Source organism: Martes martes (genome assembly GCF_963455335.1).
Source record: "Martes martes genome assembly, chromosome: X".
In the NCBI taxonomy this organism is placed as follows: domain Eukaryota; kingdom Metazoa; phylum Chordata; class Mammalia; order Carnivora; family Mustelidae; genus Martes; species Martes martes.
Genome location: NC_137897.1, coordinates 81,922,306 through 82,029,817, shown reverse-complemented (window position 1 = coordinate 82,029,817; position 107,512 = coordinate 81,922,306). Strand labels below are relative to the sequence as shown.

Sequence of the window (107,512 nt, the reverse complement as noted above, 5' to 3'; positions counted from 1 at the left end):
TTTCAAAGAGCGTCCCGCCACCGCTTAAGTGTATTTTGCTTATTTAAAGTTTAAAGAGGTTTTTGTTCAAATAAGTGAGCCCCAGGTATGAATGTGTTGTTTCTTCTCATGCGTTTACAGCCGAGGGTGGTAAACTGTAGAAAACAAAGTTTCTGGAATTTTGGAGTCATTAACGACCCATTCCGGGAAGCAGCAGTTGCAGCGCCGACATTTAATGAGTTCTTACTTTGCACTAAAGCGATTTCATATACATTATCTCACGTAATTCTCACAGAAGTCTTGCGAAGTGGATATTATTTCCCACTTCGTACATAAATAAACAAGAGCACAGACGGGTGAGGTGACTTACCCAAGGTCACGCAGTGAGTAGCGTCTGATACAACTCCTTGTCTAATTCAAAATCTTAGATTAAGTTCTTTCTGCGCATACAGGACGACCATAAAATCTCTAGAAGCCGCAGGATTTTCTTAACGCCACGGGCGCCTCCCTCTCCCCATTGCCACCCCTATGTGTTTATTTAACTATCGTAATCAGCCACAGAATACGTCTTCTCTGACTCTACTTTTCAGGATCTAAACAATTTATAAACATTTTTTCCTTTTATTAAACTCTTTAAGGAAAAAAAATCCCTTTCAGGGTGGCCTTCACCTTTTGGTACCTTGGCATCTGCTTAAGCACTAAGGTGAATGAAGTCAGTGATTTGTATGGCATCGCAGTGAGGAAATATTTGAGGGATGTTTTTATTTATTTCAATAACTGAGACCACCAGAATTAAACAGTGCACTGAACTCAAAAACGGTTTTGTAAGAAGACGGAGTTGGGGGACAATGCATATTTAAAAAGGGGGTTCTTGGTATGCTATTTTGAGAATAGAGCCTCAAGGCCATTTCGTTAAAAAAAATGGGGTGGGGCACAACCAGATGCCAAGACATGGAGCCAAAGAACTGTGCCTTGGAGGAATGTCTCTGGCTTAAACCTCCCAAGATGTGGGCCAGCTCAAGGGAGGCAGGCGTGTGCTACAAGAGGGATTTTTTTCTTGGGGGTGAGAAAAGGATCAATTTGGGATTCTCTACTGCTAAAAGCTGGTAAACAGTCCCAAGGCAGCTTTCTGGAAAAGATGGGAAGAGGCAATCTTCCCAGAGCCCAAACTGCAATGTACCTTTGGGGAAAGCCATCCCAATTTGGATGTATACTAAGGAAGATAATTTCTTATGTTCCTGGTAAGATTGGTAAATGTACCAGAGAGGTGTAAGGTGTCCCTTTTACCTTTCCTTCTCCTTTTAATTTTCTTCCTCATCAAACTACATTTCCCCAATATACTTAATGGTTACAACTGTGACAAGGGCTGTCCGAAACTGGATGGTTCCTCTGTATAATATTGATTTAATCCTTATTAATAAACTCGCACATTTTTACATCCTTACTTTAGAGAGGAACCGGAGTCTCAGAGGAGTTAAATAACTTGCTAAGATCACATAGCTAAATAAGCAACAGAGTTGGGGTTTGAATCTAGATTTGTCTGACTACAAAACATGACACTATACTACCTGTGCATATGCTATGTAGATACCTCAAATACATGTCCAAAGCCGAACTTAATTCTCCAATGTTTCCCCTGCCTGAAGTTATTTATCCTTCTAGGTTCTCATAGTTCAGAACACCCCTGCTTACCAAGATGATCAAGCTAAGAATCTTGGAATATTCTTGAACTTCTGAATCTCACCACCATCATTCCCCCCCCCCCACACACACACTCACCTACTCTCCCCGCTCGACTTCTTTTTCAAAAGTCCATCCCATACTATCACCACTTCAGATTCGCCTTACATCACTTTCCGGGTATACTCTAACAGCATCTCACCTTATCTGTCTGCTTCCATTCTTGTTTTCTGATTTATCGAAGCCACATATTTATGGAAATAATGTTGTACAATACGGAGATAAAATCTCATTTATCTAGTGGTCAATATTTCAGCTGACTCAACCTTCTACAACATAGCCTGAAACACCTATGTGAAAAACCCTAAATAGGAAATAGGTACTGGATAAAACCCTAAATAGGAAATAGTTACTGGAAAACCTAAAATAGCAATTCCAAACCCTGTGCCATGGAAAAGCTGAAGCTCTCAAAGACTCTACTTATTTGAAATGAATTTCACAATCTTTGTTGATGTTTTACAGCCTGCCTGTAGCAGGTTTAGAAACAGTAAGATTGAAAACAGGTGGAGCACTGCTACGGGAGAACCATTTAAAGGTTTGCTGCTCAAAATCTGGACCCCGGACCAGCAATATCTGCATCACCCAGGAGCTTGCTAGAAACTCAGAATCTCAGACCCCATCCCAGACCTGCTGAATCAGAAAGTGCATTTTAACAAGATCCCTAGGTAATTTGTAGGCACATTAAAGTTTTAGGTTTATTGATTTAAGCAAATTAGATATTTGAAAATCAAACTCTACAACAACTTCGGGGCAATTAATCATGTTTCCATTAAGACCTACATAGGCATCTTTAAAAAAATAAGCCCTGTTTAAAGAATTTTAGATGATTGAATTGCTTTTTTAAAAAGTTTTTTCAGGACATGCCCATTACATTTTTCTAAGGCAGTGGTTGAGAACTAGGGTATTGGTTGAAGGAGAAATTGCTGCTATCCATGTTAAATCCTATTTATATATACACCACTCTAACCATCAAAATCGAAGTATGTCCACAAGTGTCTCACATTCATGATATGTTTTTGAAGAAAAAAAGAACTAGTGGGGAGTATTTATCAATCTTTTCACCAAATTAGCTCTAATGTAGAGGACAATGAACATATATCTATGGAGGTCAAAGAGCCCACCATAATAAATTTCTTACATAGTAGGTAAATATAAATTTTTATATATTTTAATGTATAAAAATTTTTTTAAAATTCACTGCAAGCAGAAGAGGCAATGAGTAAAAACCTCAATATTTGTTACAGCCTAGGGTGATAAAATTTCTCCAGATGTTACAATTAAAATACTTAATTATTAAGCTTAATTAAAATACTTAATAAATGAACAAAAACTAGATGGGGGTGAGGGGAAAGGAATGTTCCTGCATCCCAACCGTGTCTTTAAATGCCTGGGAAGCTATGATTATTTGTAAGATAATACAAATTAACTTTTGCTAAACCTATAAATGAACTCTCTGAAAACCACTCAAGTTGGAGACTCCCTCTACATGGTTCTCCTGCCACTGTTAATCAGTTTATATTTTGATAATTATGTGAGTAATAATAGTCTGTTGCTCAAACTATGTTATCAAAAAAGGAAGAAAATTCACAAGTGACATGGAATTCCTCTCCTTTGTATATGCTGAAAAGAATAAAAAAATACATCTACACAAAGACTTGCACATATTCATAGCAGCATTATCCGTAATGGACAAAACGTGGGAACAATCCAAGTGTTCATTAACTGATGGATAACCAAATGTGGAATATCCATACAATGGAATATCATTCATCAATGAAAAAAAATGAGGTGCTGATGCATACTTTAAACGTGAATGAGCCTTGGAAATATTATTTTTATTGGAAGAAACCAGTCACAAAAGAGCACACACCTACTGTATGGTTCCATTTATGTGAAATGTCCAGAATAAGCAAATCTACAGATAGAAAGCAGACTGGTGGTTGCCTGAGGCTTGGAATGGGAGCAGAAATTAACTGAAAATAGGTATGAGGGAACTTTTTGCAGTGATAGAAAGTTCTAAAACTGGATTGCAGGGACAGTTGCACTACTCTATACATTTGACAAGCACTGTGGAACTCTACATTTATAATGGGCAATTTTTTTGTATGTTAATTATACTTCAATACAGATGTTGAAAGGTTAAAAATTATAAATTCCACCCCAAAAAGAACCCCCCACAGAACAAGAAATAAGAATATAGGTCAAGTTTATCATGTGGCATCACATAAATATACCTGGCATATTGCCTCATAAGACATATGTGTATCCTGGTTTGATAATCATGGCTCTGAGGTGTCCCAAGCATGTTTACTCTTCCCATGTTTGACAAAAGAGATGCACTTAACTCATTAACAGCATCCCAACAACTATATTGCCAAAGAAAATGCTGAAGGAGAAGAAAACTTTAAAGTAATAAAATGGGTTTACGTCTTGGGTAGTATAAAGATGGACGGGCATCAATGTGTTTTACTAAACTTGTATTAGCAGTGGTGAAGCTCATTATTTACCTTACTGACATTGAAAAATAATTCATGGTAGTTCAATTATATTACAATGACATCAATTCCTCTCTATGTAATGAAATGTGTAAATAAATATCATACTAAAGTTTTAGGTTTTATTCATCAAAGATATCAATGACCATTTATTTCAACCATTTTTTCCTCCCAAATCCAATCACATATGAATAGTATAGGCTAACTGAACTAAACAACAGACACAAACTTTTATTGGAATATTTTATTTACATTTTATATTTAAAGAGAATCAATACAAATCGGGAAATATTTACAGCATTTCAAATCAGTGTACAAGAATGCAATGGTTTTGTCCATTCTACATTTAGCAAACAAAAATACATGTCTGTTCAGCTTTTGCCTAAATTCTGCTGGGATTTGCACTGGAAACACAACTTTAAAACCAAGATAAGCCACACAGAATACAAATAAAGTGCATTTTTAAGTAGCTTTATTTCACTTTGGTGGATGAAAGCTTCAAACTTTATATTAAGGCACCTGGAATTCTCCCCCCCCCCAATTCTTTTTCAAACACCAAGAAAATGTGTTCACAAAATTTATAGCTATATGGACAGAATTTTAGTTTACCTAATGTAATTTTAGCTCATTTAGGTAAAATGTAAACTCAATTTTCAAAGTTGACATTGTTTGGAAAACATTTCTACAGACTAATTTCTGCAGACTATTCATACACAAAGACCAATTACCAATTTTTGTGTGACTTACTCATTATCATTTTCAAATAGTATGGTAATTTATATATTCTGCTTTTGAAAATCCCATAATTGAGAAATAGTTATATAGCATTTTTATAAGGAAATTTTTATCTATAATCTTATATCAAATCGGTGTCATTAATATACCAATCAATCCAGTCCAGTCCATATTCTCTGATAAACTATGCTCAACACTCACATGAAGTACATTTAGCCTAATTTTAAAAAGAAATTGTTAAAATGAATATTTTGCTTTAATCTTGTTCTATCAACTTAATGTAGCCTAAAGAGACATTTGATGAAGTACTAGCCTAAGTTTGCATTGCTTTTTACAATTCCAGATCAATATAAGCACCTGGAGAAAAACCCTGACACATATAGCCCAAGCTAAAATAGTAGCATTTTTAATTAAGATACGATCATAAAATAAAGTGATTACAGCTACTCCACATTTTAAAAGCAACGTGTTTTATAAGAAAATTGTTATAAATGAAAAACATGACTACTTGAAGAGAGTTTTAAATGTTTAAAAATGTTGCTATCACTATTGAGAGGAAACTTGCCTATGAAAAACATTATGAGTTTGTGGAAAAAGTTAATAGATTAAATATTTTAAGTAATTTAACTATAGCATAATATTAGTCATCTCAGCACTTTCAGTATCATTCTTATTTAATTAAGTTTATCCAGTTCATTAATAGTAAACTAGGCCCTGATTGGCAGTTCTGTTATTACTAAGGTTTCAAGTTTTCTATTGACACAGATTTTAGGATTTAATTTCCCGAACAGCAGTCTCTTGATCAGGAGTTTCATCTTCTTCAAAGGTTGGATTGTCAACATGAGGAACAACATCCACTGCCACAGAACTTGCCTCATGGTTTACCAGCTGGAGATTCTCATCTTTAAAAAGAAATGGCAATTTTAGGATGATTTTACCCCTCTCTTAAGACAAAATTCAACACTCACATCTAAGAAGCCTTTCTTGTCTATCATACTTTGATTATTATGCTCATTCCCTATTCCTTTAATAATTATATGATTAGGCTATGTCTTACATAAGGCATATGTGACCTTATTAAACTGATTTATTCTTACTCTTTCTTTTATTCAGATGTGTGCTTACTTCCACTTAGATTATATCCTCCTTAAAAGCAAAAGTTATGTCTTCTGCTGCTTTTCCATCCTTAAACCTGGCTTCGCATTTCAATCACCTGGGTGCTTTAAAAAATTACCTATGGTTTTTCATATGCATAGATAGGTACACAGACTTTAAAAACAACTTTAAAAACAAACAAACAAACAAACAAACAAACAGGAAGGTAGAGGGAGTTCCTCAAATGGAGTACAAACAGTAACAGATGAACATAATTACGTAACAGAAGAAATATAGAACCATCCTGGAAACAGTGGGGGAAGAAAAGAACTTTACCTAGGTAACTTTGGAAAACAATATTTTGACTATACCCTAAAAGGCTAAAGACAAAAAGACACTTGTTAGTGAAATTGTGAGTTACAAATAAGGAAAGGGGAAGGTTAGAATAAACTCTGTGGTGTTTGAGTACAATCAGATGTATCAGTATCGAGCTCACTATTTTTCAAATAGATAGATAAATGTACATAGATGTGTGTGTATATTTGTCTGAGTACATACACATATTTCCTAGCTTTGTTCACTGAAAGGGCTAATAACAATGACATTCCCATAGCAATGATCATACCTAGTGCCCAGGATCCTGGTTTTTAAGTACTGTTCTCTAAAAAGCTACTGACTGCCCTGGGTGATTCTAGGGCTAGAGCAACGAGAATATAAGATTAACCTCTTGTAGCCTAGGGGTCAGCAAACTACAGCTTGCAAGTCAAATCAATAGTTAAGAGTGGTTTTCACATTTTTAAAAGGTTTTAAGTCAAGCATCCCCCCCTCAATGCAGCAGAGACTTAAGGCCTTCAACGCCTAAAATATTTACTATCAGAACATTGACAGAAAATTTTACCAATCCCTGGCTTAGAACATCTTATGGTACCAGAAAGTGCTCAAAAAAATAATGAAGCATGTTGAAAGAACATAGAAACTACCTTGAGGGAGTTCCCAATGACCAAATCTACAACAATCTAAACAATGAATAAATCATGAGAATAACATTACAGAATACAAGAAATATTTATGAGTCCATACTATTTTATATAAATAATTGAATAGAGAAAGTATAGCTTTTCCTTAAAATAGAAGCTTAATTAACATAGAAAGAAGGATGGAAATAGAAAATTACCGTTTGGCACACATTTCAGTAATAATTATTGCAAGGAAAAGATATTGATTGCTAAAATTAGTGGCTAAAAGCATGAGAAACAGAACATATGCCTAGCCTCCAAGTATCTCTCTGTAAGATAATACTTACAAAGGGAAAAATAGTAACTTTAAAAGGAGAAGCTTGGCAGACACCTTAACCAAGTAAGCAAAATTAAAAACCATCAGTAATAAGACATGAACATCATGTGCCTCATTATATGACAGGAGGCAAAGAAGGGCACAATACCGTTTCTGTGGTATTCTTGTCAGAAATACACAATGGATAGTGAATTTAATCATTGGGAAACAGCAGACAAGTTCAAAGTGAGGGACATTCTACAAAATAACTGACCAGTAATTTTCAAAGTGTCAGTGTCATGAAAGACTAAGGAACAATCAGATTGGAGATGAAAGAGACATGACCATTAAATGCAATGTGGACTTCTCAACAAACTGGGTGGAGAAGAAATATATCCAAACATAATAAAGGCCATTTATGACAAGCTCACAGCTAACATCATGCTCAACAGTGAAAGGCTGAAAGCTCGTCCTCTGAAACCAGAAACAAGATAAGGGTACTCACTCTTACCACTTCTATTCAACATAGTACTAGAAATTATAGCCAGAGCAATTAGCAAGAAAGAGAATTAAAAGACATCAAAATGGAAAGGAAGAAGTAAAATTATTTCTACATGACATGACCTTATATGAAGAAAATGATTAAGATTCCACCAGTAGGACTGTTGGAGCTAATACATGAATTCAGTAAAACTGCAGGATACACAATCAACATACAAACACCAGTCACATTCCTATATACTAACAATGAAATATTTGAAAGAGAAATAAGGAAAATGATTCCATTTATAATGGCATCAAAACAATAAAATACTTATGAATAAATTTAACCAAGGAGGTAAAAGATATGTACTGAAAACTGTAAGACAGATGAAAGATATTGAAGAAAATACAAATAAATGTAAAGATATCCAACGTTCTTGAATTATAAGAATACTGTTTAAAAAAAAAAAAGTTCATGGGCCACCTGGGTGGCTCAGTGGGTGAAGCCTCTGCCTTCGCTCAGGTCATGATCCCAGGGTCCTGGGATCGAGTCCCACATCAGGCTCTCTGCTCGGCGGGGGGCCTGCTTCTCCCTCCCCCTCTGCCTGCTTCTCTCCCTACTTGTGATCTCTCCCTCTCTCTCTCTGTGTCAAATAAATAAATAAAATCTTTAAAAAAAAAGTTCATATATCCCAAAGCCATCTATACATTCAATGCCTTACCTATCAAAATTCCAATGGCATTTTTTCAAAGAAATAACAATCCTAAAATTTATATGGAACCACAAAGACTCTGAATAGCCAAAGCAATCTTGAGAAAGAACAAAACTGGAGGCATCATACTTCCTGATTTCAAATTATATTACAAAGCTATCATAACCAATATACTATTGTAACCAGTATACTGGTATAGAAACAGATACATAGACCAATGGATCAGAATTGAGGCCCAGAAATAAACCCATATACATGTAGTCACCCAATATTTGACAAGGGAGCCAAGAACACTCAATGGGGAAAAGACTATTTTCAATAAGTGGTGTTGGGTAAACTGGATATTCACATATGATAGAATGAAAATGGACCCCTATCTTACACCAGTCACAAAAATGAACGCTAAACTGGGGCGCCTGGGTGGCTCAGTGGGTTAAAGCCTCTGTCTTCAGCTCAGGTCATGATCCCAGGGTTCTGGGATCGAGCCCCGCATCAGGCTCTCTGCTCAGCAGGGAGCCTGCTTCCTCCTCTCTCTCTCTGCCTGCCTCTCTGCCTACTTGTGATCTCTAACTGTCAAAAAAATAAATAAAATCTTTAAAAAAAAAAATGAACGCTAAATGAATTAAGGACTTAAATGTAATACCTGAACTATAAAATTCCTATAAGAAAACATAGGGGGAAAGCTCTTTGGCATTGGTCTAGGCAACGATTTTTTGTATAGGACGCCAAAAGCACAAATCAGCAAATAGGACTACATCAAACTGAAACGTTTTGCACAGCAGAAGAAATAGTCAACAGAAAGAAGAGGCAACCTACAGAATGGGAGACAGTATTTGCTTATCAAATACAGGATTAATATCCAAAATACAGAAGAAACCCCTACAACTCAGCAGCAAAAAACCAAATAATCTAATTAAAAATAGGCAGAAGAACTGAATAAATATTTTCAGAGAATACATACAAATGGCCAACAGGTACATGAAAAGATGATCAACATGACTAATCATCAGGGAAATGTAAATCAAAAACACAATGGGCTGGGGCGCCTGGGTGGCTCAGTGTGTTAAAGCCTCTGCCTTCGGCTCAGGTCATGATCCCAGGGTCCTGGGATGGAACCCAGCATCAGGCTCTCTGCTCAGCAGGGAGCCTGCCTCCTTCTCTCTCTCTCTCTCTGCCTGCCTCTGCCTACTTGTGATCTCCGTCTGTCAAATAAATAAATAAAATCCTTAAAAAAAAAAAGAGTTGCATGATTAAAAAAAAAAACAACACAAAAACCCCACAATGGGCTAATCACCTCACACTTGTTAGAACAGCTACCATCAAAAAGAGAAGAGGTAAGTGTTGGTGCGGATGTGGAAAAAGGGATCCCCAGTGCATTGTTGGGAATGTAAACGGGCCTAGCCACTATGAAAGACAGTGTGGAGGTTCCTCAAAAAAATTAAAAGTACAAGTACCATATGATCCAGCAATTCCAGTTTGGGGTATATATGCAAAGGAAATGAAATCACTATCTTGAAGAGATTTCTGCACTTCCATATTCACTGCAGCATTATTCACAATAGCCAAGATATGGAAACATCCTAAACATCTGCTGACAGATGAGTAGATAAAGAAAACGTGATACACACACACGAATATTATTCAGCTATGAGAAGGAAGGAAATCTTGCAATTTGTAATGACATGGAGACCATTTGTGCTACATGAAATAAGACAGAAAAAAGACAAATACTACATGATCTCACTTATCTGTGGAGTCTTAAAAAAAAAAAAAAAGCCAAATTCAGAAGCAGAGAGTAGAATGGTGGTTGTTGGGGGCTAGGGGTAGAGAGGATGGGAAAATGTTGATCAAAGGGCATTAACTCTCAGTTATAAGATGATTAAGTTCTGAAGATCTAATGTATAGCATGGTGACTATAGTTAACAATACTGTATTATAGACTTCTTAAAGTTCATACATTTTGCTATATTTACCTTTTTAATGTGTTATTACAACATCATTGATTATGTCCTTTTGCTGTGCCTTTACTCTCATGACTTACTCATTCCATAACTGGAAGCTGTAATTCCCCCTCCCCTTCCCCTATTTTACCCATCTCTCTCCCCTCTGGCAACCATCACTTAGTTTTCTGTATTTATAGACCTGATCATGCTTTTTGTTTGTTTATTCCTCTTTTTTTTTTTTAGATTCCACATGAGTGAAATAATATGGTATTTGTCTTTTTCAGTCTGACTGCTTTCACTTAGCATGATAACTTTTAGGCCCATTCATGTTGTTGCAAATTGCATGATCTCATACCTTTTTATAGCTGTGTAATATTCCATTGTATTATATAGCCCACATCTTCCTTACCCTTTTGTCTACTGATGGACACTTAGGTTGCTTCCATATCTTGGCTATTGGAAATAATGCTTCAATAAAACATAAGGGTGCATATATCTTTTTGAATTACTGTTTTCACTTTCTTTGGGTAAATACACAGTAGTGGAATTTTGGATATACTTAAAAGTTGCTAAGGGGGTGCCTGAGTGGCTCAGTTGTTAAGCAACTGCCTTCAGCGCAGGTCATGATCCCAGGGTCCTGGGACCGAGCCCACATTGTGCTCCCTGCTCAGCAGGAAGCCTGCTTCTCCCACTCCAGGCTGCTCCCCCTGCTTGTGTTCCCTTTCTTGCTGTGTCTCTGTCAAGTACATAAAATCTTAAAAAAAGGTTTCTAAGAAAGTAGATCTTAAATATTCCACTACATACACACAAAAATTTGTAATTATGTGGTGAATTTGTTAACCTTACTGTGGTAATCATTTTGCAAATATAGGTATATCGAATCATGTTGTACACCTTAAACTACACAATTTTATGTCAAATATATCTCAGTAAATCTGGGGGGGATGGAAGAGTAAAAGGGAAATGCAATGTGGGATCCTGGGACAGAAAAAAGGACATTAGTGGGTCAATTGGTGAAATCTGAAGAAGATATGACATTTGGTTAATAACATTTTATCAGTTAATTTCCTGGTTTTAATAATTGTATATGATTATATAATATGTTAACATTTGGAGAAGTTCAGTAAAGGATATATGGGCATTATGTATACTATTTTTGAAATTTTTAATCAGCCTGAAATTATATTGGAAAAAAAAAAACTTGGGCCCCACCCCTCATGGATCTGATTTAACCATTCTGGGGAAGAGCCCAGGCATCAGTAATGTTTAAAGTTTCTCTTGAGTGATTTTAATGTGCAGCTAGGGTTAAGAACTAGGGCCTTTAATTTAGTGGCTCTCAAAGTGTGGTCCCTGGACCCACAGCATCAGTATCACCTAGGAACTTATTAGAAACAAAAATTCTCAGGCCCTACTTGAAACCTCCTGAGTCAGAAAGAGGTGGCAGCCCATCTGTTTTAACAATCCCTCCAGGTGACTTGATGCATTGCCTAAGTTTTAAAACCAGTGCTCTAACAGAACTTACTGCAATGTTGGGACAAACAGACACTAACTAATCAATTCTGTTTCCAAAGTTATTTAAAACAACTATCACCACAATAATCAATAGCTAATAAGCAAGATATCCAAACTAGTAATACATAATCATAGATAAAATTAAAGTCTACTCTATATGGTAATTCATTCAACATTTATTTGAATATTTACTATGTGGTGGGCTGTTCTCAGTGCTGGATATATAACAGTGACTAATAAGACACTGTTTTTTTTTTAAGATTTTATTTATTTATTTGACAGACAGATCACAAGTAGGCAGAGAGGCAGGCAGAGAGAGAAGGGAGGAAGCAGGCTCCCTGCTGAGCAGAGAGCCCAATGCGGGGCTCGATCCCAGGACCCTGGGATCATGACCCGAGCCAAAGGCAGAGGCTTAACCCACTGAGCCACCCAGGCACCCCAAGACACTGTTCTTATCCAAAGGAACATTTAAAAGTTTTACTACAATACAGTACAATAAATGCAATGATAGAAGGTCTATGGAAGCCGACAGTAGGGCTGCACAAGTGAGTCAAGAGAGGCTTTTCAAAGGAAGGTAAGTTTTAAAGGGGGAACAGGAATTAGACCTTCCCCCCCAAGAAACAGTCTTCCACAGTTTCTTGGGGGTGGGGAAGAAGAGTGGAAGGAATGAGCAGAGAGAAAACAGTGGCTCAAACTATGACTGTGGAACTCAAGTTGGGAATTAGGGGATGGATTAAGAAAAGGGATACCGAATCAATAAGAAAGAGAGGGAAGAAACTAAGATCTCCCTAGTTTCTGGTTTGAGGGACCTGAATGGGTGTTACTACATCCAGATAAAGAATATAGGGGAGAAATGTGAATGTTATTCATCCAGATAAAGAATATAGGGAGAGGAATGTGGATCATCATTTCATTTGCTTGTCAAATTCTCTGCAAAAACTGTTCTGTATACCACCCTGCCTCACAAGAAGAACAGAACACATAAAAAAAGCAGATTGGAACTTAAAAAAAAAAACAACCTAGCCATAAACTGAATTATCCTGTACGTTCTCCTTTATCATCACTGAATTCTATTACCATACAGTTATGGAAACAAAAAAATCACCTGGGGCAAACAGACAATGATTCTCTACTGTAGGTAGAATAATCCACAGATTATTAAGATTCTCATGAGTACTTTGTACTCCAGGAAACGTATGAAGATTAGATTACAAGAAATATGAAGTATACATTTGCATGACAGTATTCCCCATGACATCTTCAGCAATGATGTGTCTTGTATTGCTAAGTCTACTGAGGATAAAGGTTTATATTAATAGGAAGCTGAAACTCTCACAAGTCATCTTAACATTTAGTTTTCTTCTACATCTATGCTAGGATTAGGTTACCTGAAGATGAGTATTGAGAAAACCATCAAATCAACAAAAACCATGAAAAATGTGGGAGTTGAAGAAAAGGAAACTAATTTCTGTATGAGGGTTTTCTCTTCCTGAGGAAAAAAAGTAATAAAATTCCCTGAAATTTCTCCACTGGCACAACATTACTAAGTTACAACACTGATTCACATGAAGTTTGAAAATAATATGTTCAATTTTAGTTTCCACAGTTTGTTCACTTCATGGTAAATAATCAACAGGTGGCAGCACATATTCTTACACAGTTTCTGATCTGTGCAAAAATGGGTTCCTAAGAAGTTGTGTATAAATCAAGCTTTTGTAAACTGAATTCTATTTTATCATTTCAGGACTCATTTATCTTAGCTTCTGATTGCTCTACAATAAACAATGGCTTCTAAAGTTTAAAGTTCCTCCTCAGCCTCTGTAAGTTAATAACCAATACTAAATGCATCAGAGAGAAGCTATCCCATAAAAAAATCTTTTTAGTCTGTGAATAATGCCCACTCCTGATACATGTCGTCTATTTCACATGCACTTGAATATGTGCATATTAAGTTAAGGTAGGGATGTGTCCTGCACTGCATCATTGTCACTAGAAAAAACCTGGAATGTTTTTTAATTTCATTTAATGAATGAAAGGAAGAAACAATAAAAAGCAGGAGCACTCTGCCAGGCATATGCTTCACAATGGATCATTTGTGGGCACTCACTGCCCCTCAGCCTGGTGCTTACTTGCGGACTGCACATGTTCTTCTAAAGGCGGTTCATCTGCTCCCTGAACAGAAGCATAGCCAGACGATGCAGTCTCACTGCGATTATCCTCTTCATGAGGAGATGCACTATTTGATGTTTCATTGGAAACGGGGACTTGTAAAGACACCGATCCATCTTCGACATCCACCTTTGGAAAGCATTGGAACAAATTAAAAAGACTCTCAGAGTACATGTTTCTCCCTGACATGTCATTACAAAGTTTCTTCATAGGTAACTTATTACAGCAATGCTTCTTAACCTTTTAAACCTATAATCCCTTTTGATGATCACACAAATCGCTTGCTGGTCCCAGCCAGAGCAGTTGGAGTAACTGGGCCCAAAATGGGGTGGAAAATATTATAGGCAGGTTGCTTTCACATCTGACGTTCATCTGGGTGATCCCAGTGCTTCACAATACAATGCCTGCTATAGGAGAGGCACTAAACACAAACCCAAAATACAAAAAAACCTCTACCCTGAATCAAGTTCACCTCCAGCAGTTTTCAAAGGCAGTTTCTGGCAAAATTCAAATGAAGTCTGAAGTTTAGTTAATAGTAATGACCAAATGTCAGTTTCTTACTTTTGACAAACATATCACAGTAATGCAAAATATTAACAATAGTAAAAACTGGGTGAGGGGTATGGGGGAATTCTCTGTATTGACTTTGCAACTTTTCTGTATATCTAAAATTATTCATAAGTAAAACATTTATTTAACAACAACAACATCTCATGCTGTCCCCTAAGGGATTTGGGAATCAGTATCCCCTCTGTATCTCCTGAAATCAGGAAGGTTTTGTTGAGCTTGACTTTCTGTTGTTGGTGTATTGTAAAATAGGCAAGTTTTATTTCATTTATGATATACAATTATAATTTAATATTTCTTATACTTTTTCAAAATACAGATGCTCATCTAACTACAAGTTCGGTTGCTGTGCAACAGTAAGACCAAAAATGCAAGATCTGCCAGAAACCAGTTGGTAGTTTCTATGGTCATCACTTAAAATTCTGACCAAATAATAAGAGGAAAGAAGAAGGAAAATGGAGGTAGTCCAACATGGCACCTTACTATCATTATGATGTAAATAGGTACAATTTTTGATATAAATCACAAGACTAGCATATTACTGTAAAAACTAAGGATGTTACTCTCCTGAAGGCCCAGGTACATAAATAACTTAAGTTCCTTCATATAAATAGTTTAGCAATGTTTACCTCAATTCCCAGAGCTTTGAGTATGTCACATTTGCACATGGGGCAAGTCCTGTGTTCTAACAGCCATGGGTCAACACATGTCTTATGGAAAATATGGCTAATGAAAGAAAAAAACACATAATTTGGTTATCAGTTGTGAAATAGCAACAACACTTGGCTTAATATACTAACAGGTTACCCTATATTTTTGTTTCGTATTTTAATAGACATCTTTTTTCTTTTAAACACACCATTACAGCATAAACACTACAAAGGAGCCATAGAAACAAAATTTGGAAGTTACATGACATGGTACTTTTAAAATATAAATGCTTCATTACCTTAGCTTAAAAAAACAAACAAACCTATTTTCAATACTTACTACTTCCAAAATGGCTGTTACCCAACCTAAGACTTTGTTCAGTATTTCAGATCTTTATTATCTTGTCATCCCCCAACTCTAAAAATAGCACAGTTAGTCATTCTCAATAATATAGTACAATATAGTACAGAGTACAAGATAATGCTGATACTTTAGGTCATGTGATAAGTTCTAAGAACACCACTATTTAATAGCTAAAACCAAGAGTGTTAACAACTTCCAGGAGAAGGATAAGAGAAAACTAAAGAATGAAGACTTCCAAATAGGTGCTCACTAAGTTGATTTTACTTTTTTTCCTCATTAGGATTGTTAAAATGATTTTAAATTAAATAATAGTTGTGTGTGTGTGTGTGTGTGTGTGTGTAAATTATGGTGCTGGCTAGGTTCCTAGTTTTATATGGAAATAGTTTCCAAATTGTACCAGATTATGGGAACGCTATATAATTAGCCTTATACCAATTTCAATGATGTTAATATATAAAGCATTCACTTATATTTAAATGAAAATAAATACTTTCTTTATATCAATTTGGAAACATTCAAAGTAGTTTCCTTCATTCCAATCATTTCAATAAGCTAGATATTCTTATTGATGATATAAAAGAAAATCAAACTTACTTGCAGGTTAAGATGCGCACCAAATCATTTGGTTTGTATAGTTCAATACACACAGCACAACTATCTCCATCAGGGCCAATTTCCTATGAGCAAATAGTTATTGTTACTCTGATGGATAAGAAAAGATACATTAAACTATGAATAAGGTCTGAGGCTCTAATGGAAAACATTGTGACCACAATTGATAACACTCTTTACAACTGAAATTTGAAGATCATTTAGACTTAAAGAGGGAAGAGAATAAAGTCAACCAAAAGAGGGACAATACAAAGAGGAATAGGTAGCATTTATTTAAAATGCCATTTGTACAAGTTCTATAGCCATGTTTTCCCATTTAAGAAAAAAAATTAAGGCATAATTTACATGCGGTAAAATTCACTGTTTTTAGTATGCAGTTTTACAGGTGTGAACAAATATGCAGTTACTCAATCCTCACTGCAATTAAGACATAGGATAGTTCTATGACTCCAACGAATTCCTCTATACTCGTTTGTAGTTAACCTCTACTCCCACTCCCATCCTCTGGCAACCACTAATCTGTTTTCAGATCCTATAGTTTTTGCTTTTCTCAAATGTCATATAAATGGAATCGTGTATTATATTGCCTTATGAGTTTGGCTTCTTTCACTTGACACAATACATTTAATACTCATCTCGGATATTAAGTGTATCATGAGGGTCTCCACACACCCTTTTGTATTGCTAAATGAATATTCTATGATGTGGATGTGCTACAGTTCGTTCATCCACTCACCATTAGAAGAACATTTTGGGTTCTTTCCATTTTTGGTGATTATGAGTAAAGCTTCCATGAACAATTATGTACGGGTTTTTATGTGAACATGTCTTTTTTTCCTTCTAGGTTAAATACTAGTAGTTGAGATTTCTGGGTTCTTTGGAAAGTGTTATTTTTGGCTTCATAAAGAACAGCCAAATTGTTTTCGAAACTGGCTATATATTGCATTCTCACCAGCAAAATGCATAACAGTTCCAGTTGTTCCACATCTGGCCAGCTCTTGGGTATTGTCAGTTGTACTGGTTTAAGCCATTTTGATGAATGTGCTGTGGTATCTCACTGTGGTTTTAATTTGTACTTCCCTAATGACCAATGATATTGAGCATCTTTTTTATGTGCATATTTGCTATCCATCTATTTTCTTTGGTAAATGCCTGTTTTGCCCCCTTTTCCCTATGCTGTTTGTTTTCTTACTACTGAGTTTGAGAGTTCTTTATATACTCTAGATATAGTCCCTTGTCAGGTATGTGATTTGCAAATATTTTCTCCCAGTCTGTGGCTTGTCTTTTCATTCTCTTAACCATGTTAAAAAAATAAAAGTTCTTAATTTTGACAAAGTCAGATTTCTGTTGCTTTCTTCAATGGGCTTGTTTTTGCTGTCATATCTAAGTAATCTGTGCCTAACCCACGTCTTGAAGATATTTCTATACACAGCTTTCTTCTAAGAATTTCATAGTTCTAGGTTTTATATTTAGGTCTGTGACATATTCTGACTTAAATTTTACAGACAGTATGAAGTACGGATTGAGGTTCATGTTTTTGGCATAAGGATAGCCAATCATTGCATACGGAGAGCCAATAATTGACTATAATTTTTCCATTTAATTGTCTGTGTACCTTTGTTAAAAATCAATCGACCATATATGTGTGGGTCTATACCTAGACTCTCTTCTGTTCCATTGATCTAAAGGTCTATCCCTTCTCCAATACTACACTATATTGACTACTATATCTTTAAAATAATGCTGCAAATTAGGCAATATGAGTCATCCAAATTTGTTCTTCATTAAAAAAATTGTTTTGGTTACTCTAGTTCTTTTGTTTTTCCATATAAACTTAGCATCAACCTGTCAATAAATACAAAAGATCCCGCTAGGATTTTAATTGGAACTGCATTGAATCGATGGGTTAGTTGGGGGGGTCTGACATCTTGACAACAGTGAGTCTTCTGACCCATGAACGTGGCATATCTCTCCATTTATTTGGGTCTTCTTTGATTTCTTTCATTGGTGTTTTCCAGTTTTCAGCACACAGATCGTGTTCATAGTTTGCAAGATTTATACCTAAGTACAGAATGGTTCAGGTGCTATTATAAATGGTAAATTTTAATTCAATACATTCTATAGCTGTTTTCTGATACCTGTTTTACACACCAAAGTTAGTTCTTAACTGCTGTAAATCTAAAAATGGATGTTCAAATAAAGTGCAACTGTTAGCTGGCATTGTTTAGTTTCCTGTTTTTGCAGTAAAAAATGACCATAACTTTGTGGCTTAAAATAACACAAGTGTATTTTTTTTCTGTTGTTCTGGAAATCAGAAGTCTAAAAGTCAATGTGTTGGCAGTGCTATATTCCTTCTGGAAGCTTCATGGGAGAATCCATTTCCTTGTCTTTTCTAGCTTCTAAAGGCTGTCTGTATTCCTTGGCTCATGGCCCCTTTCTTGCATCACTATAACCTCTTACTTCCATTGCCAAATATTCTATTGCAATGGAGTCAATTCTCCCTTTTCCTCCTTCTTATAACAACAATCAAATGTGATTACGTTTAGGACCCGCCTGGATAATCCAGGATAATCTCCCCATCTCAAGATCCTTAACTTAATTTCATCTGCAGTCGGGTTTCTGCCATATAAGGTAATATTTACAGGTTCCAGGGATTAAAACCTAGATATCTACGGGGGCCAATGGCTGTTATTCCAGCTACCTACCTCCAGCATCAAAAAGATTTTAAAAAGTCAGTAAGATTTATAAATTCCATGAAAAGCATACTTTGAACGAACATTTAGTTTTAACAATAACCTGGTAGCATTGCTTGAAAACAAACAGCATTTAAAAGTCAAATATGTACCTTGTCTCCTTGTTTCAGTGTACGTAGTTGAAGCCTTCCAATAGCTTTTTTAGCATCTGCCTTTAATTGTCTCTGTAATAGAAACAGCATGTATTAGAAAAAAACTATTTTTAAAAGGAGTAGGATGAAAAAGGTAGAGAGGATTAATAAATATCTATCCAGTACAAGTAAATGTATAAGTGAATTTTTAAAGATATAATGTAATTAACCATAATAACTGTCCCATTTATGGGCTATCAGGTAGAATTTTCAAATTACTAAAACTTTTCGCTTATGTTTCCCTACATTCTTAAATAGCACCTTTGGGCTACAATGACAAATCTGCTATTCCAAATGGATTCAGATGCTATGAAATTTCAAAGCAATTTTCCTGTTTTCAGCCTTTGAATATCTTAAAATGCATCTTTTCCCATTTCTTTTTTGAATTTTTTTTCGGTGACTCATTGTTCAGTAGCATGTTTCATTTCTACATTTTTAGGTCTTTTTTCCACTTTTCTTTAATTGATTTCTAGTTTTCTGCCATCATGTTTGGAAAAGATACATGATGTGATTTCAATCTTTTTGAATTTGAGACTTATTTTGTGCCATAACATGTGACCTATCCTGGAGACTATTTCATGTGCACTTGAAAAGAATGTGTGTCCTGCTGTGTGAATGGAATGTTATATATATATTATCTCCCATCTGATCTGATATGTTGTTTAAGGCTGATGTTTTCTTACTGATTCTCAGTCCAGATGATCTATCCAAAGATGTAAATGGGGTGTTAAAGTTCCCTACCGTTATTGTATTGCTGCCAGTTTCTCCCTGTAGGCCTGTTAATATTTGCTTTATATATACTGGTGCTTCTGTGATAGGTGCATGTATATTTGTAAATGTTATATCTTCTAGCTGGATTGACTCCTTTATTATGTAATGCCCTTCTTTATTACAATCCTTATTACAAACCTTTGTTACGATCTTGTTTTCAAATCTGTTTGATCTGGTATGAGTATAGCTAGACCATCTTTCTTTTTTTTCCATTTGCATGGAATATCTTATCCCTTCACTGTATGTATCTTTACTTCTTACAATAAATGAATTCATTAAAGTTGTAGAATACCAAATCAATATAAGAAATCTGTTATATTTCCATATACTAATAATCAACTATCATAAAGAGAAATTAAGAAAGCAATCTCATTTATAATTGTATCAATAACAATAAAATAGTTAGGAATAAATTTAACTAAGGAGGTGAAAAACATGTACACTGAAAACTGTAAGACGGAAGAAGTTGAAGACAACACAAATAAAAGGAAAGCTATCCCATGCTCATGGATTGGAAGAATTAATATTGCTTAATTGACCATACTACCCAAAGCAATCTACAGATTCATTGCAATCCCTATAAAATTCCAATGGCATTTTTCATAGAAAGAGAATAATTCTAAAATTTGTATGAAACCACAAAAGATCCCAAACAGCCAGTGCAATCTTAAGAAGAAGAAACCTGGAGGTATCATGCTCCTAGATTTCAAACTATACTACAAAACCATATAGTAATCAAAACAGTATGGTATTGGCATAAAGACAGACACAGATCAACAGAATAGAATTTAGAGCCCAGAAATAAGTCTGCACATATACAGACAATTAATTTATGACAAAGGAGCCAAGAATATACAATGGAGAAAGGACATTCTCTTCAAAATGGTGCTGGGGGGAAACTCGACAGCCATATGCAAAAGAACAGAAACTAGACCACTATCTTATGCCATACACAAATTAAAATAAAGACTTGAATTTAAGACCTGAAATGATAAAAACGAGAAGAAAACATAGGCAGTAAGCTCCTTGATAGGGTTCTTAGTGACAGGTTTGTGGATCTGACTCCAATGGCAAGGAAAACAAAAGCAAAAATAAACCAATGGGACTACATCACACTAAATACCTTCTCCACAGCAAAGGAAACCACCATCAAAATGAAAAGGCAACCTATTCGATGGGAGAAGATATTTGCAAATCATATATCCGATAAGGGGTTAATAGACAAAATACAGGAAAAACTCTTACACTTCAACAATAAAAAAACAAACAACCTAATTTACTGAGGGCCCAGAAAGTGTGAAAAGACGTTTTTCCAAAGAAAACATACAGATGGCCAACAGGCACATGAAAGATATTCAACACCACTAGTAATTAGGAAAATACAAATCAAAACCACAATGAAATACCACCTCACACCTGTTAGAATGGCTATTATCAAAAAGATAAGAAATAACTAATGTTAGATAGGATGTCAGAATGTAAGCTGGCACAGCCACTAGGAAAACAGTATGAAGGTTCCTCAAAAAATTAAGAATAGGGGCATCTGGATGGCTCAGTCAGTTGAGCAAGCCCAACTCTTAGTTTCAGCTCAGGTTAGGATATCAGGGTTTTGAGATTGAGCCCTGCATCAGGCTCCACACTCAGCATGGAGTCAGTTTGAGATTCTCTCTCTCCCTCTCCTCATACCCCTCCCCCCACTCTCTCTCTAAAATAAAATAAAATCTTTTAAAAAATTAAGAAGAGATTGATCATATTATCTGGCTGTTCTACTTCTGGGTATTTATCAAAAGAATACAAAATCACTAATTCAAAAGGATACATACACCCCTATATTCACTGCCACATTATTTATAATAGCCAAAATATGGAAACAATCTAAATGTCTATCAGTAGACGAATGGATAGAGTATGTGGTACACACAGACAAACACACACAGAGCAATACTATCCAGCCATAAAGAATGAAAACTTGCCACTTGTGATAAGAAGGAGGGACCTTGCCAATATTATAAGTGAAGTCAGGCGGAGAAAAACAAATACCCTATGATTGTGCTCATATGTGGAATCGAAGAAAACACAAACAAAATAATATAAAAACAAACTCACAGATACAAAGAACAGACTGATGGTTACCAGAGGGGAAGGGGTTGGGCAAAATAGGTACAGTGGGTCAAAGGAATGGTGATTCATGATTACTACTGAAACTAGACTTTTGGTAGTAATCATTTTGTAGTGCATACAGTATCAAATTATGTTGTGCATCTAAAATGTAATCTTATACATCAGTTTTACCTCAATAATAATACAAGAAGTGAAGGTGGGGTTTAGGTGGAAATCTAAGAGGTAAGGGCAAATTGAGAAAGAATCAATGAAAGACTGTCCCTCTTTATGGGGTGAAGTGGCCCATGGAAAAAAAAAATCCCAGGTGGTATGAGATATTTAGAGTTGATTTAAAATTATTTGTAATGTTGCAAATAAATCCTTCCTTCCCTTTCAGTTAATATCTATCACACGCACAAATGCCTCAAGTGAATATAATATATGTGTAACTTGAAGCAAAGGCTAGTTTTCACACTTGGGTGGACCCTGTTCAAAGCATAGAGACACAGCATGTGCAGCATGGCAAGATGATTAGCAAATCTCCTATTTTGTAGTGTAAAATGAACTTAGTAGAAATCCAGCAAACTGTAGGCACTCAGAACCAGAGGTCACTGTGAATATGTACCTCCATCCCTAGCAGGAAACCTCCAAATGACATGAAGAATATGTGAAAATCAAAGATAATGTAAGGAATGTATCTAGCATCATGCCTGGCATATAGCAGACATTCAATAAAATGTTTATTAAATGAAAATATAGGGGCCCCTGGGTGCCTCAGTCAATTAAGCATCTGCCTTCAGCTCAGGTCATGACCCTGGGGTCCTGGGATCAAGCCCTGCATCGAGCTGCCTGCTCAGTGGGAAGCCTGCTTCTCCCTCTCCCACTCCCCCTGCTTGTGTTCCCTCTCTCACTGTGTCTCTCTCTGTCAAATAAATAAATAAAATCTTAAAAAAAGAAAATATAGGGCACCTGGGTGGCTCAGCTGGTTAAGCGACTGCCTTTGGCTCAGGTCATGATCCTGGAGTCCTGGGATTGAGTCCCGCATCAGGCTCCCAGCTCCATGGGGAGTCTGCTTCTCCCTCTGACCTTCTCCCATCTCGTTCTCTCTCTCACTCTCTCTCTAATAAATCTTTAATTTATTTTTTTAAAGATTTTATTTATTTATTTTATAGAGATCACAAGTAGGCAGAGCAGCAGGCAGAGAGAGAGGGAGAAGCAGACTCCTTGCTGAGCAGAGAGCCTGATGCGGGGCTCGATCCCAGGACCCTGGGATCATGACCTGAGCCAAAGGCAGAGGCTTTAACCCACTGAGCCACCCAGGCACTCCTCTAATAAATCTTTTATAAAATGAAAATATAAACTACTATTCACCAATAAGCATAACATGTTTTTGTAACCTGTTTATATACATCTGTAGCAAATATACTTTGGAAGGGAATAATCCATGGGTAAAGGTATATGAGGAAAATCCTTAATGCCCCAACCTGCCTCCTATATACCATTTTGTGAAAGGTATTTAGCTTAATGCCAAGGAGATTACCAAACTATTACTTTGCTGACTCAGGAATAGCAGAAACTTCTTAGATTCTTATTTGATGAGCAGAAATAGCTTAACAGAAAGTTAAATAGGAAGGCCTAGCTAGTTCTTTGAAGGAAAAGATGCTAATTGAGACCTTTCACTCCCACTTTGGGACTTAAATGTGAGTTAACGCAAAAGGACAATTCAGGGGCACCTGGGTGGCTCAGTCAGTTAAGCGTCTGCCTTCAGCTCAGGTCATGATCTCAGGGTCCTGGGATGGAGCCCAGCGTCATGTCGAGCTCTCCACTCTATGGGGAGTCTGCTTCTCCCTCTCTCTCCCTCCGTGCTCACTCTCTTTCTTTCTCTCAAATAAATAAAATCTTTAAAAAGGGCAATTCAACAATGGTACCTTATTTTATGCACACGAGTTTTCTGTTCTGTTATTTGCATCTAAGTAAATAATAGAGGGACAATGAAAGGAAGTACAGTTAAGATCTTTAGAGCTGGAAGAACTCTTGGAATTCACCTAGCCTGGGGCGCCTGGGTGGCTCAGTGGGTTAAACCTCTGCCTTCAGCTCAGGTCATGATCTCAGGGTCCTGGGATTGAGCCCTGCATTGGGCTCTCTGCTCGGCAGGGAGCCTGCTTTCCCCAACTCCTCCCGCCCCCGTCTGCCTCTCTGCCTACTTGTGATCTCTCTGTCAAATAAATAAATAAAAATATTAAAAAAAAAAAGAATTCACCTAGCCTGATACCTAATCTGGCAGATAAGAAAACTGATGCCGGGGCGCCTGGGTGGCTCAGTGGGTTAAGGGCTCTGCCTTCGGCTCAGGTCATCGTGATCCCTGGGATTGAGCCCTGCATTGGGCTCTCTGCTCGGCAGGGAGCCTGCTTTCCCCAACTCCCCCCGCCCCCGCCTGCCTCTCTGCCTGCTTGTGATCTCTGTCAAATAAATAAATAAAACCTTAAAAAAAAAGAAAGAAAAGAAAACTGATGCCTATAGTGGAAGACAGCCTTGCTCAAAACCTCACCTGGAGTTAAGTGTTCCTTTCCCTAATATCAAGGTAGCATCTTTTCTTTTTTGTTTTCTTTTTTTCTTTCACTGTGGCTTATGCCAGGAAGCTAGTACTACTTCTTTATATTTATGCAGTTATTTTATAATTTAAAATTGTTTTTGATGTCTTAATAGACATCAAATCTTAAAAAAAAATTGGACTCATTTAGTCCTAACAATCCCCTGAAGGAGATAATACTACCATTTTAGAGATGAGCAAATGGTAGTTTGGATAAGTTAAATAACTCATTTCAAAGGGCACACAGCCCCTAAATGACAGAGCTGTTACTGGGACTCTGCTCTTCATCCTTCAAGATTCCCTGACAAAACATCTGTAATTCGGCTACCTTTTGAAGTTTTTCCAACTCCTGGATTCTATAATCTGTGAAATTGTGGCCAATCCTTATAGTGAATAACCAGTATGCCTAAGGGTCCTGGCCCTGGCCTAGACTTCCAAACATCAGTACTTTCTTTTCACATAGAGATGAGCTATTTAGAAACCTAGATGTGAAAACTGCAAATGGTTAAAAAAGAAAAAAAGAGGCAAGAAGAAAAACTGGCAAAGAAGAAAAGAAAAAAATGTAGTTGACAGAAAGTCTTTGACAATCATTTTGCATTTTGTCTTTAGAGCACTTCTGATTTAAACAAACTGTGACACAGCTGGGGAACTGTACGCATAAGTAGTGATACATCTCTAGCATATTTACTTGAGTCTCCGTAGTCTGATTTCTCATTCCAAGATATTCAACACAACATAAGTGCCTGAGTCTCCAGTGCTAGTGCTTATTAATTTATTAGGAATGACTGTGAAATATATAACTTTGTTTAATTATATGCAAGACTAATGCAAATTTGAGGCCTGGGCTCAAAGGCAAGCTTGAAATGTAATGTCCAAGTCTACGCTTATGAGATTATGAGAACAGAACTCACATTAAGACCAATGCTTAAAAAAAAAACAAAACAATGCTTAAAAACAAAAAGCCAGGAGGATATAAAAACACAGGGCAAAATTCAAGATGCCGGATGATCCTAGGCAAGGGACTTGATTTTGAAGGATCTCTAAAAGTGTTTCATCATAGTATAAACCAGTGTTTAACAAAGCAGCTTTGCAATTTAAAAAAAAAGACCCCACAAAAGGAAATTCAGGTAATTCCAATAACTCCTACTGAACTTTTATAAAGAAAAGCAAAGCCATTTTCTTTAAATATGGATGTGAGACACACAATTTTGGAGAGAAGCACAAACTGTGTTTTTAGAGCTTAAACGAAGATCACTCACAAAGCTGCCATTAGTACTCAAAATAGTCAATGTCACACTGACAGCAAGAATTTCCAAGATGCATTCTTTCCTCTAAAAACTGAAATATGAGAACATTAAGATTAAGCAGTTTATATTAAATACATATGTTTGGATATATTACTTAAATCATACTTCTGGGTACTCAAATATGCCTCTACATTAAAAAAAAAAGTGTCCCAAAGCAAACCATAATTTTTTTTCTTTTTTTTATAAAGATTTTATTTATTTATTTGACAGAGAGATCACAAGTAGGCAGGGAGCAGGCAGAGAGAGAGGGGGAAGCAGGCTCCCCACTGAGCAGAGAGCCTGATGCGGGGCTGGATCCAAGGACCCTGAGATCATGACCTGAGCCAAAGGCAGAGGCTTAACCCACTGAGCCACCCAGGTGCCCCACAAACTGTAATTTCTATTTTAGTCTTTAAAAACGGAACTTCAAGCATATATCTAGTTTGTCACACAAATTACATTGGACAATTTTTCGATGCCTTGCCACCATTTCAGAATTCCCTCCTACCTTAAAATTCCAATAGCACATTGTTTCTACCTCTTTTTAAAAAAACGTATTTAGTATTTGAGAGAGAGAAAAAGTGTGTGTGTGCGCACACAAGTGGGAGGAGGAGCAGGGGTGGGGTGGGGGTGGTGGATAAACAGACTCCCTGCTAAGCAGGGAGCCAGTGAAGCTGGATTCCAGGACCCCGGGATCATAACTAGAGCCAAAAGCAGCTGCTTAACCAACGGAGCCACCCAGGCGTCCCTCTACTTCTTATCATATTCTATAATTGTACCATTCACATGTCTTTCTCTCCTACTAGATTGCGAGTAGCTGGAGGACTGCCATAACCATTTTTTAAAAATTTCCTATAGAGCCTAGTAGTTGCTCGAAGAATAGCTTCTGAATTTAGAAATCAAAACAGATTTTCATGATTTTCTCATCCAAGTCACAGTTGTATTCATTAAAAGCCTCTACCCCACAAAATCTGGAGAAACAAAGGTTTAGGGAATAGATATTGGCCTCCACCATGGTCAGGATCAACCCTAAGCTTTTTTACATGTGTCATCTTGCTTAATCATTAACAACCTTATGGAATAGGTATTTTAATATCCAAGTTTTATAGACAAGAAAAGGTTCAGAAGCTTGACTAAAGTCCAGGCAGCTGGTTAGTTGCAGAACTGTGATTCAATTCAAGCCCAGGTTCTATCTGGCTTTAAAGTCCATGATCTCTCCACTACAGTACACTGCCTTCATTGTGTAATAGCAAAGAAGCCTTTAAAAGGCTTCACATTCCTTGTGAAGAAGATAAATGAAAGAAATAAGGAAAAAAAAGCCAAAAACCTCAAAGTCAGCTACTATTCAATCTTCAGATCCTTCTTAAATTTGCTACTTACTGTGATTTGGGGAACTCTTTCAAGCAAGTATTTTATATCAACAGACTCTCCCTGCCTCCTCTCCAATCCAAAGAGATACCTGGTGTAAGAATATTTGGCAAGAGACTTGAAGACTAATTCAAAAAACTTGGTGGCCAGACAGTTTTCTTAACAGAAGCTTAATGTCATTACTCTATTGAAAAGCTGTGATCATTCTAGTCACTGAAGAATCTTGGCTACATAGTTTTCTTAGTTCTGAGACTTTATTTGGGCTGAAAATGAAAAGTCAAGCCTCTTCTCATCCTATATTACAATGTTCAATTTTTAAATTATAAACTCAGAGATATTCTACTTAGTCTATTTGTGTATTTACATCTAATTAAGTAAAATAAATGTTCCAGGCTGGTGATTTGTCAACCTGGTTTTGGGTCCCAAGGCATTCAGCTTTTAGCGTAACTGAAACCCACATGAATAACACTAGGCATGTAATTAAACCTAATTACTTGATGGGGGGCAGGGTATGCAAAAGCAAGAAATGAGGGTGAATATAAGCAAACCAGATTTTCTTGCTTGAAGTCATCACTTCTTTTAAAATAAAATTTTTTCATAAAAGTTTGACTCAGAGTTTATAGAACAGAATCAAGATTTATGGTAACAGGATTCTTTTCCTCAGATCTATTCCTGTGAACAATATCAATGTCTGAGTCATATATCTGTGTCTCAGATATATGAGAACTGAAAGAAATCTTTCTTTTTTCAGCAAAAAACCTATGCATAATATTTTAATGAAGCATTCCTAAAGGAAAGAAGAGGTACAGACTATAACACAGTTTCCCATAAGTCTATGGAACTATGGAGATGGGGATAGAAAGGAGTACAGACTACCTGCCTGAAGGTGATCACTGTGAACAGTATGAGGAAATGCATTATAAGGAAGAGCAGTGAGGGAAGGGGGAATTTGACCCAGTAGATAAGTTATGACTCAGATTATTGCATTTTTCAAAAAAGACAATCAAAACCTTCAGAATTAGTGATATAAATATAAGATTAGAGTAAGTGAATATAAAAAAAAAATCCTGAAACCCATTATAAGAGCTTCCTTTTGTTCAGTGAGAGTCAGAGAAAGATTATACAACTAGGTCCTACTAAGAGAGTGATTTATTTAATCTACTCTTCTTATCTAAGAGCCAAAATAATAGTTTGGTAAAAGGCTCCAATAAGTCTCAAATTTGGACAGAAACAGACGCATACATATGAATATCCCCACCACAAATGTATATATTGGTAGTGGTACAGTATGCAGACACCTGGTAAGTCTTCCAGTTAATTTCAAGTACTAGTGAAGAAAACCTAATGTAACCAGAACTATTTCAGATATTTTTAGTCATGCTTTAAAGTTCAAGGACAAATTTTAAGATATTAATGTAGCTTAGTTCTTCCTCATGTGAGGCCACAAAGGAGTGCTATCTCTTTGGCAGCAAACTACAAAGACATGTGTGGCATATCTTTACCCAGGAAACCAATTTGAGTCTCAGGATCTGAGGCTCAGATGGGGGCTGGTCACTAGGTAATCCTGCTAGCAACTGGCCATACTGCCTGAAACTCAGAACCCCAACAATGAAAATAGGTGTATCATCAATCTTGACTGTAGTGCCAAGCAAGCATGACAAGCTGGTACAACATGGTCCATTGCTCCAGGTGTGTATAACAAAATCATCAATAACTAACATAAAAAACACTTTGAGGCCACATTCCCAAAGGCCAGTTACAGTTCCCCTGGAGACTAGCAAGGAGTAAACAACGAGATCTACTGTGCTATCTTTCCTCACAATCCATCCCCTATATCTCTTTTTCTTTTAAAGTAGTCTTTTTTTTTTTTTTTACGTAGGTTCCATGCCCAGCATGGAGCCCAACAGGAGGTTGAACTCATGACCCCTGAGATCAAGACCAGAGCTGAGATCAAGAGTCGGACCCTTAACCCACTGAGCCACCCGGGTGTCCCCCACCCCCATATCTTGATCAAGGTCTTTTTAACAACAAAAGTCATAGGTATTTGGACTTCTGCAGTTAGTACAGCATTTATACGTGAGGTGCAGTTAAGAACAACAACATAAGGATACCTAATACTTGCAGAAGCCAATGAAGGGAATAAATAGGCTTCTTTCAATCTGTAAGACCATTTCAAACATCTTTATATTATTGTACCAGTTTAATCATCTGTTTACTTCCTTGTTCTATGACTACTTGAACTTTGTGATAAAACTGTATAGAGCCATTTAATATGGTAATGGAACTAAATCTAATTCTTCCTCAGGCCAATCACTCTCCATTGGTATCATATTCTTTGGAGGTTTCAGTTCGGTTTCCCAATACATTTGACTATCACATGATTTATTTATATAAGGTAGTTGAATTTTGCCAACAATACTAGTATTACACCATATATGCAATATGGTTAGGATACAGTTTGGTTTGATTACAAAATAAATCAGGAAGTATCACAGAAGTGTTTATTAAACCTTCCTAGAAGAATTGTTCTTTGCCCATACACTAGAAATTATTATGGGCAAATGTTATCACCAGTGAGGATGATTCTGTCATTTCTAGGTTCCATATTAGCTGGGGACAAAACCAATCACTTGGCTTGATTCACACTGCTATATAGTTATAGGTTCCTATTGCTACTGTGCAGGAAGGCCATCTCCCTCCTATGAGGAATACATGGGTATCATTCAATATTATTCTTACTAGCTCATCTTATTTTGGTCTATCCCTTTGGTCAAGATAAGTTAGAGGATCAGCAATGTAAGTTATAATTTCACTCAAAAAAATGTCCACAAGGTTAGGGATCTGCATGTGTCTCAAAGATGCTCTTCCTGAGCTTCCATAGCTAAAAATGGGAGGCCATTAGTCCATGGGGACTTGGGCCTCCATTTGTAGTAGAATAGTTAACAGACCTGTTGTGTCAGAAACATGCTCTTTCCCAGTGTTGAGTGCTAGCACTCTCTAGCATTATGTATTGGGTCTGTGTGACCATATTATCAAGTCATTACCCTCTTTCCAAGTGGATTCCCATTTTTTCCCTCCTGGCAGATGATTCCTTCCAATGTCTATTTCAAAGAATAAATTCTCTTCTTCTGAAAGTCACTCTTCATTGAGAGTTAATTCAGCTTCTTCTATTACATCTAGGCCAGGTTCTACTTCACCTAGAGCCCTCTTTTATTTCACTAGCCAAGTTTAATCAAACATATGCCTTGTTCCACTGAGTATTAACTGCTTAAGTACAATTAGGATACATGTACCATACACCAAAATTCTGGGTGTTGCATGTCAGAGTCAAGTTATAGTGGCCACTCCCAAATTCATTAGTTTGAGCACACCATAAGGTTTTCCATAATCTTCCTGGTCTTAGGTTATCGGTGTTCCCAGTGTGGACACAAATCCACCATGTAATGCCTAACATGCTACCTTCATTCACAACCCATTGATACTTTTCATTTGTTTAAAAGATTTCTATGCACAGACACAGGGATGACATGTATTCTCACACATCGTATTATGACATATCAGGCATGCGGCCACTATGTGCTACCCCTTATATTTGGGCATCTTGGTCATCAAATTTATAATTATACATTTAGCAGTTTGCTTGACATTATATACTATGCATTATAATAGTTCAGAGAAAAGACAATCCTGAATATTCTAATGAATTCCTCATATTCTAATGAAGGCAAGTTTCCATAACTCAGTTTCATTACCATTTCTACCTGCAAAATGGTAGCAATGCAGTTAAGTATTTAGTTATAACCATCACGTGTATCAAGCTATACCTTTTAAAAATAAATAGGGAGTCAGGAAAACTGAACATGTAAATGACGTCGTGACACTTTCAAATATTAATAAGCAAAAGGGATTAACAGTCATATATCTAATCCTTTAGTCACCAAAGGATACACAGATATAGCCCACTATGCAGTGAAAGAGGCGCTTTCCAAAGCCTTCTCTAAAAGGTGAGAAGTTTTAATGCTGTTTTTTTTTTAAAGGTTTATTTATTTGAGAGAGAGAGCGCGCGTGAGCATGTGAGCGCGCACATGAGCAGAGGTCGAGAGGGGGAGAGGTAGGAGGAGAGGGAGAGAATCTCAAGCAAACTCTGTGCTGAGCATGGAAGCTGGCACTTCAAGCTTGATCCCATGACCCTGAAATGATGACCTGGGTCAAAATCAAGAGTCACTGACTGAGTCACCCAGGTACACTGTAATGCTATTCTTGACCATTTTTACACAACTTTTCATAAAATATAAACTATGAAAATTACTTAAAGGAGTGATGAGAACAGAGTTAAATATTCAGTGAAAGTTATGTGACAGCAATCAGTTCTTTATAAACCATTACTTTCTGATGGGGTTTAATGCCATGCGAACAGATTTATTATAGCACTTAGAATACAGAAATACACATCCCATCATGAACATATGTAAAACCAAACACTCTCGCCATTGTATCCATAACCTTTAATAGTCATACTGGATACCAACTTCTCTCTAACCTCAGAGATAAAAACAGTACAATATATAAATGCCAAATATTAACATACTGTGAAACTACTGAATGGCTTGGCTTAAGAAACTTAAGCATCCTTTTGACCACAGCTAGTAACAGACTGAACCTGCCACCAATGTGATAAGCTGCTTCTCTGAGGAGAGGAACAGAAGTCAATTAACTGTAAACATTGAGATAATCATCACTCATTACCATATACTGGTGTCTAATCTTTATGAAGGTTTTATAATAAGATTTCAATTTCTAGTCTTTTCCTAAATTCAATTAACTTCAATATAGAAATCTTCACTGCTCCCCTACTCCCCAATAAATTGGGTTCATCTTTCCTTCTTAGAAAGAGAATACATAAGTGGCCAGAATTTCATTGCCTTGGGAGGAACTTCTCAGTACATATAAAAATGTATTCCTGCCCTCGCCATATGATCAGCTGAATGCATTAAATCCTTACTGAGCATTCTGGAGAAAAAGCACCACGCTCTGTTGTGTTGAGAATACTTAAGAGGGGGAGGAGCTAGGAAATGATGGTGGCTTGGACCAGGGTGCAGGCAGTGGAAGTGGTGACAAGTAACTGGATTCTGGATATTTAATGAAGGCAGAACTAACAAGATTTGCTGATGGAGGTTACATGGGAAGTGAGAGGTAAAACAGAAATAAAGGATAATTCCAAGATTTCTGGCCTGGGGTCAAGAGACGTTCTTTTGAAAAGGGAAGCAATAATAGCATGTTTGTACATCCACAGTGACAGAAGACAGGGCAGAGGACATAGATACAGATACAGATGCACATGGATGAGTAGCTATGGTGGAAGCAAGGAGAAGTACTCTCCAGATCACTTCAATTTCCTCAGTGGACTGAGATCCAAACTACAAGCAGAGAGTAAAGTTGGGGGAGGTGCTGGAGGTTTAAGGAGAAAAGAACATGTATGATTAGTTACTTGCAAAAGTGGGGGCGGGGTAGCTAAGAATATGTAGTATGATAGTTGGCAGCAGTAAGGGCTCACTCAGAGTTTGTGGTCATAAATTTAAAGTGAGATCAGTCTGTGCTGAGGTCAGTGTTTTTCTGCTACTTGAAAGTGCAGGCACAGAGCAGGGAGGAAGCAGGATTAAACCAAGGTTGGATCTTGACAGCAAGTGTAACAAACAAAGAGAAGGGCCAAAGGAACTGAAGATGTATCCATGGGACATGGGAAATGAGGGTATCAAGGGAATGGGAGACAGTTTAAAAGTGCTAGGATCAATGGCACACAACCACAAGTAATTCCCTGGTTCAATGATGCTTCTGTGTTTTTGCTCTATTAATTCTGTACTTCGTGCCTATTTATACATCAGTTGTTAAAACATGGTATGATAGAAATTATGAATATGTGACTGGAGCCTGGCACTATATCATGCACCATCAGATCTTTAAAGTCACCTCCTCATGACATTCAGCCTAGTCTCTTCCCAGCCCTGATCCCACATGCAAATACATGCATGTACAGACACACACATACATGTAAAATAACAGTGGTGGTAACTGAAGTATTTTGTTATATGGGGTTTGGGTGAAGGTTTTCTCCCTTTTATTTTCTGATTTCTAAATTTTCTTTTTCTTAAAGATTTTTTATTTATTTATTTGACAGACAGAGATCACAAGTAGGCAGAGAGGTAGGCAAAGAGAGAGAGGGAGAAGCAGGCTCCCCGCTGAGCAGAGAGCCCGATGCGGGGCTCGATCCCAGGACCCTGGGATCATGACCTGAGCCGAAGGCAGAGGCTTAACCCACTGAGCCACCCAGGTGCCCCATGATTTCTAAATTTTCTATATTGAGCATGAAATGCTTTGGTAATTTAGAAAAAAATTTAAAAGAACATATGTATTTACACCCATATATAATTAAATGCTGGCTGTGCTCTGTAATGAGGTGTCAGAAGATTTAATTAAGCAGGATTAAGGCCATGGACAAATTACAGAATATAAAAGTTTTGAGAGGATAGAAGCTGGTATGCTTTAAAAACTATCACTTTTCATAAAACATTCATGGATCACTGTCTAGCAAGTGAAATACATTAAAATGCATGACTGAAATTACAATTAAAAGAGTATTTTTAGGGTTCCTGGCTGGCTCAGTCAGTGAAACATGTGAGTCTTGATCCTGGGGTTGTGAGTTTGAGCCCCATGTTGGGTGCAGAGATTACTTAAAAATAAAATCTTTTTTAAAAAAGTATTTTTAGATTGGAAGAAAGAACCACTACAAACCTGTTTCCTGCTTTGAGCTCTTGCATTCCGTAATCTTCGAGCAGAATAAAAGATAAAATAGCCCACAGTTGCTGCCGTAATAATAAAAAAGGACACAGAAACGAAGAAAATTGAATAGTGATTCACCCAAGGGCCATGTTTTTTCCCTACTTCGATGACCATTGTTACTTGTATGCCTCTTTGAATAGATTGTAGAATTTTTGTGCCTTTCAGATTGCCAATCATGATTGCAACAATGTCTCCTGCACCTGTAAAAGAAAAGAAATTCAGTTTTAGGTTTGGTAAGCATTCTGAGTATAAAAATCCAATTGCTAAAGTGATTTTACAGTATTCCTAGTGAGACATGGAAGGATACTCATTCACTCAATTAACGTTTATTAGGCACTTACTATGCATATGTTATAGGGGATATAAACATGCTGAGCCTTGGTTACTGATTCTAAGGAACTCAGAGTTTAGTAAGGAAGCTACGACATGTAACAAATACCTCCCCTCTCTTCAGGTTAACTACCTATAATTCAACAGTATTGAGTTTAGGGTCAAATTCACCTCTTACACGAGGGCTTTCTTAAAGATAAGTAGTCCCCCAGATGGTAGAGAAGAGGGTTTACAACCAAGGGAATCTGAGATTTGGGAAAGACAGAAACACTTAACTATATATTTTCCCATTTTATAAGGTGATAGACTGGCTCATGAGCTCACTACTAAAATGTACAAGAAAAAAAAATAAAATGTACAAGAATTTACATATCAGGAATTAGTAATCTGAGATAAATGTTTATGAGCCCAAACATACTACAAACACACACACACGTGTGCGTGCACATGCATGTGCCATTTTTCCATATCCTCTAAAGCAATATAAAATTTGTCCAAGGTATTCTAAGGTTTTGTACAGACCTAATCAGGTTAGCAATGAATAGAACATGTAAAATTAATAGTAATGTATGGTTCAACACCAACGAAAGTCAAGCCTGAAATTAGACTAATAGTCTAATAATCTAAATCTTAGTCTAGAGGCTTAATCTCTTTAACACCTTCCTCTCTACCCCCAACTATGTAAATCCTGTGAAAAAAGTAAAGGACAAACATTATCTTTCCTGGTGTTGTGAGAATGTCAGATTACTCATGCCATTCCAATGCTTATCAAGGTTTATATTCCTTCTAGTATATACGACCTGAGACCAATAATCTTCAGCAAAAGAATAGAGCTCTTTGAATGTTAAGAGATTACCAACCAGGGAAACCTCCCACTGATACTAGGTTAAGGTACTAATCTTGGTTAATGATCAAACTCCAGAATGGAATAAACACAACCCCATACCCACCCACACATGTGCAAGCTCCTGGGCACAGGACTCTAAAAGGCTTTATCTCTTTAACTAGACTTAACTACGTCATTTTTTCAATTTGTAAGGTAATAGACTTTAGAATTTAAACACAAAAGTGTACTACTAAAACAATATTCATACTTTCAATGGTCAAATTAAGAGTAGAAACCTAAGATGGCAAGGTACATAGCAGAATTACTACCCGAGTAATCCCTTAAGTTTATGGTTCCTGGTGGCCAAAGTCTTCAAAAGATCAAGATGATCTTACTTGAAGTTACTAATTAAAAGAACAGATTCATAGGGTATTATTACAGATCCTTAAAGTTCTAAAGACACTTTTAAAAATATATGATAGCCATTCAGTTAAAACCTTTTACAACTTCACTAATTTGCTGATACTCAATTTGGTAGACACTGATGACTTACTCTCTTCTCATTTTTTGAAGAAAATCTTGAAAGCAATTGGAAGTGGAGGAGTCTGGAATGCCTTTTGATGTATTTTTTTCCTCTATTAATATATGACTCAAATATCCCTTACAGATCTAGAGAATTGGCTGTTTTGCAAGAGAGCAGCTCATTTTTCTATTTATTTGGGAGCTTTACATTTCTAGCTTTGGCACTAAAAGCACAGATATTATTTCAATTCTCTTTTGTCATTATTTGTCTTTTCTCTACAAGCCACCTGTCAAGAAAATTTTTGGTTATGAAGATTATTTAACCCAGCATTTATTTCTGATAGTGTAACCTGTATAATCCTTGAAAGTAGAGATAATTCAGGAAAATTTCTGGTTATAAAGATTTATTATTCAACCCAGAATGCATTTCTAATAGTGTAACCTGTATAATCTTTGAAAGTAGAGATAATACTAAAACTCAAGCTTTAGAATATCATTTTAAAGATTTCTTTTTAAATCACAGATGTGTCCTAAACTTTTTGACTAATAGAAATAAGTTTTCATTCTTTTGGAAATATAAGGTGGGTGGCAGGGGTGGATGCTAAGGAACATACAGACCATTGTGGTCAGATGGAGATTAAAAAACAAGGACAGTCAAGAAATGTACTTTGTCCACACATAGGGAACAACGCTGTGCTTCAATTGCCCCAAATTCACATTCATATATGCTATATATAGTCCAACTATCTATTGAATCAGTTTTCTAATCATAAACAAGACCTATTTCGAAACATTCTTATACATCTCCTCCTCCCTACACCTTTGCAACTATTTAAAAATTGCTTCCTCCTTCCCTTCCCAATCACAACCCTCTGTTAATGGCATCAGAGCCCTCTGGTCATCTGGTATGAATTCTCAGAATCCTGTCTGAATACTCACTGCTAACCTAAGCAATCATGTAGATGTGATTTCCTTGGTGTTGTATTATCAGATCCTTCCTTCCATTCCTGCTGCCTATTTAATATACGCCCTCATAATTTCCTTGCCTGAACTCCTTCAGTAATCTCCTAACTTGTCACTCTATATCCAACATTTCCCTGTCCTTTAAAGTTTCATCAGAGTTTACCTTCCTGGTTGACTTTTGCCATCACTTGGTTGCATCATGCCTCTTTTCTGGCTCTAAAGTCTCTCCTAACCCTTTGGCCTAGCATTGAAAGCCTTTTATGAGGGTCCCATACTGATCCCAACTGATCTTTTCAGTTTGATATATCTCCACTACAGCCCCATCTCATGAACACTCACATCCAGGCACATGGTATCGGCTACTGTCATTCACTTTTTATAATTCTTTTTGTTCATTCTGTTCCCTAAGACTAAAATTTCCTACATCTGCTGACACTCCCCCCTCCTTCTCTGCCTGTGCATTACTCAAATCCCAGCTCAAATGCTGCCTCCTATAATCTTTTCCCAAGTTCCAAGAGAGAACATAAATGTTCCCTCTTTGTTCCCTTGTCACTTGGTTTTTAACCTTTATCTAGTACTTCATTTTGCTTTGCGTTTCAATTGGCATGTTGTAGTCCCTCTCTAAATTAATAGCATTTTAAGGACAGAGACTGTCTTTTAATGAACTACAGTAATGCTTTCCTTTAACTGGTATTGTCAGGGAATTGGGTATCCTCTAAAAGTAAAATTTCCAAGTAACAAAAAAGTAATATAAAGTAATATATACTTTAATAAAAAGTAATATATACTGTCCTATTTTCCTAACTAGGATATACTGATTATGATTTATTATTGAGAGTGGATCATCTTTGTGAGCCATTATTTTATATGGTACTGGTAAGCTTATTTGTCCCCAAACTTACAATTTTTCACCAAAGTCATAGATTTTTGGAGCTAGAATGGACCTTAGACGTCATCCAGTCTGACTCATTTTTGAGTTCTCATGTGGGTAATTTCTTTTTGGGGGGAGTAGGTTCTCACTAACAGTGTCTCTCCCTCTTTCTAATTTTATATTTCCAATCTGCTTTCAACTCTGAAAAGTCAATGAAGCTTTGGTCTAAGGGAAAAGTAAAACAGGCTTCCAAAGAGAGCTGGAGGGCTTCAGTTGCAAGTACCCTCTGATATTTATATTGGTTGCTCAGTGACATTTTTTTTGCTTCCTGAATCCTGGCTATGCTCTGGATAATTGAGGTTGCCAGATAAGATTTATCTATAAACTAGACCCTGTCTTAAGTGCTTTACATGCATTAACATATTTAATCCTCATATCTACCCAAAAGGTAAGCATAGCTATTACCTCATTAAAGATAAGATCGACTAACTTGCCTAGGATAACACAAGCTAATAAGTACAGAATTGGTATCTGAACCCAGGCAGTTTGGCTCCAGTGTCTCTTCACCACCTTTCTACGTCACAGTGAAACCTAAAGCTATTATTCTACTGTAAAAATGAAAATCAGATACATTCAGGATGGGGGCGTTGTGGCAAATACTTAACAAGGAGGAAGCCTTGATTTGTAGTGCGTGCTAATTTCCATGGTGTAAATTATTCTTCCTTGGCCATATGAGTGCATAGTTGGGAAAATATGGGTAAAATTACTTTTTTTTTAGGATTCACTTATTTTATTTGAGAGAGAGAAAGCTTACATGAGCCAGGTGGGTCAGAGGGAGAGGGAGAGGGGAAACAGACTCCCTGCTGAGCACAGAGCCTGAAAGGGCCTCAGATCTCAGGACCCTGATATCATAACCTGAGGAGAAAACCAAGAGTCAGATGCTAAACCAACTGAGCCACCCAGGCGTCCCTGGTTACTATTTTCTTGATAGTATTCACTTAATTCAGTCAGGAATCCTTGAACTTGCTACTTAAAAATCATTAACAACACCATTTAGCTCAAGGTTTGTTTGTTTGTTTGTTTTTACATTTTCACTCTGCTACCTAAAATATTTTGGGAGAAGGGACAGATTAAGAATAGGTAACAATTAAGCCGAAGAAATACTCCAATCTCAAATGTTCGACAGTGAATAATGGTTTCTGCCTATGACTATCTTGGGAACAAAGGTAATAAAATAAACTGTAGCAACTCTTATACTCTTACAGAATATCATTCAATTAAAATGTTAATATAAAGTGTGCCGATCCTTGGCACTACTGGTCAAAGACACTTTCCAGTTATTATTCATAATATATAGAAATTTGATCTAAGCTTCTGCTGGTGGCCAAGGCCTTTCATTTCTTTCAAAAAAAGTTGATGATATTATGGTTTTGGCCTACTCTTACTTATTTGTGAACACAGAAAAATTCAATGAACAAATATTTCTCAAGTATAAACTATGTAGTAAGTTCTGTGCTTCTGGACCTTCCCCTCACATTTAAATATTAATGTGTCAAAATGTAAAAAAATTCTAAAATTTTACAATATATGAAATATTCTAAGTATAATGATGGCACACTTATAGCACTGTGGCCTTCAAACACAAATTACAAGGGGTGTGGTATGCTGTTCTAGTATCTCTTTCAACGTGTATTCTACTTTTAATATTAGAAAAGAGTATTTGCAGTGAATGACTTATAAGATTAGTAAAGGGCTATTGAAGGCCAAAGTAGCTCTTCCCAAACTAAGCTCATATTCAATACTGCCCAACATCTTCTGAGTCCACTTATATATAGGATGAATAAGATCTGGGTGCGAAGAATTCCAACATGATTCTCCAACAAACATTTCCTTCATTAGAAAATCTGGAACCAATTCATGTGGACTTCTGTGTATTCATTTTGTTCACTAGTAGCTTTCAAAGGCTCAGTTTCCCCCCCCCCTATAGCAATTAGGGTAGGTCAACATATTTCAACTTTGGGCTACTAGGGAAGTTCAGTGTATTTCAAAGAGGAACACTGAAGGTCCTAAGACCAAGACATTCTAAGAGGAATTTTTTAAACTAATAAAAAAAATTATGTAAACTTTTTAGCCTGACTAGCTTATCTTCCTTCAAATTCCTGTTTTGTGACTTTTTTGCCCCCTTTTGATTATTGCCAGCCACAGACGAACCGAATTTAGCTTTCATCACATCAACTCTCTTGATGAAAAAAAATAGTTCTACCATTGCACCTCAACAGACATACAAATGATACAAATGAGGTCTTGGAAATAGAGCTCTGTGGTTCACTGGGAATCAAATAGGTATTGTACACCTCGTTAAATATGTCCTTATGCTCTTAACTAGCCTTTTAGTTAAATTCTAATCTGTTGCAGGATATGAAACAGGCATTAGTACAGGTTAGCTGTTGGGTAAAGCAATGGTTCTTAACATTCTGGATTGTTAACAAATTACCTTTTTGGTGTAGGGATGGTGACAGTGAAAAAGACTAAAATCACCTTTTATTATCATTCTTTTTTAATTATTAAATTTTATTCATTTATTTATCGGGGGCAGGGTGGGCACAAACCGGGGGAGCAGCAGGCAGAGGGAGAAGCAGGCTCTCTGCTGAGCAGGGAGCCCAATGGGGGACTATAATCATTCTTTTAAGCCAAAAAAAAAATGATGCTGAGGTGGACAACCATGCATAGTATGGCAAGTTGCCTTTCTTTCTGCCCTGAACCCATGGATACTTCTGCTATAGGTTTTGAAAACAATACCACCTTATGGAATAGTCTCAGATTTGATATAGCACCAAAAAATCTCTGGCACAGGGGAGTCCTCAGAAAACAGCATATTAAAGACACTAGGGAATTAGAAGCAACACTATTCAAAGGTCACATTTGCATAAGTTGTGGAGGACAGGTCATGTTCACAGGTAAACAATTCTTAGAATTATTTTTAAAAACCTAGTCCTGTCTGGACTATTCTGATTTTCATTAGGGTATGTTTAGCATATTGTTAAGAACCAGAGGGCTAGATTCGCATTTCTCCAAGTTTTTAGTCTCAGGGATTCTTTATACTCTTTAAAGTTATTGAGGAATCCAAAGAACAGCTGCTTATGTGCATTATTTCTATGTACAGTGACCATATTAGAAATTAACACTGGGAAATTTTTTTAACACTGGAAAATTTTAAAATATTTATTCATTCATTTAAAATCACAGTTGTAAATAGATGTTAATGTGATAGACTTTTTAAAAACGATTTTATTTGAGAGAGAGGTGCCCCTGAAGTAACTTTTCTTTAAACAGCTCCTTTTTATCTTAGAAGTACTACTGACAAACAGATGATTAAGACTTGGGTATTTGGACGACCTTCTTTAAAAATGGAATGAAGTGAGCCTGTCATTTCAAGGAAAAAAAATAACAGCATTTGTTGCTAATGGTAAAATGTAAGTGTTCAAGCAAAAATTAGAACTTGGGAAAACTTTTATCCACTACATGAACTTGAGAACTTCCTAGTACTTAGACTTTTCTGATGAGATCAGTGGTGATATTAAATAACCATGATTTTTTGATATAGCATAATCTTGAATCACTGTAAGATCTGCATAACTCAGTGAGCCAGTGCTTTCTAAATGACCAATGTATGGTATTACAAAACCATGCATGGATAAATAATCCATTTGATATTTAAGTTAGATCCATGCATTTTCATTTAGTACAAAGAGTTCATGGATACGGTTTCAAATTCTACCTTGCACCTAACGTTTAAGAAACTGCTACTTGTTGAGTTTTGGTGCAGTACCAAAGAAGATGTCTGCAATTATTTCAAAATGTTGTTAAGTGCTATAAATACCATTTTTTAAATTACAAATCTGCATGAGTACATTTCTTCATATACCTAAACCAGAAGAACAAATCACAATAGATCTAATACAGATACAAAGATCCAGCTGTCTTCTATTAAGTCTGACATTAAAGAGGTTTGCACAAATGACAATACCACTCTTCTTATTACTTATTAAGTAATTTTAAAATATTACTAAAAATTTTTAATTAAAACAGCTCAGTTGGTTAGGCATCTGCTTTCAGCTCAGTCATGATCTTGGGGGTCCTGGGATTGAGCCTAGAGTCAGGCTGCCTACTCAGCGGGGAACCTGCTTCTCCCTCTGCCCCTCCCCCTGCTTGTGCTCACTCACACACACATAAATAAATTTTTAAACTCTTAAAAAAAAAAAGAAAGGATACTTCAGCTCACAACTCAGTCATATAAGTGCTTTTCCTTCAGACAACCCTCATACTTTGGTATGCTGTAGAAGTGTTTTATGCCTACCTCCCATTTCATCACACAGAATATTCAAAAAAAGTTGTGCATGACAGGGCAGAGATTTAATAAAATTAATTATGCTTATTGATTCATCAAGGGCATTCCTAGGTGAAACGACTTTTTTAAATTATAAATGCACAGAGATACAGTATACAATACAGCTTGGTGCCTCTGTCTTAATTTCTGCTAAGGTGCCAGCAGTATTTTCCCACTATTGCTTTTATACCACCTGTGTAATAAACATCAACACAGTGAATATGGCAAATTATGTCTATGTGTTATTATGAAAACAGTTTTCAATTCATGGACCCCTGAAAGAGTCTAAGGGACCAGTAGTCCCAGATTTTTAAAACTGTTGGGCTAGATTAATGATACTCAAACTTTAATATGCATGACGATTACTTTGAGAAACTTGTTAAAACACTGAATTCCCTGGGCCCCATTCCCTGTTTCAGTCTGTCTGAGGTCAGACTCAGAAATCTGTAGTTTAACAAGTTCTTGGGGTTCTTCTGCTGCATGTGGTCTGTGGCTCATACTTTCAGAAATACTGGGCTGGTGTTTGAATTACAGTTTGATGTTATGGTCAAGGAATTTCAAGATAGTGGTTCTCTCTGGCCAGATCAACACTAATCCTTCACTCTGCATAGTAAAACTCTGCCAATAGAATTGTTTTGTTTTTATCACTAAGTACTTCATACAGAGATGTTTGAAACTTAGTAGCCACATCAGAAACAGGCCCATTTCTTTCCTGTTAGAATACATCTCTGTTGCCTCTCCAATTTTTTCTTACCTAAATGTCTGTAACAACTTCCTAACTGGTCTTCAAGCCACCAGTATTAGCCTTCAATTCATTCTTCCACAGCTACCAGATAAATTTTTCTAAAGGGGAAAAATGTTCATATTATTTCTTTGCTAAGGGCCCTTAAAAGAGCTCTATTTCACCTACAGAATAAAGTTCAACCTCCTTTTATAAGATCCCGACCCATCTGGGTTAGAAATTCAGCTTTTACACTGCCTAGTGCATATTTCCCTTGAAGTTATCTGTTTTTTGGGGGGTGTTGTTTTTGTTTTTGTTTTGTTAACTCTGAACTCCTTTAGGTTAGAGACTGGGTCTTTCATCACTGTATCTACAACACCTAGCAGAGTGCCTGGCACATAATATACATCAAATAAGTGTTTGATAAATGTTATTTTAAGTATGCTATACGTAGTGATAATCTGAATCTTGATTCAATCTGAAAACAAATTTATCCTTAAAGATAACTGCGGTGAACAGAGTCTAAGGTGTGCCTTCTCCCTACAGTCAAAGACAGCATATCTTGATAGGGCATCTCTGCCTGCAGCAAGGACATATTATATATACACAGACAAAAAGTTAAAACACCAGGGCACCTGGGTGGCCCAGTGGGTTAAAGCCTCGGTCTTCTCAGGTTTATGATCCCAGGGTCCTGGGACTGAGCTCCACATTAGGCTCTCTGCTCAGCAGGGAGCCTGCTTCCCCCCCCACACACACACACTCCGCCTGCTTGTCTGACTACTTGTGATCTCTGTCAAATAAATAAAATCTTGAAAAAAAAGTTAAAACACTAATTCTACTTTATAGACTTTGGGTTTTATGTGACGCCTACTGCCACAGTGCCGATCCCACTGAAATCACCATACTGCCAGAGCAGCAATAATGGTGGCAATAATCCCTCTCCAACCTGGGGTCTGATCATACCTCAGTTTCCCATTTACATTCAGGATCTAGGACAGATGCTGTTTCATTCCCCAGCTCAAGTTAGAACCCAGTCATCCTGGCTCACTGGGAGACTGGTAATTTAGCCACTTAGGAGGGGGTTCAGATGACATAAAAGAGAAGTCTTGAAACAGCTGGAAGAGGTTTATTGTCTATACAACCTTAAATTTGTGCTGATATGAAGTAGAAGAAACTAATAAGATATGCTATTACAAGGTTATGCAGAAATTGCAGTATATGATGTTATTTCATTAATAGGGTATTCTGTAATTGTATTAAAATTTTTATGCCGAAGTTCTATTGTCATAGTTTTTGTTTGGGGGTAGTAAGGTTTCTAGAAAGCAAATTCAACATTTGTTGTTGCTATTTATTAATGTTTTCTAGAGGAAGGTTAGTTGGTAAACTCTACAGCATCAATGTATTTATGCAGTCCTTTGGGATAATAAATTGTACAATATCCAAAGCTGTTCAGAATCTGATAAGAATATGTGATGGTGCAAGGTGAAGCAACTACTGACTAGCAACATATACACCACAGGTTAAAAACAGAAAGATATTTGTCGGGCAGTAAAAAAAGGGCAAACAAGAGACTTAGGGGTTTCAGGCAAAGGAAACTTATACAAAGGACTGTAAGAAATTATGGTGATTGTCTTTGTATTAATCAGTTCTGTTTCCCTATAACATGAGGCCTCAGGAAGGAGAATTCCAGTGAATAAACTGTTGCTGTATCCACGGGAAAAATACAAGCACAAAACCAAACCACAGCCTAGATTTCCAGTGAAACTGGGACATGGTCTTCACAACTCACCACTTTACCCTCAACCCTTCAGACCAGGTGACATTTGCACATTCGAATGTATGGAAGGGACATGCACTCTGTGCCTTACATACTCCCCAACTCTAGGGAGTGCCATTTTTGTGTAGATCTAAAAGCCCCACCTAAACTGATGCTTTAATGTGAGACTAAAATACCATTGGCCAAAAAAAAAAATGCAATAAGAGCTGAAAAGGGGAGTTCCCTGGAAGGAAAGGACCATGTCGTTTTTTTATCTTTAGCTACTCCCTGCTCACTCTTCTACCACAATATCCAGTACAGTGCTTGTCATATAGGGTATTCAAAATTGTGTTTAAATTGGAACTTCTTTTTGCATACATTCTCTTCTGGTACACTTTGTGATAGGGGAATTACATTGGAAATTTCATTAATCATTAAAATTAGGAAGAGCATTGTGTTTAGAGATCCAGTACTCATTGTGACCTGGCCATAAGAACCCAAGGGTACAAAAGTCACAGATGTCCCATTAGTATTCTATTAGGTCTCTGGATTAGAGAAAAAGAGAATTTGATATGCCCCTGTAGAAATTTTGGCATTATTTCATATAAAAATTCATAAGTAAGGACACTCTACTAATTGAGAAGATTAAATTTCCTCCTCTATGAAGTATTACAAAAGCTAACTTTTATACTAAGGTCCAGACACTAAATACAAAAACAAACATAAACTGGTCTCACTTATGTTTTTATACTTTCACAGTAAATTGTTTCTGAAAGTCAGTAAGGAAAATAAGCCTGGCCTGTAGAGAATTATACCTGGAAATCACATTAACTTGATATAAAAGGTACCACATTAGTATAAAGAAATATAACTAAGATGTTTGTCATCACAGTTGAAAACATGCTGTTCTTTTTTTTTTTTTTTTAAAGATTTTATTTATTTATTTGTCAGAGAGAGAGAGAGAGAGAGCGAGCGAGCACAGGCAGACAGAGTGACAGAGGGAGAAGCAGGCTCCCTGCGGAGCAAGGAGCCCGATGTGGGACTCGATCCCAGGACGCCGGGACCATGACCTGAGCCGAAGGCAGCTGCTTAACCAACTGAGCCACCCAGGCGTCCCGAAAACATGCTGTTCTTATCAGAGTGAGATAACTAGTTTATTCACTACTTGATACTGACAATACTTTGATACAGTTAAAATCTGAGGCCAGTCTAATAAAATAAGGGAAGAGGAGAGAAGCAAGGAGGGGTTATCAAATGCATGGCAATATCATGTTTTCCAAATTCTATTTCAAGTGGTAAGTGTTTTAAGAGAAAAAGCGTTCTACAGATCAGTGAGTTTAGAAAATAACCCAGGCAACAAAGTTGAGGAGTGCTTCTTTAGCATATCAGAGGCTCTGAGAAGCCATGCAGTGATCTGCATTGCCAATTTCCAAAAATAAAGTGCTACAGGTTAGGGTGAGGAGGTTGTTAGTATCCTGTGAAGAACCTGGATGTGTAGGATGTGTAGTAGTACTTCATGCTTTATATGTTTTCTGATTTATCCCTCACATTAGCCCTACGAGGTAGGTATAATTATCACCTCCCATTCTGTAGAAGAAAAAACTGAGTCTTAAAGAGGTTAATCTGGCCAAGGTTATAAAGCTATTACATGACAGAGTTGCAATTCAAATCAAAATCCATCTGATTCCTAAGTCCCCTCTCTTTGTCACTGTGTCATCAAAAGATCCACAGTCATTGCTATCGTTAAGGCTTAACATCTTGATTTTAAGGAGTTGTTGCTGCTTAAAATGGAAATGCACAGTGAGAACAAGATAGTTGTTTCAGCTTCTTGATTATGTGATTTCTCCCTCCATTTCTCAAAAACTTCCCAGAAAAACAGCAATTTCGATGTCATGGGGTTCCCATCCCCACTTTTACATATAAAACAATTACATATCTCAAAATGTGGTAGTGAAGAGCTATAATAACCAAAGGAGAAATGCTACGTTTAGTAATAAAACTGTTAGCAAAAGGTTCAAGAGAACTAACATTTGCTAAACGTTCACTCCATGTCAAGCACTTTATTTTTTTTTAAAGATTTTATTTATTCATTTGACAGATAGAGATCACAAGTAGGCAGAGAGGCAGGCAGAGAGAGAGGGGAAGCAGGCTCCCCGAGGAGCAGAGAGCCCAATGTGGGGCTCGATCACAGGACCCTGAGACCATGACCCGAGCCGAAGGCAGAGGCTTAACCCACTGAGCCATCCAGATGCCCCAAGCACTTTATTTTTTTTAAGATTTTATTTACTTGAGAGAGTGAGTGAGCAAGAACATGAGTGGGGGAGCGGGGGAGCTGGGTTGGGCAGAGGGAGAGGGAGAAGCAGATTGCCCCATGAGCAAGGAGCCCAAATGGGGCTGGATCCCAGGACCCTGGGATCATGACCTGAACTGAAGGCAGATGCTTAACCAACTGGCCCACCCAAGAGTCCCATCAAACACTTTATTTACAAAATCACAGAAATTGGGCATTGCTATTCCACTTTTTATGAACAAGATCAATGAAGTCCAGGTTCACAACCTGCCCAAGATCACGTATTTATTAATTGGTAGAACAGGAATTCAAGCTCAACCGTCTGACCCAAGGACACCCATTCTTCCACTGTAATATGCTACCTTTCAATTTCAAATAGAACACATTCATTCTTGGTATACTAGATTGAAATAAAAACAGAGCAATCATGTAGCTTTCCTTAACATCAAAGAATAATCTGTTAGTCTTTAATTACATTACTTAAGGTAAGTCAACAGCCTCTTCTTCATCAATTCATTGAAAAGGCATCAGCCAAATAGGAATGGCAAAAGGGATGGGGGGTGGCTAGGGCAAGGGAGGTGACTGGTGGGCTGGCACTAGCCAGTTTCAGTCTCTCAAATATTCTGTACTCTTGCCAGAATGAAATGATGGTGGTGGAAAGCAAGACTTTGAAATACCACTAAACTCAAAGTATTTGGGACAATGTTAAATATAGGTTGCTCATAGATGTTTTAATGAAGACCTCACTCAATATAATCACAGTTTTCTAGCATTCATCTAAGTGATTGCCGAGATCCTTTAAAATGGAAAAGATGTACCAACTTGAAAATATATTAATGGCTAACTAGGTTACAAATAGTAGTTATATTCTCAAAACTTTCAGGAACATTACAAATGCTATTAAAATAAGCCACCTTCTGAGATCACCATAGGTTAGACCACAGGTTAGGAAAACAAAACGCAGAATCCTTAAGGTGAAACACCTGGAAAAGGGAAGGTAGAGCTAGAGTCGACATTGCAAAGAAAATAAATAAGCAGAAAAAATTCTAAACCAGCATGATCAGGACAAATATAATAAACTATATCTCACCAGGCTATCATTATGAACAAAATTAACACAGGAAACTCTAATGGGTTGTATTCAAAAGTTCATTTGTAAGTCAGTTGTTGGGAAGTAGAGGCAACACATTATCCCATAGCAATGTTGCTAAACAGTGTGTGGTTTCCCAAATGAGCCCACAAATGATTGCATGTGAAAGACTTTGAGGATTAAAAACTGCAAAGCAAATATGAACTATTATTTAACCCATATTTGTAATAAAACTTTGCAGGGAACAGTATCACTGGAATACCTAAAGTATAACCAACAAAGGCATTTCAAATCTTAAATATTGGGACATAAGAAAATACATATTTAATCAGGGGGATTACATGGCTCATGAGAGGTTTTTGTGGAGATTGTAGGAGTGAGTTATGGACAACATTCAAGGTTGTTAGATATGAGAGCAGTGATTTGTTATGATGTTTAATTTCACTTCAAAAGAAGTGGAACCACACAGAAGGAAGCTCGGATTTTTTTTTAAAGATTTATTTATTTATTTGAGAGAGAAAAAGAATGTGAGCTGGGGGAGGGGCAGAGGGAAAGAGAATGTCAAGCAGACTCCCCACTAAGCATGGAGCCCAACTGGGGGCTGATTTCAGGACCCCGAGATCATCACTTAAGCGGGAATCAAGAATCAGATGCTTAATGGACAGCCACCCAGGCACCCTGGAAGCTCAGAAGTTTTAAAAAAGAAGACAGGGCTCCAAGAGTGTGCAAGGGTGTGTATGTGTGTAAGATTATCTAAGGTAGAATTAATCAAGCTATGAAAGATAGGGAAAGAGTGGAAAAGTAGGATAAAAAATCCGTCCAGTGGACTATCACTTCAAGGGAAATGTTAATTTTTAAAAACAAGTAATTCAATTTTAATGATGTCTTAAATATCTTTTTTTAAACAATTTTTTTAAAGATTTTATTTATTTATTTGACAGAGAGAGATCACAAGTAGGCAGAGAGGCAGGCAGAGAGAGAGGGAGGAAGCAGTCTCCCTGCTGAGCAGAGAGCCTGATGCGGGGCGCGATCCCAGGACCCTGAGATCATGACCTGAGCTGAATGCAGAGGCTTTAACCTACTGAGCCACCCAGGTGCCCCATTTTTTTAAACAATTTTTAAGGACTTTGTTTATTTGAGACAGAGAGATAGAGAGAGAAAGCATGAGCAGGGGGAAGACAGAGGAGAGGGAGAAGAAGATTCCCTGCTGAGCCAGGAGCCCAAAGTGGGGCTCAATCCCAAGACTATGGGATCATGACCTGAGCCGAAGGCAGACAGATGCTTGAGCATCTGAGCCACTCAGGCGCCCTTAAATATCATCTTGATTGAGCTTGTATGTTTGGCATATCATTAATAAAGTATAAAATAACAACACCACGATTCTCCTCTGCACATACTCTAACAAATTCTCTTTTCTTGAATGACAAAAACCACTGTCATCAGATGAACCCAGTGTGTCATAGGTGAAAATTGCCAGTGTATTGGATTCTTCATACAAAGCTGTTAAACTTAATAGTATTCTTAAAAGTACTGAAAAGAACAGATATTGAAGGGGGCAAGTGAGGGAAAACAGGCTTCTTATGGGAAAGAAACAAAAATACCGATAAAGGTGAGAGGTATGCATATGCATTGCGGGGGGTGAGAAAAAAATATATAAATAGTGATACAAAGGGTAAAGAGAAACAGTTCATATTGAAATAGGAGAACGTCTTTAAAATTCTTTAGTGCTCAAGGTTATTTTACACATAAAGAAACCAATTAGTGTTAATAAGAAAGGACCACATTAACAATCATACATGTTAGATATATTCAAAAGGTCAAAGCAATTCTTAAATTCTCATAATAGCCTGTAAGTCATTTCTATTATCAGATATGATTTGTTCCTATTGTTGCTACAGTCACATTATTAATGCTTTCTTTAGGATTTATCAATGCTATAGGAATATTTTGGATTTTTAAAAAATAACTGATTTTTCTGATTATAAGTATAAAATATATTCAGTATATATATAGGAAATTCAGAAAATACAGAAAAACATAATGAAAAAAACAATAATCACCCATAATTCTACCAATCAGAAATAGCCAAGGTTAACATTTTGGTTTATTTTCTCTTTAAAAGCTAAGACTTTTTAGTTGAAGGCAGAATTTCACTAAGCTACTTCAACAGTTCATCTGAAAAGATAATGACTGGTATTTTGAGAGAAACACACACACATCAACAAGTAGGTTCTAGACCTTCTTTCAAAAAATCCCAAAATAAATAGGGTTAACTCAAAATCACTGATTTGTAGTTAACTTGAGCATTCAAGCATTAAAACCAAGTAAATCAAGCCTAGGTTCTGAACCTAATGGCCTCCACGAAGTGTCAGGCATGAATCATCAAACTTTCTTTTTTTTTTTTTTTTTTTTATTTTTTATTTTTTATTTATTTTCAGCGTAACAGTATTCATTGTTTTTTCACCACACCCAGTGCTCCATGCAATCTGTGCCCTCCCTAATACCCACCACCTGGTTCCCCCACCCTCCCACCCCGCCCCTTTAAAACCCTCAGGTTGTTTTTCAGAGTCCATAGTCTCTCATGGTTCACCTCCCCTTCCAATTTCCCTCAACTCCCTTCTCCTCTCCATCTACCCTTGTCCTCTATATTATTTGTTATGCTCCATCAATAAGTGAAACCATATGATACTTGACTTTCTCTGTTTGACTTATTTCACTCAGCATAATCTCTTCCAGTCCTGTCCATGTTGCTACAAAAGTTGGGTATTCGTCCTCTCTGATGGAGGCATAATACTCCATAGTGTATATGGACCACATCTTCCTTATCCATTCATCCGTTGAAGGGCATCTTGGTTCTTTCCACAGTTTGGCGACCGTGGCCATTGCTGCTATAAACATTGGGGTACAGATGGCCCTTCTTTTCACTACATCTGTATCTTTGGGGTAAATACCCAGCAGTGCAATTGCAGGGTCATAGGGAAGATCTATTTTTAATTTCCTGAGGAATCTCCACACTGTTCTCCAAAGTGGCTGCACCAGTTTGCATTCCCACCAACAGTGTAAGAGGGTTCCCCTTTCTCCACATCCTCTCCAACACACGTTGTTTCCTGTCTTGCTAATTTTGGCCATTCTAACTGGTGTAAGGTGGTATCTCAATGTGGTTTTGATTTGAATCTCCCTGATGGCTAGTGATGATGAACATTTTTTCATGTGTCTGGTAGCCATTTGTATGTCTTCATTGGAGAAGTGTCTGTTCATATCTTCTGCCCATTTTTTAATATGGTTATCTGTTTTGTGTGTGTTGAGTTTGAGGAGTTCTTTATAGATCCTGGATATCAACCTTTTATCTGTACTGTCATTTGCAAATATCTTCTCCCATTCCGTGGGTTGCCTCTTTGTTTTGATGACTGTTTCTTTTGCTGTGCAGAAGCTTTTTATCTTGATGAAGTCCCAGAAGTTCATCTTTGCCTTTGTTTCCTTCGCCTTTGGAGACATATCTTGAAAGAAGTTGCTGCACCTCCAAACTACTAGAACTCATACAGCAATTCAGTAATGTAGCAGGATACAAAGTCAATGTCCAGAAATCAGTGGCTTTCTTATACACTAACAATGAAAATACAGAAAGGCAAATTAGAGAATCGATTCCATTTACTATAGCACCAAAAACCATAAGATACCTCGGAATAAACCTAACCAAAGAGGTTAAAGATCTGTACTCGAGGAACTACAGAACACTCCTAAAAGAAATTGAAGAAGACACAAAAAGATGGAAGACCATTCCATGCTCTTGGATGGGAAGAATAAACATCGTTAAAATGTCTATACTGCCCAGAGCAATCTATACTTTTAATGCCATTCCAATCAAAATTCCACCAGTATTTTTCAAAGAGCTGGAGCAAATAATACTAAAATTCGTATGGAATCAGAAGAGACCCCGAATTGCTAAGGAAATGTTGAAAAACAAAAATAGAACTGGTGGCATCACGTTACCTGATTTCAAGCTTTACTACAAAGCTGTGATCACCAAGACAGCATGGTACTGGCATAAAAACAGAAACATGGACCAGTGGAACAGAGTAGAGAGCCCAGATATGGACCCTCAACTCTATGGTCAAATAATCTTTGACAAAACAGGAAAAAATATCCAGTGGAAAAAAGACAGTCTCTTCAATAAATGGTGCTGGGAAAACTGGACAGCTATATGTAGAAGAATGAAACTTGACCATTCTCTTACACCGTACACAAAGATAAACTCGAAATGGATAAAAGACCTCAACGTGAGACAGGAATCCATCAGAATCCTCGAGGAGAACATAGGGAGTAACCTCTTTGATATCAGCCACAGCAAACTTTCTTTTCCAAAGAAATCAATACTGTAACAAGCCAATGGGTAAATTCAAGCAGCGAGTACGTGCCATGATATACAGAAAGACATACATACAGCTTAAAGAGAAGAAAGAACAGGAAAGAGAGAAACAACAAAGAACCCTTCTGCTCTGCTTTGCTCATAGGGCTCCAAAGTGGGTGTTAACAGCAAAATGTGGCAACTCCGAACTGGCTTGGTAACTGCATCAAAAAGCACACGTCCTCTGTGCTTGGAAAGAACTCCCCTATAGTATGTAGCTAAGGACCCCCACAGGTAACTAGCTCCAGAGCAGTGAAGGCCACAGTTTCTGTTGGTGACTGAGTTCCTACCACATGTTGCAAGAGGTCACTCCCTCAGGACACAGAGTTCAAAAATTCTTCATCTTGGGGTATGAGTAGTCTTCTAGGGTTCCAGTATGGTTCTGTTTCTTGATCTAGGTGTTCACTGCACAGGCATGTTGACTCTGTGAAAATCCACTGAGCTACAGACTAATGATTTCTGTACCCTTTTGGTATATATGTTATACTTCAACAAAATTGGCAGATACAAAAAATTCTTCATCCCTAGATAATATTTGTGGTACCCTATCAAGTAAACTCTGGGCAAAACTCCAATAACTGTGTACAGTTCAGTGGCCATCATGAAAATGAAAAGCCATCTTAGCCAATGAGGTGCTACTTAACCAATCAACAGGGAAACTAGGCGCAAACCTTAATTGTGACAAAGACATCACCTATAGAAGTATCATGGGAGAAGAGGAACTAAAAGCACAAATGGTGACCAAACCTCTCAAAAGATCAAGGCCACAACAGGCAATGCATATGGGTTAGACCAGATCACATTTATGGCCAGAAGTATACATTTAGGTAAAGCTCTGTAGAGAATCAGTTTTGTTTTAAATGTTCTAATTCATACCCCTCCCTGTCACCATTTCTGTATTTCCTTTCTGCCAGTTAATGAAAGAGAAGCTTGATCCCTACCCCCCCCAGTCAAAAACCACCCCCTTCAACTTACAGGGAAATCCTCTATTTTTAATTACATGGGGAAATGCTTACAATAACAAGTTGGATACAAAATTTTACATACAGTATATAATTGTAATTCTTTAAATATATATGTAGAGCAAAAGAAAATGACAAAAAACACCCCAAAATGCTAAAGTGGTTATATCTATGGATTTTTGTTTTCCTTTAAATTGTATTTTAATGCTACATTAATAGTCATAAAAACCACCCTTATGATCAAAGCAGGATATAAAACCCTAACTATACATGAAAAAGGAGATAAGAAGAAATATTAATGGAACTATGGAATTTTATGCATAGCTTTTATTTTTAGTTTTATACTTTTTATATTTTCCAAGTTTTCTGCAAGAAGTAGGTTTAATTTTATAGTCAGAAATAACATGGAGAATGTCTTTGATACTCCCCTGTTTACTCCACTTAAGCCTGGGAACGGAGATTAAATATGGAATTCTGTAGGAGATAACACATCTTCCAGAGACTGGGGGGTGGGGTGGGGGATGGAGTTCTTCATGTGCTTAGAAAAACAATTTACCGATTGAGCTATATTTCTTTTAAAGGTTTTTATGTAATGGAATTCCACATATCAGCAATGTTCAATGTTCAATGGAAGCATTTTAACTGGAGAGATAAATTGAGTGCTAGTGTAAACCAAGTTTTTAAAACAAAACAAAATTTAAAAAACAGGGAAAGTTCAATGTAAATACTCATTCTCACTATCTCTTTGTTACCTAGGTCATTTTGTTATTAAAATCCCATAAACTGGTCTATGATGGTCATCACCATAAAAATTAGGGAGCTTGTAGTCTGGAAGCATTTGTACACTCTTATTCCCCCTACTTTACCTTAATTATTTCATATATTCAGGCAAAAACACAGTATACATACAATAGACCCTTGATAAATGCTCAATGAATTGAACTTTAAAAAAAAAAACATTTTACTTACTTATTTGAGAGAGAGAGAGAGAGAGAGAAACCCAGGGAGAGAGCATGAGCAGAGAGAAAGAAACAGACCCCCCACCAAACAAGGAGCTCTGATCCCAGGACCATGAGGTCATGACTTAAGCCAAAGGCAGAGGCCCGGCCTAGCCAAGCCGACTGAGCCACCCAGGCGCCCCTCAATGAGTTGAACTTTACTCCCCTTCCCCATTAGATAATTTTCTAGTGAATCTTATGGCCCTCTGGCATTCTTGGGTTTTTTTTTTCATTCTTGGGTATGTAGAGTAACTGAACAAGCATTTTCAGAGCACGTTCAGTAGAAAGGTTCCCATGAGGAATATGAAAATTAATCAAATATTACAATCCAGTAGGAAGGTAAGATATATAAACACAGAACTACCAGCGAAATGCAAAAAGTACGATAGAACTTGGAGTGCCATGGGAGCAAAACAAAAGGATTATTTTAGTTTTGGTGTGGGCTGTGGTGGGAAGAGGAAAAGAAGGAATTGAGGAAGCTTCAAAGATGAGGAGGCATCTGTGTTGGGTTTTGAAGGATGGGTAAGTTTTTGGCCAGCAGAGCTGGGAAGAAAAGGGTACGGAGGCAAAAGCAGAAGTACAAACAAAGGAATAATAATGGGAAAGGACAGAGGGCATTTGGGGTCAACATGAGAGAAGAGGTACATAAAACTTTGAAAGTGTGTTGGGACCAGATTGAGTCCTGTGTGCCATGCTGGGAAACACAGTCTAAAATTTGTAAGTAATCACCTTTGGAGCAATGGCATAGATGTGATCAGAGCTGTGTTCCAGTGGCAATGTGGAAGAAGAACTGGAAGAAAGGACTGGAGGAGGAGACTGATTAGAAGCCTAAGCATTTGTTCCTATGAGAAGACACAGGAACTTTTAAAAAGCAGGCTAATAGCCACTGAAAGGGAGAAGGGGACCTTATGTGAATAGACTTAAAGTGATAGAATTGTCTGGAAGTGGCAGTTATTTATCAGAGGCGGGTCTGCTGTTGGTCCGGGTGTGAATGCAAGAAGAGGTGTTAGATGAATGAATTAATAAAGTAACAGAAATGAAACAAAAGAGAAGAGAGGCAAAAGACTGCTTAGGAAAACTTCAAAGGAGTGATGAACAGTGTTAAAATATGGTACTTCAGAGATATCAGATATCAAAGATATCAATTTGTGTCTAGAAATTGATTTTGAAATAGTACTTTATATTGGAAAATCATCACTACCCAGTCTCTTCTCATCCTCTTTTGAACCTCTCTATTTAAAAAAGGTTCTTTTCAGGGCACCTGGGTGGCTCAGTGGGTTAAGGCCTCTGCCTTCGGCTCAGGTGATGGGATAGAGCCCCGTGTCGGGCTCTCTGCTCGGCGGGGAGCCTGCTTCTCCCTCTCTCTCTGCCTGCCTCTCTGCCTGCTTGTGATCTCTGTCTGTCAAATAAATAAATAAAGTCTTAAAAAAAAAAGGTTCTGGGACGCCTGGGTAGCTCAGCTGGTTAAGCGGCTGCCTTCGGCTCAGGTCATGATCCCAGCGTCCTGGGATCGAGTCCCACGTCGGGCTCCTTGCTCCGCAGGGAGCCTGCTTCTCCCTCTGCCACTCTGTCTGCCTGTGCTCGCTCTCTCTCTCTCTCTCTCTCTCTGACAAATAAATAAATAAAATCTTTAAAAAAAAATAAAAAAAAAATAAAAAATAAAAAAATAAAAAAAAAAGGTTCTTTTCAAAGTCAACATCCTAGAAAAAAAGTAGAATAAAAATTAAATGTCATGTGGCTGAAAAGGGACTGGATGGTGATAAATCAGTGTAAAATATTATCTCAAAGTCCTTTATGAAAAAGTTTGGTAGCTTGAGGGAGAAGTAGTTATATGAAAAAAGAATAACAAACACAGGTTTGGGCCCTAACCCACTGAGCCCCAAGATCATTTTCTTGCAAAGAATTCAGCTGACACACCCTATTCCTAAAGTGGTAAAGTTAGGATTTTAGGTAATGTGGATTTTGAAGTACTCTAGGTTATTCATCTTTGAATTATGTACTACCAATATCAGATTCCATTTTTGTTTTCTAAAATACATTTAACTATCTTTATTGTGATTAAAAACACATTTTAAGTAGTTTCCTATATGCCGGGCACCATGTTAAACACTGTATTTGCATTATCTCATTTAATCCCAGGAATTTTTTTTTTAAAGATTTTGTTTATTTATTTGTCAGAGAGAGAGAGTGGGCGCACAAGCAGGGGGAGTGGCAGGCAGTGGGAGAGGGAGAAGCAGACTCCAGGCTGAGCAGGGAGCCCGATGCAGGAATCAGTGCAGGACTTGATTCCAGGATCCTGGGATCATGACCTGAGCAGAAGGTTGACGCTTAACCCACTGAGTCACCCAGGCATCTCTCCCAGCAATCTTATGAAGCAAGATTATCATTATGCCCATCCTAAACAGGAGAAAATAGAGACTTAAAGTAAAATGACTGGCCTAAGATTTTAAAAATACAGAAAGTCCCTGACTTCCAATGATTCAACTTAATGACAGTATCAAAGCAAAGTGCATTCAGTAGAAACTGTACTTCACATTTGGAAAGTAGAACTTTTCAGGAGCTAGCAATATGCAGGAGATACGATCTCCTGATGCTGGGCAGCGGCAGCCACCTGGGACTCTCAGTCAGACATGCGGTCATGGTGGTAAACAATCTGTACATTTACATCCCTTCTGCACCATATAACCATTCTGTTTTTCACTTTCAGTACAGGATTCAACAGATTACATGAGATAGCCCACATTTTATTACAAAGTTGGCTTTGTGTTAGAAGATTTTGCCCAACTGTAAGCTAATGTAAGTGTTCTGAGCACGTTTAAGCTAGGTTCGGCTAAACTATATTCAGTAGGTTAAGGCGTATTAAACACATTTTCGACTTAATGGTATTTTCAACATATGATGGGTTTATCAGGGACGTAACCCCATCGTAAGTTGAGGAAGTTCTGTAGTAAGTGGCAGAGCCCAACCTCTTAATATGTTCGACCTGTATATACAAGCAATTGTTTTATACATCCCATCAGAGACCACCAAATCACTGACTTAAACTGCTTGGTTTATTCTCACTTTTTTTTTTTTTTTTCCCCACAGCCCTCAGGAATAATGCTTCTCCTGTCATGCCTTTGAATGTGTTTCAAGTCCCTGTAAATGTGTCATAGATTTTAAAGGTTGTAGCTCTGCTCAGGTCTTTGAATTAATTCATGTCTGCACTTGTTGATGCAACGAAAATTGTACAAGCAAGTACCTACACCACTTCAACCCGTGGGCTGTGCTCGATTAGATAGACAGCATGCAAGGTTCAGACCCATCTGCCTGGCAAAAGCAGAACAGTTAGTTGCACAATAGCATGTGCAACATGTCTCATTGTGACAATCCTACATTTTACATGGCTTTCGTGTTTACTCTGAGTTTTGGTTGCTTATTTCATTCTCATAATTAAGATATATGACTAGTGGTTAACCTTGGAAACCAAAATTTTCTCCTAATTTTCTTCCAGGGTTCTGGATCAGTATGACTGAAAAATACCCAGAGACTGCAAGAAAAACTTTAAATAAATATCTGTCATTTGCAATTATTTATCTGTTTGAATCAGGATTTTCTGGACACTTTGCAACCAAAATGAGGTATGGGAATAAACCTCATGGCTTGATGCAAGGCTACAACCACCTTCTTTAATATTTTGGTTTACATAAAAACAGCCTTGGAGTGCCTGTGTGGCTCAGTGGGTGAAGTGTCTGCCTTTGGCTCAGGTTGTGATCCCAGGGTCCTAGGATCCAGTCCCACATATGGCTCCCTGCTCAGCGGGGAGCCTGCTTCTCCCTCCCCCTCTCCACCCCAGCTGCTGCTCCCTTTCTTTCTCTCTCTCTCTCTCAAACAAATAAATCTTTTTAAAAAAGATTTTATTTATTTATTTGACAGAGAGAGATCACAAGTAGGCAGAGAGGCAGGCAGAGAGAGAGGTGGAAGCAGGCTCCCTGCCGAGCAGAGAGCCCGATGCCATGCGGGGCTTGATACCAGGACCCTGGGATCACGACCCAAGGACCCAAGCCAAAGGCAGAGGCTTTAACCCACTGAACCACCCAGGTGCCCCTCGAATAAATAAATCTTTAAAAAAGCCTCATTTTCCTAACTGATTGCTCTTAAAGTGGAGTTTCTCTTCAATAAACAAAAGTTTTAAAGCAACTGCTCTAAACCAGTTAGTTCTGTTACTTGAAATGAGTCTTATTCCCAGGCCTGTGACAGGTGAGAGTATGGATGTTCAGCATAAATTCAAAGAACAAACAATTTTAGCACCGGCTTTGTTGAGAGTGGGTAAAGAGAGTTTTCATAAACAACGACGACAGCAATGGCTTTTCAACATTTGGTGTCCCTTGTATAATTCAAGCCAATACACATTGAGTTAATCAACACTTAAACCTCAATCCCACCTCTTTGCCATGAAGATCCAGGATAAATTGTTTCTGACCAGAGATTACAATGAACCTTAAGCTTACTCTCAGGAATAAGCAAAGCAAAACACACAGAACTTGGAACAAATGTTCAACAACACACGTGCATGAAATGCAAAGTGATTTTTCCCCCTGTGTTGAAAAGCGGTTTCTCTAGGAGTTTTTGGAAGAAATGTGATTCTATACTTCAAGTAACTAGGTAGTTTTTTGATGGCTAGTTGCCCTAATGGTAAAATTTACTATGGTTATCATGTCAGGAAGAAATGTTTAAAGTCCCCAAATACTTTTCTGAGTGTACTTTAATTAGGTGGTCAATATTTATGGCTTTATTTCTACATGATTCTATCCTGAAACAAAACAGCCATGGTTAAGATTCAAACTGACAGCTGCATGAACATTTATTTGTATGTTTTTTTGCATCTTGTTAGCATTAACCTATTGTAATAACTAACTTTACTTGATTGTAATTATTATCTGCTAGGTGGTTTTGATTTGTTATCTTTAAGAATCATGGCAATAGAAGTATCTCCATCTTACTGATGCAGAAACGGAGACTCAGTAAAGTTGAAGAACCTGACCAAGGACACAAAGCTACTATGTAGTAAAACCAAAGAATTCATTTACTTGTGGAGCATAAGGAATAACATGGAGGGCATTGGGAGATGGAGAGAAGTGAGTTGGGGGAAATCGGAGGGGGAGAGAAACCATGAGAGACTGTACTCTGAGAAACAAACTGAGGGTTTTGGAGGGGAGTGGGGGAAGGGGTTGGGTGAGCCTGGTGGTGGTATTAAGGAGGGCACATATTGCATGGAGCACTGGGTGTGGTGCATAAACAATGAATCTTGGAACATTGAAAAGAAATAAAATTAAAAAAAAAAGAAGGAAAAAACCCCCAGAATTTGATACCCATTCTTGACTATAATGCCTGTGCTTTTCCTAGTGCACCATATGGTCTCTCAATAACGTACGAGTAAGATGTATGTAGAGAGCCTGGCACTCAAGTGGGAGCTCAACAAAAATTAATTTTATTGTCCCTTAAAACTATTGGACAAATATAAGCTTATATTCTTAACAGAATTAGGATGAAAGTGCTCTAAACGGGAACATATTAAAGGGTACTCTTCAATTCCCAATCATCCATGCAAATGAATCTCATTTGGAGGAGACAAAGTCAAACTTTTGCATTTAGGTAGCCAATGGAAACATAAGGACTTCAAATTTTGTCAAATCCTTCTTCTTCATTTTTATCAGGCTTTAAAAAATAATTTCATTCAAACCAATGAATTATCAACTAAGGGAGATACAGCTGCTCCTTTAACCGATATTCAAATCTAAGAATCACAGCAGTTTAGAGCTGGAAGGAATCTTAAGAGTTCATCTAGTTCACTTTTGCCTCTGCACACGCTGCCAGTTTGGCCTCCACCTTCTACCTCTCTACTATCACTTGGCTGGCGAGTAATTTGTACAAGGTCACAAAGCTGCTAGCGGCAAAGAAGGGACTAAAAGAACTCAGATCTCCTGAGTTCCAATCCAGTGCTCTTTCCATTATACCACCCAGCCACTCAATGGGAATGCTCTCTCTAGGCTGGGCCAAACCCACACAAAACCTCTAGCACTTAAATAAGCAGATTCAGCTCCCGAGTGATTCCCTAAAAGGCTAATCCTATCAGCTAGCTTTTATTGAGAAGGATGGTGTGTCAAACTCTTTACAGGCGTTGCTGCATTTCATCCTCAAGGCAAACCTGTGGGAGTAGTTCTTAGTTCTTTCCCTTTTGATTGATGAGGGAACACAGACTCAAAGACTTCAAATAAGTTGCCCAAGGTCACAGGACTAGTTAGCAATGGAGCCAGAATTTAACCAAGGTCTGACTTGGGCCCCAACTCTCAACAACTATGATATAGTGCTATTATGTGTCCCTTCCCTTCTATCCAATTTTTTTCTCTGTCTTCTGGGGCTTAGGATCATACATATGATAAGACTACCTAATCACAAATAAGGTTTCTGGAAGAATCACCAAAAAGGGAAAAACGGTAACCCACAACATCCCCACAAAATGAAGACCTATGCGGACTACTTTTCCCCCAAAGTCTAGGCCTTTGCTATCCTCAAGCACAAAGCTCTTCTTTTTCCGGTAACACTGATCACCTGTTTCACCACTCAATTACCTTATTCGGATCTTTCAAAGGCCAATGAAAGCAATGATACCGACAATCACTTGGGACCTGAGACCCCCCGGGGGCAGAGAAGAGCCCAAAAACTAGGCAAAGTTTCTGTCCAAACTGCAATGAGGTTAGCAGGGCACAGTAACACAATCTCGTACCTGATACTAGGAAACATGGAGAGAAAAACAGGGAGAGAGGAGAGAAAACCCTGCTTTGGGCCTGAGGCTGTTTAACTGGAAAAGAGTGAGGAAGGGACTTCCAGGTCGCCTTCTCTCCTGTCATGATTGCAAAGCCAGTGCCCACCAACAAAGCAGATAGTGCAAGGAGCCCTTGTGGAACACCAGGTAAAGGGGACGCAAAGAGCCCCAACAGTCCTCTCTAGTTGCCAGCCTCCGCACTCCGTTTGTCTTGCCCTTTTCCACCAGACAGGCAAATCCTGGAGGATTTTCTCGCCCAACACCCCCCTCCCCCCCAACCAGGGTGAAATCTCGGGAAGGAGAGGACTCTACCTCACTCGGTGGGGACAGAAAGGGCACTCGGTTTCCCTTCGGAGCAAGGGGATAGGAGGAAGACAGCACCGAGGAAAATATGGGAAAAAAAAGACAAAAACTGGCCTTGGTAGGGGGTTGATGGGGCGCAATGTAGTAGCTGCACTCACCCGGGTGAGACATGGGGATGACCTCATTGCGGGTCCCCGGGAAGTTAAAGATGACGGCTCCAGACGCCCCTCTCTCGTAAGCCAGGTGAATCTTGTCGGCGAAGGTGCAGCCCCCGCCACGCTGGATCAGGGCCAACCAAGAGACCTGCACGGAGCTTCCCCAGTCCCCCGGGACCGTGGGCACCGTGAAATTCGTGTGCGGGTTACAGGCGTTGAGCGCCCCCGGCCCGTCGGGCGGCACCAGGACCCCCGCCACAGGCTCGAGCGGCGAATCCTGGCCGTACACGCCCTCCTCGCTCAGCTCCCACACTGTGCGGTTCACTCCGGTGTGCGGAACCCGCCAGGACACGTTGAGGTACGCGGTCCACACCGCCTCGGCTCCCCGGGAGCCGGGGGCATGGGGGCTCAGAGCCAGCAGGAAGCACCACGCCAACAATCGGGAAAAGCCGCAGCCGCCGCGGCACAAGACCCCGGCCCCGGGCGGCGGCCCCATGGCTCGCGCGCTATGCGGTTCCCGCGGGCCCCTGGCACGCGCCTTCCCGGCTCTCGGCAGGACCCCGGCCTGGCCCAGGTGCGCGCCAGGTGGGGGGGGGGGGGCCGGAGAGGGGACGGCGCGCGCGGGAGCGAGGTGGTAGCCCCGAGGCACGTAGCGTCGGGCCGAGCGGTTGCAGCAGATTCAGCTCCTCGCGTCTCCGGTCCTTCTCCGGTACTGCTGCGGCCGCGTCGGGCTCAGGGGCTTTAGCAAGAAGCTCCGCCCAGACGACTGGGGGTAGAGGTGGCTGGGAGGGAGGAAAGGACACTGCGGGATCCGCCTCTTAAAAGGGTAGCGGGATGGGCAGGCGTTAGAGTAGGCTCTCAGGCTGTGTGGCCAGGGCCAGGTGTGTCTTGGCGTGTTGTTAAAAAAAAAAAAAAAGGACAGGCCGGGAACTAGAGAATCTGCGACCATAAAAGCTCTCGGATAGGATCCGAGTGCGTTTTGGATTGCGAGAATGGGTTTTTCGCTCAGAGCATTTGTTTAAAGGCCGTTTCAGTCTTAGGCTGCTAGAATGTGAAAGTACTTCTAAACAGCACAGATCCGAAGGGTCTGAGTTGGTGTCAAGGGATTTTTGGGTAGGTGGGTGGTGCTGGGGGCAGGCTGGTTATTGATTCTCTTGGCGGGGGGGTGGGAGGGGCAGGAAAAGCTCGTTGCTACTTTTTTTTTTGAACCTTTCTCCTTTCCTGCTCCAGACAGGCGTCGTACCTGGGTATTTTCTTACGCTTACCTCATGCTAAATAGACTGCATCAGAAGCCCCTTCTGAAAGTAATCTTAGTCCTCAGAAAAGAATTACCCTTTCCATACACCTCAAAACTGAGCCTCTTTTCTTCATCTTCCACAAACAGGTTTACCAAATCTATACATCTGCGCCATTCCCGACCTTAACTACACAATCTTTCCTCATTTCCCACCAACTGAAAGGAGCCTGGCTCACCTTGGCGATTCACTCATGGCACTGTTGCGTTATGATTCTTCCTTCCTTTAAGTGTACAAGTTTTATCTACCCTGTCAATTATTGCATTTAATAGGTGCTCCAGAAATATGCATTGGATTAAACTGAATTAATACACCTGTTGTATGACAGGAATGGATAACTTTTGACCTTGGGGAAATTACTTCTCTGTGCCTCAGTTTCCTCATCATCTGTAAAATGGGGATAATAATATCACCTACCTCAAAAGTTGTTCAGACAATTAAATGAGTTTGTACATGTAAATTACTCAGAACTGTGCTTAGAGTGTAAAAAAGATATTTGTTAAATACTGTTATTACTAAACAGGGTCATGGACCCCACCCTACCTTTTAAATTATTTTAAATTTGTCACGTTGAGATAATAATAAGAGAAAATGACATTCAGGATGTTTTCGCCACTTTTTCAGTACAAAGGAATACAATTCACTTTATCCAGCCCAGCATTTGTTCAGTTCCCTATCAATCACTCCCCTCAGTCCTTGGCCCAACACTTACTTAATCAGTATTATTTCCAAAGATTAAGCATGGGACAATTCTTCACTTGATACTCTGATGGCTTGAGAGAAACCTAGAGGAAAATTAACACCATAACTAAACATCCCCTGGAATCCAAATAAATAGGCAGTTCTGTGAAACATAAACCCTATATACTGAAAAGGACATTTTTATGTTAGAGGTCAAGGCTGGTATGGGAGGCCAATAGCATAGCACCCCCAACTACTGATGATGTTAATCTCCGGGATAAAAATTACCGAGGGAAAAAAGAAAAGGTAGGATCAATCATCTCTAACAAATGGTACAGCTCCAGAAATTGTCTGAAATTGTTGGCGAAGAGCACTCAAAATTCAGTAAATATTGCCTGCATGGCAATCAACTATATTGTACTGTAAAGAAACACTATGTTTAAAATTAAAGAGATCTGTTATAAGGCATCTACAAAAAAATGAATGTTTGGAGAGATGTTTCTTAGTATCCATTCTTAAACAATTATTTATGGTCCATCAACTGTATGCCAGCCAGGGGCTAAGCGTTGGGGTAGAAAAAAAAATAAGACAGTAACTCTGCTGTCAAAAAAATCATAAATTAGCTTTTATGACACAAACAAGCAAACTGATAGTTGGAGTATAAGGTGCTATAAGTATATAGTGTAAATGCTATGACAGAGGTGTTCACAGGGCAGTAATGGGTAACAAAATAAGAACCTCACCCAGACTGGGAAGTTAGGAAAAGCTGCCCAGAGGAGGTTACACCTGTGCTAAGCTTGAGAGGGTTAGCCTTCTTAGGCATTGAATAATACAAGGGAATGAATGCACTGAGGCATGAAACTGACAATGTTGGAAGACAGCAAGTACTACAGGCTCTATAAACACAAAATGGTTGGAACCCAGAGTACAAGACATAAAGTTCTACAGGTACACAGAAGTCAGTTCTTGAGAGTCCTTTCGTTTAAACTAGGGAGTTTGGACTTTATCCAAAAGCAAGGAGTAACACAATCAGGGTTTACACATGGAGTGATATAATCAGATCTGAATTTGAGAGATCGTTATGGCTTCTCTGCAAATAATAGATCAGAGGGGACAAGACTAGAAGCAAAGAGCCCAGAGAGCATATTTTTGGCAGTGCTCCAGGTGAGAGATGAAGGTGGCCCAGCCCAGACTCCAGGAGATGAAGAGAAGTGGACAGATCGGAAACATGTTTTGGAGGATGAAAAAGAGGGAAAAGTTGGGGATTGCTCTGAGGTTTTTGGCTTGGAAGACTGAATGGCATTCAATCAGGAGGAGGGTTTTAAATGTGTAGAAAGGGTAGGAAGAGAGATGAGCTCAGTGTAGACCTGTTGATCTTGAGGAGCTTATGATGTAACTAGGTAGCACTGGCTGGTGGGCAGTTGGATTTTCTGATTACTGAACACCCACCAAGTAAAAGCCACTGGAGAGGTGTAGGTATACAGAGACCAAGAAAAAAAAAAGTCCCTGCCCTCAATGAGTTCACAGTTTAGTAGGAAAGTCAGAGGAAAACAGGTAATAATAGTACAGTTTAATAAATGTTATGACTGAGAAAAACTTCAGTTGCTATGGCAACATGGGTATGGCTGAGTCTTTAAGAACAAATAGAGTTAATCAGGCAAAGAGAGTAAGGATATTCAGGCAGAGGCAATAGTCTATTACTTGAAAACACCAGGAGCATTCAGGAAACTAACGTTAATTAGTCAAGTATGGCTGGGATGCAAGTTGCAAAGGGAGAGCCAGAGGAAGTGAGGCTGGTCAAATAGGTTGTGCCAGAACATGAAGGGTTTGGAAAATTGTGCCAGAGGGTGTCAACTCAGTGCGTATGTGCATACATGCACACACACACACACACACAAAGGGAATATGGCAAAATGATAACAACTGTTGAGTCTCGATGGTGGGTCTGTAGGTGCTCACTGTATTATTTTTTCAACTTGTCTCTGTATTTAAAGCATTTTGCAATGATGAGTTTTAAATTGTGAATTTATATGGAAGTCAGTGGAGCAAGTAAATGATTATTGTCAGACGTAGGCTTAATAGAGCATCTGGGTTGTACCAGGACAAGACAGGAAGCAGAGTGACTAGTGAGGAAGCTAACCTCCACAGCACTGTTCTGGAGGTCTAGCCCAGCTGTGGAGATGGAGATAACAGATGATCAAAGCTTGAAGACATGTACCGTTAAAATCATCCTATGAACTCCCCTTGCTATGAGTCCATTCTCACCAAGCAACCTTATTATCCTTTAGTGCCTCATGTAAATATGCCTACAGGGAGATAATGCACTGATCAGCAAACACTAGTATCTGGTCCACTTGGAAGTTATACTTCTCATTATAAATTAATCAGTTGGCATTCTGGCGTATATATTGGTCTCTTGTGAATTTGGCGAACTGTGAGTCAGTCCCCAGGAGCCCGGTTTCTGGTTATACTACCAATCAAATTTCAAAGCCTACAAAGCTAGGAACCAGACTGCGCATCATGACTGCATCAAAGTCTTTGCCCTCTGTGGGGACTTGTCTGGGTAACTCCATGGCTTTCTCCAATCATATCCCTCTGTCATGCTGTGATTTCTTTTCAAACCGCAACAGAGCCTTGATGCTAACAATGAGGTCTGTGGATCAGGAGCATCAGCATCAGCAGGGAGCTTGTGAGACATGAAGAATCTCTGGGCCCACCCCCAGACCTGCTGAGTCAGAACCCACGTTTTAACAAGATCCCCAGGTGATCTGTACATGCACGTAAGTCTGAGAAGCCCTGGGGTAGGCTTGAGTAGTCCTGATGTGTAGCCAGCACCCAGCCTCTGCTTGAACACTCCCAGTGTCAGAGTTTACCACCTCCCAGAGCATTGCATCCTGAAGAGTGCTACACTTTTCTTGCTGGAAAGTTCGTGTAAGCACAGTTTGATTTTGCTTCAGTCCCAGGCCTCACCTTATTCATATATATGTGTATATATATATGAATAGGTAGATATATACATATACATGAATATATATATATGAATATATATATATATATTCCTTATACCCTCAAACCAAATATCCTAGCCCTAGATGTATTCCCTCAGGATCCTACCATCCCTAAGGCTAATTAATAACAGCTACTATTCATTGAGCATTTACTATGTACTTTACATGCATTAATTCATTTAATTCTCACAATCATCCATTATTATTCCCATTTACAGAAGAGGAAACTGCCTCAGAGAAAACTAGCAAGCTGCCTAAGGTCATATAACTAGTCCCAGAATCAGGATTCCAGTGCAGTTCTGACTCTTAAGTATTAATAGCTGATAACGACTCAGGATCTTCCCTCTGGAGAGTGGCATTCACATTTTAAAGATTTTATTTATTTATTTGAGAGACAGAGATCACAAGTAGGCAGAGAGGCAGGCAGAGAGAGAGGAGGAAGCAGGCTCCCTGCTGAGCAGAGAGCCCGATGGATGCGATGGATGCGGGGCTTGATCCCAGCACCCTAGGATCATGACATGAGCCGAAGGCAGAGGCTTTAACCCACTGAGCCACCCAGGCACCCCACATTTTAACATCAGCTTATACCAAAGGAAGTTCAAGGGAAATGTTTCTTGTGTGCATTTCAGGCCCTATAACCCGTGAGGGAGACATACTTGGGCCAGGAGCCTTTCTGAATTCCTCAAATCCTACTACAAAGGCTAGCCTTGCCAAATATTTGTATCAGCAATATTGAAATGAAAGCTGCCCTGAGTGGCGCACCATCTAATAATGAACTAATAATAAGCAAAGCAGCATCCTGCAAAAGCGACAGCAGGGCACCGCTGTGGCCGATTGAGTTTCCCATCACACTGAGTTTCTGCACAGGCACAGAGATGGACGATAGCATTCAGCCTTTAATATGCCTGCAAGAAATGAGACATCACATCTGGCTTCTTACCATTAGATAAATGGCAAGGCACCATCTGGGACAAATAGTGTCCTGGCATCTAAGCAATGTTGTGGCTACGCAGCTCCACAACATAGGTGTAGACAATGCCTAGAGAGGGGATGGCAACACATTTCTGCCCTAGGCAGCTGTTCTGTGGCTAGCAAGAAGAAACTGATGGGGAGTGTGGAGAGAGCGAGCAGCCAAACAAAACAAAAAGTCCAAAATAGGATGGAGTAGCATAGTTTAAGATAACATCGTTTCTGAGTGCAGGTACATCTCGGTCAGCTCAAGTGGGTACACAGCCATTAGAAAATGGGATCTTTTGAAACCTAGCTTTCATGCACTCAAAGGATTTCAGAGAGGGGTTTTACAAGAGGGCCACCGCTGTATTTGAAGCAGTCTTCTCATATCCATAACACTAATAGCTACCATGGAGAAGCATTGAGAAAGATCAGGTACTTTCTACCTATGAGGTAAGTATTATGTGCTACCTGTTCCAGAAGAAGAAACTGAGGCTCAGGTTTAGTAACTTGCTGAGGTCATCCATGGTAACCAAACTGCAGAATTGGAATTTGACACCACGTCTTAGTACAAAGCTACACTCTTCAGATTACAACTCTTGCCACTCTATCCAACAGTGCCTTCAAAAGTAGAGGCAGGAAGGCAATGTATTTACTGAGAACCTACTATGCTCCAGACAATTTACATGCCTTAATTCTATCAGTTGGTTCTTACAACAGGTAATAAAATCCCATTGTAATTATAGTTATTATAATTCCCATTTTTTTTTCAGATGAGGAAGATGAGGCTCAGAAAGGTACAGTATCTTGCCAAAGGTCACACAACCAGTATCTGGCAGAGTTGGAACTCACATTGGGAGTATGACTCCAAATTCTATGCCATTTTCACTCTGTCCTACTACCTCTCCACATACACAGTAAGGTTATTATTAGAGGGTAGAAAGAATGGATATTTTTTTCCTTTTTTAAAATTACGTGCAGTTAGCTACTGTATAGTACATCATTAGTTTTTGATGTAGTGTTCAATGATTCATTAGTTGCATATAATATCCAGTGCTCATCACAACATGTGCCCCCCTCAATAAGGAATGGGTATTTTTATAGCCGCATCCAGTGACATGCTTTAGTATACTAAGAACCCCCTCACCAAAGTGCCCTGATTTCCTGCTGTGCAGCCCCCAAATTCCTAAACAGAGATTATGAAAGTACATTGAGTCAAGTGCTTCATCGTCATTTATTAATGCCTACATCTTCCACTGAGCACACTCGCACCATGTGTATGGAGAGGAGTGCCTGAACGTGTGTCACCTGAAGAAGGGGTATTTTGTGTCCATTGATGAAAACTGCTACACAAAGGAATTGTACTCATGGAGGACAATGCAGAAAATTTGTGCTAAACTGTGTCAACTTTGTTGCTACTAGGGAATCACATCAGCTATCTTGAGTTTGGAGAGATGTTTGAGGGGATCCCGGATTGCTAAAGAGGAACAAGGGTGGGGAAGAGCCCAAGGTGTGGGGGCAGGAAGGGCTTCAGGGGAACATTAGGCACGGTTGGTGCTGGGGGCAGAGGGTGGGCAGGAAGAAACGGACTCCAGTGGGAGTAGTTCTTACCCTCCATTGCCAGTATCAGGACAACCTTGTTGGGAAACTCATCTGGTCTCAGGCAGTCTCCTCTCTTGCCTTTTCAGGTTTTTCTAGTAAGATGAAGATTTCAAAAGAAATAAATCTGTGACCATAAAAGATTTACATATATGCTATTGAAAGAGAGGAAAACAATTACTTGGGAGAAAATGGGAGAGAAATAGGTATTTTTTTTCTTTTTTTAAGATTTTATTTACTTGTCAGGGAGAGAGCGAGAGAGTGAGAGAGTGAGAACAAGCTCTCTTATGGGGAGTGGCAGGCTCACCGCTGAGCAAGGAGCCGGTTTCGGGACTCCATCCCAGGACCCTGAGATCATGACTTGAGCTGAAGGCAGATGCTTAACTGACTGAGCCACCCAGGCATCCAGAGAAAAATGTTTTTAATGAATTTGCCCTACAGTTATGAACACATATTTGAGCTTTACTTCCTACGCATTCCTGCTATGTAGTAAACTAGATTCACAGAGCTCGCCCATTCCAGCCTTTGTTGTTATTTTTAACTTTGATGTTGACTGGTTATGTGACACTGAGGAAGTTTCTCTTTCTTCTTGATCAACTATAAAACAGGGATGATAATATTGCAAAATTACGTAGCTATGTTTTGAACCACATCATATTCCCTCAGATTAAAGCCTAACAAATGGGATAGTATATCTAAAGAAGTGTCTCTGATCTTGCCACTGCCTAGGACAAATAACAGAAGGGAGTGGGCCTGGCAGGCAAGGATAGATCTGTTTGCTAAGTTAGCGAGGGTGGGAGTTCTTAAACATGTACATGGGCAGTGAGGCTTTTGTTTAACCTTGGACAGAATGGGATTCATTTTTTAATAGGAACATAATTTGGTAATTCCCAGTAGACCTGGGATTTCTGAAAAGCAATTTAAGAATAAACGTACTTATATTGTATCACAATCACCTACTGAGGCCAAGGCTTGTTTTTTTAGAAGCTCAAGTCTGCCTGAATGTGGGCAAAGCAGCCTTTGTATTCCAAGGGGCAAAGTCACAAATTCACAGCTGCCAGCTATATGCATTAGGATTAGCCACAACTGGCCAGGGCTCAAAACTGATCAAGAACACGTAGTAAACAAGTATTTGGCAATAAGTGACAGGATGCTATCACATAGTTGAGACAACTGAAATCGGCTGGCTTACCGCTCAAAATTCACACAGTAATTAAGTTCTGTCACATCAGAATTAGATAAGTGTTATGGTTATATTGGTCACAGAAACCAGGCAAGGGACAAGCAGGCCTTCAACAAAAGGGTATTTTGTGGCTACAAAACTTTGGTTTGCCTTCATCACAAATCATGCGGTGTAAAGCGTAGGAACTTTAACGAGGAAAAATGCTACCGGGAACAACCGAAGGGGGAAAAATGCCCAGATCCACAGACCACAGCATGCTCTGGAATCTACAAAATCCCTTCTCCCTTGGCTGACAATCTTCCAGTTATCAGGGGGCAGGTTCCCTTTTTTTCCAAGTTGTCTCTGTGTAACTTTGGGGGCAGATAACATCGGTATACTTCATGTTCTTCATAGCAAACTAGCTCAGATGCAGAAGTCAGTGACTGCTTAATATTCTGGATGTTGTCAACTCTCGAGCCACAGAAGGCCTTTCACCAGAGGCAATGAAGTGGCTCAGTAATGTTTGCTCTTCGTGAGGAAAAAAAAGAGCAGAAATTGAAAGCCTGAAGCTCTTGTTTGTTTGAAGAAGAGGCTCGTCGAGTTTACCTTCAATAATCTCACCAGTTCATTAAATGTCTTCGCTTTTCGGAGGTGGGGATGGCCGAGGTGTTTAGAGACCTGACAAGAGAGCATATGTTTGGACCCTACACACGGTGTTTATAGTGGAGCACCCTGCTGATTTCAGGACCTGCTATTTGGTTGGATTCAAGACGGGATGAAAACATCCCACACATTTCAAGAAGGGAGCTATCATCTATCAGTTATGCCCCTCATAGGCATTTTCAGCAGAGATTTCTAAGTTCCAAGACAGAGGTAATAGTAAAAAAAAAAAGAGAGAGAGAGAGAGAGAGAGAGAGAGAGAGAGTGTATTTATAATGTCTGCTTTCTTTTTTTCACAGAATCCTGTCACTGCAATTCATGTTAGGTAGCAGTGAACAAGCAAAGGAGAAGCAGACGTTCTGGGGAAAAAGTGCCAGATTAATTCCACCCGATTGCTGCAGTCAGTATATAAATTTAGGAATAAAACATTTTTTTTGACATTATGAGAATTTAATTTTAATTTTGCTTCAATAGAACATTATAATCAGAATATATTATTGGAATTTAGAAACTATTATTTGTCTTGTGATATCTCTTACACGATATAGATATGATCTATAAATTTTTATACTCAGTTTTCAGAAAAGGAATAAAACATTTTTACTAACTTTGATCCTCTGGACTCTCTGACACACAAAATTGTAAGCAGCAGTATCATTGGGCATGTAGGAATTATAATTTTCTCTTTTGGAGTTTCAGTGATTTAAAGGAAAATTCACCTGTTCTCTAACTTTTTCATTAGAATAATAAATTTTGGGGGGCGCCTGGGTGGCTCAGTCAGTTAAGCATCTGCCTTCAGTTCAGGTCATGATCCCCAAGGTCCTGGGATCAAGCCCCAAACGCCTCAGGCTCCCTGCACAGCAGGGGTGCCTGCTTCTCCCTTTCCTTTTGCCCCTCCCCTGCTTGTGCTGTCTCTCTTGCTTACTCACTCTCGCAAAGAAATAAGTAGATCTTTTAAAAAAAAAAACAAGAATAATAAACTTTTAAAGAGCTTTTAATGTCTACAAAGTCTTATGACAGTGTCCGGGGAAGATTAAAAAGATCAAAGTAACATGGTCCATCCATTAAGTATCTCAGGCTACTGGGGGTAAATTGTTTCGGGAAAAATTTTGTGTGCCCTCTGTTTTTGCCTGCATGCATCTAGATTATCAGCAATACAAGCTTTAATTAAAAGCTTCGTCCAATCTCAAATGTCTACTAATGGAGAAGTGATATTAATTTTCTTTTAGACTATTATAAATAGCCTTCTAATTGATCTCCCTGCTTTTTGTCTCTCCCTCCACGTCATCCTTCATCTTACTGCCATATTATGCTTTCTGAAATATAGCTGTGATTCTGTCACTTCCTGTTGCATATTGAATAAAATACAAATTTCTAAACTTAAAAGGCTAGCCCCTCCACAATCGAGGGCCATCTGACTACTGCTTCCTTTATGGCTTTACTGTATGTGACTGGACCTGTATTATATAGGTAGCATCTTCCAGACTCTGCTACATTTATTTCCCTACATATCTATCACCTCCATCAGAGACTGAGTTCCTTGAGAGGGGGCCACATATTTTTCTTCTTGGTAGCCCCAGCTCGTACCCTGGCATGTTAGAGTACGTTTGAAGAACAAGTAAATGGCTGGCCAGACCTGAAGGGCAGGCTGTCTATTCAGTATGAATTTTTCCCATTGTTTTCAAGGTATAGTTTCAAGGTAAAACTTACCCTTTTTAGTGTATAGTTCTGCATGTTTTGACAAACATACAGTTGTGTAGCCTCGACCACAATCAAGACACAGAACACTCTCATCACTCCTCAACTTCCCTCGTATTTTGCTTTTATAGTCAAAACCCGGTCCCTTCTCCCTTACCCTGACAACCCCTGGTCTGTTTTCTGTCCCTATGGTTTCACTTTTTCCAGAATGTCAGATAAATGGAGTCATTCAGTATGTAGCTTTTTGTGTCGAACTTCTTTAACTTAGCAAAATGCATTTGAGATTCATCCATGTTATTGTGTTGGCATGACATTTAAACAAAAGAGTTGTCAAAGAGATGGGTGCTGTGAGGGGATATAAAGTCTTGTGTGAGTATAGAGACAGGAATGTTTGCTTCTAACTCAAGGAATTAGAGGAGATTTCATGGAGAAAGTAACATCTGATTAGGGACTTAAGGGACAGGTGGGGTTTTTATAGGTATGAATGAGGAGAGAGGATAGATCAGGAAAGGATATAGCAGGAACAAAAGCTCCAAGTCAGGAAACAGCAGAATGGATTTAGAAAACATTTTTTCACTTAGGTGCCTGCTCAAGAGGAGGAGTAGTGGGAGACAGGCCCAGAAAGGTAGGTTAGGACTTTGTTGACCTTGAGTACCTATTGAGGAATTTGATCTTGATTTTATGAGGCAGTGGTCAGCCATTGCAGGTTTTTGATTCAGATTCTTTTTTGGGTAGAGTAATACTTCTACCCACAGGTAATTATGCTGCCCCACCAGGGCTGACGTAGATTGTTGTCCTCTGTCAGGGTGAGTAGACAACTGTGACTCTTAAAACGGCAACAAATCACATTGAAATATATCAAAAACATACCAAAGCTATAAAATATCTGCACTAACAGTACTTTCTAGAATATGTATTCATGATATGACCAAATCCAACACCTACAAAAAGCTCCCTGATCTCTCCATTCATTTGTAGTCTCTCAATTCTCTCTGTAGTTAAGATATCAAAAAGCCAACTGTTGTTCCTGGATCCTCTTTTCTTAATTCTCCATGGAAACATCTTCACAGGGGTGAGAATTTACATTGGGGCTTCTATCTTAGCAGATAGCCAATAAACAAGTCCCAACTTAACAGCATTAATTTCTTTTGTAAACCACATCCCACCAATATTACCCAAATTGCGATGTAAAAAAACAAACAAACAGAAAATCAATCAAACAAACAAACAAGCAAACAAACACAAAAACACCCTTCCTAGTTTGGATGCTTTTACTCTGAGTTAAGAACAGACATTTGACCAAAGAGGATATGCAGATGGCAAATAAGCACATGAGAAGATGTTCAACATCCTTAGCCATTAGGGAAATGCAAATTAAAACCACAATGTGATATCACAGCATGCCTCCCAGAAAGGCTTAAAAAAAGTAGTAACACCAAATGACGATGAGGATGTGGAGAAACTGGATCACATACACACATACATTGTTGATGGGAATGTAAAATGGCAAGCCAATCTGGAAAGCAGTCTGGCCATTTCTTTCTTTCTTTTTTTTAAGATCTTATTTATTTATTTGAGAGAGAGCAAAATCGAGACAGAGCATGAGAGGAGGAGAGGAACAGAGGAAGAGGGAGAAGAAGACTCCCACTGAACAGGGAGCCTGCCATGGGGCTTGATCCCAGGACCCTGAGATCATGACCTGAGCCAAAGGCAGACACTTAACCGACTGAGCCACCTGGGCACCCCTCTTGAAAAAGTCTGGCAGTTTCTTATAAAACTAAACATGCAACTACCACATGCACATGACAGCAATTTCAGTCATGAGGCTTTGTCTCAGCTAAATGAAAAATTAGGCTCACTATAACCTGAATACAAATGTTCATAGCAGCTTCATTCATAATTGCCCCAAACTGGAAACAACCCAGATGTTCTTCAATAGATGAATGATTAAACTGGGATAAATCCATACCCTGGAATGCTACTCAGTAATAAAAAGGAATGAACTATGAATATATGGAATGATCTGGATGAATCTCCCCAGAATTATGCTGAGTTTAAAAAAAAAAGCCAATCCCAAAAGGCTACCTACAGTAGGATTCCATTTATATAACATTTTTGAGATGAGAATATTATAGTAATGGAGAACAGATTAGTGGTTGTCCCAGAGTTAAAGAGAGAGTGTGGGTTGGAGGTGTGGGTGGTTATAAAAAGGCAACACAACAGAACCTGTAGTGATGCTGTTATTCTGAATCTTGACTGTGGTGATGGTCACATGAAACTACACATGTGATAAAATTGCACAACACATGCTAATGAGTGCCTGAAAACCAGTAAAATCCAAAGAAGGTGGGTGGATTGCATCAATGTCAATTTCCTGGTTGCAATATTGTACTCTAGTTACTTAAGGTAATAGCACTGGGGGAAATCTGGAAGAAGGATACAGGATATCTCTATTTCTTCTTTCTTTTCTTTGTTTTTTTTTTATCATTATGTTATCTCTATTTCTTACAATTGCATGTGAACCTACAATTTTCTCAAAATAAAATGTTTTTTAACGAGAGGAATATGTGTTGTTTGTAAGAAATGTATGCTGCATTATTTGAATTAACTTCAGAAAATTATTTTTGGGGTTTTTTTGCCAAGGAATTTGGATGTTCTCTTATAGCATTAAAAAAATAGTAAAATTCACCATGTTTCTAGTTTCAGCTATGTTATCAGGAAACGAGGAGCCCAAAGAGGGGAACTACTTCTGCTCCTTCTAGAGTGGTTCTAAACCTTTTTTAAAATTCGGAACTACTGGGATGCCCGGGTGGCTCAGTTGGTTAAGTTGCTGTCTTCGGCTCAGGTCATGATCCCAGCGTCCTGGGATCGAGTCCCATATTGGGGTCCTTGCTCGGCAGGGAACCTGCTTCTCTCTCTGTCTCTGCCTGCCACTCTGTCTGCCTGTGCTCACTCTCTCTGACAAATAAATAAATAATCTTTAAAAAAATTCGGAACTACTTCTGAAAATTTAATGAAACTAATGTACAGAATAAATGAACACACACAGTTTTGTGCCCAATCTCAAGGAGTTTTATGGGCCTCATGAAGTTTATCCAATGACCCCATGTTAATGTTGGTCTACTGCTCTACTGTTCTATATGGAAACCAAGGGCCCCATGTAACTATTTAAAATGAAATAAAATAAAAAATGCAGTTCTTCAGGCACATTAGCCACATTTCAAGTGCTCAGTGACCACTGGCAGCTAGCTTGTGACTATGTATTAGATAGTACAGAGACAGAACTGAATGTTCTAGTGAACTGAATTGTGGAACATTTAGGATAAGATTTACCTTATTTAAAAAAAAAAAACCAACTCCATGTACCTATAACTTCAAGAATACTTCAGCTGCATAAAGACCCTGTGTGACCCACCTGTGCACCTCCAAGGACTGCGCACCCCCCAGCCTAAGAACCTCCTCTTTAGATGGATTCTCTTTTAACCATAAGTGTTTTCTTTTCTATTGGGTTTAGACAAGGGGCTAATTTAAATCTCCTTTGAATTTAGTAGGCTATAGATGGAAATTATTATCATTTCAATTAGTATATACAATGGCAGAAGAAAACAGGGCTGGCATTTGCAAGTAGGGAGCATTGTTTCAAGTGCATGAAGTACTTTTGGAGGAGACTATAGGTACAGATGACTAGATAGTAGGAGATAGTCAAGAGTCAGGCTCATCTACATAATACCAAAACAATCCATTAAAAGTGGAACATTCAGTTGCTTTGTTCAACTAGTATCTTTTATTTATTTTAGTGCTATGTGAACACATGACATTGTGGCAAAAGTTATTAAAATAGAAAGATGGGGAAGAACAAGATTTTAAATGCTGTGATGGGAAAACAAATAACTGAGTTGAGTAACATTTTATTTTTAAATTTTTTACTATTTAAGTTCAAGTTAGTTAACATATAGTGTATTATTAGTTTTAGGGGTAGAATTTAGTGATTCATCAGTTGCATAGAACATCTAGTGCTCATCATATCACAAATGCCCCCCTTAATGCCCATCATCCAGTTACCCCATCCCCCCACGCATGTCCCCTCTAGCCACCCTGTTTGTTCCCTAGAGTTAAGAGTCTCCTATGGTTTGCCTCCCTCTCTGTTTTTATCTTACTTAATTTTTCCTCCCCTTCTCCTGTGTTCATGAAGTTTTGTTTTTCAAATTCCACAAATGAGTGAAATCATATGGTATTTTTCTTTCTCTGATGGACTTAATTCGCTTAGCATAATATGCTCTAGTTCTATCCATGTCATTACAAATGGCAAGATTTCATTCTTTTTGATGGTTGAGTAATATTCCATTGTATATATATACCACATCTTCTTTATCCATTCATCAGTTGATGGACATCTGGGCCCTTTCCATATTTTGGCTATTGTGGACATTGCTGTTCTAAACTTTGGGGTGCACATGCACCTTTGAATTGTTATTTTTGTGTCCTTTGGATAAATACCTATAGTGCAAATGCTGGGTAGGGTAGTTCTAGTTTTAACTTTTTGAGGAACCTCTATACTGTTTTCCAGAGTGGCTGCACCAGTTTGCATTTCCACCAACAGTGCAAGAGGTTTTCCCTTTCTTCACATCCTCACCAATATCTGTTGTTTCCTGACTTGTTAATTTTAGCCATTCTGACTGGTGTGAGGTGGTATCTCATTGTGGTTTTCATTTGTATTTCTCTGATGATGAGTGATGTTGAGCATCTTTTCATGTGTCTGTTGTTCATTTGTATGTCTTTAAAGAAATGTCTGTTCATGTCTTCTGCCCATTTCTTGACTGGATTTTTTTGTTTGTGGATGATGAGTTTGTTAAGTTCTTTGTAGATTTTGGATACTAGCCCTTTGTCTTCTAGGTCATTTGCAAATATGTTTTCCCATTTGGTAGGCTGCCTTTTAGTTTTGTTGATTGTTTCTTTGCCTGTGCAGAAGTTTTTATCTTGACGAAGTCCTAATAGTTCACTTTTACTTTTGTTTCCCTTGCCCCTGGAGACATGTCTAGTATGGGTTGCTGTGGCTGAGGTTGAAGAGGTTACTGCCTGTGTTCTTGTCTAGGATTTTTTTTTCTCTAGGATTTTGAATGGATTCCTGTCCCACGTTTTTAGATGTATAGGAAGAAAAAAGGTAGAGAAAATGCAAGGACACTTGTGTCTTGCTATAAGTAGCTTTCAAATTCATTGTAATTTGTTGAGAGTTTAGGAATAGAAGTCATTCATGCTTTAAGTGGCAGTCATTTACGAAAGCTCTGATTTTATCTTTCCCTTATTAAAAGAATTATATTCTTTCTGTGGGGGAGGAGCAGAGGGAGAGAGAGAGAATCTTAAGCAGACTCCACGTCCACCATGGAGCCCAACATAGGGCTTGACCTCACAACTCTCAGATCATGATGTGAGGCTTCTCGGCCTTTTGGCTAAGACCAAGTGTAGATCATGATGTGAGCCAAAATCCAGAGCCAGATGCTTAACTGACTGAGCCACTCAGGCATACCTAGAAGAATTTTATACTTAAGATATAAACAATATCTTTACCTTCCTGGTTTTCTCCTTCAAATATTGAAATCATTTTTTAATCGAAATTCATTTTCACCTAAACCTAAGTGCACACCAGAATTATTACTATTATTATTATTTTTTTAGATTATTTATTTATTTATTTGACAGATCACAAGTAGGCAGAGAGGCAGGCAGAGAGAGAAGGGAGGAAGCAGGCTCCCTGCTGAGCAGGGAGCCCGATGCGGGGCTCGATCCCAGGACGCTGGGATCATGACCTGAGCCGAAGGCAGAGGCTTAAACCACTGAGCCACCCAGGCGCCCCTACACACCAGAATTATTATATTGAAAGTATAGTTTTCTCAGGGTCATTGTTTCTTACTCTCCTACAAAAGAATTGAGATAGATCTCAATTATAGATACTAGTAGATGGGAAGCAGTGATGTAGATAATACAAAACAACAAACAGTCCAAAGGCACTTGGGGTTGACTTTGAAATGCATTTTTCAGCGTGTTTTCTTTTCATGTTTTACCCAGGCATTCCCTTCAGACCCATAAGAGGTGACTCTGATGTAGCATGAGTGATCAAAGCCAGTTAGCCTCAGATTTCAACATTACCAATGGACTAGCTGCATTCAGATAATTAAATTAATGGCATAACTTAGCATATTTATATTCTGTATATCACCTTACTCCAGTAAGCATGTAACCACTAAAGAGCATCTATGGACTCATGGGTCTTATTCATTCCGGAAATTTATTTACATCTTCAAGGTGCTTGGTTTTAAAGTAATCAATTAAATTGATTTTTGTTTTATTCAAATCTATTTGGCTGACCTTGACTTACTGAGTATCTTGGTGTTTTCTTAATTGAAAGAGTTGCCATATGGTGTCAAAAGACATTGGAAATTTTGATTCAGATGCCAATATAGCATGTTACTATTTAGATATGCTTAAGTACCAAGGTGTTTGTATTAGTCATAAAAATGCTCAACGTGCCCTCTGCTGGGCCTTTCTAATGTTGGAACAGAAAAATGCTCTGTCATCTGGTTGTACAGTGGGTTGAAGAAAGGAATTCCACTGTAACTACTACATGCGATGAATAAACCATAAATATCAAATCACATGTCTTTCTGGAATGGATAAGTCTGGCTCACTTCGTTTCAAAAGGAAGATTTAAAATGCTGTCTAGATGCAAAGAAACCGAAACTTTGTTATGTGCTTAGGAAATCCCCTGTGTTTTATGAAATGAAATAATTTTATTGTCAGGTGATCTCTCCAGAAATATGTAAACCAACTAAATAATCCTACCATCATTACGTTATTGTATAATTACATTATTATGTAAACTAACTCAGTCATTCTGCCACGGGAGGACAGCTGTGAGCAGGTGAACTTGAATTCAAGATTTTTTGCAGGGTTTGCAAAGATGTGTTTCCCTCCACTACCCCCACCCCCATGGTTTTATCTGAGGCCCAATCTTATAAATCGGTATGTATTCCTATAAATTAATTGGGTAGTTTGCTTATGAAGAAGATCAGGGAATTAGATGCAGTGTTTTCTTTGGTAAAAGTTATTTATATGTTTTCTCTTCGATCAAAATATTTTTTTAACAACCTCTGTGGTAAAGTAACAAATACCCAGCAGCTGTCTTCTAGACAATCACCTTTACTGTCAGTGGGGTTGTACACAACTCAGTTGTGTAAATTGTACACACAGCCACATTTTAGTTGACCACATTTGCCTGCTTATATCTTCAAAAGAAGCAAATCCTGAAACTACACAGACTCTAGAGAGACTATTGTCTCTACTCTCCCCAGCGCCAACTGGCACTCAAAAAATAGAACTGGCCAGAATATAGCTGGCTAGTTTCTTTATGAATTTCTCCCTAAGGCACAAAGATCAGCTTCTCACACCCCTGGGAATCGAAAAAGGTTTTCATTCTATCACACTGAAAATTCTTCTGGACTACTTCAGTCAATGCCTTCAATTAAATCATTGTTCTCTGAGTTTTCTAAAACATAGTCCTCAGTTGCTTACACCATTATTAAATAGTAACAGGTGCAAAATGAATGCTTGGAGCACTAGAAATTTGCCTTTTGCTGTGTTAGTTCTCACTGCTTTCCTTTTAGTATGAATGTTAGTGCCATGTCAAAGACGGGTGAAACTGACTCAAGGACAGGAAAACAAGTATATTTAAAGGAATTGGGATTATACATTTTTTTTCATATTTCAGTAGAACATGGTACTTTACTGTTTAGCTTCTCAAAAATCAACATACCATCTATTCAGTAATTAAGGGTAAGAGTTTTTATTTGTCTCATTTTGCCATTTTGTTTGGCAGACAGCAAAGAAATCTTGAATCACCCTTCTACTACTCTGAGTAATGTTTTCTTTGTCTAAAGTACAAATGGATATTGTGACCTTGGAAGACATTCTTAGAGAATATACTCTCTCTGAGATCTTAGATCTTAGTAAAGAAATGGAAGTATCCCCATAAGAAGTTATGCCAGAAAATGCCCCCGATGAATGTCAACACCCCCCCACAAAACACCACAACTTCATGTTTTCAAAATATAATTACAGGCTAAGGGCACAAGCCATTAAACGGGAGCCTAAAGTCCCAGATTTGTAATGTATTACTGCTTGAAGGAGACACATTTTGTCAGTACTTACCACTTCACTAACATTTTAAGTATTCATAGAGTGAGGATTAAAGGGCTGTGGACAAGTATTTCTTCAGAGAAATATTAATAGCGTATCCAATAGTTTAAACAGTTTTCAGAAACAATGTGGGTATTCTTTTAGATCTAACTTTGTTTTCATTGCTAGAAGTACAGTCCAAGAATACAGAGTAAAGAAACTAGAACTCTACTTTCATTATAAAATTATTTTGCAAATAGACTAGAACTTTACTAAATCAGACTTGCTTGAAGTTGGCAAGTCCTATAATTGGAATTACAGAACATAGAAAGATTTCGTTATTTTGGTGGAAGGCTAGTACTCATTCCAAGATGAGAGGGAATTCATGGTGTCTCTAAATTCTGCACTGGGAACAGTTACCTTGAATGAGAAAACCAATTTTTTCTAGTGTCTCAGGAAATATTCGTTTACATAAAAGCAATTGGACTATTAATGAAAACCATTTACATTGTTCTTTGAAATAGAGTCCTATATTTCATCAGCTTTGATTACATTACTACAGATGTCTAAAAAGCTATTTTTAAAAATACCCTTCCATAGTTCATTGATTTCCTGTCAGATAGGGCTTCCTCTGAAAGTTTTAACAAAATACAAAATGCAGCTTTATTATTTTCAAGTAATACAATAACACAAACGAATTGCCTCTAAAATCATGCCAAAGAGAAGCACTGCTGGATGTCCTTTAATGAAGGCAAAGACTGTTTACAGGAAAATAGTTGCTTTTATGTACTGCTTTAACAAGAGTTTCTATTCTCTGAAGGCACTTCATCATCTCCCCCCCTCCTTTAAGTGCCAACCCCAGATTTTTAACTTAGATTAAACACTGGTGAGAATTAATGAGGGTTTTATTCCACTCTTCCCAAATTCACAGAGTAGGACGCAGATCACTACATCTGCAACAGCTGCAGCATACAAGTAAGTGAGACTGTAATGTTAATTTCACAATACCCTGCAGAGGTGCAGGGCCTGAACAGGAATCTGGTTGCTTCACTCCATGACCCCCTGTGGGTGTAAGTTGTCTGTGTAGGTGTGTGAATCACTGGTGGTAATCTAGGCAGTTCCTATTGCCAGAGCTTTATATAGAAGCAGCCTAACAAAGAAGTCATGTCCCCCTCTGCCAACTGAAGGTGAGACACCAGATAGCCTCGGGGAGAGCTGACTGAAAAAGAACACTGTTAATAGCCAGGAAGGCTGTCAGCAAGCCGAGGAACCCCAATATTTCTGGTGTGACCACACTCCATTGGCTAGAGAGAGAATTAAGGAGGTCAGTCATATTTACTGGGAAGGGCATATACTCCCCTTTTCAGCCCTGTTCATTCATTCATTCATTCATTCATCAGCTAGAGTCCAGCATTAGTCACTGAGCTCAGAGCTGTGTGTCCTGAAAAGAATGAGAGGAGGGCCCTGGATCTCCAGCAGTCTGCTCCTGCGTCCTGGTCATGCCTTATCCGATCTGATATTTTGCTCTTAAGTCAGTATCAATGACTTAGTCCCTGCTGTGGGTATCAGTTGTGAAGGTGAAGATGTTAAGCTTTCCCAGGAGCATGTTCCTTTTAAACAGGGCCTCAAAAACCCTAGAGCTTTTAAAAACCCCAAAGAATGCGGCTTTCAGGAGGGGTGGAGTTTCACATATCACATGGAGGAGGATCTTGTTTGGGCAGGGGAACTCCTGGGACCCAACAGACCACATCACACAGGTCACTGGCTCTCAGATCCTCTCCAAGACTCAAAATGTGAAGTCATTCTCAAGACTCAAAGGCAATGCCCCTCCCCATCGACAGGAAAAAAAAAAAAAAAGATCGTAGCAGTAAGGAACATTTATGTTCAACTTTGCCTTTAGTAAAAAAGCCAAGAAGGCAATACCACTGACTGAGAATTGAATGGATGATATAAAGCAAATTGAAGGCAACTTCATGTAGCGAAGAGTTTAATCCTATATTGATCCTTAATTAAACCTACATTTAGTCCTATGTTGTTCAAGAGGGCACAACGAGGAACACTGTGTGAAAAGATAGAGGGAGGTACAGTTTGCTGCAATTTGGGAAAGAACCTCCTGAAAAAACTTAAGCTGTCCAGCAATGAACTGAACTGCCCGCCTGGTGAGATCATGAAATCTCTGCCGCTGAATGTGCTCAAGTAGTAAGTGGACGGCACTGGGATGCACGGGTAGTTGAGAGGATTCGTGCTGTACTTGGAAGGCTTATATTCTTTTATGTTTGCTCTGTGAATCTATTACTGTAAGATAATTAGGAATCCAGGAGGGACATAAATAATACATAAGAATGCAGACACACAGTCCAAAAGCAAATTAGTATGACCCATGTTATTAAGCGTTGGCTCGGTGCGGAAGAATGGAGAGATCAAGGTAAACTGTAAGTCTAGAAAGGTTTCGAATAGGACATACCTTTTGTCCAAGATTTTGTTTTTTTTAAATTTTTGTAAAGATTTTATTAATTTGTCAGAGAGAGTGTGTACAAGCAGGGAGAGTGGCAGGCAGAGGGAGAAGTAGGTTGTCCAAGATTTTAAAGCGAGAAAGAGACATGGACAGGTGAAGAGGAAGAGGTACAATAAACCAAGAAGGGGGATGCCTTCAAAGGCATTATCTTACTACTACCATTTTTGTGTGTCTACTATAGAAAACAGCCATGCTAACTGCTTTCTTTACATGTGCTCTTTCTTCCTTTTATTTATTTATTTTCAAAGGTTTTATTTATGTATGAGAGAGATGGAGAGAGAGAGAACAGAAGTGCAGGGGGAAGGACAGAGGCAGAGGGGGAAACTGACTTCCCGCAGAGTAGGGAGCCAGATGTCGGGCTCGATCCCAGGACCTCGGGATCTTGCAGATGCTTAACTGACTGAGCCACCCAGGCGCCCCTACATGTTCTATTTCATTTAGTCTTTATAACCACCCTGTAAAGTTGCACTGTAGTATTCTCATTTTACGGGATGAGATGCCTGAGCTGAGAAGACTGGAATCCAGAGAGGTTAAATAACTTGTCCAAGATCACATGGATAGAAAACAAATGGTAGGTCTCATATTTAGGCCCAGGTCCATCTCCCTACAGAGCCCAGTGCCTAAATCACTAGTACATTCCACTGCTTCTCATTAAACCCATGCTGTATGCTTGAGGGCTCAGAGAGAGAACTATGAAATGTAAAATGTGGCAAGGCAGGACGCAGTTGGCCCTCAGTAAATATTTGTTGAGTGGAGAAGTAAACCCTTGCTTTTTAAAACCCCATATTTTTATGTCTTATTTTATTCCCACGTTAGAAAACCCAGTTGTGAGCCAGAGTTTACTCTCCTAAGAGCTTCCCTGAGCCCAGGCTATGGCTGCATAAACAAGAACAAATAGCTCTCTAGGGCTTTATACCCTAGGGTTTAACCTCAGGTATCATGGAGAAATATACATCAGGTTAGAGCCCTCATATTTCTCTTTAGACCTTGAATTCCTCCTGTGGAAGAAGTATTCAAAGGGGCTGCAGTTTTCGGGGGAGAAAGGATGTGTTTGTGAAATGGTCAGAGAAACTATACATCTTCCTTCAGCCAAATGCAACTTATGCTTCTCTCCATCTGAGTTCTGTTCCAAAAATTGTCCACAGAGCCCTTTGCTAAATAGGGCCTTTTTGTATCTCCTGGCTTTTGGACAAGACTAATTTTTTTAAAGAGCATTTGCCTCTATGTTTGGAGTGGTACTAAATTTCTCATAATCAACCACTGTGGCCTCCAACTGCAGCTAATCTGACCATGTATAAGTTACTGAGCATTTAGATTCTGGTTATATCCTGCATGAGGCTAATAAAAAATAATCGGTGGAAAAATCACTTTGAAAAATGGTTATTGGGTCCATGTAGACATTTTTAGAGCTAAAATAATGTCAAACATCCTATTTGACTGATTACACACTCCTCGGCCTCCTCCTCATCCTCCTCCACTGAATCGACTGCTTTGAGGAGAAGAACTCAATTTACATTTCCATTTAAAGCTAAAAATACACACAAGCAAATGCAGATTGGATTTAATTCAATTTTGGAATGCAGGGCATCCAGGCATTTAATGATTGCAATTTTGACATCCTTAGGCCTTGACTAGGTCTCTACCAGTTTTTACTAAAATCCCAATCTCCTCAGTGCAGAGATAGGTAATTAGCACTAGTCATAACAAACAGATAATTTCCCAGGACATTTGTTCGATTAAAATGGCCTGAAAGAATTCTGTCGTGTGCTCCTTTTTTATAATAATTTCACATTTTTGTGTAACATCTTCCAGATACTCAGGTAACACTCAATTCAAGCCCCAACTTGCACCTGATTTCAGACATTAAAGCAGTTCCATTTGGAACCTCCCAGATGGTTAGTTTGACGTTCAGGCCGTGCAGCATCTCTTGCCTTCTACTATATTCCCCCTCCCTGCCCAAGCATGAACATGCCCCCCCACACACCCTTATAATCTGCAGCCACAGCTCTAGGACCCTTCTGGCCTAAATTCTCTCATATTTTTCATCTCTACCATATTCAACCTTGCCCTTCTCACCTCCTCCAAAAGCTCCTGCTCTCTTGTGAATAATTCTCTTACCTTCCATGTGCACTGCCAGCCTTCTACACTGCTTCCCCAAGTCCTGGACTCCTTTGAGATACCTTGATTCCAGAATTTAGTTTGAAACCTTTCCACTATATGCTCCTAGTCTCACTTTCCTGCCATCCTTAGTTATTAGCCCAGTTGGAAACTAATTTGGTTCATATTCAGTTCTGTCCTCCCCTCTCTATACTGCTCATTCTTTACCCACTGTGTCTTCAAGATCTCTGGCTCCATGACACATGTTTCACAGGTACAATTTCCTCATTTCTTTTCAGTGAGAGTTATACGAAGGCTTATGATGTTTCTCTGTGGTTCCTGACCTATCTTACTACCCCTGAAGATACCACTTCTCTTTCAGTTACTTTCAGTAGAGGCAGCTCATCCTTCTGTACCCCACATATTTCAGGCCTATAAAGGGTTTTCTCACTCCCACGTGGTTTCCAAACCACTCTCTCCTCACCCTCATGAATAAATCCCCAGTTTCTTGGAGACTCGTGGATAGTCAAGGGACTCATAGCACTCGGTTTGACCACCCTCTCGTCTTCCTGGCCTGTTTAATCAAGGACCAACATCCCAGGCATTTGCCCACATATATGAAGACTGTCATCGGAATCACAGTCATCCTCTCCACACTAAGTTCTTCCGCCATCCAATATCCTGGACTCACTGTGATCCAACTTCAGGGAAATTGCCTCCCTTCCACTTTTGTCACCCTACTGCCATGGCATACTCTGGACATTATCATCATCCTGATCTGCTCAACTTCTGAAACTCTAATGGAAATGCCCCACTTTCTGATGGCCTACCCTGTTGCTCTCCCTTTATTAAAACAAGATTTTATTTATTTACTTATTTACTTATTTAATTTATATGAGAGAGAACATTCTCCCTTTTTTAAAAAAGATTTTATTTATTTATTTGACAGACAGAGATCATACGTAGGAAGAGAGGCAGGCAGAGAGAGAGAGGCAGGCAGAGAGAGAGGAGGAAGCAGGCTCCCTGCTGAGCAGAGAGCCTGATGTGGGGCTCAATCCCAGGACCCTGGGATCATGACCTGAGCTGAAGGCAGAGGCTTTAACCCACTGAGCCACCCAGGCGCCCCAACATTCTCCCTTTTAATATGCCCACTACTGATCTTTGATTTCCCTGCTAACATTTTCTCTAACATTAACATCCATGCTGATGAGGAAATAAAAACCCTGACCTCATAATTTCTTAATCGCTTCAGCTCCAATGACCTTAATACTTCGATTGTAGTGTCCTATGCTGCCTTCTATGAATTGTACATGTCAGTTCTTCCTACTACATTTTCCTCCTTCAGGGTAATGATTATGTTTTTGTGCCATTTTTGCACAGGGCCTTGCATAGTATATGCTCACTAGAGAGGAAGTATCATGTACTAAATGATAGCACTGAATCTAGAGTGAGGATATTAGGGTCCAGACCCTCATTTTGAGACCTACGGACTGTATGACCTTGGGGAAGTTAACTCACCTCTCTATGCTTCAGTTTCCTTATATATAAAATGTAGATACTAACACTATGTGTCTCATGGAATTGTCGAGATGATTATACTTAGAAGAATGCTTGGCACATAGTTAATAAAATACTATTAACAATTGCCTCCATAAAGGGCAAGGGAAAAAAATTCTTAATAGGAATTAGTGCAATATTGAAAGAAAAAAGAACTCCACTTATTAGGATTAATGATACTGAGAGGCAGTTGTTTAAAATAGAAATGAAAAGCAAGTTAATTATTAAGCAAATGTTCATCTCTCTCTCTTTGCACTTCCCACCAAGGAGATGCCAATGGTATTTACTGATTTTTGCCAGAGACTAGTTTATTTGACCACATGGTGTCACTATCATTGCATGGCGAAGTCATTAGAAGGTCATGCTGAGAATATATGTTACTAAAAATTTGGGTAAAAATACGATATACTTCAAAAAATCCAAAAGGTCATAACTAACATTATTATAATGTTAAACACTTATGTGATGGTGGCAGTTTCTGAGTGTAGGTGGAATAGGTTGTTGCTGACACGATGTAATGAGGAATGTTCTAACATCCAATTTCCTCAACTTTATTGTTGCATGGTTCTGTTAAAGGTCCTGTTATTATCACCAGTAGGAAATTGGGTTTGTTCACGTAAGTCATGTTGTTTCCAGGGGCAACAAGTGAAGTTCCCTCTTGGATACTTGATCAAAGTAGTTCCTGCATATCTAACCATTCCCTAAATGAGTAGGACATAGGACTTGTGAGTTTAGATGGAAATGGGTGGGACTGATTTACGTGAAGTCCTTGTGCCTAGAGAAGGTAGGATTGAATGATGGAAGAGGGGCAGCTGGGGTAAGAGGACTCAGGAACCATGGATTGCTGAAAAGAGAGGGAGAGAGTACTTAGGAGGAACTAGCTTATTTGTACAATCCCACTCAGGCATTTCTTTGTGTGTATTCACACACACACACGCATGTAATAATTATCAGTGATGTGGGGGAAAATCAATGTCCTGGCAGCAAATCATGATATAAATAAACATTAAAAGCTTCAGAGGAAGAGGCCAAGAGTTAAGCAAAGAATATGCTAATGAACAAAAAGCACATGTTTAGACTCTGACAAAATATTTCTTGATTTTAAAGTGGAGAAAAGGGAGATAAAATGTACTTTAAAGAGCTCATAGTGAATTGACTCATTTTTTTTCTGAAACTAGCATCCAGAGGTACTGTACCCTTGACTTCCCCATAAAAAGATAAACTCTTATGTGGTTACGTATGTATGTACTTCTGTGGAGGTGAGAGAGAGAAAGAGAGATAGAGGCTCTTGGGAATATATGAGAGAGAGGTACCAAAATCCTGCTATTGTAAGCTAGGTTATAATAAGCTTGCGATGTTTCTCCTTTCATGAATTGCAAACATAGTTGAAGTATTTACCAGACCTAACATATTGTATATTTGTTAGTACATCTCATGATCATAACAGTTTTTAAAATAACTGTGCCATTCTTTTTTTTTAAAGAACGTTTTAAAAAATATTTATTTACTTGAGAGAGGAAGAGGGAAAGGGGCAGGGAAAGGGAGAGAGGAGAGAGAATCCCAAGAGGACTCCCCTCTGGGTGTGAGCCTGATGTGGGTCTCCATCTCATAAACCTGAGGTCATGACCTGAGCTGAAACCAAGAGTCAGTCACTGACTACACCACTCAGGTGCCCCTAACTGTGTCATTCTTTATTTAACTTGTGTATAATGTGATTGTCTAATATTTTGTTAATAAGCCTGTCTTTTTTTGCCCATGTTTTCTATTTTATACCTGTTTCTACATTTATTATTCATTACTGTTCACTTTATCTTGTTTTAATAAACAATTTTTCTAATTTGTCATTTTGTTTGTGTTTTACAACTGGGCACTCAACTTGGAGCTATATGTGTAAACAACAAGAATGTTTTCAATACTTTTATTCAGGGTACCAACAAAATTAAATCTAGAAAAAGGGAAAAACAAAACTGTTTCTTTTACCTATTATTTCAATGTATCACTTTATTAATTCCCCTAAACTGACTGTAAACTATTGGATTTCCCGTTGGGTCATATTCTAAAACAGTGAATATATCTGATCTATATCTACATTGATCTATACATATATGTATCAATATACATATGTATTTATATCCTAGCTTGACAATAAGAATAACAAGATTCAGAAGCGTTACTGAAGTCCTGAAACTTGATAAGAGGCATGTCTCAGAAACTTCTACCAAACAACACACTTAATAGTGGAACAGCAGGACCATTTTTTAAATAAAATCAGGATCAAGTCAAGGATGTACACTATTATCACTACTAGAGTGCTAGACAATGGAATAAGACCACTGGAAAGAATTAAGAGACATAATTAATATAAAAGACAGGGCAAAACTTTGTGGAGAAAATTTTCATTTATCTTATAAATTCAAGAGAATCAATGGTCTAACTATTAAAATTAACGAGAGCTCAACAAGGTGGTCAGAGGCAAGATGTACCTCAGTAATGATGCAAGTTCAATGTCAATAGCTTCCTTAGGTATCAGCAATAATTATGTTCATTGAAGTAAAAGAGCAGAGTTGAAAACAACCCAAATGTTCATTAACAGGAGAGTGGTTAGGAAAATTATGTGCATGTACGCACTATGGAATATTTTGCAGTAGTTAAATGAATTAACTAGATCTAAATGTAAATGTATTAACATGAAAATAGCTCCAAGTCCTACAGTTGAGTAATAAAAGCAAGCTGCAGAATAACTTCATCAATCTTAAAATTAAAACACAAGTTGACTGTATTTTCTGAAATATATATATGAAATACATATTTTATATATATAAAATATATATATATATATGAAAATTGATTGAAAAAAGTCTGAAAGATTACCTACTGGATGAATAGCAATGGTTATTTCTTGGGAGAGGACTGAGATTGGGGGTGAAAATCAAGGGAGACTTTAATCTCTAGTGTTTTTTTTTAAGGAGAAAGTACTACTTAGGTAGGTAAAAATAAAAACAATTATAAAATGCAATGGTTTGTTGAATTCACCTAATCAATTCACTTAAATTTGCCCATATTTTCATATATAAAAGGAAATCGCTTTCTAGTTTCTTAAACTTTGATTCGTTCAACGACTAGTGAAGACCACAAGTTATGCTCAGTACAATGGATATAATGGCAAGCATGACAAACATGGTTTCTGCCCTCCTGGAACTTACAATCAAGTGGGAGAAGCAGATAACAAACAAATACCAAAATAATTACACATCATAAGACATTTAAACAGAAATGAGCAGCATGGTTTGATAGGAAATACTGTGTTGAGGGAGACTGCCCAGAATAAGAAACATTTTGATCACATATTAGGCCACAAAACAAGCCTCAACAAATTCAAGAAGATCGAAGTCATGCTGTGCATCTTTTATGGCCACAGTGCTATGAAACTAGAGTCAACCACAAGAAAAAATCTGAAAAGACCACAAATACATGGAAGTTAAATAAATGCTACTAAATAGTGAATGGGTCAACCAGGAACTCAAAGAAGAAGTAAAAAAAAAATACATGGAAACAGATGAAGATCAAAACACAACTGTCCAAAACCTCTGGGATAAAGCAAAAAAGCCAGTCTAAGAGGGAATTTTATAGCAATACAGGCCTACCTTAAGAAGCAAAAAATATCTCAAATAAACAACCTAACCTTGCACCTAAAGGAGCTAGAAGTGGAACAATAAACAAAACTTAAAACCAGCAGAAGAATAGAAATAATAAAGATTAGAGCAGAAATAAATGATATAGAAACTAAACAACAACAACAACAAAAAACAAACCAGTGAAACCAGGAGCTGGTTCTTGGAAAAAAATCAATAAAATTGATAAACCTCTAGTCAGACTTACCACGAAAAAAGAGAAAGGACTCAAATAAATAAAATTATAAGAGAGGAGAAATAACAACCAACACCACAGAAATATAAACAATAATAAGAGAATATTATGAAAAACTATATGTTAACAAATTGGACAATTCCTAGGAACATATACTACCAAAACTGAAACAGGAAGAAATAGAAAACTTGAACAGATTGATAACTGGCAAAGAAATTGAATCAGTAATTTAAAAAAAAAAAACTCTCAACAAACAAAAGTCCAGGACCAGATGGCTTCACAGGCAAATTCTATCAAATGTTTAAAGAAAAACTAATCCCCATTCTTCTTAAACTATTCCAAAAAACAGAAAAGGAAAGAAAAGTTCCAAATTCATTCTATGAAGCTAGCATTGCCCTGATCACAAAGTCAGATAAAGACAGGACTGAGCAAGAGAACTGCAGGCCAATATCCCTGATGAGCATAGATACAAAAATTCTCAACCAAATGATAGCAAACTGAATTCAACAATACATTAAAAATATTATTCACGGGCGCCTTGGTGGCTCAGTTGGTTAAGCGACTGCCTTCGGCACAGGTCATGATCCTGGAGTCCCAGGATTGAGTCCTGCATCTGGCTCCCAGCTCCATGGGGAACCTGCTTCTCCCCTTCACGCTCTCTCTCAAATAAATAAAATCTTTAAAAAATATATCATTCACAGTACACCTCCATCAGAAAGGATGAATACCCAACTTTTGTATCCACATGGACAGGACTGGAGGAGATTGTGCTGAGTGGAATAAGTCAAGCAGAGAAAGTCAATTATCATATGGTTTCACTTACTTGTGGAGCATAAGGAATAACATGGAGGACATCAGGAGAAGGAAAGGAAAAGTGAATTGGGAGAAATCGGTGGGGGAGACGAACCATGAGAGACTGTGGACTCTGAGAAACTGAGGGTTTTGGAAGGGAGGGGGATAGGGGGATGAGTGAGCCTGGTGGTGGGTATTAAGGAGAGCACGTATTGCATGGAGCACTGGGTGTGGTGCATAAACAATCTTGGAACACTTAAAAACTAAAATAAAATAAAAAACAAACAAAAAAAAGAAGATATGGTCCATATATACAAAAAAAAAAATCATTCGCCATGATCAAGTGGGATTTATTCCTGCAATGCAAGGGTGATTCAATATTTGCAAATCAATTGATGTGATACATCACATCAATAAGAAAAAGGATAAGAAGGATCTGATCATTTCAACAGACACAGAAATAGCATTTGACAAGGTATAATATCCATATATGATAAAAACCCTCAACACAGTAGATTTATTTTTTATTATTTTCTATTAAATATTTATTTATGTGTTTTAGGGAGGGAGAGAGTGTGTGTGTGCACACACGAGAACACGAGTTGGGGGAAGGGCAGAGGGAGAGAATCCTTAAGCAGACTCCCTGCTCAGCAGAGAGCCTCACGAGGGGCTCGATTTCCATGACCATGAACTCACCATCTGAGCCAAAACCAAGAGTCAGACGCTCAACCAATTGAGCTATCCAGGCACCCCAGAAAAGTAGTTTTAGAGGAAACATACCTCAACATAATAAAGACCATATGAAAAACCCACAGCTAACCTCATCCTTAGTGGGAAAAAAACAGAACTTTTCCCCTAAGGTCAGGAGCAAGACAAGGATGTCCACTTTCAGTACTTGTATTCAACATAGTACTGGAAGTCTAAGCCACAGCAATCAGACAACAAAAACAAATAAAAGGCATCTAGGTCAGTAAGGAAGAAGTCAAACTTTCACTATTTGCAGATGGCATAATACTATATGTAGAATACCTGAAAGACTCCACTAAAAAATTGCTAGAACTGATACACAAATTCAGTAAAGTTGCAAAATCAACATACAGAAATCTGTTCCATTTCTCTACACCAATAATGAAACAGTAGAAAGAAAAATCAAGGACTCAGTCTCATTTACAATTATATGCAAAATAATAAGATTCCTAGGAATAAACCTACCCAAAGAGGTAAAAGATTTGTACTCTGAAAACTTTAAAACACTGATGCAAGAAATTAAAGACGACACAAAGAAATGGGAAGAACACAAAGAAATGGATTGGAAGAACAAATATTGCTAAAATGTCTGTACTACTCAAAGCAATCTACAGATTTTATGCAATCCTTATCAAAATACCAAGAGCATTTTTCACAGAACTAGAACAAACAATCCTAAAATTTGTATGAAACCACAAAAAACACTGAATAGCCAAAGCAAGCTTGAAAAAAGAAAAGGAAAGCTGGAGGCAACACAACTCTGGACTTCAAGTTCTGTTAAGAGCTGTAGTAATCAAAACTGGCATAAAAATAGACATAGAGATCAAATGAACAGAATAGAAAACCCAGAAATGAACCAACAGTTATATGCTCAACTGATACTTGACAAAAGTAGGAAAGAATATCCAATGGGAAAAAAAGTCTTTTCAACAAATGGTGTTGGGAAAACTGGACAGCCACATGCAAAACAATGAAACTGTACCACCTTCTTACACCATACAGAAAAATAAATTCATAATGTATTAAAGACCTAAATGTGAGACCTGAAATTATAAAAATTCCAGATGAGAACACAGGCAGTAACTTCTCTGACAACTGCCGTAGCAATTTTTTTTTTTTTACTAGATATGTCTCTTGAGGCAAGGGAAATGAAAGTAAAAATTAGCTACTGGGACTGCTTCAAAGTAAAAAACTTCTGTACAATGAGGGAAACAATCAACTAAACTAAAAGGCAACCTACTGAATGGGAGAAGATATTTACAATGACTAATGTGATTAAAGGGTTATTACCAAAATTTATAAATCACTTATACAACTCAACACCCCAAAACCAAATAATCCAGTTAAGAAATGGGCAGAGGACATGAACAGACATTTCTCCAAGAAGACATCAGATGGCCAACAGGTGCATGAAAAGAGGCTGATCACCACTTATCACCAGGGAAATGCAAATCAAAACTAAATGAGATATTACCTCACACATGTCAGATTGGCTAAAATCAACAACACAAGAAACAACAAATGTTGGCAAGGATGTGGAGAAGAACCCTCAGGCACTGTTGTTGGGAAAGCAAACTGGTATAGCCACTGTGGAAAAGAGTATGGAGATTTCTCGGAAGTTAAAAATAGAGCTACCATATGATCCAGCAACTGCAGTACTGGGTATTTCCCCCAAAGAATACAAGAACACTAATTCAGAGGGATACAGGCATCCTGATGTTTATAGCAGTGATATTTACAATAGCCAAATTAGAGAAAAAGCCCAAGTGTGCTTTGATAGAAGAATGGACAAAGAAGTTATGATACATATACATACACATATATACAACAGAATATTATTTGGCCATGAACAGAATGAAATCTTGCCATTTGCAATGACATGAATGGAGCTAGAGTATAATGGTAAGCAAAATAAGTCAGACAAAGACAAATACCATATGATTTCACTCATATGCAGAATTTAAGAAACAAAACAAATGAGCCAAGAAAAAGGGAGAGAGAGTGAGAGAGAAACCAAGAAACAGACTCTTAACTATAGAGAACAAACTGATGATTACCGGAGGTGGGTGTGTGGGGAATGGGTGAGAGAGGAGATGGGGATTAAGGAGTGCACTTGTGATGAGCATTGGGCCATGTACAAATTGCTGAATCACTCTATTGTACACCTGAAACTAATATTCCACTGTATGTTAACTAAATGGAATTTAAGTAAAAACTTAAAAAAAGTAATGCTTGGAGGTCAAAGCAACAGGGCTTTATGTTTAATAAGATGCAAGGGTGAAGAAGAGGAAGGTATCAAGTACTTTCAGGCTCAAGAGCAGGGAAGAGTTTAGTGGAATGGAGGGACTGAAAGGAAGCCAGTGTAGCTAGAGTTGAGTGAGTGGTAAGGGTGGGAGGGGCAGTGGAGGTGGGGAGGCAGGGAGGTTAGAGGAGATGAGGTCAGAGTAGTAGGCAGAAACCAGGTGATTCATGACTAGGTAAGGATATTGGAAGGAGTTTGAATTTACTCTAAGTGCCATGGGAACTAAAAGACTTTAGACAGGGTGTGATTTATCTTTTCTCAAAAGGCATTTCATTTTGGCTTCTGTGTGGGGATAGGCTTGGAGGTGGACGAAAGAAGCAAGATCAGTTAGGAAGTTATTGCCTTTGGTCTGAGGATAAAGTCTTGGAGATGGATACAGGTAGAGAGATTTGAGATTCCTTTGAAGTGGAACTGATTACTTTTATTGAATTAAGTTCTTGGTGTGTATAGCTAAGTCTAACCTTCATGAAGTTTTTAGTTATTTTCTCCATTTATATACTATGTTTTTATTTCCTCTTTCATTTCTGGAAGACATTTCCCCAAAACATTTAGCATTTGCCTTTGCTGTTCTGATTAAGCCCTTTCTTTCTCTGCACTTACTTGCTCTGGGGTTGATGAGTTTGGGGGATTCCGAAATGCTTCAAACCTTACCCTGAAATCCCCTTCATTCAACATAGTGGACATGATAAAAATGTAAGAACCATTTTATCCCATCCAGATTATTGACTTGGCTGAAATAAACTGCACTCAAGCTTAAGCATTTCTTTCTTTCTTTTTTTTTTTTTTAAACTTAAGCATTTCTTAAGGCAATTTATCTATTAACAACATAGTTCACTTTCAGGACCTGTTTGCTTATCCAGTGGGTACTTAACAGGCTCCAAATTTTACACTTTAATAATGGGCCTCTTGATTTTTCTTGCATGTCTGGAACAGAACGGGCTCGATGTCTGGAACATTTGGAAAGGGTTGTTAAGACGTTATGTCATTACTTAAGGATACCATAAGCATGTCCTCCTGTTTCCAACACCATCAAAGGACGAAGTCAAAACAGACTGCAAATTGGACAATGTTCAATTAAAGATTCACCTCCAAGCATTAGGCTACCCACTACTCCTCCTCAGTGGAAACTCTTCTCAGACCGAAGTTACCCCCTTCAGAAAAAAAAAAGACTGCTACTAGGGAGGCTATAAATAGACTGGGCCCAGGATTAAGGAAACTCTGTACCCACATCATGAAACTAGGAGAAGCAAGGAGTACAGAGGCATTCTTTATGTTTGTTGGGGACTTCAAAGGCAGCCTAGAGGGGATGGGGAGGCCCAGAAATATAAAATGGTGGTGGTGGTGGGCAGTGGGAAGAGAATATATTTGCATCACAGTAAGGCATGGGCATAGTGTGTTGTCAGTGACAAAGAGACAAGCAGCCCCTGAGATCTGGGATCCAGCCTGCCACTATTAATTGGGCCTTGTTGTTTTCTTGTTGAACATAAATAGTCTCACAGAACATCAACATTAGGGAAGGTTGCTCTGCGACCATGATGGATCAAGACAAAAATAAGACCACTCCACAATCATGTCTGAATATTGTCAAAATGTGAACAGTGTCCCACCCTCCAAAAATGACCAAACATCTCCCATCCTGGCTAATATGAGTGACTGTTGCTTCTTTACCAACTACTGCTCTAGCTTCAGGTCAGTCTTCCCCACTTAGAGATAAGATTGATTTAGGAATCCAATCACGGAATTTCCCCCACTTTCTGATAGCCTTTAAATGTAGAACAAAACCAGCTAGTGTAGTTAACTTAGCCTAGTTTCCTCAGGAATTTCCTGGTTTAAGCACCGAAAGTCTCACATTCCAGGAAATCCTTCAGTCTCAGGCAAACTGGTGTGGTTGGTAAATGGCCTGCTTCCCTAAACCCTCGTGCAGATCATCTAAAGCAAGTCCAAATCCTCTTAAGTCCCTTCTACCACTCTGTCATTGAGATGCCCCATGGTTTCCCATGGTATGCATTCTCCCTTTGCTGCAGCAAATAATAAACCCACCTTTTTCAACTACAGGTCTGTTCCTAGTGGTCTGTGGTTGGAGGGCATCGACATCAGTAAGCAAAGAGGCACAACATTGTGGAAATTCTCCCAAGGCCTAGCATGGAAAAATGGGATCGAAGGAATGGAGAGGTAGGTGGAGCAGGGCCAGAAGGCAAGGGTGCTACAGCCCTGAGGGGGCCAAAGTGATTTTCTGAAAAGGTGGTTTTTAGGGGTGATAAAAGATGAGGTGATGGAGATGAAGCCATGAGCTTTTGGAGGAGGAAGAGGAGTTGTTATCCACCCCCCCACCCCCGTGCTTAAACAATCATTGAACACTACATCAAAAACTAATGATGGGGGCGCCTGGGTGGCTCAGTGGGTTAAAGCCTCTGCCTTCGGCTCAGGTCATGATCCCAGGGTCCTGGGATCAAGTCCCGCATTGGGCTCTCTGCTCGGCGGGGAGCCTGCTTCCTCCTCTCTCTGTGCCTGACTCTCTGCCTTCTTATGATCTCTGTCTGTCAAATAAATAAATAAAATCTTTAAAAAAAACTAATGATGTACTATATGTTGGCTAATTGAACATAACAGTTAAAAAATAAAAAAACGAATAACATAAAGGTTAAAAAAAAGAACACTGGTGAAAAGATAGCAAAACCTCACACCCTTTTGGCTTATGTTACAAAATAATGAGTCAATCTGTAATGGCCTAGAAGTTGATCATAGAGTTTTTGTATCCACACTTGCTTTACCGTCGATTGCATCATCTAATAATTTCTATGTAAGGTAAATTTCTGGGAAGGGAGAACTCCAATAACACACCAGTTGACAGGTCTTATAACTGCAAAATACTAAACTTACAATTTTAATTCTTTGGGGTTGAGGACATTCAATGTTAAAGACCAGTAATCAGACAGGAAGACAAACCATGAGAGATTCTTAAGTCTAGGGAACAAACTGAGGGTTGCTGAAGGGAAGGTGGGTTGGGGGACGTGGTAACTGGGTGATGGGCATTATGGAGGGCATGTGATGTGATGACCACGGGGTGTTATACACAACTGATGAATTACTGAACTCTACCTCTGAAATTATATTTTGGCTAATTGAATTTAAATAAAAAAATAAAGTGGTAATAGGAGAAATGAAAAAATAAAATAAAGGCCTTAAACAGTGTCTGACATATAGTAAATGGCAACAAATATAAACTATTACAACTACTATCATTATGCTCTCTTTTTCAATGTGCTTATTTGAAAAGAGGGACAATACAGTAGTTTTAAAAAATATTTTTGATCACGTACCCTTGAGTATGCTGGAAGTACATATTGAATGTTAAATGTAACTGCCTTGTTTTTAATACTCTGCTCGGAGTCAAACATTCAGATGACTGTGTACATGCCTTTTGGTGAAATTTACTGTAAGTGACCTTTGGTAAATCTTTTAAAATCAGGGGCTGGGTACCCACATTCCACTCGATGTTGGCCCCTACTGCACGTTGCAAAGCAAGTTTTGCAACCGGATTACAATTTAGATTGGTACTATTTATACTTAAAAAATAGCAGGGGGTGAAAACAAGGCGATTGTCCATGCAAAAGGAAACCTAGAGCACTCAGTATCTAAGTTGGAACATTAGGGAAGTAGGTTTCTTAGAACAGGTTTAGTTTCTGATTTTCATGAGAAAGCTGTCTTTCTTTATTTCTACAAAAGTAAAAGTCACCTGTAAAAATGTAGGAACATGCATGGAAGGCTTCTGGAGTCCTCTGAAGTTCAAAAGAAAAAAAATGTGAATGCCTAAGTTCTGGGAGTGTCCAGAATATATTAGAAAAGGTAGCAAGTGGAGTTATGTACATTTATGATAACTTGGTACTGCTGAAAAATCGTCTTTACCTGGTGTTTTGATACCCACAGAGACAATCAGCTTGTTTATCCTACATTAGTACTAAACTGCCATATTGCATGTGTATAACCTGCATGTTCCAATTGCTACTATTCTTAACACAAATTTGATTTACTCTCTTTTACAATTCTGAAATGTGTTGAATTTACATTAATTTCCTCAGGGCTCAAGTTTGGTGGTGATAACCAATTATCCTGATATTGTGTTCTTCCAGTTCTTACCCTGTTTGAAATTATTGCCTTTTATTTCCCCCTTTAGCTATTGGGGCTAAAAATACCCATTCTTACCCACAGTATAGAAAACTTGGGTAAGAAATCTACTTCTTTACTAGTTTAAGTATCATTTATTTGGAAAGTGGCATTGTCTTACAAAACAAATAAAATAAAAACAATAATTCTTGGAAGTAAATTCCAGTAGCAAGTTAATAAATTAGATAGTTATACTTACTTATGAAGTCCTAAGGAAATACTTCTAAGGAAAACTTTTACTTTTGATGTAAATTTTGGTGTGATCCTATTTCTACCATGCCTTTTCCAATGTATACTCTTTTTAGAGAGTAGTTTTACATGTATTAGTCCCACAAACATATTCAAATCTCATACGCACACAGCAGATAGTCAGATTCCCATTTCTGTAAACATTTTGCGTACTTACAACATGCTATTGTTTACTTATAATAATCAGTTTTGTAGTTACTGCATACTTGAAAACATACAATTCTTTCTGCCTAAGAAAATGAATCAAACTGAAAAGCACAAATTGAAAATGGAATTAAAATATTTAAGTTTTCTTTAATGTTTAGAGGTAAGGTGCATTTTCTTCAAAAACAGTTATGTAATAAACAGTGAGAAAACTAATACAACTAAGAAAATCGTGAAAGGGATATAGAGATCACTTCATGAATTGCTTTTGTCCTTGGAACAAATTAATTACAAATATTAATTAAGGGATAATAGTGCTGGGCAAAAAAGAAAAAAAAATTAAATCATTTTTACAATGTCATTGCCAGATCCTAGAGTAATTCTAGATGGAAATACCATTTTAAGATAAACAAAGACACAAACCCTCTTTGGGACTCGGTCATTACTTACCGAAATTTGCCATCTGTATCGTCTGGTTGCCAGTGTCTGGAACATTGTAAATCACAACAGCATCTGCGTTTCTTCTGCCCGCTGCTTGAATTTTTTCCGAAAATGTACAATTACCTCTTTCTATCAGTGCAATCCAGGGACTGTTAGTATTAGTAAACTCAGTGTTGTAGTCACAAGCTTGGTAGTTATTGTTCTTAGGGATGCCCACGACCCCCATAGCATTAGCCACTGGTGAGGCTAATCCATAAACACCACATTCACACGTCTCTATCGTAGTGTAATTGCTGGTTTCATTGTAATAAGTCACAGTCACATAAGCATTCATTGAAAAAGACGCTGTGATTTTAAATAAAAAGGTAAAAATTACAAGCAGCCGAAAACAACTGGACTTATTCTCCTGGTTCATTGCTCGTTCATCTGAGCATAAAACTTAAGATGTCTGCTGGTATTTCCAACTATCAGTCACCATTTGTCCACTCAGGTCCCTGCTAGGCAGAAGTTTGAAATTTCAGTTGCAAGTAGGTAACTGATCTCACCTCTAGCAACATAAGCTCTGAATACATCAGCTCTATTTCACTTTAGTTACCTACATTCTCCTTTGCCTGCCCCTCCTCCAACTGTACACACGTAACCTTTAACCAGGACTACGTTAGCAATAAATAACACCATAAACTTTATTCTACATGTCAACTTATCAGGATTGGATGACTTCCTGCACTGAGATTTTTTTCTTAATGTGCCAGCTAATGCACGTTCATAAACATGGAGTGGATCGGAATGAGGAACTGGACTCTTGGGAATCCCACGTGACGAGGCTGAAAGTCACCTCTCTCAGACTATCTAAAACAAACTGGTTTTCCAAGCCCGGCTGAACTATGCTATCAACCAGTCTAGCCAGGAGTTAAGACCCAGAAGTTTAACTGCTACGGTAGGAGTAGAATTGATTTTATAGCCCTTCCCCCTCTTACTTCTTTGTGGAATTTTTCTTAACGGCTCCCCAAGGAATATCTTCTGCCACCTTGTTTATTCGTTGAAAAGTCAACATATTTCAGTGGCTAGGGATCCTTTCAAGTACAGTGCCTTGCCCGTGGTAGGCGCTCAAATATTTGTTGATTGCTTGATACCTGAGTTGCAGCATTCCATTAATTTTTATGTCCCATGTGTTATACTGTAACAAAAGATTGGTCAAGGTTTAATTTTGAATATTTAGTATTTTTAATTCTGGTGCTTTCAGATGTCTAGACAGACTTATTTATTTCGTCACTTCCTTTATTGTAAGCTCTGCTTTTAATCAGGAGTGCAACTGGTATGTATTGCTGAAGGGTCAACTGGTCTGGCCAAGTGGCTGGGCTAGGGAGATTGCAATATGTGCCAAGGGCTGGTGAAGAAGTTGATAAATGGACAACAAGACAGAGATAGCAGGAGTCTGGGCCAAAAGTCAGCAAATGAGACAAACAGGCATCAGGCTGTCAGAGAAGCTGGGGACACCAGGTCAAAAGGAAGGCAGGCACAATGGTAGTCTGAAGTCCAAGGGAAGTAGTCTGGAACCAGAAAGACTCCTAGAGCCAGGGGAACAGGACAACAGAAAATAGGAAAATGGGAGACATTGTTGAGCAAGATAATCAATGAAGATATTTCTTCCCCTACTTCTTGTCTGTCCTTAGGCATCTGAGATAACAGCGTTGGAGTGGACCCTGCGGTAGGAATGAACAGTAACACTATTCAGCAGAAGGGAGGAGTTCAGGAAATGTGCAATAGAAACTGATGAATAAATCCCAACAGATGCATGCTACAGATTTAACCTTTCTATCCTATTATAGCTGTCGATTACTCACCTGTATATCCCCTCCCCTGTTATTATAAGCACCTTATGCATAGTAATCAGTTAATAATTATTCATGGAATTGAACTGGAAAGTTTAAAGGTCTAGGTGTATTAGCTTGTGGTCTACTTAAGAGTAAACACAAAAAGTTGAACATTTTGCTATTAGGACTATGATTTTGATGTTCGAACTCATAAGAAAGCCTATCCTCACTGGACAAAGAAAACTGTCATATTGAAAAGGGAAGTGTTACTATGGCCAAAACCATTAGTTTGCTAATTGTTGATAGACATCTCTGATAAATACATCAGCATGCAATATGCAAATAATTAGTCAAGTCCTAGAAATTTAATTTTTGCTTTTCCTACCAGGCATTAAATTGCTTCTCAAGGAAAAATGTCTCATGAACTAGTTTAAAAACAGATTAGTGAGAAATTAGCTAAATTCATTAGAAGTTAAGTTTTGTTCATTGTAACTTAATAGTTTCAAATCTTCAGATTATAGTTTTTGCAGAAGTTAAGTCATTACAGGCCTTAAAAATGACAACTTCCTTGTAACACTTTGTGGCAGTGCTGGTATATTAAAAATGATTTTACTAAACTATTCAAAATTGTTCTGAAGGTTGAAATGCATGAATTTCTTTGGTAACCAGCATCATATATCTTGTACAAGGTGCATTTATGTTTCCTTTTATGACATTCAGAGAGAGAGTTGTAACTTACAAACATAATCTTAGATTGTTTTTGAAAATTTGCAGTTAAGTAAAATTAGTCCCAGAAAAATAAACACCTGCCAATGAAATTTTTCTGTTAACTCTTAAGGTAATTTGCTGGGGTGTGAGTGGTCTAGTCCTTTTTCAGTGTTTTTATTTTTTTTAAAGATTTTATATATTTGAGAGAGAGAGAGAGAGAGAGCGCATACGAGAGAGAGTGAGAGCACAAGTGGGAGGGAGGGGCAGAGGGAGAGGGAGAAGCAGACTCCCTGTAGAGCAAGGAGTCTGTTTTGGGGCTTGATCCCAGGACACTGAGATCATGACCTGAGGTGAAGGCAGATGCCTACCCAACTGAGCCACTTAGGTACCCCTGAAGTTTTGTTTGTGGAACACCTACATTATACTCACTTGGAATTTTATTTAAGTGAAGATTTCTGGGTTCCACCCCCAATCATCCTGAATCAGAATCTGAGGAAAATATCTAGGAATTCACGTTTTAAATGAGCTCTCCAGGTAACTCTTATGCACTTTACAATTTAAGAACTTGAAAGCATAAACTCGTACATGAAGAAAATAGTACAGGATCGTAGTTTTGACAAACTTGGTGCTGTCATTTTATTTCAACCTCATTGTGCTTCAGCTTCCAATCTATATTTTTATCTATATAGTGTACATCTACATGTTGTATGATCTATATTTGTGTGTTCCTTTGTACTTCAGGTGGTAGTCTGAACATTTTTTAAGTATATTGCAAACCTGAAGTTGGCACAAGTGCTGATTCTGCAACAGCTACTGTTATATCCTCAGGAAAATAAAAACCTCTCTGGGACTTTTTCTTCATTTACACCATAAAAGAGGTTAGATTAGAGTTTATTTATCCATAAGTTCTTTTCCAGATCTGATATGCTAGAACTCTGAAAATAAAAGTTGTTTAGAAACTATCAATTTTTTAAAAGATTTTATTTATTTATTTGAGGGAGGGCGCTGGGTGGGAGGGGCAGAGGAAGAAGAGAATCTCAGACTCTGTGCTGAGTGTGGAGCCCAACACAGGGCTTGATCTCATGACCCGGAGATCAAGACCTGAGCCAAAATCAAGAATTGGATGCTTAACCAACTGAGCCACTGAGGTGCCCTTAAAAACTATCAATTTTTAATTTTTCCTTCCTTTCAGCACAATTTATGATGAAACTGCATTGAGAGTAGCTGAAATCATAGCACCTAAAACCAAGGTAAATTCAAAGTGTTGGTTAAAGCTTGAGCTTTAATAAAATTGACAAGTGCTCTAAACAGTGCTGTATAGCAGTGGTTTTCAAACTTGTCTGCATATTAGAATTACCTGGGCAGCTGTTAACTACCTTGATGTCCAGGCTACAGCCCAACCAGAAACTTAGGCATAGCAATTTTTCAAATTGCCAGGTAATACCAACATGAAGCCAAGTTTGAGAACCACTGCTATATACAGTATTGTTCAAACATTTAATATTCCTGGACTTTTTCGATTACTTGTATCTTAATATTAAGTACCTTAATAAGTATTAAATATCTTAGCAAAAGTACATAATTAGTATTAATAAAGGCGTAGAGAAGGGAATTATTCATCTCTTAGGCAAAGAACATTTCAAATTTCTCCATATGATTGAACAACACTTAGGGCAAACCCATAATTGGAAGATGAGGAAGCACAGAGCTGCATTTCTAATAGAATGCAGGTAACCCTTGGTTATTAATAGCAAACTTCCAGTTCCGGGCTGGGTGACTCTAACTTGGTGTATGTTCAAAAGGAATAAAAATTAATTTTAATATTAGCCCAAGCCAAATAAAAGAAATAACTGAGATCTGATATTACAAAATCACTTGATGTCCAAAGTCAAATATGCCTAGGAACATATGACAGCAAAGCTACATCTTACTTGGGAAATACATTGCCTTTGTGATTTTGAGGGGGGAGGGGAAGAATTTTGTGGGTTATAATTTTTTCAGTGAGAATTTGTTAAGAACTGGACCATTAGAACTGGGCAAGATGCCTGAATCTATATTTTAATGTTATCTCTGAAGTTTATATGGACTATATATCTAGCTGGTCCTCTTGTTTTTACTTCTGCCCACTGCATTCTAGTATACAGGTTGGACTGCTGACCAGAGACCCAAAATAGTGGTGACATAAACAAGATAGTTTATCTTTCTCTCATGTAATAGCCCGAACAGTTAAGAAGTACAAAGCTGGTATGGCAGCTCAACATCAGGGACATAGGCTCCCACTAGCTGGTTGGGTTGACATCCCTATAATGTTGCTCTTCCTCTGCAAGACACAAGATGTCTCACCACCATGCTCACATTTTAGCCAGTGGGGAAGGGGGATAAAGGGAAAGAGAGCATTCTCTTACAGCCTTTGGGAAATTGGTTAGTAATTGTACAGATCACTTATGCTTACTTCTGAGCTTAGTCAGAACTTAGTCACAAGGCCATATCTAACAACAAAGGAACCAGGGGAAAATATTTATTGTAGGTAGCTATGTTCCGAGCTAAAAATTGACAGATCTACTACTATAGAAGAAAATAGTTATTAGGGTCAAGTAGCAGTCTCTGGCAACCTCTTTATAACCATTCTCCTTCCAGGAGACAGTGACCATTCTAAAACAAATTGAATCATGGTGCATATTGGCCACAAACTGTATAATGGCTTCCCAGTGCTCTGAAGATATAAACTAAAATCCTTACTATGGCCTACAAGGCTCTGCATAGCCTGCAAGAGGCTTGGTCTCTTTGCTTGTCTCCTCTTGTACCCCACTTTCTGCACTCCAGCCTCATCAGTTCTCATTCAAATCCCCAAACACACATTCACTTTCCCAGGAAAAACTTTCCCAAGTGCCCCCCACCCCAACCTGGCTTCCTTTGTCATAAAGCTCTAATATAAAGCACATATCTTTCCTTTTGGCACTTAGCTCACTTATTTGTATAATTACTTGAATGTCTGTCTCCTCCACAACACTGTAAGCTCTATGAGAGTGGGAGCCATGTATTTTTGCTCGTATTGTGTTGTGTTCCTAGTGCTCACCCAGTACTTGTCACAGAGTGAGCATTCAAACACTTGGATATATGTTGCAATAGTTCAGCTTATTATTTTATGAGCCCTAGGATTTGGAGAAGTTTATCTCACAGTGATCTGATATATTATGTGAAATTATATTCTTACTCAAACATTTTACTCTGTGTGCAAATTAGAGCTTAAAGAAACAGACTTTGGAGTTATAAGCCTAAACTTCTAATTTAATTGTTTGGACAATTTTACATTAAACCATTTAGTCTTTTTCTGTTTTGTTCCCCATTACGAAGTAGATATTAAAACCTTGTTGGGGGCAACTTCTAGATCCTAAGCTACTAGGAGTCAGATGTAATCGTCTCAGAATAGCATCAGAGGTACTCAAATTCTTTAAAAAGTATTGCTTGATTTTCAATGAAGATGTGCGTATCATTACAAAAAGCTAAAATATTTCAGATTTCTGTCTTAGAAAAAAAATATATCAGTGAAAAGGCAACAAGTTAGGAAGAACACTAGTAGTAAAAAAACAAAAATATAAACAAAAACAAAAGCAAACAAACCTTGGGATGAAAAAATTTCAATTGTTTTTTATTACACTGAGCTGCTATCATTGATAAATGGTCTAATCATATTAAAATGTTCTTCATAGAAAACCACATCTTCATGAAACACATAAAAATAACACAAATATATTTTCAGTGTTCTAGTAACTGTATTAATAGACCCAAAGAATCATAGAACTGGTTGGGACCATTATTTTGCAAATTTTACAATTAAGAAAACTAAGGCCTAGCAGTTTAAATGGCTTTCCATAAAATTTCTCAGGTATTTAGAGACAGAGCTGTGGTTAGCTTTAAATCTGTTTTTTCAAAATCTACTTTTCATTTCTTTAGTGTAAAGGAAAACAGAAACTTAAGGCTAGAAGTGGTGTCAAAATAATAATGTAAGAGTGAAGATAACATAATGAATGGTATGACCTGGACCAAGAGATGAGTTTATATGTAATGTTTCTATTTTGGACAATAGACAAATATAATATTACTTGACTTGAAGATAATCTTGAAGAACTGGAATCTTCAGAAATACCCAAATCTGATTTTATTTTTTAATTTTTTAACCTTTTCCCCTAAAATTTCTTTATTAAAAGCAGTTGATTACTGAAATATTCAGGACTGGGGGAGCCTGGGTGCTTCAGTCAGTTGAGCATCTGCCTTCTGCTCATGTCATGATCCTGGTGTCCTGGGATGGAGTCCTCATTGGGCATCCCCCTGGGTGGGGGAGTCTGCTTCTCCCTCTCTCTCTGCCCCTCCCCACCACTTGTGCTCTCCTCTCTCTCTCTCAAATAAATAAATAAATGAAATGTTTAAAAAATAGAAACAAACTGAGGGTTTTAGAAGGGAGGAGGGTGGGGGTATGGGTAATCCTGGTGGTGGGTATTAAGGAGGGCACATATTGCATGGAGCACTGGGTGTGGTACATAAACAATGAATTTTGGAACACTGAAAAAATAAAATTAAAAAAAAAACCCAGGACTCAGTAATACATATTTTACTTCCCATCAGTGTACCTGCAAATTCTTGGGTAGCAATGTTTAAGAAAGGAGAAAAGAAAAAAAATAAAGAAATGTACCTAAAAAGCAAACCAGTGAAAAAGCAACCAGTACAAACCACAGAAATGACTTTAGAATAACAGAATCGGTTATAATCTAAGTCCATATTGGCAGAGGTTATATAGCTCAAAATATCAAATGTTATTAGTCATCAAATAAAGGTGACACTAATTTCTTAGAGGTCTTTTTCTTTTTCTTTTTTTAAAGATTTTATTTATTTGACAGACAGAGATCACAAGTAGGCAGAGAGGCAGGCCAAGAGAGAGGAAGGGAAGCAGACTCCCTGCCGGGCAGAGAGCCCGATGTGATGTGGGGCTCCATCCCAGGACCCTGGGATCATGACCTATGCCAAAGGCAGAGGCTTTAACCCACTGAGCCACCCAGGCACCCAGAAGTCCTTTTTTAATATGAATAAAATGAACGCAGGATAATTCCATAAAGAAATAAACATAGCAGGGAGAACAGGTGCTCAGATTCTTTCTTTAATAGGTTACCAAAGGATTTCAATGTATAGCTCATATGCCATCTAAAGGGAGAGACTGTGGTTCTCCAGTAGATTATATAATATTTCACAATTTACTAATTGATTCCTTAATTTGAAGGTGACATCATGGTAATATATTTGTGTGGCTTTGGAATTAATGAACACATTTTCACTTGAAGGTAAGTTCTC

The 107,512-nt window shown here is 38.3% G+C and overlaps 1 protein-coding gene across 2 annotated transcripts; it reads right to left on the bottom strand.

Annotated features, from left to right (window-relative positions):
* Nucleotides 1-4,421: 4,421 nt before the first annotated feature.
* On the bottom strand, nt 4,422-100,062 carry RNF128 (ring finger protein 128; the record flags this gene model as incomplete). 2 transcript variants are annotated; one of them, XM_080831313.1, is made up of 7 exons in its annotated part: nt 4,422-5,851; nt 14,097-14,265; nt 15,333-15,429; nt 16,312-16,394; nt 19,175-19,246; nt 34,118-34,365; nt 99,657-100,062. In XM_080831313.1, the coding sequence occupies 7 exons, from the start codon at nt 100,060-100,062 to the stop codon at nt 5,718-5,720; spliced, it is 1,209 nt and encodes a 402-aa protein (XP_080687439.1). In that variant the 3' UTR covers nt 4,422-5,717. The 2 variants fall into 2 exon arrangements, with proteins under 2 accessions (XP_080687439.1, XP_080687438.1); XM_080831312.1 differs by lacking the exon at nt 99,657-100,062 and adding an exon at nt 61,553-62,266.
* Between the last annotated feature and the right edge of the window lie 7,450 nt (nt 100,063-107,512).